This window comes from Podarcis raffonei, chromosome 13 (genome assembly GCF_027172205.1).
Source record: "Podarcis raffonei isolate rPodRaf1 chromosome 13, rPodRaf1.pri, whole genome shotgun sequence".
Lineage (NCBI taxonomy): Eukaryota > Metazoa > Chordata > Lepidosauria > Squamata > Lacertidae > Podarcis > Podarcis raffonei.
This window is the reverse complement of record NC_070614.1, coordinates 55,954,692-56,063,964: the sequence shown is the minus strand read 5'-3', so window position 1 is coordinate 56,063,964 and position 109,273 is coordinate 55,954,692. Positions and strand designations below refer to the sequence as shown.

The 109,273-nt window shown below is 51.1% G+C and overlaps 9 protein-coding genes and 1 pseudogene across 12 annotated transcripts; 4 read left to right on the top strand and 6 right to left on the bottom strand.

Moving 5' to 3' along the window:
• Positions 1–684: 684 nt before the first annotated feature.
• LOC128400477 (ceramide-1-phosphate transfer protein-like) lies at positions 685–5,217 on the bottom strand. 2 transcript variants are annotated; one of them, XM_053362686.1, is made up of 4 exons: positions 5,094–5,217; positions 4,678–4,769; positions 3,278–3,468; positions 685–1,783 (listed from the first exon to the last, which is right to left on the bottom strand). In XM_053362686.1, the coding sequence occupies exons 1-4, from the start codon at positions 5,191–5,193 to the stop codon at positions 1,252–1,254; spliced, it is 915 nt and encodes a 304-aa protein (XP_053218661.1). In that variant the 5' UTR covers positions 5,194–5,217; the 3' UTR covers positions 685–1,251. The 2 variants fall into 2 exon arrangements, with proteins under 2 accessions (XP_053218661.1, XP_053218662.1); XM_053362687.1 differs by having other exon boundaries at positions 4,678–4,766.
• A 3,702-nt stretch (positions 5,218–8,919) lies between these two features.
• Positions 8,920–17,945, bottom strand: LOC128400479 (transmembrane protein 176B-like). The gene is made up of 7 exons (XM_053362689.1): positions 17,673–17,945; positions 15,891–16,171; positions 12,962–13,069; positions 11,922–11,975; positions 11,377–11,586; positions 11,126–11,236; positions 8,920–9,211 (listed from the first exon to the last, which is right to left on the bottom strand). Exons 2-7 carry the CDS (start codon positions 16,128–16,130, stop codon positions 9,125–9,127), a joined length of 810 nt encoding a protein of 269 aa, XP_053218664.1. The 5' UTR covers positions 16,131–16,171; positions 17,673–17,945; the 3' UTR covers positions 8,920–9,124.
• Positions 17,946–29,004: 11,059 nt separating this feature from the next.
• Positions 29,005–31,987, top strand: LOC128400480 (vitelline membrane outer layer protein 1 homolog; annotated as a pseudogene).
• A 1,219-nt stretch (positions 31,988–33,206) lies between these two features.
• Positions 33,207–38,802, bottom strand: LOC128400484 (transmembrane 4 L6 family member 5-like). Its single transcript, XM_053362695.1, has 5 exons — positions 38,532–38,802; positions 36,096–36,176; positions 34,871–35,010; positions 33,561–33,753; positions 33,207–33,351 (listed from the first exon to the last, which is right to left on the bottom strand). The coding sequence occupies exons 1-5, from the start codon at positions 38,703–38,705 to the stop codon at positions 33,334–33,336; spliced, it is 606 nt and encodes a 201-aa protein (XP_053218670.1). The 5' UTR covers positions 38,706–38,802; the 3' UTR covers positions 33,207–33,333.
• A 2,878-nt stretch (positions 38,803–41,680) lies between these two features.
• On the top strand, positions 41,681–64,914 carry LOC128400494 (zinc finger protein 345-like). The gene is made up of 9 exons (XM_053362708.1): positions 41,681–41,720; positions 43,360–43,854; positions 44,035–44,116; positions 44,811–44,893; positions 45,612–45,738; positions 48,620–49,675; positions 60,695–60,698; positions 63,382–63,933; positions 64,018–64,914. Exons 2-9 carry the CDS (start codon positions 43,453–43,455, stop codon positions 64,079–64,081), a joined length of 2,370 nt encoding a protein of 789 aa, XP_053218683.1. The 5' UTR covers positions 41,681–41,720; positions 43,360–43,452; the 3' UTR covers positions 64,082–64,914.
• A 198-nt stretch (positions 64,915–65,112) lies between these two features.
• On the bottom strand, positions 65,113–78,489 carry ZMYND15 (zinc finger MYND-type containing 15). 3 transcript variants are annotated; one of them, XM_053362654.1, is made up of 14 exons: positions 78,334–78,478; positions 76,644–76,982; positions 75,176–75,404; positions 74,479–74,634; positions 73,391–73,551; positions 73,095–73,250; positions 72,285–72,371; positions 71,745–71,861; positions 70,642–70,730; positions 69,930–70,031; positions 68,268–68,397; positions 68,012–68,070; positions 66,688–66,848; positions 65,113–65,358 (listed from the first exon to the last, which is right to left on the bottom strand). In XM_053362654.1, the coding sequence occupies exons 2-14, from the start codon at positions 76,978–76,980 to the stop codon at positions 65,175–65,177; spliced, it is 1,968 nt and encodes a 655-aa protein (XP_053218629.1). In that variant the 5' UTR covers positions 76,981–76,982; positions 78,334–78,478; the 3' UTR covers positions 65,113–65,174. The 3 variants fall into 3 exon arrangements, 2 of the variants coding, with proteins under 2 accessions (XP_053218629.1, XP_053218630.1); XM_053362655.1 differs by lacking the exon at positions 72,285–72,371 and having other exon boundaries at positions 78,334–78,481; XR_008327329.1 differs by lacking the exon at positions 65,113–65,358 and having other exon boundaries at positions 66,761–66,848; positions 67,657–68,070; positions 78,334–78,489.
• A 2,243-nt stretch (positions 78,490–80,732) lies between these two features.
• On the bottom strand, positions 80,733–84,805 carry LOC128400474 (serine protease 55-like). The gene is made up of 5 exons (XM_053362679.1): positions 84,527–84,805; positions 83,621–83,819; positions 82,632–82,885; positions 81,497–81,636; positions 80,733–81,325 (listed from the first exon to the last, which is right to left on the bottom strand). Exons 1-5 carry the CDS (start codon positions 84,588–84,590, stop codon positions 80,939–80,941), a joined length of 1,044 nt encoding a protein of 347 aa, XP_053218654.1. The 5' UTR covers positions 84,591–84,805; the 3' UTR covers positions 80,733–80,938.
• Positions 84,806–88,026: 3,221 nt separating this feature from the next.
• On the top strand, positions 88,027–89,392 carry LOC128399246 (zinc finger and SCAN domain-containing protein 31-like). Its single transcript, XM_053360485.1, has 3 exons — positions 88,027–88,682; positions 88,823–88,886; positions 89,385–89,392. The coding sequence occupies exons 1-3, from the start codon at positions 88,281–88,283 to the stop codon at positions 89,390–89,392; spliced, it is 474 nt and encodes a 157-aa protein (XP_053216460.1). The 5' UTR covers positions 88,027–88,280.
• A 2,962-nt stretch (positions 89,393–92,354) lies between these two features.
• LOC128399245 (zinc finger protein 420-like) lies at positions 92,355–95,333 on the top strand (the record flags this gene model as incomplete). Its single annotated transcript, XM_053360484.1, has 1 exon — positions 92,355–95,333. A coding segment is annotated over one exon (1,386 nt), but the record flags the coding sequence as incomplete, so codon positions are not given.
• A 4,989-nt stretch (positions 95,334–100,322) lies between these two features.
• On the bottom strand, positions 100,323–108,232 carry LOC128400482 (C-X-C motif chemokine 16-like). The gene is made up of 6 exons (XM_053362693.1): positions 108,160–108,232; positions 102,212–102,338; positions 101,977–102,062; positions 101,483–101,728; positions 101,201–101,380; positions 100,323–101,063 (listed from the first exon to the last, which is right to left on the bottom strand). Exons 1-6 carry the CDS (start codon positions 108,206–108,208, stop codon positions 101,023–101,025), a joined length of 729 nt encoding a protein of 242 aa, XP_053218668.1. The 5' UTR covers positions 108,209–108,232; the 3' UTR covers positions 100,323–101,022.
• Between the last annotated feature and the right edge of the window lie 1,041 nt (positions 108,233–109,273).

Genomic DNA, 109,273 nt, shown 5'->3' with positions numbered 1-109,273 from the left:
GATTCCTGCATTGCAGGGGGTGGACTAGATGACCCTGGGGGGGGTCGAATCCGACTCTATGATATCCAAGGGTTTGGGAAATTTTTGAAAAGATATCCCATAAATTAAATATATATAAAGGGCAGAGCTTGAATGACATATATCTATCTAGCAATATATATAGCATGATTTTATTTCTTATGCAAATATCAAAGCAGAGTCACGCAGTGGCACCAGTCTCACCGTGTGTGTGTGTGTGTGTGTGTGTGTGTGTGTGTGTCTCATTTAAGCCTATTTAGCACCTTTATGAAGGGACGCAGGTGGTGCTGTGGTCTAAACCACTGAGCCCAGGGCTTGCTGATCAGAAGGCTGGTAGTTTGAATCCCCGTGACGGAGTGAGCTCCCGTTGCTCAGTCCCAGCTCCTGGCAACCAAGCAGTTCGAAGCACGCCAAACTGCAAGTAGATAAATAGGTACCGCTCTGGCGGGAAGGTAAACGGCGTTTCCGTGCACTGCTCTGGTTTCACCAGAAGTGGCTCAGTCATGTTGGCCACATGATCTGGAAAAACTAACTGCGGACAAAGGCCAGCTCCCTCGGCCAGTAAAGTGAGATGAGCGCTGCAACCCCAGAGTCTTTGCGACTGGACTTAACTGTCAGGGGTCCTTTACCTTTTTTGCACCTTTAAATTCAGCAACGATGGAGCCCACAGGTGAGGAATACTTTTATTTTTTATCAGTCTTCCGTATTTGCCCCTAAAACCTGGGCTTCTAGGCGGCGGAAGCGGAGCTTGCAGGTGCAGAGCTCCGAGCAGCCAGCAGAGCGAGCCACGAGCACCTAATTCCCCCTCTAAGATCGTCCCCTTCACAAAAACATTTTGGCTTCATTCTGCTCCCTGGTCAACAGCTGCATTGGGGGACTGAGCAAGGGCTACACTTCCCGCCAAACCCCCTCCCCCAGGTGTCCACCGAATAATCCTGGCACTGCAGAGTCGGGAGGGACCCCCAGGAGCCATCTAATCCGACCCCCTACAATGCAGGCATCGCAGCTGAAGCATTTCTGGCAGGTGGCCCCCCAAGCTCTGCTCGAAACCTCCCAAGGAACCCTGGAGCCGGAAGGTATCCCCGGGGGTCAGCCTGGCAATGCAGCGTCGCCTCGCCTGGCGCTACCAGCCTTGGTCCCCCTGGGACTGGGTGCAGAGGCGCTGCCAGGGAAGGGACCCGCTGCTGCCCCCCCCTCGGGGCCCCTCCTCTGGCGGCGCCGTCAGCCGAGGCCTCAGGGCAGCGCCAGCATCCCGTGCGCGGCATACAGCTCCTGGGTGGCGTTGTACACGTGGGCGATGCTGCGGACCGTGTCCAGGAGCCTGCGGGGGCCCTTGCCCTCCTCGCCCCCTCCGGCGCTCAGGATGTGGTAGAGTTCGCGGCGGGAGGGCATGGCCAGGAAAGCCAGGGCGGCCGCCTGGCGCACCCACCAGCTGTGGTAGGGTGCCAGGGCTTCCTGGTAGGCATCGGCGCACATGCGGGAAGGGTCCGCGTCCTCCGGGCTGGTCCCCAGCTTGCGCAGAAAGAGCTCCAGCCACTTCAATGCCCGGTGGAGGCGCAGGAAGGTCCGGCAGCCGGATGGGGGCCGGCCGGCCGGCAGGGACTGGAAGCCCACCAGCCCCCGGGCCAGCTCGAAGCGCACCATGGACTGGAGGGTGCGGTAGTGGGGTCCGTGGGGGCCGCGCTGGTTCTCCTGCAGGATGGCGATCTTGGTGCGCGTCTCGCCGGAGATCAGGCCGAAGGCGGCGCCCAGCGAGTCCATGAACCTGCGAGGAAGGAGAGAGCAGGCCGGAGTTTAACAAGAAAGAAGCGGCGGAAATTGTGGGCTCCCACCCGCTTGTCTCGGGAGACAGCGGAGGGCTGAGCCTTTGTGTGGGGGGGGGAGCTCGCAGCGCCTGCTGTGGAGATGCTGCTGCCTCTCGCGTTGTTCTTGCTGCATTTGCAGCACCAAAGTGACCTCCTGGGAGCTCCAGAGGACAAGATCTCCCTCTCCTCCGCCTCGCTCAAGTGGTCCAAAGGAAAACAGAGTAAGATGTTGGGCACCAGCTGGGCTGCAGGAGTTGCAAGAAAGAGGCGGACGAGGCGCCACCCAACCCCCTCAGGGACTCCGCTTCAGATTTGTGGAGGGTTCGCCTGCCTGCCAATCCCATAACGCCTTCATACCTGTCTAGGGTGCCAGGAGGCCTTAGGAAAGGAACTGGGTTTTAACCACTCAGGGGTTAAAAATGAAAACTAATTTTTAAAAATTGGCAAAAAAAGAAAACAGGAAAGGGACTGAGAATAAAACAGCCAATGTCATAATGCCATTGTACAAATCTGTGGTGCGACCACATTTGGAGTACTGTAACTGTGTCTAGTTCTGGTCGACTCATCTCAAAAGTTATATTGCAGTTTTGGAAAAGGTTGGGAAAAGAGCAAGTGAAATGCTCAAGGGGTTGGAGCGACTCCTCTATGAAGCTTGGGACTTTATAGTTTAGAGAGAAAAAGCAAGTAAATGCTCACTCACGCTTCCCTTTCCCCCATGATTTCTAGTCAGGGGTCCAATAGGGGTTGGCTTGTGTGTTTGTCTGGCTGCTTTTCCTGGGAAAATGCTCTGTTTATTACTGAGGGCTCCGCACACTGAGAGAGGGAAAACTCAATAGGTGCAAACAGCAATTTTTTCCCCTGTGGATTGCTGTTTGTTCTGATTTAGCACTAAAGAGCAGTTTTTCCCTGGGAAGGAGCGGGGCAAGGGGGAAACTACTTCAACCCATACTTTCTAGGCACGGAACAAACAGGTGGCTCCTAGCTGCAATGACTGCGCTCTGCCCTGTGCAGTTGGAGGCAGCAATGCTTCTGAATATTATTTGAGGGAAACCACAGGAGGGGAGAGGGCTGCTCTTTTGTTCAAGTCCTGCTTGTGGGTTTCCCATTTGGAACACCTGGCTGCCCCTATGAGAAGAGGATGCTGGGCTAGACAGGCCTCTTTTGGCCTCATCCAGCAGCCAGGCTCTTCTGATCCTCTTATGGAACCTCCAGGCCCAGGCCCAGTCTATCTGGATTCCTCGATTTCTGACTCCCTTCCAGTTCCAGGATTCTGCGCTGCTGCTTCATCGGTTTCTGTTTCCTGTGGGACCTGGAAACTTCCTCGCTGCCTTTGCCAAGCCTGTCCCAGGAACTTAGTATCTGGGCCAGAATCTCTCACCTGGGAAATGTGGCTCCTGCTTCTACAGAGCCCCCCTTGGCTTTTTTTTGGGGGGGGGAACGCAGCTCTTACTCACTTGATCAGCTCTTCCCAGCCGCTGAGGTATTCCCGGATGAGGATTTGCCCGCTGGGCATGAGGCTGGCAGCGAAGGCCCTCTGCAGACGCACGATTCGGAAGCCCTCACCCAGGTCCTGGGGCTCCGATGGGGTGTGCAGAAGGAGGGCGGCCCCGGTGGTGGCAGAAGGGGGCGAGGCGGAAGGAGGGGGCTGTGAGCAGAGCAGAAGGGCAGAGTCACTGGGGTGGGTGGAGCTGTGGTGCCTTAGGGGCAGAAAAAGCAACCCTCCGACCCTCGTGCTCCCCCACCCCACCCCCAAATCATCACTCCAAATGTAACAAAGAAGTGTTCACTTTTTTGGGGGGGGACACAGCTGCATAATTTAGCCTCTGGCAACTTAGAATCTAGAAAGGGACCCACAGGGGCCATCTAGTCCAACCCCATGCAATGCAGGGATTGCAGCTAAAGAATCGCTTACAGGTGGCCACCCAGTGCTTGCTTAAAAACCTCCGATATCAGGCAGGGAGGTTTAATTGCTTCCGTTAAGATCCCTGCATTACAACTCTGCCATCTACAGTTCTAGGATTCTCTCCAGCTGGGATCCTGGTGTGGGAATGTTGAGGGTAACAGGAGAGGATATATGGATTAATATTATCCTTCTGAACTCGCTTAGCAAGTTTCTTCACTTAGCAGAGCGCATTCCCCTATCACACAGCAGGAAGCTGGTTGCAGACTCGATAGAATCTCTTAAGACAACAAGCAATTCAATCTGGCTTGCCCAGATAGAGACATGTTCTATTATTCCTGATAAGACCCCCTGAATCCCTCCTAAAAGAATAAAGACACCACATCCTACGCATAAGTAACAAAAAGTAGTTTTGCTCACAATCAGGCAGAGCACAGTGTGATCCCTGAAGGCAGGCCTTAGGGTTAAAGTTACAAACATGTACAAATAGGTTTACCCCCTATGGGACATAACCCAGGGACTGCTGGCCAGGAGCCAGCAGTGCAGTCCAGGTGAGCCAGAAAGCAGGCAGGATGGAAAAGAAGGGAGGTGGCTCGGTGAGTTGACCTTTTACCAGGTCTGGAAAGGTCTCGCCCACCTACTTGGCTGTTGTTTAGTCATGTCCGACTCTTCATGACCCCCTGGACCAGAGCACCCACCCACTAGTCACATGCAAAGGAAGGGTGCTCCAGCCAGGAGTAGCAGGAAGTTCAACTGGCTGAACCAACATCCCCTGCATGTCCACTCTAGCAATACAGGTAATGTTGTACTTGACTGCTCCAGTGGATTACATCGCACACCTAGTGGAAATCCAAGCACTGCAAAACTCTCAGCGTTTTTGCATTTTAAAACATTCCCACTGAACTCCATTCCCAAACTGGGGGCAGCTGAGTTGGGGGCGTCCCGGGTTCTCACCTTCCTCTCTGCATCCTCCTTGCTGGGCGGCGTCCCCCCAAACCAGCGGCACGGACGGACCCCCCAAACGCAGGTGGAGTTCGGCAGCTCTGCTGCGGCACCGAGAGCAGGCAATGCGAGACCCACAAGGGCAGGGAGAGAGAGAAAACACACGGATTTATTAGGTGAAGACTCAAAGCCAGAACAAAGCAATTGCAGGTGGGCGGCGGCAGGTCGGAAATGAGACCCCTGTTGGGGCCTGTTTGCAATATTGACCTCCCTCACCCCTGGCAGCCAGGAAGAGCCCCAGTTTTAGCAGGAAAGCTTTTGTCTTAATAACAATTTAAATGGCTGCAGAACGAATCTGAGAGTTGGGAAAGGAGATTCCAGGAGAAGCGAAAGGCCACAGCACGCCCCCCCCCCGACCCTCGACTTACGGAGGCGGAGGCTGGAGAAGCAGAGGAGGAGGAGGAAGACGACCCCCACGGGGCAGGCCAGGCGGCAGAGACGGGTGCGAGTCCACCCCGCGGCCCCCATGCCAGGCACCCTGGCGCTCCTTCCCCGGCCTCCCTTTGCACCCTGACCGGGGCTGTCTGCTCAGGTGGGGAGATAAGACTTCCTTATCAGTCGGGGACGAGAGGAGGGTGGAGGCAGCGGGTGGGGAGGGGGCGGCGACCTCTGCCCAGCCCCCGTCTCCAGGGACAGGCTCTCACGCAGGGACAGCCGGCAGCACCCTGCCTTGGGGCTGACTTTGGCAAGGGCGCTTTGACATCTCCGCCGGGATGGGACTGGACCTGCCAAGCTCAGGATGTGGCGCGGATCCCTCTCGGGAGACACGTGGCAGCCGCCCCCGGAATGGAGCCAGGAGGCATAGCTGTCAACTTTTCCCTTTTATTGCGAGGAATCCTATTCGGAATAAGGGAATTTCCATTAAAAAAGGGGAAACGTTGACAGCTATTGCCAGGAGGGAAAGACCCGAGCAGCATTGGAGAGTTGGGCGAAAGGGACGAGAACTTCAGGCACTTTGGGTACGATCCGGCGTTCCTGAATACAGCGGAAGAAGCATCGTTTTCAGGGCCAGCCTGGCGAACCTTGAACGAGAGCCGGTCATCAGATCCCGCTGATATCCTTTGTTGGTCTTATCGCCCACGTGCAGGCGAGCTCATCCTACGGGACTTGCTTCAAAGTTTTCGTTTCTCGCCTTTAGATCTGTTGCTTTCTCTGTTCTCTCTGTTTTATATACGTTACAAAAGGAAGTCTTTGCACACGCGCCGCCACCACCGGAAAAAAGGACACAGGCAGCAATAATTGGGAAGGTTTCATATTTTGCTATGTTTTTATATATGCTGGAAGCCGCTTAGAATAGTTGGGGCAACCCAGTCAATGGGCAGAGTACAAATAATAAAGTATTATTAATATTATCATTAATATTCTTGTTGTTGTTGCTCCTGAGCATGTCCGGAGTGCTTTTCCTTCCACACTGAGCAATAGCCACCAGCTTCTGCATTTTTCAGGGTTAGTGGAAGAAGATGCAAGTTTTGTGTCATTCCCTGACGTCACTCCCAGCGGCTGGCTTCATTCCGTGCTCTCGCTTTCTGTTTTCCGTCGCGTGTATTTGACTTTTACTTGTTAGCCACCCACACAATCTTTGCCATGAGGTGGCATATAAATATTGGAAATGAAGCGACATGAAATCAATTTGCCGTGTGCTTCCCTCCCTTCACCCCCAACCTGGAGGAGCAAAACAGAGGTGCGCCTCGTTCCCTTTGGGGTTTACCTTGCAAACAGGCAGCCTGTGGGGTTGGGGTTAATGATTGACGTGCTGGGAGACCTTTGCTCCAGCGGAAAGCAAACAGGTCCAGGTCCGAGTACATGGTCTCCCTGAATGGGACAACTGTGCCCCTGAAGGACCAGGTGTGCAGGAGTCATTTTGGATTCGCAGCTCTCCATGGAGGCGCAGGTCAATTCTGTATCCAGGGCAGCTGTTTATCAGCTCCATCTGGTACGCAGGCTGAGACCCTCCCTGCCCACTGACTGTCTCACCAGAGCGGTGCATGCTCTGGTTATCTCTCACTTGGACTACTGCAATGCGCTTTATGTGAGGCTACCTTTGAAGGTGACCCGGAAACTACATCCAGAATGCGGCAGCTAGACTGGGGACTGGGAGCGGCTGCCGAGACCACATCATAGCTGTCAATGTTTCCCTTTTTTTAAGGGAAATTCCCTTATTCCAAATAGGATTCCTTGCAAGAAAAGGGAAAAGTTGACAGCTATGGACCACATAACACCGGTTTTGAAAGATCTGCATTGGCTCCCAGTACGTTTCTGAGCACAATTCAAAGTGTTGGTGCTGACCTTTAAAACCCTAAACAGCCTCGGCCCAGTATACCTGAAGGAGCGTCTCCACCCCCATCGTTCTATATGGACACTGAGGTCCAGCGCCGAGGGCCTTCTGGTGGTTCCCTCATTGCGAGAAGCCAAGTTACAGGGAACCAGGCAGAGGGCTTCTCGGTAGTGGCGCCCGCCCTGTGGAATGCCCGCCTACCAAATGACAAAAGAAGAACAACTACCAGACTTTTAGAAGATATCTGAAGGCAGCCCTGTTTAGAGAAGCTTTTAATGTTTAACAGAACACTGTATTTTAATATTTTGCTGGAAGCGGCCCAGAGTGGCTGGGGAAGAAATAAATTATTATTATTATTATTACTACTACTACTACTACTACTACTACTACTACTACTACTATTATATATTGGGACTATGGTTGCCCTGGTTGTCCATGTGTCTGGCATGGATCCAGTCTTATCCAACCCTTTGCTGATTAGCCAGCAAAAGGGTCCACCAAAGAGGGTTTAATTTCAGTTCTTTGGAACCTATCACATCTGGTCCAGGTGCTTTCCCTTGATTTGGCTGGCCTATAAGTCCTTTTATTTCACCGGGTGACACTCAGTATAGGAGACCATGCCTTCTTGAGGATTTCCACGCTTTTCTTTTTACTCTGTTGTTTATGAGGCCACATGGTCTGTGCCTTTCCTGGTTGGGTTGGAGACTGTGGCATGTAGGGAGGGTGCTGTGGGGGGCAGCCTCTCCCCTCCCCACTGCACTGAAATTGTGCTTCCTTATCCTGTTAGCAATTGGGAAAGGTGGCCAAGCCTCTTCCTCACCATGACCATGAGGACCCAGGTTTTCCATGTCCCCAGGAAGTGTGGGATGTGCTACATAAATAGCAGTCAAGTACAACATTCCTTGTTTTCCTAGAGTGGGCATGCAAGGGGACATTTGGTTCAGCCACTGGTTCAGGAAACTTCCTGTTTCCTCCTGGCTGGGACATACTTCCTTTTGCATGTGACTAGAGGTGGGTGTGACCTTACCTGTCCAGGTAACAAAAGGGACAGGGCACGCAGCCCCCCCTCTTTTTGACTTCCTCCATCATTGGAGCAGCAGCTTTTAGCTAGAAATGCTCTGTTGGCTTCCAGCCAACATAGGAAACTGGGACTATCTCCATATGGGATAGATCCACATGTATATACTTTGTAACTGAGTCTGCCTTCAGGGATCCAACTGTGAACTGAATGAGTAAAGTACTTTTATATAGTTCGCGGTGTTGGGCAGAAAACAAGCCTGCCCCATTACAAGTTCGCGGTGTGTTTATTCTTTTAAGAGGAATATAAGGGAACTTACCAGGAACCTAATAGTGAGAGGCTTAAACAAGCCTGCAACCAGCTATCCGCTGTGCATTTAAAAGGGGAATGTAAAACTCTGCTACGAGTTTGCTAGCGGAAGTTAAAAAAAGGTAAAGGTAAAGGTACCCCTGCCCATACGGGCCAGTCTTGCCAGACTCTAGGGTTGTGCGCTCATCTCACTTAAGAGGCCGGGGGCCAGCGCTGCCTGCAGACACTTCCGGGTCACATGGCCAGCGTGACAAGCTGCATCTGGCGAGCCAGCGCAGCACACGGAACGCCGTTTACCTTCCCGCTGGTAAGCGGTCCCTATTTATCTACTTGCACCCAGGGATGCTTTCGAACTGCTAGGTTGGCAGGCGCTGGGACCGAACGACGAATGACGGGAGCGCACCCTGCCACGGGGATTTGAACTGCCGACCATGCAATCGGCAAGTCCTAGGCGCTGAGGCTTTTACCCACAGCGCCACCCGCGTCCCTATCGGAAGTTAGGAAGCCTATTAATAAACAATATTTCCTCTCCTGCCACCCTGAACATTCCAACAGGATGTCGATGGAGAAAACCAACCACCCTCAAACAGAATTACAACATAGCTGCTTTAATAGGTTGAGATGCTGGAGGAGCTTTTAACTGCCCCCCCCCCACTCCCCAGGAGAAAGGTCTTGGCGAGCACTGGGTCACAATCTGCTGGGCTAAGTCGGGTGAAGCAGAAGGCAAGCATAGTGTGACATTCCCCTTGAAGGCTGCAGCACAGCTCCTTCGCCCTGAAGGGCCAGCACCACCCCACTCAGGCTATGTTCTCAATAATGGCCTCATCCTGATCAAGAGGGGCCACATCCAGGTCCCCGACCGCACCAGAGTCTGCACTGCTTGCCTGCAAAGCAAGGGGGAGAGGAGGAAGAAGTGTGAGGGGGCAGTTTGGGGGAAGGAGAGAAAAGTCCTGTGGCTGAGAGAATGAAACTCCCAACTCTCCAAATCCAGCTCCCTCCTCCATTCCACAGCAACAGGTGAGGCACCACAAGCAGGAAGGCTGCCCCCTCCCTAAGAGGTTTGTCCCCCCCTTCTCCTTTCGTTTTCCTGGGGCGTTGGAAGGTGCCAGGAGCCCAAAGCCCCAGAGGCTTCTTTGCCCCTGAGTCACATCCCAGGTATCAAAGCTCTGCCCCCTCTGCAGGTGGGCCTAGGCCCATGCCAGAGAATCCCAGAAGGGACCACCAGGGGACATCTGGTCTGAAGGAATCCATTCAAGTGTTGAGCAGCTCTTCCCGTCAGAAAGTTCTTCCCGATGCTTTGTCAGAATCTCCTTCTTTGCCATTTGAATCCGTTGGGCAGAAAACAAGCCTGCCCCATCTCTCATGCGACGGCTCTTTCTACCAAGCCGTCAAAGTTGGAGCTCACTCTTCATTAGCAAAAGCAGGATCTTCAGAGACTTGGCTGAGCGCCATGCCTAATGGGCGCAGCAGTTCGACCCTGGTGGGTCTTGCCCCAAGAATCAGTTGCAGAGAATGAAAGCTCCCAGCTCCCCACAGCCCCACGTTTCTTCCTCTCCAGGGCTTTCTCAAAGCAATCCGAGACTGCACTTGGCCTGCGCTTGGCCTGCTGCTGCTTTGCCCATTTCAGCTCTCTTCTCACCCCCCCCCCCAATTCCCCAAGGTTATAAAACAAGAATAGGCAAGGTTATTCCCTAGCTCTACTGAACATCACAGGTGATGCTGAATTCTGGAAGGAAGTGTGAGATGCCTTTTAAAGACTACAGTGGTACCTCGGGTTACAGACGCTTCAGGTTACAGACGCTTCAGGTTACAGACTCCGCTAACCCATAAATATTACCTCGGGTTAAGAACTTTGCTTCAGGATGAGAACAGAAATCGTGTGGCGGGGGGAGGCCCCATTAGCTAAAGTGGTGCTTCAGGTTAAGAACAGTTTCAGGTTAATAATGGACCTCCAGAACGAATTAAGTACTTAACCCGAGGTACCACTGTATTTCATTTAGGTTTCTGAGAGTGCAAACTGTTCTGCTTCTTTTTAAAAGGTAGCTATGCTACTGGCATCTCCCAGTCTCTATTCCTATTTCGCCCCCTTTCCTGCACCAAGTCCGGTCTTTGCTAGCACCCATTTTTGCCCTTGTTATGGAGTAGGGAGAGAGATGGATTCAGAACTCGGGGTTTGGGACTTCCTTTGCTCAAAGGAGGAGACATGAGAGTCTTCTTCAGATATCTAAAGGGCTCTTCGATGGAAGATGGAGCAAGACTGTTTTCGGCTGCTCCCAGAGGTTTGGACCTCAGTCAGTCGATTCAAGTAACAAGAAAGGAGATTCCAGCTAAACATCAGGAAGAACTTTGTGACAGTTGTGGGATGTGAAACACAAGAGCAGTCAAGTACAACATTCCTAGAGTGAACATGTTTGCACATGGGGAGGAATGTTTGTCCAGCCAGCAGGTAAACTTCCAGTTTCCTTCTGGGCTGGGACAGACTTCCTCTGCATGTGACTAGAGGTGGGCGTGGCCTCACCTGTGCAGGTAATGACAAAAGCCCAGGGCAGGGCAGCCATCTCTCTCTCTTTGACTACATGCATCTAAGAAGCAACATCTGCTTAGCCAAAGATGCTTTCTTGGCTGGAGGACAAAGGGACTGTCTTTTTATGAGATAGTTGGAAAGGCTATAATCAGACAACATATCCTCTCCTGCATCCTTGAACATTCCCACAACATTAAGAGCTGTTCAACAGTGGAATGGACTCCCTCGGGGGGGGGGGGACACACCCTCCAGCCCCCCAGGCCCTTCCAGCTACCTTCCGGGCGCAGCAGAGGATGCGGAGGCTGTATGCAAGGCAGAAGAGAGCAATCGCCAGGGCAGCAACGGAGAAAATAAGCAGCAAGACCTTCACAGCAAAGGCGACGCCCTGGGGAGGAAGGGAGAAACAGAGGAAAATACCACATTCAGGCCGTTGTTCCAGACTGCGGGGGGGGGGGCGCAGCAGGTTTGGGGGCCCCCAGTCTTGTCACAGGGCAAGTGCCTGATCCACGATGGGACTCTGCTCACCATGAGATCCCATAAGATTCGCTCGCAGTCTCTCTGTCTCCAGTCATAGCCTGGGCTGGGCAGGATTGGAGAAGGTCCCCATCTGGTCTGGCACACACCCTTTCTCCAGGAGAAGGTCTGGTCAAGGTTTGGGATCCAAGCAATGCCTTTCGTCAGAGCCACAATTCCGGCCACAACACTGGCCAAATGGAAGATGGTGGCCACATGGACCTGGTTCCAGAAAATGTCAGGTGAGCTGCCTGGAGTCCAGCAGACAACCTTGGGTAGGGCTGGGGCAGAGCTGCTCAGGCTTTCAGCTTTTGGGGGACTGGAGTGGGGGAGAGGCTGAGCCCCCATTTCTCAGCATAGGTCTACCAGTCACTTCCCTTTTTCCCTTAGACGTAAGCTGAAACATCACAGAACTGTAGAGTTGGAAGGGGTTCCAAGGGTCATCTAGTCCAACCCCCTGAAATGCAGGAATCACGCAGCTAAAGAATACCTGACCCAGGGATCTTTGAGACCAAAAGCAGGCAACACAGGTTTTTCCTGGAACCTGCCACACTTACCCAGAAGCCAGCACGTCTTTCGCCCATGATGGACAAGGCGCCAGAGAGCATAACCTGTGAAGGAGAAAAGGCCGGAGTGAATGAAGGCTGTGTGGGGCAGAGGGCAGGGAGATGCACAACTCCTGCTGCTCCTGGAACCACCAGAAGTGGCCTGCCCCACTCCTGAGTGGATCTTCCTCGGCTGCTTCAGTGGCCAGCGCACTGAATCACAGAACTGTAGAGTTGAAAGGGACCCCAAAGGTCATCCAGTCCAACCCCCTCTGCAATGCAGGAATCTCAGCTAAAGCATCCTTGAAGGACAGCCACCCCACATCTGCTTAAGAAGCTCCAAGGAAGGAGAGTCCACCATCTCCCAAGGGAGTCCTGTCAAACACTGTCAAACAGCTCTTGCTACCAGAAACCAGCCAGCGGTCTCTTGGGATCTCTGTAAACCTGGAAGTAGGTCTGGGATAGGAAACAAAGATCACATGGAGGACCAGCTGTCTGCCTAGTGGAGGACTGGGAGATGTCTGGGGCTGCTGCAGGTGCCACTGGACTCCTAACTCCCAGCAGCCAGCATGCCCAGTGGTCAAGAATCCAGGTTTTCTTTCTGCTCCTGTCCACCCACCACCTGCCATATCATAATGGCCCTTGCTCTTCTGACCTTCACAGTAGATGGTGACCTTGTGGCATCATGGGAGGCATAACTGCATTTGCGCAGATGGGTCATTTCTCTCTCCCTCCTTCCTGTCGATTTCTCCCCGCCCCCCCCCCCGCCTTACTGCTGTTTTCACTATTGGATGTTTTAGACTGTAATCTCCTTGGGGCAGGGACCTGCCTGTTTGTTGCCTGTATAGCTGACTTGTGCCCTGCTTGCTCATGGCAAGGTGTTGGTTCTCATCAGCCACAATCCTCAGGGAGCCTTGTTGCCCCAGCTGCAGCGCAGGAAGAAGAATCCTGGCCTGAACAATCCCTAAAGTGTGCAAAGTACCCCTGAACGTGTATGAAGTGCTTCATAAACTGAAATTCACTTCCAAGCATGGCAGCTGCCCAGGACTCACCAGACCTCCCATCCAGTAAGGCGCTCCTGACCGTATGTAGAATAAATGTCCATAGTCATTCACCAGCCCAAGGCTGATGACCACAATTCCCAGCAGGATCTGGGCCCCCTGAAAGGCAAATCCGCCAAGGTTAAGGTTTCCTCACAAAGGAAGCAAGATGCATGTTTCATAGAACTGTGGCATTGCAGAGTTGGAAGGGATCCCCAGGGGTCATCTAGTCCACCCCCCGCAATGCTGGAATCTCAACTCAAGCATCCATGACAAATGGCCACCTAACCTCTGCTTAGAAACCTCCAATGAAAGAGAGCTCACATCCTCCAGCTCTTACTGTCAGAAAGGACTTCCTGATGTTTAGTCAGAATCTCCTTTTTTGCAAGCTGAAGCCGTTGGGTTGAGTCCTCCCCCGCCCCCGCCCCCCCGAGCAGCAGAAAGCAAGCTTCTTCCATCTTCCATGTGACAGCCCTTGAGATATCCGGAGATGGCCATCGTGTCATCTCTCAGTGACACATACAAGAGACAGTAAGTGGCTCTGTCGACTTGGACTACTGCCATGCGCTCCATGTGGGGCTACCTTTGAAGGTGACCTGGAAACTGCAATTAATCCAGAATGCGGCAGCTAGACTGGTGACTGGGAGCAGCCGCCGAGACCACATAACACCAGTCCAGAGAGATCTGCATTGGCTCCCAGTACGTTTCCGAGCACAATTCAAAGTGTTGCCGTTGACCTTTAAAGCCCTAAATGGTCTCGGTCCAGTATCCCTGAAGGAGTGTCTCCACCCCCATCGTTCTGCCGGATGCTGAGGTCCAGCTCTGAGGGCCTTCTGGTGGTTCCCTCATTGCGAGAAGCCAAGTTACAGGGAAGCAGGCAGAGGGCCTTCTTGGTAGTGGCGCCCGCCCTGTGGAACACCCGCCCACCAGATGTCAAAGAGATAAACAACTATCTGACATTTAGAAGACATTTGATGGCAGCCCTGTTTAGGGAAGTTTTTAATGACATTTTGATGTCTTTTTAATCCTTGTTGGCTAGTGTGATTAGTATAAATCACATGAGATGTCTGAGAAGAGTGTGGGAACGGAAGACTGTTTTATCTCTTCAGTCTGAGAGTGTTATTAGACTATACTTTTGCTTTTGCTGTATGCTTTCTGTTTTCTGCCAGAGTTTGGAGGGCACAGACGTGATTATGGATTCTCTGTATATATTGTGAATAAAATGTAGTTTAGATCTACGGATGTCTCTATCTTCTTGCTGCGTGATGCCAGAAGACTGGTGTGCACTTTTCAAAGTGTTGCAGAGGGGCACTCTGGAGTGAAGGGACATGCCATTCCAGAGACGTGCCCACTGGGAGACGCTGGGAGGTACTGGGGGTCTGCCATGCCCCCCAGGAGCGTTTGCCAGTCTTTAGTTTGGTTTTCCGTGTGTGTGTGTTTGTTCCATAGTTTAACTCAGTGGTTTTCAATCAGTGTGCCATGGCACCCTGGGGTGCCTTGAAGGATGGTCCGAGATGCCGTGCAACACTGGCCTCTGGCCTCCTTCCCTTCCTCTGATGTCTCTGCCTCCCAAAAGCTTGCACAGCTGTTTGCTGCAGCAGAGGCTGCCAGAAGGAGTCCCAAGGAGACCTGAGAGGAGGCTGAGGAAACGCTCCACAAGGCAGGGTGTTCAAAAAGGGTGAGAGGCTGCAGGCAAGGGGGGGGGACACAACCCCTGAGCCCCACAGAGGTGCCGAGAAAGAATGTACTTGGTCAAGGGAGGTGTGGACTCAAAAAAGTTGAACTATATTCTGCATGTTCTGAAAGAAAAGACTTCTGTCATGTCACCTCTTGCTCTTCGTGAGCCTGTATAATTTATAGGCCTGGGGACTCCACTTTTGGTAGTTCCTCAGCGACCAACTACTGCTGTTCGACAAAGTAAAGCTGTCTCAAACATTACAATGTTGCGTTGATGGAAGAAATCCACCACACACCCCCATGGCTCCATCCCTATCTCAGCACACCTGAGATGAAGGAAAAGGGGGGAAACTGCAGTGCTCAAGATGTCATTGGTAGATCTTTTCACTCCCACCTCCTCCTGCAAACCCATTTATGAGAATCTCCCCATTTTATTCCATCTCTGAATCCATTTTGCACAGTTAGAGCTTTGCAGTCTGAAATCTGTGTATGCACTTTCCTGATAGAAGAGGCAGAAGTGTGCGCAAGCCTTGTTCTCTTACAGTTCTTAGAGCAATGAAAAGGAATGAAATGCGAGCAGATGTGGAGATGGAGGATGAAGCACTAGGCAATCGGCCAAGCATCGTGACTGCACTAAGTCTCAGGTCAAGAAGGGAACAAAAGTATCGACAGAGAGAACTGAAAGCAAACATTGGGAGATGACTAATATGAGGAGCAATTGCTCAGAAGACAATGAGGAAAGACACTTGAAGATGGCTGTGTATTTGTAGATGTTATTACAATGAGGAGGTTGGGGTGGGCCTGTCAGAAGGGCCAAAGGGTCTCTGAGGGGTTTAAGAATGACAACATGTTGTAACTGTGCAACCGCGATGGGAAAGCACTGCTGCAGTTGTCTGGTCAGGTCTTCATTGGCTGTGTAGTTGGACGGGCATCATCAAAGGTAGCCTCTCTGATATTTTGGGAAGCTGATCCTCCATACCTTTGTGTTAATAAAGGCCTAATTCTTCCCATGAAGCCTGTGTCTATTGGCGCTCCTTCAGGGAACTCCGCTTAAGGCAAACCCTCTAAACTTTCTCCAACCTTTACATTCTGCAAACACAATTGCTTGTCCTGAATTCTGTTCTTGTGGGATTGGCCTTCAGGGCATGTGGCCCAATCCTGCACATGCTTCCTTGGAAGTGAGCTCCTTCATTTAATGGCCCTGCTCCCTAGTGAGTGTCCATCAGATTATGTAGCCAGTTAGTACACACACACACACACTTACCCCCAAAACTTTCTGCTCCCCATTGCAATGGAGCGAGAAATGGCGGGCTGTTGTGGGGGCAGAGGCTGGTGACTGCTGGGTCTTCTGTGTGGGCTCCTGCTGCCTTGCCCAGCACTGCCCCACAGACTTGAACAGGTAAGAGAGAGAAGACTCCTGGTTGATGGTGATGTTGATGACATTCTTGTCTGAGATCTCCGCAGGGACCTTTTGCTCGTTCAGCGTGAGAAAGCCAGTCGACATCTTGGCCTCTTCCGGTGAGTACAGGTGACAGCAAGATGCACCTGGAGGGACACGCAGAGCAATGTGTTACTTTGTATATTGCAACATTTATTGGTAATGATGGTTTCATGCCACTCCAATCTCCGTGTGCTGTGAGACTCCCTGGGTTCTGGTGTTTAGCCAGGGTTCATGGTTTCTTTGGAAATGAGGCGCAGCAGAGACTGTGGTGTCTTTATGATATATGGTTTACTTACACATATATACAACCTGCAGGGGCAGATGGGTCTTAACCACCTGGCTAGGTGTCCCATCTGGGAGAAGGAAAACTGATCTTAAACCTCTGCTGCCTTGAGGGATATCTCTGGGAGAAGACAAGGCTAAGGAGTAAATCCTCCACAAATCCCGATGGAGTCCCCAAGATGGTTGGATAGCGCTTCGAAGGCCTCATTCTGGCAACTCCTGCAGCCAAGCTGGTGCCAAACACACTGCTCTGCTTTCCTTTGGACCCCATCGGCGAGGCTGAGAAGGGGGTCTTGACATCTGGGCAGCCCAGGACCTCCAGACCCACTGCCCAGACTTGTGCCCTGGGAGGTCCCTTCAGGGCTGCTAATGCACTGGTTGTACTTCACCCCCAGAGGTGCACTCTGTTGTCTCTTGAGACAGACAGATGTCAACAACAAAACAACCTGAGCCTATGATGGAGGGGCTCATAGAATCCCCCCCTTTTAAAAAAGGTCTTTTCCTCCAAAGCCACAGCTGTGGATTGAAACAGAAATCCAACATTTCTCTCAATTGTTGCTTGCTGCTTGACCTCTAGGTCACATCACTTCCACCTTCAACCCTTCTTACTACCTTGTGAGTTGAGGGAGGGGCCTTATATTTCAACACTTGCTGGATCCAAAGGGTAGAAGGAGCTCACAAACAGCCTACTTCTGTCCCAAACTCAAAACACTATTTTAAGACTGTTTCCACAAACATTTGAAACTCGTGGTGAGGTATGTGAGGCTGATGGGCAATAACTGGCCTAAGATTACACCCAGTGAGCTTCACGGCTGAGTGAGAATTCGAACCAAAGTCTCACCCGGGTCCTATGCCAAAGCTTTAACCACTGCAGCCCACTGCCTCTGGGAAGTGAGCTTATGAGAATTCAGCCGAATGATTGCTTCCCTGCAAGATACATCAGGCTGGTACTGCCTAAACTGTCTTGCTCTCCATCACACACGAGGGATTTGCTTGCTGGCTCAGCGCTCACAATTGCAAACACAAGCTAAAACCTCAGCTTTTAAAAAAATGCCCCGAAGAAGCCACCGCTTCTTATCAGCCCAATATGTATGGTGTGGCTCTGCCCTATAGGTAGGATCAAGAGGATTATAATTGTGGAAGCCAAGAATTGTGGACTTGCAAGGAACCCCAAGAGCCACCTAGCCCTTAGCCAGGCTATGGCTCCATGGCATTCTGTGGGCACCATTGTGATGCCTGAGGTACAATGAGCCAGATTTCCTGTTTGGATCCACCGCCGTTCTGGTGGGATTCTCAGAGAACCAAACCCCGGGGGACACTCACCCTCGGCAGAAATGCGGACACACGCTGGGCTGGCTGCTGGCGGTGGCCCAGAGAGGCTCCTGGGTGTTGGCGATGCCAGCGGCTGAGGCTGCGCTGCTCCAAGGTGCTCCTCTTCTGCGCAGATGCTGTGGCAGGAAGCAGCCAGCAAAACCAATAAATAAGCCTCTTCCTGTAACAATTGCCTCTGAGGGGATTTCCAGCCTTGAAAGCGCTGGAGCTGAGCGTGCGAGGAAAGCGTTTGTCCTCCTGCTGAACCCGCGATGCAGCTGGCCAAGAGAACAAGCCCTGCCAGACCCGTCCTTGGGGCCCTGGGAGGATGTCAACAAGCCGCTACTCTGGACATTGAAATGGAGAAGGGCGTTTGTAACAGCAAGAGTCAGGCCTCTGGAGACCAGCTGCTGGTGGCCACAAGTGGGAAAAGCGGTGCTCCTGCACCCGGGTCCTGCTTGTGGGCTCTCTCCCATTGGGGCACCAGAAGGAGAAGATGCTGGACTGTTCGGCTTGATCCAGCTGCTGCATAGCTCTGATTAGCTTCTTATGGTTCCTAAACGGTCCCTCAAGACCTCGTTGGGCTGCCACTCCCACTGTCCCCAGTCACCGTATCTGCAGGAGCCACAGTCCAGCAGTGTCCACAGAGCACCAGGTGGGCTTCCTCCGCAGGAACATGGGGTCATTCCTCTGACTTATTGCCTTCCCAGTTCGTCTCAGTAAGCTTGCCACCCTTGGGCTCCCTAGCAGCAGACAGAGTTTGGAAAATGTGGCAGAGAAGAGCTCTGTCCACTAGCAGAATCCCAGAGAGCAGAGCTGAGCCTCCATGTCCAGAGGTTTTCTACCTGTGAGCAAAGCAGCTGTCTAGAAAGAGCCCTTGGAAAGTTCCCGCAAGGGGGATCCGATCGTCCAGCAGGCAGCTTCCCTGGGATCAAGGAGGCATTGAGGGGACGGGGGATGTTTCGTTTTGAAAGCTCCTGAGCCCCAGCGCTGCTCAGCTCCACCTGAACGTCTCTCTCTCTCTCTTCCACCCCCAATACCTCAGAAAGGTGTACTGGTCACTTACACCTCTGATCCTAAACTCCCAGTAGCCCAAATGTCATGCCTGGACCCTAAAACCCAGAGACTGGCAACCAAACACACTTCAGCAGTCAATTTAAGGAGTTTGATTGGGAATAAAAGGGGAAGCAGGCAGAAGGCAAAAGCAGCGTGGGAAACAAACCTGAGTGCTGTGGCTCCACAACTAAGGACATAAGCAGAACCTGCTGGATCAGGCCAGGGCTCACCTGGCCCAGCATCCTGTTCCCACAGGGGCCAAACAACCCTAATAATGATGATGATTTTATTACTTATATGCTGCCCATCTGACTGGGTTTCCCCAGCCCCTCTGGGCGCCTCCCAACGAAATATCAAAAACACAATAAAACATCAACCATTAAAAACTCCCCTGTACAGGGCTGCCTTCAGATGTCTTCCTAAAGTCAGGTACAGTGGTACCTCGGGTTACATACGCTTCAGGTTACATGCTGTCAGCGCTGCCCAAGGTCCCAGCTCACACAAGACCAACGCTGCTTCTTGCTCAAGTTCAAAAGTCTTTATTGAAGTTCAGTCTCATTTCCAGACGTGCAGCGCGCAACGCTACATCTATCCGTCAGATCATAGAAGTCCCATCTGAATCTCCGCCCCCCTGACACCAGCTTAAGATTCTAGCTTTACTCCACCTCTTCCTCTGTTCCTTCTTTCTCTGGGTCCTTCTGCTAGTCGGAGTCTCTGCCCTCCGAGATTCTTCTGACGCTGATTCTCCCGACTCCTCCTCCCCCCTCTTTCGGGCTTTAGGACCTGGCTCCCAATCCGGGTTTTCTGCTGTCCCGCGCTCCTCCACATTTGAACTTGGCGCGCGCGCGCAGCCTCCCACTTTCCTTCTGACCGTTACACTTGTGTCACTGCTCCCCCTTTCGGGGAGGCTAGCTGGACCTGCCCTTCCCTCCGTCTCCCCACTCCCCGATGGAGGAGACGCTGGTCCTGACTCCCATGCCTCTTCTCCCCCACTGTGCTCTGGTGGGGGAACTGGCCCTACTTCTCCGCTACTCCTTTGGGACTCCCCTCTGGTTCCCTGTTTATGGATCGTCCCCTCTGGGATTCGCCTCGCCCTTACCATAGGCGCCCCCTCCTGGGAATCTTCTGATTCACTGGAGAAGCTCATGGAATCTCTCGGTCCACTGTCATATTCCCCTACGCTCCCCTCTGATTCCTCTCCTCCGCTCTCTATTTGCTCTCTCCCCTGCTCTTCTGCTCCTGAGCCTCTGACACATGCGCTTCAGGTTACAGACTCTGCTAACCCAGAAATAGTACCTCAGGTTAAGAACTTTGCTTCAGGATGAGAACAGAAATCGTGCAGCAGTGGCATGGCAACAGCGGGAGACCCCATTAGCTAAAGTGGGGCTTCAGGTTAAGATCAGTTTCAGCTTGAGAAAGGACCTCCGGAAGGAAGGAAGTACTTAACCCGAGGTACCACTGTAGTTATCTCTCTGTCTTATGGTAGGGCATTCCACAGGAGTAGAGGTACACTGGTCTGCCCCAGGGAGGTTCCATAAGAAGAACCTGATGGACCAAGCCAGTGGCCCACTTAGTCCCGCCTCCTGGCCTCGCAGTGGCCAACCAGATGCCCCTTATGGGAAACCAACAAGCTGCACCTGAGCACAAGAACAACTCTCCCTTCCTGCAGCTTGCAGGAACTGGGATTCAGAAGCAGCTGCTGCTCCAGCTGTGCAGGGCAGCGCTCATAGCTTTCTCCTCCATGAATTTGACTTTTTGTGGGCATGAGTCTTTTGTCTGGCTGCCTAAAGGGAGGCCATTGGGAGGTGTGTGTTTTAAAGTCCAGGGTCTCGGGTTTCCATCCATCCCCAGTTGCCGTCCTCTTCGTGGTCAGGATAGGTGCCGGGGGAGTCACAAAGCAGGATTCACAAAAGACCCAGGACCCAGCAGGCCAGACTCCGGGAGCAGGCGGTGCAAAGACGCTGGGTTGCAGCAAGAATTGCGACTGCCAAATTCTGGGCAAAACAACAAACTCCAGCTCTGGAAGAGACGGGAACAGGCTGTTAGGCAGAGGACTCCAGCGCAGAGAGCTTTGCGTTATGAGAAAACAATGAGGGGGAACATGAGACAAGCAGAAAGGCTGCCTTAAAACCCTGCAAGTTTCGCATACAGACTCCTGGTGTCTGAAGGGGAGCAGCTGCTGACCCAATGTTTGGGGGAGGGGCGAGAAAGGCACCTCCCGTTATAAAGGGTCATTGGGAAAATCAAACTGCTGTGATACAAATCTGTGGTGTGACTGTACTTGGGATGCTGTGGACATCTCTGGTCACCTCACCTAAAAAGGACACTTGTATAGCTGGGGAAGGTTCTCTTAGGCTGCCTGGCTGCATTTTTCAGCTCACTTCCTCCCTCTTATCCCTGCCACCAAAATGACCCAGGAGGTGGAGTGACTCCTGTCAGGAACAGCTGAAGGGTTTGGGAAAAGCGAGTGAGAGGCGCCAGGATAGAAGTTTGTAAAATGAAGCCTGGCAGGACACAAGTGGTTAGCAAATATGCACAGCTTGCAGACGTGACATATAGAATTAGAGAACAAGAAGAACATACATTTAGAGAAGATTGGGAAATGTTTACTGAATATATGGGGGGAATTGCGTGCACTTGAAAATGTTGGCAGCATTAAGATAAATTCATCAGTGTAAAGAAGTTTTGATGGATGTAATAATAGAACACAGAATGGTTTAGTTTACCTAAAATATGCAGGGATTTACAATATGCAAAATGAACCATGGAAAGAGAGGAAGGGAAGACTTTGATATTTTAAAGGTAAAGGTAAAGGGACCCCTAACTGTTAAGTCCAGTCGCGGTTGACTCTGGGGTTGCGGTGATAATCTCGCTTATTGGCCAAGGGAGCCAGCATTTGTCCGCAGACAGCTTCCAGGTCATGTGGCCAGGAAGATTAAGCTGCTTCTGGCAAAACCAGAGCAGCGCACAGAAACACCGTTTACCTTCCTGCCACAATGGTACCTATTTATCTACTTGCACTTTGACCTGGTTTCGAACTGCTAGGTTGGCAGGAGCAGGTACCGAAGAACGGGAACTCACCCCGTCGCAGGGATTCGAACCGCCAACCTTCTCTTCTGATCGGCAAGCCCTAGGCTCTGTGGTTTAGACCACAGCGCCACCCACATCCCATATATATATATATATATATATATATATATATATATATATGATTTTTTATTTTTAAATATATTTTAAGGATGTTTAAATGAGTATTGTAAATTGTAAAACAGATAGATGATAGCTAGCTCTAGAGATAGATGATAGATAGATAGATGATAGATAGATAGATAGATAGATAGATGATAGATAGAGATAGAGATAGAGATAGATGATAGATGATAGATAGATAGATAGATAGATGATAGATAGATAGATAGATAGATAGATAGATAGATGATAGATAGATAGATAGATAGATAGATGATAGATAGATAGATAGATAGATAGATAGATAGATGATAGATAGATAGATAGATAGATGATAGATAGATAGATAGATAGATAGATAGATGATAGATAGATAGATGATAGATAGATAGATAGATAGATAGATGATAGATAGATAGATGATAGATAGATAGATAGATAGATAGATAGATAGATAGATAGATGATAGATAGATAGATAGATAGATAGATAGATAGATAGATAGATAGATGATAGATAGATAGATAGATAGATGATAGATAGATAGATAGATAGATAGATAGATAGATAGATGATAGATAGATAGATAGATAGATAGATGATAGATAGATAGATAGATAGATGATAGATAGATAGATAGATAGATAGATAGATAGATAGATGATAGATAGATAGATAGATAGATGATAGATAGATAGATAGATAGATAGATAGATAGATGATAGATGATAGATGATAGATAGATAGATTTAGATAGAAAGATATAAATAGATGTAGATGATAGATAATAATAATAATAATAATAATAATAATAATAATAATAATAATAATTTATTATTTCTACCCCGCCCATCTGGCTGGGTTTCCCCAGCCACTCTGGGCGGCTTCCAACAAAGATGAAAGATACACTAAAATGTCACATATAAAAAACTTCCCTGAACAGGGCTGCCTTCAGATGTCTTCTGAATGTCAGGTAGATGTTTATCGCTTTGACATCTGATGGGAGGGCGTTCCACAGGGCGGGCGCCACTACCGAGAAGGCCCTCTGCCTGGTTCCCTGTAACTTGGCCTCTCACAGTGAGGGAACCGCCAGAAGGCCCTCGGAACTGGACCTCAGTGTCCGGGCAGAATGATGGGGGAGGAGACGCTCCTTCAGATATACTGGACCGAGGCCGTTTAGGGCTTTAAAGGTCAGCACCAACACTTTGAATTGTGCTCGGAAACGTACTGGGAGCCAATGTAGGTCTTTCAAGACCGGTGTTATATGGTCTCGGCGGCCGCCCCCAGTCACCAGTCTAGCTGCCGCATTCTGGATTAGTTGTAGTTTCCGGGTCACCTTCAAAGGTAGCCCCACGTAGAGCGCATTGCAGTAGTCCAAGCGGGAGATAACCAGAGCATGCACCACTCTGGCGAGACAGTCTGCAGGCAGATAGGGTCTCAGCCTACGTACCAGATGGAGCTGGTAAACAGCTGTCCTGGATACAGATTTGACCTGTGCCTCCATGGACAGCTGTGAGTCCAAAATGACTCCCAGGCTGCGCACCTGGTCCTTCAGGGGCACAGTTACCCCATTCAGGACCAGGGAATCCTCCACACCTGCCCGCCTCCTGTCCCCCAGAAACAGTACTTCTGTCTTGTCAGGATTCAGCCTCAATCTGTTAGCCGCCATCCATCCTCCAACCGCTTCCAGACACTCACACAGGACCTTCACCGCCTTCACTGGTTCTGATTTAAAAGAGAGGTAGAGCTGGGTATCATCCGCATACTGATGAACACCCAGCCCAAACCTCCTGATGATCTCTCCCAGTGGCTGCATGTAAATGTTGAAAAGCATGGGGGAGAGGACAGAACCCTGAGGCACCCCACAAGTGAGAGCCCAGGGGTCTGAACACTCATCCCCCCCCCACCACTTTCTGAACACGGCCCAGGAGGAAGGAGCGGAACCACTGTATGACAGTGCCCCCAGCTCCCAGCCCCTCAAGACAGTCCAGAAGGATGTTATGGTCGATGGTATCAAACGCCGCTGAGAGATCCAGCAGAACTAGGAAACAGCTCTCACCTTTGTCCCTAGCCCGCCGGAGATCATCAACCAGTGCGACCAAGGCAGTTTCAGTCCCATGATGAGGCCTGAATCCCGACTGGAAGGGATCCAAATGGTCCGCTTCTTCCAGGCGTGCCTGGAGTTGTTCGGCAACCGCTCGCTCAATCACCTTGCCCAAGAATGGAAGATTTGAGACTGGGCGATAGTTGGCCAAATTGGCTGGGTCTAAAGATGCTTTTTTAAGAAGCGGTTTAATGACCACCTCTTTCAGCAGGTCTGGGAATGCCCCCTCACAGAGGGAAGCATTCACCACCCCGCAGAGCCCATCACCCAGTCCTTCCCGGCTTGCTTTTATTAGCCAGGATGGGCAAGGATGAAGGAGACAGGTGGTTGGTTTCACGCGTCCAAGCAGCCTGTCCACATCCTTGGGGGTAACGGATTGAAATTGATTCCATGCAACTTGACCAAACAGGGCTCTAGCACTCTCCCGCCCCGGCCCTGCTCCCACGGTGGAGTCTACCTCCTTCTGAATATGAGCGACTTTATGTACAAAAAAATTTGCAAAATCGTTGCAGGAGATCATGTGGCCCGTACTGGGCCCCGATGTCGCAGGTGGTTCCGCTAAACTGTGAACCACCTGAAAAAGTCTGCTGCTGCTGTTTTCTGCAGATGCAATAGAGGCGGCGAAAAAAGTCCTCTTCGCTGTCGCTATCGCCACTTGGTAGGCACGATGTTGAGCTCTAACCTGTGTCCGGTCAGATTCAGAATGAGTTATCCGCCACCGGCGCTCTAGCCGTCTCAACGATTGTTTCATTGCCCTCAGATCCGTGGAAAACCACGGGGCTCTCCGGGCTCCATGCAATCGGAGAGGGCGCTTCGGAGCCAAACAGTCAATAGCCCTGGTTAACTCCACATTCCAGCGGGCCACCAGGGAATCAGCTGAAAGGCCATCAACATGGGATAAAGCATCCCCTACCACTCTCTGGAAGCCAAATGGATCCATTAAGTGGCGGGGGCGGACCATCTGAATCGGTCCCACCTCCCTGCAGAGGGGATGGGTCGCAGAGAAGTCCAGTTGCACCAGGAAGTGATCTGACCATGGCACTTCTTTCGTTTCGCTTTTACTTAGTGTCAGATCACCAACATCCATAGAGGTAAACACCAGGTCCAAGGCATGTCCACGGCTATGGGTTGGGCCAGACTTATTCAGGGACAGCCCCATGGAGGCCATGCTTTCCACGAAGTCCCGAGCGGCCCCTTGTAAGGTCGTGTCGGCATGGATGTTAAAATCCCCTAGGACAACCAAACTAGGTGTCTCCAGGAGAACATCCGCCACGACCTGAAGCAGCTCGGGCAGGGAATCCTTGGTGCAGCGGGGAGGTCGGTACACCAAAAGGAATCCTGTACTGCCCCTATTGCCCAACTTCCAGAACATGCACTCAGAAAACTGGGTCTTCCCAATAGGACGCCTGGTGCAAACTAATGACTTCCTAAAAATCACTGCAACCCCCCCTCCCCGCCCACATGACCTGGGTTGCTGTGCGTAAGAGAAACCTGGTAGACAAGCAGCGGCAAGGACAGGCCCATCTGCTTCATCCAACCAAGTCTCTGTCACACATGCCAGGTCAAGTCCTCCATCCATGATCAAGTCACGGATGGCAGTGGTCTTATGAATCATTGACCTGGCATTGCACAGCAACACTTTCAGGTCATGTGGGTATCCCTTGCTGATTCTAGTATCCATCCGGTCAGGACCAGACCCGGAGGCAGGAATAGTCCTCAGACAACGACTAAACCTGTCCCCTCTGTAATGACATGGTCTAGTCTTAGCGTAACTCCTCTTCCTATCCGTGATCACTGAGATCGGTTGTCCCAGTGCATTCCCCTCTGTGGAACATGCCCCAGCCATTTTGTTGGCTGGGACCTACTTCCCAGCAGCCCTGACCCCTCCCCTTAAGAACAAAATAACACCTTAAAAAAACAACAACAAATAAAACAATACAAACAATAAACAATAAAAATTACAAAAACATAAAATCAAACAAATTCCCAGGCCCAATAAACATCCATCCCACCCCCACCCCCCACATACAAAAAATTCAAAAGAAAAATTTAAAAACATTTTAAAAGCACTCTGCACCCCTCCAGCGGAGCACAGCAGTCCTTATGAGGCTTCAGGCCCCGCCCCAGGCCAGATGGTGAGTGGCAGGAAGGAGCAGGGCCCTCAGACACTCAGACAGATGATAGATAGATATGAGAAATTAGTTAGCGAAAAGTTTTCCTCCCTCTCTCATAACACCAGAACTTATGAACAGCCCATGAAGCTGAAGGTTAGAAGATTCAGGACAGATGAAAGAAAGTGCTTCATAGTTAAACTGTGGAACTCCCTCCCACAGGACCTGCCTGGCTTTTTAAGAAGGATTGGACAAATTCATGGAGGAGGAGGAGGGTATCAATGGCTACTAGCCAGGATGGCTCTGTTCTGCCCTCCCCAGTCGGAGGCAGGAAATCCTTCTGAATCCCAGTTGCGGAAACCAAGGAGTGGAGAGTTCCTCCTGTGCTCAGATCCTGCATTACCTCATCCGGAATGAAGGCTGAAAGAGCCCAGCAAGGGCCTTCCCCACCCGGCTGGGATAAGAGGGAGGAAGTGAGCCGAGAAATGCCGCCAGGCAGCCTAAGGGATTATCCCTTGATAAGGGGAAATGTGCAGGCTGTTTACTCAGGGAGCCCAGAGGAAGTAAAGGGCTGGGGGATTTCAGCAGCTGAGATGGCCAGGCTACCCAGAAAAGGCAATTGATAAGGCATGATCAGGTATCCTGGCAGACAGGAGAGAAGCAACACGCTCAAATTTCTGCTGGGGACCACCTCTTTCTGTGATGTATGGGTGATGTTTTGGGGGGTTGTCTTGCGCTACAGGGGAGGCAATCTCAAAAGTCTATATAAGAGCTTGCACACCATTGTTCGGGGTCCCTCCTGCGTGTGGCTGTGAGCACCCTGTGGCAACAGTTTAATAAAGTTCAGGCTTACCAGATGCTTTGCTTCTCAATATTCTCTTCTTGCCTCTGTTATTTTCTCCTACCGATAGAGAACCTACATAAGGACTCTGTACAGGCTCTTGGGTAAGGGGAAAAGGAGCTGTTTTTCCTTATAACAGAATGAAGCTGAATGTTGGACAGATAAAAGGAGGCGGGTCATAGTTAAGCTGTGGAACTCCCTCCCACAGGAAACAGCGATGGTTGCCCACCTGTGGGGCCTTTAAAGGGGGTTGTGCATGTTCCTGGCGGAGGAGAGGGCTGTGGGTTTCCGTTTGGATGGTTTGCCTGTTTTACGTGCACAGAAAACAACAGATCTAGCCGAGATCTGTCCTGAACGTTGCAGCGCGTCCCTGGCTATTATTTCTGTGCAATTATAAGATTACTGGATAATCTTAGACGATTGCATAACACTGGGAGGGGCGTGGCTGTGTCTCTCACGCCAAGGGATCCGGCCCTTCGAAGGCTTCCCCCTTCACCTCCATGCTGGGCAACGGTGAATACATTGGTTTGGGAGGTGAGACGAAGCTTTCAGGGTGAAGAGTTCGATTTCAGGGCCCGTCTTTCGGGGCATGGTCCCAATCCAGCTCAGCTAAGAGCCAGGGTGGGTAGCCTACCATGCTGGGACAAATCCCCGCTCAGCCAGTTGCGATCTGTTAACTTCCCCTCCCTTGCAGGGCTGTTGTTGCATGATGAAAAGTGGGAAGAGCGTAAGATAGATAAAACTTCATTTGCATTAGCCAATGGCCCTGGCAACATAAAACATGCAATATCTACAAATAAAAAGACAGCAATGGGTGAAAAGGGCAGTCAAATAACCAAGATTAACGTTCAGATAGTGGCTCTTAATCTCACTGAACCCTTGATACACCCAGCAACCTTTGCTGTTGTCTGATCATTTTGATCTAATAAAAGAGAGACCAATGTGGCCTCAAATGGGCGGCCTGGGATGGTAAGAGTGGGGTGATGAGCTCATTCCTCAGATCTTTATAAAGGGGAGAGGACAGGAGAACGTGAGAGCGTAAGAACATCAGAACAGCCTGTTGGATGAGGCCTGGCCAGGACATGAGAAGGGCTCTGCAGGATCAGTCCAGCATCCTGTTCTCATGGTGGCCAACCAGAGGCCCCTTATGCGAAGCCTGCAAGCAGGATTCGAGCACAAGAGCAACGCTCTCCCCTCCGGTGGCTGCTTGTGAAGCACTGCAGCTTCTGACTGGGGAGGCAGAGCAGAGCCGTCCTGGCCAGCAGCCACCAAAGGCCCTCTCCTCCTCCTAGGAGAAATGGGCTGGTCCTCTTCTGAAGCCATCCAAGTTCATGGCCACCATTGCCTCCTGTGGGAGGGAGTTCCGTAGATTAACTCTGTGCCGCATGAAGGAGGACTTTGTTTTATCTGCCCTGAATCTTCCAGCATTCAGCTTTGCTGGCTGCTCCTGAGTTCTAGTGTCAGGAGAGAGGGAGGAAAAATTCTCTCCATCCACTTTCTCCATGCCAGGCGTAATCTTACAGTATTCTATCATCTTCTCACCATTCGTCTACACTAAAAAGTCCTAAATGCTGCATGACTTTCCTCCTGGGGAGCCCCCCGCATTCCCTGGATCATTGCACTGGCTCTTTTCTGAAGCTTCTCCAGCTCTGCAATATCCTTTTCCAGATGAGGCGACCAGAACGTCACACAGTCCTGAAAGCCTGGTTGTGCCACAGATTTGTATAACGGCATTACAGTATGGGCAGTTTTATTTCCAACCCCTTCCCTCACGATCACTGGCATGAAATCCGCATTTCTTTGCCGCCGCCACATCCCAGCTCAGCCAGTTAGTTGCACTCCCTTCCCCTCCCTCGCAGGGTTCTTGTTGCAAGGATAAAATGGAAGGAACTTGCTGGCCACTTTGAGCCTCTCAGAGGATGAAACCAGAATCAAAGGCCAACAGTAAAAACGAAGGAGGAGAGAGGGGCTCAGAAAGGAGGCCACAAATTGCCCTTTCTCAGGTGGCTTCCTTCCACCAGAGTTCTGGTTTCCCCTTTTGTCCTGAGATAATCCGAACTGGATGGACCGGTCCTCCTGCTGCGGCAGCACCCATGGGTGCCTCAGAACAAGCTGCCGCCACCCGGCCTACGCCCTCCACCCCCCGGTGGAGCCAATCGCTGGGCAAGGAGGAGGCCCACCCCACAGCCACAGCCCAGGGGATAAAATCCCAAGGGGCACATCTACCCACCAACAGGCACCTCCTGAGCATTGCGATGTGGCCAGTGGGGCGCACAGGCCTGGTGGCCGTCTTGCTGGCCGCAGCCATGGTGACGGAGGCCAAAGAGGTCCTGGAATTCAAGCCTGAAATTGGGGTGTCCAACGGAGGCCTCTGGGGCGCCTGGGCCTGGCAGGAGATGTGCCCGGAGGAGACCTACGCCACAGGATTCAGCCTCAAGGTAACACCCCCTCCCCACCCAAAATAAAAGCCCCACCCCTCCTTTGTGCCTGGTCTGGCTCTCCCAAACAGGGGGCCATCCCAGCTGAGCCCAGAGGTGCACGAAGGAGCAGGGGCGGACCTACATTGGGGGGCCGGAACTGCCATGGGGGCCCCTTCACAACCAGCAACGAGGTCTGGGTCCCCACCGCCATCACAGCCTTCACAGCATCTGGGCTACTGACTCTCAGACTTGGAGATTGTTGAAATCTATGAACAAACAGTAATCAATTTGAGTCACGCAGCTCCAATTGGGTCTACTAGACCCATTTTTTTAAAGCAATGTGAAATGAGGTCACTTCTGGGGCTCCTCTGGGATTGGGGCCCTGAAGATGAAGCTTCGTTAGTTTCATAGTAGATCCGCCCCTATGGAGGAGTGGAATTTGGGCAGTGCTCCTGAGCATGTACAAAGCGCCTTTCTTCCTGACAGCCTCCCGTGCTCCCCTAGTCACCAAACAGCAAAAATGGAATGAATTCATTTCCCCCCTCCACTTATTAACACTTTTATACAGCTTGATTAGGGGGAAGAAGCCCCCTCCATTTCCAAGATGTTTTGTGATGATGCTCCTTGGAGAGGGAGCGATGGTGCTCCCAGTGGGAAGCCAGCAAGCAGGATTCGCACACAAGACTCCCTCCCCTCCTTCAGCTTCCAGCTGCTGCTTCTTCTTTGGAGATTAGTGGAGTAAGATTGTCTTGCACATCAAAGGGTGGCTTTCAGCAACTGGTGTTCAGAGAGGCAGAGCATGACTGTTATGGCTAGTTGCCATCGATATCCTCTGTGAATTTTTCCCCATCTAGATTGGTGGCCCTCACTGTCTCTTGTGGCAGGGAGTTCCACAATTTAACTGTGACGCCCTTCCTTTCACCTGCCCTACATCTCCCAACATTCATTATTTCCCTGGACGCCCTCGAGTTCCCCCGTGTCCTGAGAGAGGGAGGTGACTTTTCTCTAATGTTTTCTCCATGTCGAAATGATTTTATACATTGCTAATAATATAATAATAATTTATTACTTATACCCCGCCCATCTGTCTGGGTTTCCCCAGCCACTCTGGGCGGCTCCCAAGAGAATATTAGAAGCACGGGAAAACATCAGATGTTAATAACTTCCCTAAGCAGCACGTTTGTTATAGCCCGTTGCGCTGCCTGCCTAATTCCAGAGCGGAGTCCCCAGGTGTTTGGGTGGCGCCTCGTCCGCCTCCTTCCGGCAGCCAAGCCGGTGCCAAACGCCTTGCTCTGCTTTCCTTTGGAGCCCATCAGGGAGGCTGCGAGGGGGGTCTCGTCGTCTGGGACGCCCAGGACCTCCAGGACACGGCCGAGACTTGCGCCCTGGCGAGGTCCGAGCTGCGCTCCCGTCTCTCCTTCGCCTTTTCTCTAAGTTGAAAAGCCCCGCACGCCGAAAGCTTTCCCCCCATTGTGTGTGCGTTGCTTCATCTCCGGGACCTTTTTGGCCGACCACCCTTCTCCCCCCCCCCGCCCCAGGTGGAAGCCTATCGGGGTCCGATGGACGACGACACGGCGCTGAACGGGATCCGTCTCTTCTGCACTCGGGGCGGCCGGGGCGACAAGCACGAGGCGCACACCGTGGAGTCCCAGAGCGGCCCGTGAGTGGCTCCCTCTCCCTCTGCCTGGCCCCTGCGCCCCACACCCCCGCCCCCAAGCTCGACCCAAAGGAGTGCGCAGCTGCCCCGGTCCTTAGGGCACTTTGCTGGGCTAGGATCTGGGTTCGAATCCCCGCCCTCGGTCTTGAAGCTCTCACTGGGCGACCGGGGGCAGTCACTGCCTTCTCTCCTCCTGGCCTACCTCGCAGGGCTGTGGGGCGGTCCCTTGGTGAGATTCGAACTCTGGCCTCTCCAAGATCCTAGTCCTCCTTTAATCCCTGCGACATGAAAGGGGGCGGACTCTCCTTCCTTGGATGGCCGCCGGCCGGAGATGCTTCAGCCGAGATGCCTGCATTGCCGAGGGTTGGGCTAGATGACCCCTTGGGATCCCTCCCAACTCCGCAATTCCACCTGTCTGCACCTCCCATCCGCCCCAGAGAGCACAACAAGGCGTGCCCTGCAGGGGGCTGGACTAGATGGCCCTCGAGGGCCCTTCCAACATCGCAATTCTAGGATTCTAACAACCCGCCCTCAAAGTCACCCAGCGAGAGGGGATTCGAAGCCTGGTCTCCGCCAGGCGCTCCAACCGCTGCGCAGCACTGCCCGGCCTGACGCTCTCTCTCTCCCGCCCCCTTTCTCCCCCAGGTGGGGCCAGTGGTCGCCGCCCAGCTGGTGCCCCGAGGGCACCTACCTGACGAGGTTCTCGCTGAGGGTGGAGCAGACCCGGCGCGGGATCCACGACGACATGGGCGCCACCAACGCGCGCTTCGCCTGCTCGGGAGGCGCCCACCTGGAGGGGCGCGGCCTGAGCTGGGGGGAGTACGGCGAGTGGAGCCCGCCCTGCCGGAAGGGCCTATGCGGCATCCAGACCAAGCAGGACCCCGTGCGCGGAGCCCTCAGGGACGACACCGCCCTCAACGACGTGCGCTTCTTCTGCTGCGGCCGCTGAGCAGGGGCCCCCCGCCCCGCCGCCCCACACATCCAGGGGGAGTCTTCAAGGGGGCTTTCTGGGGGCAGGGGTCGGGCTCGATGGCCCGGGGGTGCCTTATTTGCAGGGAGTTGGAATGGATGACCTTTCGGTGGTCGTGGGTGCTTTAGTCGAGATTCCGGCATTGGAGGGGGCTGGACTAGATGACCCCGGGGGTCCCTTCCAACTCTACAAGGCTATGATACTTCCCTCTCCCGCACCTGTCCCGCCAGGTCTCCATCAGCAACTGACACGCCCCCTCCTTCTGAGCCCAGGCTTTGTCTCAGAATACATTAACAATAAAAATTGCCTCTGAGTACGTGCAAAGTGCTTGCTTGTTTGCTTTGACAGCCCACCTTCTTCTCTCTAAGGAGCTCCAGGGGGCGCAAATGGTTCACTCTTCCTCATTCCATTCCTGCCAGGTAGGTCAGGCAGCGATCAACCCCTCAAGGTAACCCAGGGGGTGGGATTTGTACCCTGGTCTCCCAGGTCATGGTCTGACCCTACCCACTACCCCACATGACTCACTCATCTCCCGCCCCCTCCCCGCTGGCTGTTCACCAGGTAGATGAGCAAAGGGCCTCTGAGCCTAGGAGGAGTGCCTTTTGAAGGCACTGTCCATCCTTCACCACCACCTCCAGTCCACCCTGACCACTGCTCCTCTTCCTCCTCCTCTGCCAAGCGATGCTCCAGCTCTTGTGGCTGAATGGAACCTCCCTTCTCAGAGGCACTCTATCCCCAAAGGCCACTTGCTGAGGATCTCATAAGTAGGCAAGACGAGCCCCGCCGGATGAGGGCAAAGCGAGACCACCGAGTCCTCACGGGAGCCAGATACCCCGCGGACCTGGGACTCTAAATGGACTGCCTCTCACCTGGAAGCTCCATTAGGACACCAGCAGAGTCTGCTGAGCCGCCCAGTCCGCCCAGAGCCCTTGCCTTCTCCGTAGGGCTGTCTAGCCCTCTTTCAAAGCCACCGCTGTTTCCTGCGGGAGGGAGTTCCGCAGTTTAACGCGGCGCTGCAGCCCCAAAGTGTACGAGAATCTTCTCCCCTTTGCAGCACCCCCCCCCCCCCCCGCGCGCAGCAGATCCCGATCCTTATCCCTCTCTCCAGGGTCCCCCGCCCAGCCCCTCCCTCCCAAAATATCCGCCCCGCCCCCTCCACACAGCAGCCCTGCAGAGCCGAACTCAGCAACGGGGGGGGAGAGCTGGTTTATTCCAACTTTTGCAAACCGTAGAGATGAGAAGTGCATGGGGACGGGCTGCGGTTGGGGGGGGCGCTTGGACGGAGTGTGCGCGTTGCGGGTGGGGGTCCAGCCCAGCAGGGTCCCTCAAAGGCCCCCGTCACCCTGCGAGAAAAAAAGAGAGAGAAATTGGCCAGTGAAGCGGCGGGCTCGCAGCGGCCATGGCTTGTAGCACCTGGACTTAGCGCCCGGTCAGGGGGCCAAGAGAGGCCGCGACCCCCTGGGGTGAGCCTGCTTTGCCGGGCGGGGGGCACTGACCCTCCTTCCCGCCGCCCCCCCTCCCCACGCTCCCCCCATTTCTCAGGCCCCCTTACCGTCCGGTCCTCGTCTTTGCGGCAGTCTCCGCACACGGTGCCCACCAGCCCGTTGACCACCTGAAGTCCGCACAGCGCCAGCTCCACCAGCCCCAGGCCCAGCAGGATGGCGAAGAGGACCACGTGCCACATCACCACGTTGGGGGGGTTCAGGCACTCCTCCCACAGCGTCCGGTTGCCCAGGTAGCTCTCACTGCGGGGGAGACAGGTGCCATCAGTGGGGGGGGGGCGCTGGAGGGGGTCCTTGGGGGGGAGGGGGCGCTACTTATTTCATGGCATTGACCGCCCTCTTCTCCAAGGAGCCAGCCTGCGTCTCTTCCAACTTCTTCGGAGGTTTTTAAGCAGAGGTTGGATGGTCCTCTGCCAGGGATGCTTCAGTTGTGGTTCCTGCATTGCAGGGGGTTGGGCTGGATGACCTCGGGGTGCCCCTCCACAGCCCTGCCAGATATCCTAGGCTGAGAGGCGGTCATACCCACAGATAGGGCCAGATTGAGGTTTGAAGAGGCCCTCAGCTCCTGAAGGTCATGGGACCCTTTCTATGTCCAGCTTTCCTTTGTCAACAACATATTGCCGCTGCTTTTTGTGTTGAATATATGCTATAGGACAATTTATAGACCTAATAGGTATTTAAAGCCATTTGCACATAACATAATGTGTATTTTATCAAAGTAACTGTTGAACTGAAATACAGTGGTACCTCGGGTTAAGTACTTAATTCGTTCCAGAGGTCCGTTCTTAACCTGAAACTGTTCTTAACCTGAGGTACCACTTTAGCTAATGGGGCCTCCCGCTGCCGCCGCACGATTTCTGTTCTCATCCTGAAGCAAAGTTCTTAACCCGAGGTACTATTTCTGAGTTAGCGGCGGCTGTAACCTGAAGTGTATGTAACCTGAAGCGTATGTAACCCGAGGTACCACTGTATTATCAAGAAGAAGTATATTAATAGTGAAATACAATTAAGAAGAAGTGTATTCATAGTGAAATACAATTAAGAAGAAGTGTATTCATAGTGAAATACAATTAAGAAGAAGTATATTTTGGGGGGCGCCCAAGAGAGTGGGGCCCTGAGCTATAGCTTGTTTAGCTTATACGTAATTCCAGCACTGCCCACAGAGCTTCCTGGCCAAGTGCTGAGATTTGAAGGCAGGTCTCTCCAAACCTGGATCTTTCCCACCCACGGCCAGGATCCGAGCGCAGGAGTGCTTCCTGCCCTCCTGAGGTTTCCAGCAACTGGGATTCAGAAGCATTTGTCTCCCAGGGGGTGGGGGCTGTCCCTCCCTCTCTACTGCAGCCCCCCCCCGGCTCCTCACCTGAGGTCCTTGAAGGGCGACCCCCACGTCCCGTCCTTCGCCTCGCACCAGGGTCCCTCGGCCAGGGCAGTGGACGACACCACCAGGCAGTAGAAGCCCCCCAGCCCCCCAAAGATGGAGCAGAAGACGGAGCGCAGCATCTGTGGGGGAGGAGAAGGTGAGGGGGGGCCTGGTGCCGCCCCATACATGCCCCACTTGCTCAGCCCCTCTTCCGCTCTCAGGACTCCAACCCAGAGCCCTCTTGGCGCAGACTCCATAGGAAGCCCCCACCTTCTCTCCCCTCGGTGGGACAAGGTGGGAGCCCCCAGTCTCCCTCCCTAGAAACAGGACTCTGTGCCCCCAAACCTCTACCAAACCCCCAGGCTCTGTTTGCGAAAACATCATGGGGGGCATGTGCAGAGGGTCTCCGTGTTGCTACTTCTGGGCCGGGCAATGCACATGCCTCTGTGCCTGGGCAGAGTGCCTTTGCCTCACTACTGGGCCAGGGTGGGAGAGGAACCCAAAAATGTGTGTTTGTGTGGAACTGGAGAGGGGTCCTCCAGGGCAGATAAAATAAGCAACAGTTTGTGACCTGCTTGATCCCCCCTCCTTTGCCAGAGCTGAAAATAGGAATAAAGGGTTCAGGGTGCAAGGTGCCCATATTCACAAAGGAGCAGCTCACCCGTTCTAAGCCTGGATCAAATTATTAGGGTTTTTTTTAAAAAGGGGGGAATGTTTAGGACTGAGGGCCAGGAATGAAAATACCCTCCAGCCTCCAGCCCCAAAGATCAGGCCCAGCCACAGCTGAGTTGCTGGCTTGTTCTCACTTTCACACACACACACACACACACACACACACACACACACACACACACCCTGCCAGGCCCTTCCAGCAATGAACCTCTGCCAACCTGGAGTCCTCCAGAGGTTTCCATAGAATCAGAGGAATATAGAGTTGGAAGGGACCCCCAGGGGTCATCCATCCCAACCTGCTTCAATGCAGGAATCTTTTGCTCAAACCCACAATCCTGTCTCATGCTCTACCAATTATTATTTGGGGGGGAGGCACTACAGTTCCCACTAGCCCCTAGCAGGATGTGCTGGCTGTCTGGGAACTGTAGTTCCAGAGACCTGGCTGCCTCTAGCAGGCGCCTTGCAGGGGCGGCTCAAGGGGCCGAGAGAGTGCTGGGCCCCCTGGCAGACGAGGCAGAGGAAGAGACGGGGAGGAGGGCCCAAGGAGCCGTACCTGGCACCTGTTCCCGCAGCATCCGTATCCGCAGCAGCCTTTCCCTCCGGCCCTCACAGCAGAGCACCCGGTGCAGAGGACCTGGGGGAGGCGGAAAGGGAGAAGGGGGAGGTCAGAGAGTTGCTGGATCAGCCCCAAGGAAGACCCCCCCACACACACACTCCCGGATTCAGCCTCCTGTCCTCACAGCAGCCAAGTGCCCCAGAGAACCTAGGAAGCAGATAGAGTGCCTCTGGCTCAGGAAGCTCCACAAGGATGTAAGAAGAGGCTGGATGCTGGATGAGGCCATCTTGTCCAGAATCCTGCTCCCGCCGTGGCTGAAAGGGGAAACCCAGTAAACGGGAACTTGCCCAACCCTCTTTTCAAGAGATCCAAGTGGGTGGTGGTCACTCATTCCTGCGGCAATGAGTTCCAGAGGTTAACTCCTCCAAGGTGGCCCCTGGATTGGCCTGGCTGCCCACACCATTAATAACAAAGACAACAATTTGATGGTTTATATGCTGCACCTCTGGATGGGTTTCCCTAAACTTCCCTAAACAGGGCTGCCTTCTGTTGTCTTCTAAAAGTCAGATACAGTGGTACCTCGGGTTGAGAACTGAATTCGTTCCGAAGGTCCGTTTTTAACCTGAAACTGTTCTTAACCTGAAGCACCACTTTAGCTAATGGGGCCTCCCGCTGCTGCTGCGCCGCCAGAGCACAATTTCTGTTCTCATCCTGAAGCAAAGTTCTTAACCCGAGGTACTATTTCTGGGTTAGCAGAGTCTGTAACCTGAAGCGTATGTAACCTGAAGTGTCTGTAACCCGAGGTACCACTGTAGTTGTTTATTTCCTTGACATCTGATGGGAGGGCGTTCCACAGGGCGGGTGCCACCACCGAGAAGGCCCTCTGCCTGGTTCCCTGTAACCTCACTTCTTGCCACTGCCCCCCCCCCGCCCTCTCCACCTGATGCCACTGGGCTGGGCTTCTCGAACTCAGGACCTGCCTTTACCTGAGCAGCTCTCAGGCTGCAGGATGCCAGAAGCACACACCTGTCATTTGACAGAAAAGGCCGGTGGATCTGAAGGTGCCCCCCCCGAAACATGGGCAGTGGCACACCCCCCGGCAAGAGCGGTGACCCCCCCATCAGGTCCCTCCAGCAAACCTTTGCCACTCCTGCCTTCTCCCCTGATGCGCCTCATTTCCCCTTTCGGGGAGCAGAGATCACCTTGTTTTATTGACCCCCACTCCATGCCAGCTGTCTCCCTTGCAGATAAGGCCCTGTTATCTCCCACAGAGTGTGCGTCAGGGGGAACTTTGCACAAAGTTCACCATGAGAGAAACTGAGGCTGCCTGTGGGAAGAAAGTGCTATGGTGGGGGGCCAGACCAGGTGATGGGGTTCCTCTGGGTTCTCCAATGGCACCCCCAGTCCCTTGGGGAATGTGCTTGGCACCCCGTTGCCAGGAGAGACAGCCGGGGTCCTGCTGTGGGTCAGGGATGTCAACCTCCCCAGACCAGTCCCGAATTTACATATAAGCTAAACAAGCAATAGCTTAGGACCCCATTTTCTTGGGGGCCCCCCAAAAAATTAAAGGAAAAATATTTCCCAAATATAAGATAAAAAACAAATAAAATACAGTGGTACTTTGGGTTAAGAACTTAATTCGTTCTGGAGGTCTGTTCTTAACCTGAAATTGTTCTTAACCTGAAGCACCACTTTAGCTGATGGGGCCTCCTGCTGCCGCTGCGCCGCCAGAGCATAATTTCTGTTCTCAACCTGAAGCAAAGTTCTTAACCCGAGGTACTATTTCTGGGTTAGCGGAGTCTGTAACCTGAAGCGTCTGTAACCCGAGGTACCACTGTAAAACCTACATACAGCAGCAGTGTTTTAGATACCTAATTAGGTCTATAAATTGCCATATAGCATATATTCAACACAAAAAGCAGGGACAATTTGTTGTTGACAAAGGACAGCTGGACATATGAAGGGCCTCATTCCCTTCAGGAGCTGAGGGCCTCATCAAACCTCAATCCGGCCCTGCCAGAGTCGCTCTGCTCCTGAGCATCCCATGCAATCAGGCCATGCTGGGGGGGGACTGTGGTTGGTACCAGAGGTGTCCCTGGGCAGACAACTCGAGGAAGTGAGTCAGGCTGCACAAGGCAGGAGGAAGCAGCGTCTCTCTCACCACCGACATGTCCCCAAGCCATGAAGGGAGGCTCTTCCCGGCTGCAAGTCCTGAGAATCATAGGGATGGAGGGCACCCCTGGGGTCATCTAGACCAACCCCCTGCAATGCAGGAATCTCAGCTAATGAACCCCTGGCAGGCAGCCACCCAAGCACTGCTGAAACGCCTCCAGTGGAGGAGAAGCCACCCCCTCCCTTAGAATCACAGAACTGGCGAGTTGGAAGGGCCCCCCAAGGGTCATCTAGCCCCACCCACCAGCCCTGGGCACTCACCATCAGCCCCCCGCCGACGAGGCCCCCCATGAGCCACACTTGGGTGGTGATGTTCTGGGGGGTCCAGTCCCGCTGCATGTTGGGGAACATCAGGAGGATGTTGGCCACAATGCAGGCCAGGCCGGCGGTCACCAGGCTGAGGCCCACCAGGCGGGCGCACTTGCCGGTGCACATGGTGGGAGACGAGGCCCCAGGGGGAGACGGGCGCAGGTGCGGCCGGACGGCGGAAGCGGAGGAGGAGGCTGCTGCTGCTGCCGTGCGGAGGAGCCAGAGCAGGAAACTGTTTGCTCGCAGATAAGGAGGGCAAAGGGCTGGCCAGAGGAGAGGGAAAACATCTCCCAGCCTGGCATCCCTGCCTCCTCCTCCCCCCCCCTTCTCTGCTGCACAGAAACTCTGCCTCCCTCCCTGGAGGGGTTCAAGCAGAGGTCGGGGGGCGCATCTGTCAGGGATTGCAGGGGGTTGGACTAGATGACCCTTGGGGTCCCTCCCAGCTCTGCAGTTCTAGAATTCTATTTATTTATTTATTGAATTCATATACTGCCCTGTTCCCGGAGGCCTCAAGCCAATTCACAAAACAAAATCAGAATATGAAACCACAAAATATATCATCAAAATAGAAACAACAACCCAATAACACCCCCCAAAAAAGTGCCACATTTTAAAAAGGCATAGGATGACAACCAAAGCAACCAATGTTTTTGTCTGGTGCCTCAAGGTGTATAATGAAGGCACTAGCCAGATTTCCTTGGGGAGAGCAGACGGGGAGCCACTGCAGAGAAGGCCCGTTTCTTTTTTGGAAGCCAATCTGCCCCCTGTACATATAGTCATATTCTGTAGTTGGAAGGAGCCCCCAAGAGTAATCTAGACTGCAGTGAAGGAATCCCAGCTCAAAAATCCCCAGGAGACGGCCACCCAACCTCTGCTTGAAAACCTTTGGTGAAGTCGAGTCCACCACCTTACAAGGAATTGCAGAGTTGGAAGGGACCCCGGGAGTAATCTAGTCCAGCCCCCTGCAACGCAGGAATCTCAGCTTGACCATCCCTGGCAGGTGGCCAGCCAACCTCTGCTTGAAAACCTCCAAGGAAGGGGAGTCTACAACCTCCACTGCCAAACGCCAAACTGCTGGCAGGAGCCCAGAGAGAAGAAACGCCCTGGTGCATCTGCCGCAGCTCAACCAAACGCCTTCCTCTGCCCCGGCTGCAACAAAACATGTCTCTCCTGCATCGGTCTCTGCAGCCACAGCAGGCGCTGCAACCTCCCCTTTGCTTGGCCTCATCCCCAAAGGGATGTTCCTCCAGGGTCTCCTGAGGCTAAAAGGGGCTGAAACGGCAGAGGTGGAGGCAGGGGGCAAGGAGATGCTGAAAGAGGGGGGGGAGGAAATCCCAGGAGGGAGAGGGCAAGTGAGGTGGAAAGTGGGGGTCCCTGAAGTGGAGGGTCCCTGAAGTGGAGGGTCGCTGAAGGCAAAGAGCTGTGCACACTTCAGTTTATGATATGGAAAAATCAGTGCATGACCTCCTGTGGCCCAGCTGGACTCAGAGCTTGGACCACACATAGATGGATACAAAACGGCTACCTATCTGGAAATAGATGGATACAGTGCTTTTTTTCTAGGGGGTACGCAGGGGTACACATACTCCTAAACATTTTGTGAATCTTTGTACTTTTGTCCACTTACTGTACTTATTTTCCCCAATTTGAACTATAAAATGGTGGTTTTCTTGAGTCGAAATGAGAGTACCCCTAAACATTTTTAATATAAAAAAGCACTGGATAGAGATCGATAGATAGATTGATAGATATGAGAGAGAGAAAGTGCTTTTTTTGTATTATGTTTTCCCCATTCTCACACATCTTCTTTCTGTGTTTATCAGCTGCCACCATTTGTAGGCAGTAATGCCAATAAGTATCTCACCTTTAATTTACTTGTGACGTTGACTCTTTTTCTGGTTTTGCACTCCTTCTTTTCCAGGACCGAACCCAGAAACGAGTCTTTCAGAACTTGTCGCCTTTGCCGTGTTCTCTGCTAATTGTATGTTTATAGCTTGTTTTATATCTTACACCTCGTATTATATCAAACTCCACAGGATACAAACTGCAATGCAATATAGTAGGGGAAAGAAGGGCAGGAACTAAAATCCCATTAAAAATCACTAGGAATATTTCCTGGGATGGATCTACCGCCTCCTCTCTTCAGTCCCAGAAAAGGCAGGAGCCAGGAGCCTCCTCACTCATCCCTCAGCCGAGATCAAATATCTCAGATGGGGGAAGTTTGTTTTCTCCTGCTCAGGAGGGGAGAATGGGAACCAAAGGATTAGATTCCAAGCAAACACCAGGAGAATAAACATTAGGGTGGGAAGAAGGTGGTGGACTCTCCTTCCCTGGAGGTTTTTAAGCAGAGGTTGGATGGGCGTCCCTCGTGGATGCTTGAGTTGAGAATCCTGCATAGCAGGGGGTTGGACTAGATGACCCTCGGGAGCCCCTTCCAGCTCGACAGTTCCATGATTCCAGGATGGGGCTTCCTGCTTCTTGCAGGGCCTTTTCTCCTGCTTGCTGCTCCTCCAGTTTCTGGCTAAGGAAGGAAGCAGCTCAGAAACCTGCCAGCCAAGAGGCCACCCGAGGGAGGGAGCTGGGGGTAGCTGCCCCTCCCACAAATAAATAATAATAATAATACTTACCCCAAACTACCCTGGCCTGCTCTGGTCCAGGGGGTCACGAAGAGTCGGACACGACTAAGCGACTAAACAACAACAACAACCCCAAACTAAAAATCGTAGAAAGACTTTTCTGAGCACTTGGGGTCAAAAGAAAGTAAGTTGAAGCAACTGTTGCTGACCCACGTCATTCCGAATCTGCTGGACAGAGCCAGGAAGAGGATGGGGACAGGTGGGAGACCTGCCCCCCCCCAAAAAACCATAAATCCTAGCTACTCCCATGGCTCCCCCCCCCCCCAAATGAAGCAGCTCTGGGTGCTCAACACACGTGTCTCCTGCTCTGCAGAGGGAGGGCTGAGTGTGCCTGGCTTTGCCAGGGTTAAAAGGAGCTGAGCTGGATTCCTAGAGAGGAAAGGCAATGAAGGTGGGGGGGCAGTCCTCCAGATGAGAAGCCCCTCCTCCCTGCCACTGACGTCCCTTCCTGCAAGAGAGGGGGAGGGAAGTTGCTGTCTTTCTGCTCTGCACCTCCTGCAACCTGGTGAGTCTCCCTTGTCTTCCACCATGGGGTGCATTGGGGAGAACGGGGGTGGGTCCTCAGGGCTTCAGGGGGGATGCATCAGGGGGTCCTGTTCAGCCCATGCAGGCGGGGAACCCCCAACCAGCCCCATCCACACCCCAAGACACAACCACCCAACTGGCTCTGCAAAGGAACTGACAGGCAATGCAGCTGCTTTAAAACAGGAATTGATGGTGTTCTCAAGGGCTGCTGTGGGGATTAAAGGACAACAGGGAGACCCCTGGATGCCCCCTTGAGCCCCTGGGAGAAAAGGGTGGGTGGAAGTGCAATGAATGAAGAGAGGGATCTGGCTGTGGGATTTTGGAGCTGATTCTGATTCATCGTCAAGGTCAGGTCCACACACGTAGCGGGCATTGCAATAATCCTGGAGCATGGAGTGCCCTGTCCACGTCATCTCCATCCCAAAGGGACTGGGGCTAGCAGCCTAGCCCAGCTGGAAATGGGGCGGTAGAGAAGGGGCAGCATCTGTGGTGGGGAAATGACGGGCTCCTTCTGGCTAGTTCCTCCACCTTTGTTCTCACATGTGGTTCCTAAAAGCTGGCAGTATGGGTCAGTGGCTGCCCCCTGGCAGCAGATCTGAATGGCTGGCTAAACCAGATGAAGGTAGCCAATGGGTCTTAAACCCTCAGTGAGTTAGGGACTCCCTCTGCATGCGAAGACAGGCTCTGGTGGATTAAGCGGACGAGACCCACAGTGGGTTCAACAGTTAAGAAGGGAATTTCTGCAGGTCTTGTCATCTGGTCAGTCCAGGACTTCCAGGCACACTGCCCAGGCTTGCGCCCCATGGCAGTCACTTTGGGGCTGCAAATGCAGCAAAATCTATGCGAGAGGCAGCAGTTGTGAGTCATTGGCACCATCTGAGCCTCCAGTGACCATGTTGGATCCAGGAGTATTCCCAACATTTTTGATCCGTGTGGGAGTTGTTGCTGCTGTTGCTGCTGCTCCTGCTGTTAATTACCTGCCCTTTCCCCTAAGTTCCCACGGTAGATGGCAGCAGTAAAGTACAATATTAAAGATGTTTAAAACAAGTACAAGCATAGAAAGATTTACTTGCTTTTTAGCGCTGCCCTTTGAACCCACCCAAATGAACTTTGGTCTTGCCCAGTTGACCCTCGGGGGGTTGGCCAGATAACCATCTGGGCCCTCAGAAAAAAGAAAAAGGTGCCCTACCCCAGTAATTTGCCTTGAGAAGCTTGGAGCTTCCAAGTTCTAGAAAACAAGACAGAAGCAGGGAAGAAATGTGTCCTGAAGTGGGGGTGGGAGAGAGCAACTCTTGAGAACCCTGGAATTAGGACCCCCACTGTTAGCCTAGTGTGTACATTACATTTGGTATAACTGGCACACTTGTCAGTCACAGGACTGACTTCATTCCTTGTCTGCAAACACTGAAAGACAGGCTCAACCAGGCTGATTCATCTCACAGTTTGGCATGGTCACTTTCCTTCTAGGAGGGCTGGAGGCTTACCTTTTCTTAAAGAAAGCTGAAAATCTGGCCTGTGGTAGAGTCCAATCCTGCTTCCTAGCAGGACTCATCCACGCTTGCCCAAGAAACAAATTGACTATGTCAGTTTAATAACGGAACAATGCATTTGCTTTGTAGATTTTGCTAGCACCTCTTTTCGGACACACAGAACTTGGCAAGAGGGGGGGGAAGGATTCCTTCCGATCTCTTAGAGGCTTCCTGAGAGCACAGATGGATGAACAAGATTCAGCTGACCCTGGAGCAGGAAGAGGCCATGGCATTGACACTGGGAGCCATGGGGGATTCTGGGAAAACTCCATACAGAAAATCCTGGGTGAGGAGGACACCCTTCGCTCAGATGTGCAGAGCCCGCAGTTGAGGCAGTTCTGCTCCCAGGAGGCCAAAGGACCTCGAGAGGTTTGCAGCCAACTCTACTGCTTTGACCATCAATGGCTGAAGCCAGAAAGGCACACGAAAGCTGAGATGCTGGACCTGGTGATCTTGGAGCAGTTCCTGGCTGTCCTTCCCCCGGAGATGGAGAGCTGGGTGAGGGAATGCGGAGCAGAGACCAGTTCCCAGGCAGTGGCCCTGGCCGAAGGTTTCCTCCTGAGTCAGGCGGAGGAGAGGAAGCAGGTGGAGAAGAAGCAGGTGAGAGAGACTTTCCTCTGGATACTCCCAAGGGGCTCCAAACAGGAGGGAGAACAAACCCAAATGCTCTATTAATGGCCCATTAGTGGAGCATTGTCGGATATTCTAAAATTGTTGCCTCTCATTCCTTTTCTATAATTCTATGAATTGTTTTCGTTCTTTCAGGGAAAGGATCTGCTTGCAGCAATGGGCCCAGATTACTCTGAGGAAGAGAGGACTCCGCTGGACACAAAAGAGAGGTCACTGGGTCAGGAGGAAGGAGTCTTTTGTCCCTTTGATCCCATTCTGTTGGTTTTGAAACTAATCTTTGCATCTTTTTGTGGAAGACATTTGGGACCAAGAGCCCCAAGGAGGGGAGATGCATTTTTGCACTGCTGAAATAGGCAATGGGTACAAATGCTAAAATGCACTCAGCATGTGAGGCTTGTTATGAGTAGATTCATTTCAATCAGGGTTTAGGCCCGGTTTTGGCTCAGAAACTGATTTGGTTGCCCTATGTAATGACCTTTGCCGAGAGAGAGATGGGGAAAGATGCCCCTGTTGATTCTGCTGGACATCTCAGCGGCTTTTGATACCATCGATCACGCTCTCCTTCTGGAGCAGCTGGCTGAGTCCGGAGGAGGTGGCCCAGCTTTGCAGTGGTTCTGGTCCTTCTTGGATGGTGGTTCCCCGAGGGTGATGCTTGGGGATTGCTTTTTAGCCCCATGGAGCCTTAAGGGAGGAATTCCTCAGGGCTCTGTTTTATCCCATATGCTACTTAACATCTACATGAAACCGCTGAGTAGGAACATCCAGAGTTTGGGAGGACGTTGCCAGCAATATACTGATGACACACAATTCTGTTTCTCTGTTACATCCGCAGGTGAAGCAGCGGATGTAGAGGCTTCACCTCTGAGAGAGGCAGGCACTCCTGTCTCCCCACTTACCTTTGTCTCTTGCAGGTGACAGAATGATGCCAGCAAAACCTCCCACTCCATCTTTTCTTGATGGCGGAGGGGAAACAGCGACTGTGGAACCAGATCAGGTAGGGGGAAGGAGCCTTGTGGGGAAAGAGGCTGAGGGGTGGGGCAGCCAGGGCATCTCTGGGCGCAAATGAATCTCTCTCCTGTTCCTCTTTGCTTCTGCCAAAGCTGCCCTTAATGAACACTGAAAATGCCATTGGAGAAGGCTTATCCGCTGAGAGTATTGAACAGCCACCTCACCTTAACTCTCCTCCTGAATGTTGCTAGCATTATTTATCAGTTGTTGCAATTCTGTTTCTATGTTTATTGGTCAATGCTAAAACATAAGGAACTTTAAAAAAAAAACCAGTGGTGAGAATTCACCTGCCCAGCCCCTCCAGTTGAGGGCTCCCCCCTCTTCTCCACCTCCCCAAGCCCCCGTGCAGCCCTTGAAGTTGGCTTTAGGGAATGAGGAGAGTTGTCTCTCTGCACCCTCCCAAAATACGTCATAAGGAGAGGAGAGAGGGGAGCCTGCCATCTCACAAGCTAAAATGCTTCTGCAGACATACGGATTTGAAGAGCACCATGTGGAGTTTCACCCCCTTGCACAAAGATTAGTACCCGGTTTTAAAAATACAGAATAAAATCATTCCATTAAGATGCTTAGATATGCATCCATCATTAAAATGTGCAGTGAAACATTCCCCTGAAAACTACACAGCAACTAACAGACAGGAAACAACAGAACAAGGTGTGCTAGATAATCTTTATGCTTTCTGAAAGGGAGACCTTTTCTTTCAGAGTCTAGTGAGCTTTGAGGATATAGCTGTGTGTTTCACGGAGGAGGAGTGGGCGTTGCTGGATCCTGACCAGAGAGCTCTGCATCAGGAAGTCATGGAGGAGAATCGTGCGATCATGGCCTCTCTCGGTAAGGCTCCCTATTGGATCATAATATCTGTCCTGAAATTCTTTACATTAATTTTTGTGACGAACCTCTCAGATTTTGATGGAGCTTAACAGCGCCACCTACAGCATCTGGGATTCTAACACACACACCCTCATCTTACCTTGAATAGAGGGCTGTCAACTGTGTTGTCTGTGAACATTTTTTTCTCTGGTTATGCCTTTTGATTAGGTTGTCAGTTTTTTGTTCTTGATTCTGTCAGATTCTGGTTGACCAAAATGATGACTGACATTAGAGATGGAACGGATTCTATGATTGGGCCAAACAGAACCGCAGAAAGGGCTGGAACACAGCAGGAGGGGCCCCTTCTCAGGAGGAGTCCTTTTCTGGGAAATAGATCTCTTGGCTGACTCCTCAGAGAATTCTGTGGGAACCCAGGCCAACTGGGCAAGGGGACTTCTTGAATTTAGCAGCAGCCCAGGCCGAGGTTTTGGTCGACCTGCAAAGGCCTGATCCAGCAGCTCCAGCACGTCTGGAAGGTCTGGAAAACCAGGAAAGGGGGGTAGGGGGACAACCCTTGTCTCCCCCCACCCTCTGAGAGGCCTCCATTTGCTCTTGAGTAGGTCACCTGGCTAGGACAGGCTCTGGGCCTTCCCACAGCCCCGTTCAGCCAGGGGCAGCAGTGGAGAGGGGGCCTTAGAAAAACACGCATGGTTCCAGTTCAAGCAGGGCTAGGAACCAGCACGATGGCCAGGGTGCCAGGGAGGATGAGAAGGAGAGCTGATCCCTCCCTTTCCCCCTCAGAGCATTCCTCATCTTGGAGCAGCCTCTTGTCCCCTCACAGGGGAAGGGCTCAGAGGCAGGGACCCAGCACAGGAGGCGCCGGGTTCTGCTGAGCAGGGGAGGAAGGGGCTCTGGCAGAAGGGCTTCCAGAAGAGCTGAGCCTTCCCTTTCCCCATGGGCAGCCAGCTCAGAGGATGCCTCAGGCTCTCACACCCCTTTCCTCAACATCCAGGCCTGCCCCCACCTCCTCAGACAGAGAGGATAGTGAGCTTTCTCCAGGTGAGGAGGAAGGGAAGGAGGACGAGGGGGAGCATTCCCCCAGACTCTTCATGAGCCTAGACATCAAGCAGCTCCTGGGAAAGACTGTGAGGACAGTCCATGTCCCTGAGCAGGCCCAGGCAGCAGGCAATGCCTCCATGGCCTTTCCCAAGCACAAGGCCTGCAAGAGGGTTTCCCCTTATCCAGAAGAGTTTAAGGAGACCATCTTGCAGAAATGGTGGATTCCTGGGGCTGCTAAGGCAGCAAGCTTCCCCATAAGGCAGCTAAATTCATTTGATAAGCCTGCAATGGGATTTCTTAGTGTTCCTCCCGTAGATGCCCCTATATGTTCCCTCGCTCATGGACCCATGGTTTCCAGAGATGGGCAGGATAACCCCAGGAACCCTGAAGACAAAAGGGCTCAGGTTTTGTTGCTCAGATCACATGAAGCTTGTGCACAAGCCATTGAGGTCTTGGCTGCAGCTTCTTTCATGGCCAGAGTGACCTACATCTGAGCCCAGGCCCTTCTGGCAGAGGTTGGACCAGGGTTCGTCCATAACCAGCAGGGAATAGCAAAGCAAGCTAGGCCTCTGCCCATGTGGCTGATGCCTCGTTGGATGCTTGTTCAATTCGCAGCAGGAGCCAGGGCAGAGGATGTGGCAGTGCGCAGGCAGCTCTGGCTTAAACAGTGGCAGGTGGACACCAAAGCCAAGACCAGCCTGGCCAGCGACCCCTTCAAGGGGGGCAGCTATTTGCGGAGGGGCCGGAAGATGCCCTGGTAGAGACCGGGGACAAGAAGAAGGCTCTGCCTCATAAGAAGACAGAGAGAAAGAGTCAGAAAGGAACTGATTCTTCCTTTCGTCTCCACAGGGACTCATTCAGTGCTAGAGACCTTAAGGCAACAAACCCTCCGGGGGAGGGGGGCAGAAGGAATGGATGTGTGCAGGGCCATCAGGGTTTACCTCAGGAACACAGAGGAGTTCCACATAGCAGGGGCTCCGTTTGCTTCTTTCCAGTCTAGAACCAAGGGGCACAAGGTTCCCCCAGCATCACTGGCAGGCTGGATCCGGGGGTGGGGTGGGGTGCCCTTGGGAATCACTGCCCATTCCACCAGGAGCACAGTTACCTTGGCATCATTTGGGACGTGAGCTCCCCTGGGTGATATACAGGGCAGCCACTTGGTCCTCTCCCTCCACCTTCATGAAACACTATAAGTTAGACACCTTCGTCTCAGCAGAGGCCTCCTTTGAGAGAAGAGTGCTTCAACAGGTGGTTAACAATGAGGAGGTAGGGCCCACAGTGGCTGCCACCTGATCTGGACACTGCTGAGATACTTCCCACATCATGGATCCCAGTTTTCCCCTACAGGAGAAGTGAACATTGATACTTACCGTGATATGTTCCTTCTCTGTACGGAGAATTGGGATCCGGCCTTCTCGGGTACCTCTGTGTGCATGGGGGAGGCTATCAAACACTGGATTTCAGAGGGTTGCCTAGAGGGACATGGGACACCTTCCCCCAAGGTCCAGGGGCCTCTTCTGTCTTTCCATCCCAGCCTTCTTGCTCTTCAGCACATATCAGAGTTCCCCCTCCTTCACCTGTGCTAGTTACAGGGGCCAGTAGGAATTTTCATTCAGTGACGAGAGCGGCATGCCCCACTAGAATCACTGTTCTGTTCCTATTCTTCAGTTGTTATGTTGTGACTATACAGTTACTTGCTTAAACATGAGTTGAACTGGAGATAGGATGTATTCCTCAAAGCTTTAACTTATTTTCAATGGTGAGATGGGCAGAGACCAATTCTCCCTACAGAGAAGGAATTTATCTTGTTAAGTACCAACGTTCGCTTCTCTCTTCATTGCAGGTGATGAATTGGAAATGAAGAAAATGGGAGACCACGACAAAGTCAAAACAGAGGAGAAGCCACATCAATATTCGGAATGCAGAGAGAGCTTGAGCCAGAGCTCCAGTTCCACTTCCTATCAAAGAAATCACACTGGAAAGAAACGCTATCAGTGCTTTGAATGCGGAAAGAGTTTCGCTTGGCACGACTCTCTCAATTTCCATCAAAGAATTCATACAGGCAAGAAACCGTATCAGTGCTTGGAATGTGGAAAGATCTTCAGTTACAAAAACAATCTCGTTTCCCATCAAAGAATTCATACAGGGGAGAAGCCATATCAGTGCTTGGAATGTGGGAAGAGTTTCAGTTACAGAGCCAGTCTCACTTCCCATCAAAGAATTCATACAGGGGAGAAACCATACAATTGCTTGGCATGTGGGAAGACCTTCCGTCATAGCTGTCATCTCAAGTCCCATCTCAGAATTCATACAGGCGAGAAACCCTATCAGTGCATGAAATGTGGAAAGAGCTTCAGTAAGAGTTCTGTGCTCACTTCCCATCAAAGAATTCATACAGGGGAGAAACCATATCAGTGCTTGGAATGTGGAAAGATCTTCAGTTATAAGAACAATCTTACTTCCCATCAACGTATTCATACAGGGGAGAAGCCATATCAGTGCTTGGAATGTGGAGAGAATTTCAGTTACAGAGCCAGTCTCACTTTCCATCAAAGAATTCATACAGGGGAGAAACCATATCAGTGCTTGGAATGTGGGAAGAGCTTCCGTCACAGCTGCCATCTCAAGTCCCATCTTAGAATTCATACAGGGGAGAAACCATATGAGTGCATGGAATGTGGAAAGAGCTTCAGTCAGAGGTCCAACCTCACTTCCCATCAAAGAATTCATACAGGGGAGAAACCATTTCAGTGTCTGGAATGTGGAAAGAGCTTCAGTCAGAGTTCTGCTCTCACTTCCCATCAACGAATTCATACAGGGGAGAAGCCATATCAGTGCTTGGAATGTGGGAAGAGCTTCAGTCAGAAGGGCAATCTCACTTTCCATCAAAAAATCCACAGTGAGGAGAATGGGAGAATCTAGTCCAACCTACTGCAGGGCAGAAATCTCAACTGAAACATGCATGACATATGGCCACCGAGCCCCTGCTTGAGATCTTCCAAGGAAGGAGAGTCCACCACCTTCCAAGGGACTTGCTTCCACTGCTGTACAGCTGTGAACATTAGTTCTTCCTCCTGGTGTTCAGTTGGAATCAACTTTCTTGTAACTTGGAGCCATTGGTTCAGGGCCTCCTCTACAGGCCAGGAAGAAACAAGCTTGTTCCATCCCCCATGGGACAGCCTTTAGATATTTAGAGGTCACTATCCTATCTCCTCTAAATCTACAATTTTGCGGACTAAACACCCCCAGTTTCCTCAGCTGTTTCTCCTAAGTCTTGATTTCCAGACCCTTGATCATTTTGGTCACCTGCCTCTGCACACATTCCAACTTGTCAATATCCTTCTTGAATTGGGGTGCCAAGAACTGGACACAAGACTCCAGGTGTGCTCTGACTAAGGAAGTATAGAGCAGTGGTATGACTTCCCTTTATCTGGACCATCTGGAGAGTCATTTGCCCCTTTTAAGATTACTTTGCAGCCTTGAGATTCCTTTTGCCCTACTCACAGCCACAGTTTGCTTGGCCCCTCACCCAGCTCAGTTGTGCCAGAGAGGAAACTGAGGCACATTTTGCCCATTCCTTTTAATTATTCCACGTTGCCCCCTCTCTCCTGTGCTTCCCCCTCCCGTCACTTGCACCGCCGCCACTGCCTGGATTTGCCTCTTCTCCTTGCACCAGCTCCAGACTGCCTCCAGGGGGTCAGCGTTCCTAGTGAGCGGCAGGGGCTACAGCAGAGGGGAGGGGTCTGCTGGTGGTTTCTAGCCAAGGACGCCTTGTATATGGGGTGGAAGATGAAGGCGTTGAGAGCTCCAGATGGGGAGAGGGGGGCAGGTGGGTCAGTGGGAGAACTCCTCCTAATATTCCTCCTCCCCCTTGAAATCTGTGTGTCTTGAGCCAGCATGATTACTTGTTAATACAGTGGTACCTTGGTTCTCAAGCACCTTGGTACTCAAACAGCTTGGAACCCAAACACTGCAAACCCAGAAGTAAGTGTTCTGGTTTGCAAACTGTTTTCGTAAGCCGAACGTGCTCCGTTTTGAGTGCCACACTCCCTTTTTGAGTGTTACGCTGAGGTCTGTCTGTTTTTGCTATTTATTTTGCGTTTTTGTTTCTGCAGCATTTTTGTTTGGTTTTTGTAACTGTGTGGAACCCAGTTCAGCTACTGATTGACTGATTGTGTGACTGCAGTACATTGTTTATTGCTTTCATTTTATGGATCAATGGTCTCGGTAGATAGCAAAATTCATGTTAAATTGCTGTTAAATGTCTGGAACGGAATACAGTGGTACCTCGGGTTACATACGCTTCAGGTTACAGACCTGAACCCTAACCCAGAAATAATACCCAGAAATATTACCTCGGGTTAAGAACTTTGCTTCAGGATGAGAACAGAAATCGTGCAGCAGCAGCGCGGCAGCAGCAGGACGCCCCATTAGCTAAAGTGGTACTTCAGGTTAAGAACGGACCTCCGGAACAAATTAAGTACTTAACCTGAGATACCACTGTAATCCATTTTGCATTACTTTCTATGGGAAAGTGCGCCTTGGTTTTGGAAGGCTTTGGTTTTGGAACGGACTTCCAGAACGGATTAATTTTGAGAACCAAGGTACCACTGTACTAATATTAGCACTAAGAATGAAAAGTTTCAAAGGCTTCTAATCAACACGCCATGCTGATTGTAAATAATGTGCTAACAGAAAAATGTAATATAACAAAGGGGACAAGAAAGGGTTGCCCCTTGTCACAATTATTGTTTATACTAGTATTAGAGGTTTTGGCTAGCAGAATCAGATTGGATGTCAAGATTGAAGGGATAACAGTGGGACACAGGACATATAAACTTAAGGCATTTGCTGATGATGTGGTGATATTGGTAGAGGAGCCTCTGGTCAAGGTTCCAGTGGCTCTGGAACAGATTCATAAATTTGGAGAGGTAGCAGGCTTTAAACTTAATCGGTTAAAAACATAAATATGAGAAATGACTGGGTAACTTACAAAGAACTATTAAAAGAGATAGATCAAGGCTTAAAATTAAGGAGTTATGAAGAAGTAAGAGGACTAATAACCAACTGGTTGCAATATCACCAGCTTAATGAAGCATTTAAATTGGACAAAAAGAAAGATTTTTCACATAAAACCTCCCAATTTGAAAGAGTTGCTGGAAAATAAAAACTAAATGTATAATTTTTTATCGGATTGGTAAACAAAAGATGGAACAGTTCAAAGCAGTAGTGATACACTGGGCAAGGGATTTTGGTTATAATATTGAGTTAGCAGCATGGGAGAAATTATTGATTACCGATCTGAAATTTACAGTATGTTATACTTTGAAAAAAAACTATATGAAAATGATGTCCCAATGGTACTTAATTAGCTAAAATGTATAAATCAAATTCTAACGTGCTGGAAATGTAAAGAGAAAGAGTGGATCTTTTATCATATGTGGCAGTTGTGTAAAAAAAGCTTTATGAGAAATGATATATAATGAGTGGGAAAAAATGGTGAAAAAAATGTTTACTAAGCAACCAGAAGCTTTTCTTTTAGGAATTTTAGGTGCAGAGATCCTGAAGGACCAGAAGAAATTGTTCATGTATGCAACCACAGTTGCCCGTACGTTGCTGGCCCAGGGATGGCAAGAAAATACCGTTCCAAACAAGGAAGAGCGGCTATCAAAATTAATGAACTATGCTGGATTGGCAAAACTTACAGGAAGAATCAGGAGGCAGAAAGAATCAAATTTTAATAAAGAATGGGGGAAGTATATAATGTATTTGAAAAATTACTGTAAACAATTACATTCATTAGTAGGATTGACAGAAAACTTGTAAAAATCTGAACCATGGATTGATTAAGGATTTACAATAATTGGAGTTGGTGATAAGATGCAGAATGAAAATGAAAATATAAGGATCCACAAGGGGGGGGGAGTTAAATAGGATATGATGTCTGAATTTTGTTTTGTTTTTGTTGTAATGGTTTGTAAAATGGAAAATGCAAAAATAAAATTGAAAAGCTTCAAAGGCTTCCTATCTGGACCTTTTTTGTGTTACAGCTCAGTCGGAGAGCACACAACTCTCAATCTCGGGGTCATGGGTTTGAGCCCCACGTTGGGGAGAAGATTCCTGCATGCAGGGGGTTGGACTAGATGACCCTCGTGGTCCCTCCCAACTCTACGATTCCATGATCCTTTGAGTCTAGGAATCAGTGCTAGGCTGCTACGTTTGCTGCGTATTGAGAAGAGGGTCCATGGAGCTTTTGATGAACAGATGCCTGGGGGGAAAGGCTGTGGATTTGGGGGGTGGGGGTTGCAGAAACAGGGGGTGCAGTCTTTGGAAAGGGGGAAGAGGAACCACAGTTGGAAGGGACCCCAAGGGTCATCTAGCCCAATGCCTGTCAATGCAGGAAGGGTGTGTGTGCCATAAAGATGGAGGCAGAAAGACAAAGGTGGTTGGGAAGCCTTTCCCATGATGGAGAAAAACAGACCAGGCTGGGGGTCAGCTGGACACTGGTCAGAAGTCAACAGGTCATCCCCTCAGGGATGTCATAAGACAGTGCTGGCCAAACTTGGCCCTCCAGCTGTTTTGGGAATACAACTCCCATCATCCCTAGCTAACAGGACCAGTGGTCAGGGATGATGGGAATTGTAGTCCCCAAACAGCTGGAGGGCCGAGTTTGGCCATCACTGCCATAAGAGTCCTCTATATTCTGTGGGTGGGGGGCATCCAAAGTTGGCTGTTTGGGGCAGATTAGAGGGTTTCTGAGAGTGGGGGAGGTCACCCTATAATGATCCATGACAGGGGTCAGCAAACTTTTTCAGCAGGGGGCCGGTCCACTGTCCCTTAGACCTTGTGGGGGGCTGGACTATATTGGGGAGGGGGACAATGAACAAATTCCTATGCCCCACAAATAACCCAGAGATGCATTTTAAATGAAAGGATACATTCTACTCATGTAAAAACACGCTTATTCCCGGACCGTCCGCGGGCCGGATTGAGAAGGCGATTGGGCCAGATCTGGCCCCCAGGCCTTAGGTTGCCTACCCATGGTCTATGATTAAGCCTTTCTGCTAATTTTTCTGTGGCCAGATGCTCATTTCTTGGCAGAGGGTAATGTTACGACTCTCAGGATGCCAGAAACCCAGAAATCCTGGGACCAATAGGTGCTAGAATTTAGTTAAGGTTTGGGGCATCAGAGTCATGAGTCTCTATGACAGAACCAAGTAAGACGTTCCCAAACCCTTTGAAATTAGCGTGATCAGGGCTGATTAAGGCAGGTTGGTGCTAATTAACACGGACTCATTTCCTTTCAGGTATTAAGCACCAGGTAAGGCTGCCATGCATCCGGGATTTCCCGGACATATCCAGGATTCGTCCGATGCTAAGAGTGTCTGAGGAGAATTTTTGGCAAGTGTGGAAATGTCCAGGAAAACATGGCAACCCATTCCAGAAGTGCTGATTTTTCATTTTTTTAAAAAAGCTGAAAAACATCAAATTTCTTGGTAATTGTGCAAAAAAAAAAAAGTTCAACAACAGCAAAGACAACAAAGAAAGACAAATAACTAAACAACTTTGACCCTAAAAAATGCTCAACTCTTGTGTCGGGATTTTCACTTTTTGAAATATGGCAGCCCTGGCACCAGGCAAAAACATTCCTCATATGCAGCCCTTTGGCCATGAAATAATCTTTAAAGGGGGGGAGGGGTGACAATTGTCATTAGGCTTGTTTTTATTCTTACGCTGTCAATCACTATGCTTTTTATGTTTTCATTGTCATGCCCTGTAAAATATGTTATTAATGTGACACACTGCCCTTTTCATAATGGGTGGTGTATGTCAAATAAGTAATAGTAACAAAAATGCCCCTAGAGTTCATTGCTTCTTCTTTTATCAGCTTCCCCTTTATCTATTCCACACATATATTTTTTTACCTTTACCTTTATATTTTTTTACCTTTACCTTTATTCCATGTATCCATCCTTTTATATGTGTTGCAGTTTCTCTTCAGTTCTCTTCATATTCCACCTTTAACACACAGAGAAAGACGCGCTCAGCACCCGGCCCTCGTGGCCCCTTCCGGCGGCCCTCTGGAACCCTATTCCCACAACAGAAGAGAGTTGGGGGGAGAAGGGAAGCCTCCGGAGACGGGGCTCGGCGTGGGCAAAAACCCCAATTTAAAAATGTCCCTTCAAGTTAACTGAAATGAACACTGTTGCTGAGCAAGGGGGGGAGGACGCCTGAGATTTGGCTGAGGTAAAAAGTGGAGGAGAGAGAGGAAGGAAGGAAGGAAGGAAGGAAGGAAGGAAGGAAGGAGAGGGAGATGCCTGAGATTTGGCAGGAAAGGAGAAGCTGAGGTAAAAAGTGGAGGAGAGGAAGGAAGGAAAGAAGGAAGGAAGGAGAGAGAGAGAGAGAGAGAGAGAGAGAGAGAAAGAAAGAAAGAAAGAAAGAAAGGGGAGATGCCTGACATTTGGCAGGAAAGGAGAAGCCGAGGTTAGGAAGGCCCAACAGAGACTCCATTTCCTCAGGGTCTTGCGAAAGAACAATGTTAAAAGAACAATTGATGACCTCCTTCTACCAGTCCAGTGTGGTACGTTGGCTTGACAGCCACGGACAGAAAATCTCTAGAGAGGGTGGTGAACACAGCATGTTATGTATTGAAGTTCTCCCCCTGGCCACCAGGAGTATTGTCTATGTAGTTTTCACTCAGGTCCACGTCAGTTATTTTAGGCGGGAAACCCTGGGTTGTTGTTGCTACAATGTTGACAGCCGGCTGCCTATAAAAGCAGGCCGGCTGAGCTGTTTGCTGTTCAGTTCTGTTCCAGCTTACAAATAAAGAGCTGCTTTGAAGAATTGCTGTGTCGTCTGCTATGTCTACCCACAATTCAACACAGCACCTGATATGATGGGCTGCCCCTGAGCCCCTAGATGTTGCCTTAGGAGAGTGAGAACAATTCTCAGGCCAGCACCTCTTTCACCTTCCAGCCTCGGGCAGGAGATAGAGAAGTATAATCAGATTATAGAAGTAGAATCAGATATAGAAGTATAATCAGATACAGAAGTATAATCAGTATAATTTACCAACAGGCTAAAGAACAGTTTCTATCCATGGGCTGTTAAGCTGCTGAAGGGAAAAGAATATAGTGCGACTGACTTTCAGGGTTGGTGTGATGTGCGAAAAGCACAGAGTGCAATGAGACTGAGGGGGGAGGCTTGGTTAATTTCATTGTACACAGGTACATTGACAATAAAGGTATTATTATTATTATTATTATTATTATTATTATTATTATTATTATTAAAAAGTGGAGGAAAGAAAGAAGGGGGGTAGAGGGAGACGCCTGAGATTTGGTAGGAAAGGAGAGGCTGAGGTAAAAAGTGGAGGAGAGAGAGAGAGGAAGAAAAGAAAAGAAGAAAGGTATCTGAAGAAGTGTGCATGCACACGAAAGCTCATACCAAGAACTAACTAGGTTTGTCTTTAAGGTGCTACTGGAAGGGGAAAAAAATTTTGTTTTAAGAAAGGGAGAGAGCGCGAGAGATGCCTGAGATTTGGCGGGAAGGGAGAAGCTGAGGTAAAAAGTGGAGAAGCTGAGGAGAAAGAGAGCGGGAAATATAGCTATAAACGGGGCAAATGAACAAGGGCGAAGGCTGAGGTGGGGGAGAAAGAGGGAGGAGGGAGCCCAGAGATGAGTCTGAGGGGAAAGGGGCTGAAATGGCGGAGTCTGAGGGGAAGAGAAGCGCCTGAGGAAGAGAAGAAATGGCGGCGGGGGGGGGGGAGGCTGGAAGAAAGGGAAAAGAGAAAGAAATCCCCGAGCGAGAGGGCGAGGGAGGTGGAAAGTGGAGGCCGCAGAAGGCAAAGCTCAGAGGCGTCTCTTGTCCTCACGGAAAAAGGTGTCGGCCATGAAACAGGCTCTTGGCATCCCAGATTACTGCTTCCTTTTAGATCTGAGGTGTCCCTTGATCGTTTTGCGCTTTCTCTCTGTAAGCAATTCATACTCATTCGTTCGTTGCGTGTTTGATTATATGTACTGCAGACCCAATTAAATATCTTCTTTGTGTACATTAGATAGTCTTAGCTCTACTGCGGCCCACACTTCAATTTACTTCAGGTTAAACGGCAGCTTCTGTGTCCAGGGGTGGAGGGGGCCTTGGGCATGATGCTTCCCCATCCTCGCCCCTTTTTGTGGGGCATCAGGGGCAGCTGCCAGGTGAGGATGCTGGCCCAGGGGGGCCATTGGCCTGTTTAGGGAGGCTTTTACTGTTGGATGTTTTATCGTGTTTTTAATATTTTGCTGGAAGCCACCCAGAGTGGCTGGGGGAACCCAGCCAGGTGGGTGGGGTATTATTATTATTATTATTATTATTATTATTATTATCCAGCAGCCCGGCTCTCCCAAGGCTTTAGGTCTGGCTAAGATTCCTGTCCTCAAGGTTCTGCAGAGGGTTGGTTTCAGTAAAAACCCTCCTTCTTCCAGACTGGGGCACAGGAGGGGGGCAACTGCCCCACCCTCAGTCAAGTAGGTAAATAAAAGCACTGAACTAAAAGTAGAAATTGTCTGGGAATCACATTCAAAAATAATATGAATTGGAATACACATATATGTGCTGCAATAGCTAAGGCCAAAGTGACAGCCCACCATATTAAATCCTATTTTTTTTCTCCAGTAGGAAACAGATTTATTCCAGCTGTATTGCAAGTGATTGACATGAAACTCTGTGCCCAACTTCTATACGGCACACCAGTGTGGATTTCAGGTGACCTCAAGAGGTTGGATAAATTTCACGCATCCCTTTTGAGGTCATTATTAGGACTTGCAAACTCTATAAAATATGAAACAATATGTTGTGAGCTGGGAATACTGCCTTTATCAGTAAGGGCATGGCTGAGGACCTTGAAATATTGGATCTTCCTCCATTATAGAGCCCTATCCCCTAATACTATACTTTACGATCTTTTAAGTGATAGTGCAATCTACAATCTATCATTGATTTGTAGGAGAAAACTGGATTCGATAGGGCTCACTCTAACTGATTTTGAAATCTCTGATCCCAAAGATATATGGGAAATTATCAGGAAGACCCTCACAGAAAAAAGTGTTCTCGCCATGCTTGAGGTTGCAAAGCACAGCACCTGCTCTCCTATCCACCTAAATCTCCCTTTGTGTAGAGATTTCCAAAAGGGATACATGACAAATCTGAAGAAACATGAATCGTGTAGGCTGTTTATGTTGGCCAGATTTAACATGTTTCCCTCGGCGGTAGTGAGAGGAAGATACTTAGCTATCCCAGAATCAGAGCGTCTCTGCAAATGCAGAAAACAGGAACCCGATACTCTAGAACATATATTCTTTTCCTGTGATTTTGGCAGCTATGCCAGAAGACAATTATTTGAGGCCCTAAAATTTAATAGACAGTTTTTTGCACAACCAACTGTTTAGGACCTGCTGGCGGACAGCGATGATCAAATTACTTTAATAGCGGCTGAATTTTTAAGTGCTGCCCATGAAGAAAGAATGGGCCATGATAAAGAGACTTAGTGGTTTTAATGGTAGGTGATGTTGCTGTGTTGTATTATATTATTTATGTACATTGATTTATTTTTTGGAGTTAAAAATAGGACTGGTATAAATTATGTTCGCTGAGCCCGTATTTTATACAGTCTGTATATGAAGTTTGTTTGTTAATGTGAGGTGTGATATGCCTAATAAAGGATTTTGAATTGAATTGAATTGAAGTAGAAATTGTAGAAAGATTTCGAAACATTTTTCTGAGCACTTGTGGTTAAACGAAAGGAATTTAAAACAATGGTTGCTGTCACATTTCATTTTGAATCTGCTAGACAGAGCTAGAGAGAGGACTTCAGAGCATGGGAAGTCGCCCAAAGATAGATAATTCAGCATTGAATATTTGGCTTTTTTGATTGCATGTTAAAATTGAAAATGTAATAAATATTATTTTTTTAAAAAACAGAGAGAGGATGGGGACAGGTGGGTGTCCTGCCCCCCCGAAAACCATAAATCCTGGTTACTCCCATGGCTCCCCCCCCCAAATGAAGCAGCTCTGGGTGCTCAGCACACGTGTCTCCTGCTCTGCAGAGGGAGGGCTGAGTGTGCCTGGCTTTGCCAGGGTTAAAAGGAGCTGAGCTGGATTCCTAGAGAGGAAAGGCAATGAAGGTGGGGGGGGCAGTCCTCCAGATGAGAAGCCCCTCCTCCCTGCCACTGAGGAGAGGGGGAGGGGGAGTTGCTGTCTTTCTGCTTTGCACCTCCTGCAACCTGGTGAGTCTCCCTTGTCTTCCGCCATGGGGTGCATTGGGGAGAATGGGGGGGGATGCATCAGGGGGTCCTGTTCAGCTCATGCAGGCGGGGAACCCCCAACCAGCCCCATCCACACCCCAAGACACAACCACCCTGACAGGCAATGCAGCTGCTTTAAAACAGGAATTGATGGTGTTCTCAAGGGCTGCTGTGGGGATTAAAGGACAACAGGGAGACCCCTGGGTGCCCCCTTGAGCCCCTGGGAGAAAAGGGTGGGTGGAATGCAATGAATGAAGAGAGGGATCTGGCTGTGGGATTTTGGAGCTGATTCTGATTCATCGTCAAGGTCAGCTCCACACACGTAGCGGGCATTGCAATAATCCTGGAGCATGGAGTGCCCTGTCCATGTCCTCTCTGTCTCAAAGGGACTGGGGCTAGCAGCCTAGGCGAGATGGAAATGGGGTGGTAGAGAAGGGGCAGTATCTGCGGTGGGGAAATGACGAGCTCCTTCTGGCTAGTTCCTCCACCTTTGTTCTCACATGTGGTTCCTAAAAGCTGTCAGCATTTGACAGTGGCCGCACCCCGAGAATGGCTTTCTTTAGCCAGCTACACCAGGTGATGATAGCCCTAGGTGAGTTCTGTTGCATGTGAAGATTGCCTCTAGTGGATTGAGTGAATGAGACCCATCCCTGGCTTCAACAGTTAAGAAGGCAATTTCTTCAGATACTGTAGAGGGAGACGAGCCCGTTGGGCAAGGTAGCCTGTCAAAGGAAAACTCTGAATCCAAACCTCTGTTGCCTTGAGGGACATTTTCTGGAGAGTAAAAGGCTAAGGAGTAAACCCTACAAAAATCTGGAGTGGATCTGGCCCTCTGAAGAAAGAAAAAGGGTCCCCACCCCCGTAATCTGCCTTGAGAACATTGGAGCTTCCAGGTGCTAGAAAACGGGACTAGCATCCATATTAAACTTGGTACAAATGACTTACTTATATTCCCTGTTCTGAATTCATTCCTTGACTGAAAGGCAGGAGCCACCAGGCTGATTCATGTCACAGAAACCCCTTCAGTTGCCTCCACTTTTGGCCTGGGCACTTTCCTTCTAAGAGGGCAAGAGGCTTACTCCTCTTTTTTTTTTTCTTAGAGAAAGCTCTGTGGTGCAGTCCAATCCTGGTTCCTACCAAGACTCACATACGTTTACTCAGAAAACCCTTTTCTTCTCCTGATAGTGTGTCAGATTTATGGGGGGCGGGGCAGAATGCATTTGCTTTAGGATTTCCTAGTACCTCTTTTCAGACACACAGAACATGGCAGAAGAAGAAAAAGGGGATCCCTCCCAATCTCTTGGAGGCTTCCTGAGAGCACAGATGGATGAGCAAGGCTCAGCTGACCCTGAAGCAGGAAGAGGCCAGGCCATGGAAATTGTGAGCAGTGGGGGATTCTGGGAATACCCTGAGCATAAGATCCTGGGAGAGGAGGACACCCTTCACTCAGAGGTGCAGAGCCAGCAGTTGAGGCAGTTCTGCTCCCAGGAGGCCAAAGGACCCCGAGAGGTTTGCCGCCGGTTCCTCCACCTTGACTGTCAGTGGCTGAAGCCAGAAAGGTACACGAAAGCTGAGATGCTGGACCTGGTGATCTTGGAGCAGTTCCTGGCTGTCCTTCCAGCGGAGATGGAGAGCTGGGTGAGGGAATGCGGAGCAGAGACCAGTTCCCAGGCAGTGGCCCTGGCCGAAGGTTTCCTCCTGAGTCAGGCAGAGGAGAGGAAGCAGGTGGAGAAGAAGCAGGTGAGAGAGACTTTCCTCTGATACTCCCAAGGGGCTCCAAGGAGGGAGAACAAACCCAAATGCTCTACTAACGGCCCCTCTTTTTTGGAAAGCATCCAGATAATGATATGAGCTACTTCTAAAGTTTTTGCCTCTGTCATTCCTTTTCTATGACTCTAACACTTCCCCCCATTCTCTGTTTGGAATCATTTTTGTTCTTTAAGGGAAAGAATCTGCTTTCAGGAATGGGCCCAGATTACCCTGAAGAAGAAAGGACTCCATTCAGCGCAAGAGAGAGGCCATTGGGTAAGGAGGAAGGAGTCCTTTGTCCGTTTGGTCCCATTGTGTTGGTTTTCAAATTAATCCATGGTTTCTTTTCATCTTTTTGTGGAAGACATTTGGGACCAAGAGCCCCAAGGAGGGGAGATGCATTTTTGCACTGCTGAAATAGGCAATGGGTACAAATGCTAAAATGCACTCAGCCTGTGAGGCTTGTTATAAGTAGATTCATTCCAATCAGGGTTTAGGCCCAGTTTTGGCACAGAAACTGATTTGGTTGCCCTGTGTGATGACCTTTGCCAAGAGGGAGATGGGGAAAGATGCCCCTGTTGATTCTGCTTGATCTCCTGTCTTCCCAATTCCCTTTATCTCTTGCAGGTGACAGAATGATGCCAGCAAAACCTCCCACTCCATCTTTTCTTGGTGGTGGAGGGGAAACAGCGACTGTGGAACCAGATCAGGTAGGGGGAAGGAGCCTTGTGGGGAAAGAGGCGGAGGGGCGGGGCAGCCAGGGCATCTCTGGGCGCAAATGAATCTCTTCCTCTTTGCTTCCGTCAGATCTGCCCTTAAGGAAGGCTGAAAATCCCATCCCATCATGTTTATCTGCTGAGAGTAATGAACAGCCACCTCACCTTAACTCTCCTCCTGAATGTTGCTAGCGTTCTTTATCAGTTGTTGCAGTTCTATTTCTATGTCAATGCTAAAATAGGCTTTAGGGACGCGGGTGGCGCTGTGGGTTAAACCACAGAGCCTAGGACTTGCCGATCAGAAGGTTGGCGGTTCAAATCCCCGTGACGGGGTGAGCTCCCGTTGCTCGGTCCCTGCTCCTGCCCACCTAGCAGTTCGAAAGCACGTACAAGTGCAAGTAGATAAATAGGTACCGCTCCGGCGGGAAGGTAAACAGTGTTTCCGTGTGCTGCTCTGGTTTGCCAGAAACGGCTTAGTCATGCTGGCCACATGACCCGGAAGCTGTACACCGGCTCCCTCGGCCAGTAAAGCGAGATGAGCACCGCAACCCCAGAGTCGGTCACGACTGGACCTAGCGGTCAGGGGTCCCTTTACCTTTTAAAATAGGCTTTAAATCAGCTAAGAAACTTTAAAAACTAGTGGTGAGAATTCACCTGCCCAGCCCCTCCAGTTGAGGGCTCCCCCCTCTTCTCCACCTCCCCAAGCCCCCGTGCAACAGAACAAGGTGTGCTAGATAATCTTTATGCTTTCTGAAAGGAAGACCTTTTCTTTCAGAGTCTAGTGAGCTTTGAGGATATAGCTGTGTGTTTCACGGAGGAGGAGTGGGCGTTGCTGGATCCTGACCAGAGAGCTCTGCATCAGGAAGTCATGGAGGAGAATCGTGCGATCATGGCCTCTCTCGGTAAGGCTCCCTGTTGGATCATAATATCTGTTTGAAATTCTTTACATTAATCTGTGTGCCGAATCTCCCAGATTCTGATGGAGTTTAACAACGCCACCTACAGCCTCTGGGATTCTAACACCCCCACAGCTCACATTGAATCAGGTGCTCTGCCTTGCGCCTGCGATTGCACATTGCGAGGCGTGCTGATGTGTCATATGGGGCCACCACAGAAGTTTGGAGGGGCCCAGACCCTTCACTGAAAATTGGGGGAAGTCTTTACCACCATGGCCCCACATAGATGGCACACCTGCCTTGAATGGAGGGCTATCTACTGTTTTGTCTGCAGACATTTTTCTCTGGTTATACCTTTTTAAACTATGATCAGGCTGTCAGCATTTTTCTTCTTGATTCTGTTGCAATTTCATTGAGCAGAAATATGACTGGCATTTGAGGTGGAGCGGATTCTGTGATTGGGCCAAACAAAATCACAGGTTCTCATAAATATGTTTGTGAACACTAGTCAACAAAGCCAGTGTACACTGTAGGAAGACTTCACACTTAACTCCCTTCCATTATCAATGTTACTATCAGTGTTAATTAGAATTGTTCAATCATTTGGGTCTCCCATTTCTTCCTGAGGCTCTAATCCAATTATCTCTCCATTGTAGGTGATGAATTTGAAATGAAGAACAAGGGAGACCATGACAATATCCACATACTGGAGAAGTCATATAGATATTTAGAGTCCAGAGAGGACCTGAGCCAGAGCTCCCATTCCGCTTTCTATCAAAGGAATTCCATTGGGAAGAAAGCATATCAGTGCTTGAAATGTGGAACAAGTTTCAGTAAGAAGGCTCATTTCACTTACCATCAAATAATTCATACAGGGGCGAAACCCTATCAGTGCTTGGAATGTGGAAAGAGCTTCAATCGGAAAGATCATCTCACTTCCCATCAAAGAATTCATAAAAGGGAGAAACCACACCATTGCTGGGAATGTGGAAAGAGCTTCAGTCATAACTCCGATCTCACTTCCCATCAAAGAATTCACACAGGCGAGAAACCCTACCAGTGCTTGGAATGCGGAAAGAGTTTCAATCGGAAAGATTATCTCACTTCCCATCAAAGAATTCACACAGGTGAGAAACCCTATCAGTGCTTGGAATGTGGAAAGAGCTTCATTTACAGGGCAAGTCTCATTCACCATCAAAGAACTCATAGTGGGGAGAAGCTATATCAGTGCTTGGAATGTGGAAAGAGCTTCATTCACAGGACAAGTCTCACTCCCCATCAAAGAATTCATACAGGGGAGAAGCCATATCAGTGTTTGGAATGTGGAAAGAGTTTCAGCTACAGAGTCAGTCTCACTTCACATCAAAGAACTCATAGTGGGGAGAAACCATATAATTGCTTGGTGTGTGGGAAGACCTTCCGTGACAGCTGCCATCTCACGTCCCATCATAGAATTCATACAGGGGAGAAACCATATCAGTGCCTGGAATGTGGAAAGAGCTACAGGCAGAGGTCCAGTCTCACTTGCCATCAAAGAACTCATAGTGGTGTGAAATCATATCAGTGTATGGAATGTGGAAAGAGCTTCATTCAAAGGTCCAGTCTCATTTCCCATCAAAGAACTCATAGTTGGGAGAAACCATATCAGTGCTTGAAATGAGGAAAGGGCTTCAGTCCGAACTCCCCGAACTCCCTTTCAAAGAGCTAGCTGGGAGAATTGTAGAATCTAGTCCAGCCACTTGCATTGCAAAAATCTCAACTGAAACCCATGACAGATGACCACCTGCTTCAGATCTTCCAAGGAATGGAAAGGTCCACCACCTTTCTAGGGAGTCCTTTCCACAGCTGAACTGTTCCTACCATTAGAAAGTTCTTCCTGATGTTCAATTGGAATCAACTTTCTTCTAACTTGAAGCTTGCTCCATCCTCCGTGTGAAGATACTTGAAGATCACAATCCTATCTCCTATAAGGCAAGAATTTTGCAGTCTAAACATCCCCAACTCCCCCCACTGCTGCTCCTAAGTCTTGGTTTCCAGACCTTTGATCATCTTGGTCACCCTCCTCTGCTCCCATTCCACCTTGTCAACATCCTTCTCGAATGACGGTGCCCAGAACTAGACACAAGACTCCAGGTGAGGTCTGGCCAAGGCAGAATCATGTGGGACTATTACTTAAACTTATTGGATGCTATACTTTTGTTGATGCAGCCTAGCTAACAGCAACTATCTTTTTTTTTTTTTCTTCCTGCTGCTGCTGCATCACACTGTGGACTCATGTTAAGCTTGTGTTCACAAGACCCCTAAATCCTTTTCACATGTACTGCTAGTAAGCCAGGTGTCCCCATCCTACATTTGTGCATATGGTTCATCCTGCCTAAGTGCAAAATTTCACATCTGCCCCTATTGGAATTCATTTCTCCCTTCTGAAATTCATTTGCCCATTTGAGATGCATTTGCCCCAATTCTTAGCCACATTAAAGGAACCGGAAGGAGCTTGGGGGCTCTAGAAAAACTGATCTGAAACCTTGGAAGACGCAGCACGTTCAGGGATCATGGCCTCCCCCCAAAATGGCAGCCGTGCTGCTTTTGGAGCACAGAGGGAGGTGACCCACAGCTCTCTCAAAGGCGCCACCCTTTGTGCGGCCCCCTCACCTAGAGGGCAGTTGTGCCAGAGAAGAAACGGAAGCGCCGTTTGCCCATTCCTGTTTATTATTTTGCCTGCCTTGCCCTCTCCCTTCTGTGCTCCACACCCGTCACTTGCGCCGCCGCCCTGCCGCCCGGATCTGCCTCTTCTCCTTGCGCCTGCTCCGGGCTGCCTCGGGGGGGTCAGCGTTCCCGCTGGGTGGCAGGGCCTGGGGCAGAGGGGCGGGGGTCTGCCGGTGGTTGCTGGCTGAGGATGCCTTGTAGATCAAGTGGAAGATGAAGGCGTTGGAGTACCTGGCGGCGAGAGGCGGCAGAGGGGGTGAATGGGAGAGCAGGGCCCTCTCGGTGGCGGCCACACATTTCTGGAATCTTGGGGTAGGACTTGCACCACTTTGGGAGAGGATTAGGCAATTTCATGGACTGGAGGAAGTGGCTATCAACCATTATGAGCCACACTGGTCTCCTCTGCCAGAGGTTATCATAGAATTTATCACTGAGTTGGAAGGGACTCTGAAGATCAACCAGTCCAACCCCCTCCAAAATATGCAGCTGTCCCTTGCGGGAATTGAACGGGCAACCCCTGGCATTATCAGCCCTACGCTCTTAAAGAATGAGCTATCCAGTTTTGTTGGGAACTGTTAGGAAAGCAGAGAGCTGTTGCGCTCAGATCCCACTTGTGGGCTTCTTCCCTTTGGGGCGCCTTCTTGGCCGCTATGGGGACAGAATGCTGGGCAGGGCGGGTCCCCTGGGCCTGAGGCAAAGGTCCCCATGGGACCTCCAGGCGCAGAGGCAGTCTATCCAGATTCCTCAGTTCCTGAGGGTATTTGGCCACTGCAAGGACAAGCTGGTCTGGCCCAGGTGGGCCCCCTTGGGCCTGATCCTGACGTTCTTCCTCCCCCTTGAAATCTGTGTGGCTTGAGCCAGCATGATTACTTGCTAATACTAATATGAATTAGCACAAAGCATAAAAAAGCTTCAAAGGCTTCCTTATCGGGAACTGCGTGTCTTTCTTGGGTTACAGCTCAGTCAGAAACTAATCTCAGGGTCCTGGGTTTGGGCCTCACCTTGGGAAAAGATTCCTGCAATGCAGGGGGTTGGACTAGATCACCCTCCCAGCCCCTTCCAACTCTACGGTTCCATGATTCTGTGAGTCTAGGAATCCGTGCTGTTCATTTCAAAAGGTGCTGTTGGACGGGGGATTTCTAGTCTGCTACCCTAGAGGGTCCGGGGAACTTTCGATGAATGGATGGATGTCGGCAAAGGGTGCAAATTTAGGGAAGTTGCACAATCAGAGGGTGCGGTTCCTGGAAAGGAGGAGAGAGAACCATAGTTGGAAGGGTCCCCGAGGGGTCATCTAGCCCAACCCCCAGCATTGCTGGAGGTGGGGGAGGGGAGTGCCATAAAGATGGAGGCAGAAAGACAAAGGTGGTTGGGAAGCTTTTCCCATGATGGACAAAAACTGACCAGGCCAGGAGTCAGCGGGACATTGGTCAGAGGTTAAGAGGTCGCCCCTTTCCATCGCTTTATGGACTGGGGTCAGGGGCATCCAAAATTACCTTCTGGGGCAGAGGGGGGGAGGTCAGAAGTGACGGGCTTTGCCAGAACCGCAGCTGGGGTACCCACCAGGGCATGGCGTTGTCGATTCCGGCCTGGCGGAAAGGCGAGCGGAAAGGGTTGATCTGGGCAGGGCTGGCGCTGCCCCCTGTCGCCATGGAGACAGCGGCCTCATCCACAGCACAGCTGTACTCGCTGCATTCAGTGAAGTAGGCCGGCACCCGAAGGGACTGCAAGGTGGAAGAAGAAGAAGAGTTTGGATTTGATATCCCGCTTTATCACTCCCCTTCAGGAGTCTCAAAGGGGCCAACATTCTCCTTTCCCTTCCTCCCCCACAACAAACACTCTGTGAGGTGAGTGGGGCTGAGAGACTTCCGAGAAGTGTGACTGGCCCAAGGTCACCCAGCAGCTGCATGTGGAGGAGCGGAGACGCGAACCCGGTTCCCCAGATTACGAGTCCACTGCTCTTCCCCACTACACAACCACTGGAGAGAGGGAGGAAGAGAGAAGTGAGGGGACGAGGACCCGGCAGCTCCATCGCTCAAGAGGGGGGTCTCCCTTGCCTATATAATGGCCTACACTTAGTGCATTTATGTACTTGCTGCATTTACAGCCTGGCTCTCCCTCCTAGGGGCTGAGGGTGGCATGGTTCTCCTGCCCTGTGAGGTCGGCTAGGCTAACAGGTGGCGCCTCGGGGTCACACCCAGGGAGCTTCATGGGGGGATTTGAACGCTGGTTTCCGCCTGCAGTCTAACCACTACACCCTACTGCCTCTGGCTTCTGCTGCCCCAGGAGATATTTTGTACAGAGCTGTTATGTCCCAGAAACCATGAAGGTTCCATGCTGAGACCAGGAGCTGTCAAACTTCAGTTTTGAAAAGGAATAGGGTGTTTTTGTACGTGTGCCTTCCGTTTCCCAAAAAACTCTGCAGTTCTGCTGATAAACAGCCAGAGCTGACCATTTACTCCTCTTTTCTCTGAATCTTCTAAATTCAGCTGCATTCCTAATTTGGAATTCTGCGAGATTTTCAATGCCTACATTTCTAGAATCAAAATTCAGCCTGGAAGACAAATGCCGTGAATTGCCACCAACCCCAGGGCAGTTACTTCACCAGCTCTGAGGTGGTTACTTGGTGTCAGTTGGTCACAGCATCATAGCAAAGGCCTGATGACATCACAACTGGAGAATTGGGCTCGGGAGACGCCATCACTTCAGAAGCAGAGCAAAGGCATGTCTAACGTCACAACGCTGTACGCTGGGCCAAAGTACTGTATCCAGCAGCCGTGATGTCAAGAGATGATGTCACAGCGATGTCATTCCATAGGATGGAGGGAGGAGTTTTGAGGGGGAGACCCCGTTTCTAAGTACTGCGTGATGAGTGGGCTCGGCTTACCTGAAGTCGTGGCAGAGAACTCCGCCAAGTCTCCTTGAGGGCAAATCCAGAGTTGAACCCTGGACAAAAGGGGTGTGTTAACATGGGGAACTCTCTGCATCAGATAGAGACAGCCTCCTCACCCCATCCTTCAGCCGGATTCTTTCTTACCCCGCCCCCGCCATTGCTTCATTCTCTGGCCAAGCAGCCCAACCCATCCCTGCACCCCCTCCCCACTTTCCCGTCCTCTCCTGGCCCCTTCCCCCTTTATTCTCACCAATGACCAGGTCCGGTTTGGGCGCCTGCAGGAGGTGGTAGGGGCGGGCACTGAACCCAAACTGCAGTTCACGCCGCCCCCCTTTGCATCTGGGGGCCAGGCCAGGCCGGACAGAGACGCCTTGCTCCTCCTGGAAGGGGGGAAGAGAAGGAGGGGATTCACAAAGTGCTTCTGTCAGATCGAGGGAGCTCCTAATTCAGTGCAGAGTTAACCACTGGAACTCCCCTCCACAGGAGGCAGCAGTGGCCACCAACTGGGATGGTTTTCCATGAGGAAGAGGCAAATCCATGGAGGAGAAGAGGGCTGTCAATGGGCTCCTGGCTCTGCTCTGCCTCCGCGGTCAGAGGCAGCAAGGCTTCTGGTTGCCACATGCTGGAAACCACAGGAAGGGAAAATCCTGGTTGTGGGCTTGCCATGGGCAACCCGGCCGTTATTGTTGTTGCTGTTACAGGTGGTAGTTGGTCACCTGCTATGAGAACAGGATGTTGGACTAGCTGGGCCCCTTTGGCTTGACCCAGCGGCCAGGTTTTCCTGAGCTTCTTAAGTGAGCCCCAGCTCTGCTTCCCATAAAAAGTGGGAAAGAAAACCCAGCAGAGGCAACAGATGGATGCTAAGAACAACCAGGAAGAAGTGAATAGAGAGAGGTCTCCTCGAGAATCCGTGGACACCCAGTGAAGCTGAATGTTGGAAGATTTAGGTAAGATTAAAGAAGGACCTTATTTATTGGAGCTTTTAATACAGGATGGCAAATATGACACCTACAGTAGCTACTTTAAATGAATTCAAATCTCCAGGGCCTGATGAGCTGCATTTAAGGGTAATAAAGTAGCTCAAGGGTGTAATTTCAGAGTCTTTGTCTATGTTCTTGGAGAACAGGTGAGGTTCCTACAGACTGGAGGCAGGCAAATGTCCCCATCTTCAAAGGCGGGGCCGGAATAAGTCCCAGGTAACTCCCGACGGGTGAACTTGCAGATAATTCAACAGTCTGTGGACACTTAGAAAACAATGCTGTGATTACTAAGACCCAGCATGGGTTTCTCAAAAACAAGTCAGGCCTCACTGTGAGAAGTGAAGTTACAGGGAACCAGGCAGAGGGCCTTCTCAGTAGTGGCACCTGCTCAACAAATGTCAAAGGAAAAAAAGCAACTACCAGACCTTTAGAAGACGTCTGAAGGCAGCCCTGTTTAGGGAAGCTTTTAATAGCTGAAGGACTATTGTATTTTAATATTTTGTTGGAAGCCGCCCAAAGTGGCTGGGGAAACCCAGCCAGATGGGCAGGGTATAAATAATAAAAATTTATTTATTTATTTATTTATTTATTTATTTATTTATTATGGAGTTACAAGCCTGGTTGATCAGGGGAATACTGTGGGGTTGTTCCATGACAGATCATCACATAAAATAAACTACTACACCTAAGATTTGGATTAAAATTGCTGTAATGGATTATCTCACATGTCCAAAGGCCCTGGTGTGAATAAAAATTTCCTCTGCCTTACCGTTTTTGATTTGTGCAACTCAAATATGGACTACCAGACCTAAAAAAATTACGCAATGTGGTCTAAAGTTACTTTAGGAGGGGATCAGGGTCCCTGAAGCTGAGTAGATCTGCCCCTGGCTGTTCCTCCCTCCCTCCCTCCCTCTCCCCAGAGGCAGACTCACATCCCTCTGAAGGAGAAACTGCTGGCCGTCCAATTGGGGGGGCAGGGCGTCCCCCACAAACAGAAGCTCCAGAGAGACATGGGGCAGCAGCACCGACAACTCCTGCAGGGGGGGAGGGGGTCAGAAATGAGAAAATGGGTGGATGTTAGCAACCTTCCTGTAATTCCTGTTACATATAATTGGTTTAATTCACACTGAAATGGGAATGTCTGTGTATTGAGGAAATGGGAATGTCTCTGGATTTTCCATGAAGCTATAGAAAAGCAGGAAGAGCTCTCTGAGCTTTTTGCTGGCTGATTGTTCTTTACTCTAAACCAGTGATGGCCAAACTTGCAGAGAGTCTATGAGAGGTTCCAATATTTAGTAAATGTTGGCAATGATTTTTCTCAAATTAAACATGTCAATTTTGCCCTCTCGGCTATGTCCAATTATTTTAATAACCGTTCTTCCAGTCTTGGCAACGGTGAGTCTTCCCACTTTTGTGCATATTAAAAGTCTTGATGCCGTAATCATATATTAGAACAAAGATGCATGATCTTTTTTCCAATTGTGTAACCGTAGCTTTCAATGAGAAATATATAAAAAGGAATTCCTGCCCAGAGAACCCTTGGGCTTCAAAACCAGTGGTACCAGTTTGCCCAGCTCTCCCTCGACCCTCCCCTCCCTGGCACCCAGTTGCCCCTCTGCCCCACTGGGGAGACCCTTCACGTACCCAGAAGACCATCAGGACCCCAAATTCTTTGCCTGCCTCTACCACGTGGATCTTGAGAGACTGCTTGTTCAGGATGTTCAACTCGGGAACTGGAGGGAGAAGAAAAGGAGGGGAGAGACCAGGAGTCACAAAGGACCTTTGGAAGACATTTGTTGACTTGAAGAACATCAGGAGAACCTGCTCCATAAGGCCTGTGGCCCATCTGGCCCATCACCCTCCTCTCACAGGGACCAAACACCCCTGAGAAATAGAGGATTCTCAATAGGGCCCATTATGGGAAGACCACGAGCAGGATCTGAACTCAAGAGCAGATCCCCCTTACAACTGGGATTCAGAAGCATCGCTGCCTCTGACCTTGTAGGCAGGGCGGAGCTATCCTGGCTAGGAGCCCCTGACAACCCTCTCTTCCTCCATGAATTTGTCCCGTCCTCTTTTACAGCCATCCCTGCCTCCTGTGGGAGGGAGTTCCACAGGTTAACTCTGAGCTGCACAAAGAAGGTTAGGCTGAGAGAGGCAGTGGCTGGCCCCCAAGGTCACCCAGTGGGCTTCATGGCCAGGTGGAGATTTGGACAGGGAGGATAAGTATTACGAAAGAAACTATGGTTTGCTGTCCAAAATTAACGCTACTGAATATTTTTGATGATGTTGACGTTGGTATAAAGTCAAAAGAATTGGCCTTATCTATGATCTTGGTAGAACAAATAGCATTTGCAAGTCAATGGGGAACAGCATCCGAATCTTACAGCTTAGTCTCTGGAACAGAGGTACTATGGAGAGAATCACACATAATTTGGTATATCGATGAGGACTAGAACCAGCAGACACCTTTTGTATGTCCTGGAATTCCCTTTACAGTTTATATGACAGAACCGCCCTTTTCAAGGCAAGCCTGGAAGACCTGGAACCAGACCTGATAATGCTGATAATTCTCTTTACTTGTTCCTTTGACTCCTGTGCGGCTGCACTTATTCCATGCACCCATTTTACAGCTTTACTTTTCGTCTTTTAATTCCCGCCTCTTCTTATGCTCGTTCTCTCTCTGTTTCATGTATGTTACAAACCCTGCAGGGAGGCTGGGGGGCTACCCCCCCCCCGATACTCACAGTGCTGAGGGGCCAGCTGGGTGATGATGTAGTAGGCAGTGAGGGGGTAGCTCAGGAGGACGGCCAGAGGGGCTCCGAGGGGCAGCCCCCGCCACTGGTAATACTCCTTCCAGGACCCTGTGGGGAGGGGGGGCAGCAGCGAGTCAGAGAAGTGGGCCCATCCCCTTTCCACAGATAGTAGGATGGCTATTAATCAGATTTAGCCATCACTTTTTTGTCAGGGCGATTCAAAGCAACTTGCATTATTTTAAGCAAAAAAACAGGTACATATGGATGTTAAGACGATCTTCTTCTTTTAGAAAACCTAGATTCAATCATTTCACCCAGGCAAAAAGGCCATTGATGATTAAAAGCTGAAGGCCTGATCTGAATAGATTCCCCCACCGCACCCCAGTGCCTATAGATGTGTAATTACGGCACCTGGCAAGCCTCCCTGGAGAAAGCTTGCCGTAAGTGGGGAGTCACCATCGAAAAGGCCCTGTTATACATGAGTTGCAAGATGCAAGCTCTGACTCCCCGCCCCCAGAACCCCTGTCTCACCAAAGAATGTCCGGGGCATGGGAGGCTCAGGGGGGGCTGGCGGAAGAGCTGTCCCTCCTTCCGGCCGTAGCGCCTCAAAGGGGTTCCCTAGGGGGGTGAGAAAAAGGCTGGTCAGGGCAGGGAGGGGAATGTCAAGGTTGTAGGGCAAAGGAGCCGCTCCAGCCTTAGGCAGAGGGAGCCGGGAGATGGCAGAGAGGAGATAGGGGCAGGAGTAGCACCCCCCAAACATTGCCTCTGTTAGAGAGAACTGTGGGTGCCATACAGCTGGCTGTGCACCCCACAAGCAAGTGGAATCCACTCAGTCCCACTCCAGGGGGCCAGAAGGTGCTACCCCACTGCCCCCACAGAAGTGAGTTTCAACTGCCAGTCCAGGCAGCTTCTGTGCAAGGAATTGGGGGGGAGGACAAGGAGAGGCGCCATCTTCTCCTCTGCCCCAAATGGCCCAGATGTCTTGGACTGGTCCTGAAGAGCCATTGGCCCATCCAGTTCAGCCTCCAGTTCTTGCAATGGATAAATACCCCCTATGAATCTAGAAGCGCAGATAGACTACTTCTGGGCATGGAAGCTCCACAGGGCCAAAAGAAGCACCCTGCTGGATCAGGCCAATGGCCCACCTAGTGCAATGGGAAAACCACAAGCAGGATCCGAGCACAAGAGCTGCTCTCCCTTCCTGCGGTTTCCAGCAGCGGGCATCTGCAACAAGACTGCCTCCGACTGTGGAGGTTCCTGGCCCCCTTCTGTCCACCCCACCTGGACTCCATGGGTCTGCACCCCACACACGCCCGCCCAACAGGCCCGCTGCCCCCTCACCGCTCTGCAGGAAGGGCACGGGCTTCTCAGAACCCCCCTGGAGCCCCACGCCGTAGTCGGGCGCCCTGACCAGCATGCTCTCTCCGGCCCAGTAGCCGCGGGTCAGACCCCTGGCAGAGAGGAAGCCCTCTTTGTTGAAGTTCTCGCTGGTCACCTCTGCAAGGGAAACAAGCGGGGAAGATGAATGAGGTGGGGGGCTCAGCCTCTCAGGACCCCAGACTCTGCCTCCCCCCACCAGCGCCTGACCCTAGGTTGTGCCATGAGGGGCCCCTCGCCCTGGTGCCCGGGCTGCCCACCTGCTGTGAAGGTGAAGGGAAGGTTGGCCAGCTCTCGGGTGCGACTCATGTACCCAGCCATGCGCTGGCACCAGAACTGGTGCCCGATGTCCTCAGGGCTGCGGTTCCAGTCCAGCTTGCGGCAGCGCTCAGAGCAATACAGGACGGCCCTGCAGTGCTGGCTGTGGGGACAGACAGGGGCTGCTCAGGCCGGGAAGGGGCTGGGGGGGCAGAGAGAGAGAGAGAGAGAGAGAGAGAGAGAGAGAGAGAGAGAGAGAGTCGGAAGGGACCCCCGAGGATCATGCAGACCAACCCCCGTGTGGGAATGTTCAGGGATGCAGGAGAGGATATATTGTTTGATTATATCCTTTTCCAACTTGTGTTAAAAAGTTCCACAATTTAGCAGAGTAACATTCCCCCTTTTAAACTCACGGCGGATGCGTTTGCTCAGGCTCACTAAAGCCTCTATAATAACTGTTCTGGTATTTTCCCCTTATTCCCTCATAAAAGATAAGACACGACACAGTCTTCTATAAAAGTATAAAAAGGTTTACTCACACATCATTCTGTTCACAATAGGATCCCAGAAGGCAGACTTAGCTTAGAAAAGTAACATATACCTAGAAACAATCTCATAAAAAGACTCCTTTGTCCTCTCTTGGAAGCCAAGAGAGCATCTTTGGCTAAGCTTCTTCAATGCATGTAGTAAAAAAAGAGAGAGATAACTGCCCTGCCCTGTGCTTTTGTGGTTACCTGCACAGGTGAGGCCACGCCCACCTCTAGTCACATGCAGAGGAAGACTGTCCCAGCCCAGAAGGAAACAGTAAGTTTACCTGCTGGCGGGACAAACATTCCTCCCCATGTGTTAGCATGTTCACTCTAGGAATGTTGTACTTGACTGCTCTTGTGTTTCACATCCCACACCCCGGCCATGCAGGAATCCCAGCAAAGGGCAATCCGGTACCAACTTCTGCGACGCACCCACCGGGCTCCCACTGCTTTGCAAAGGTGTGGCAGAGCAAGAGTTGGGGTTTTGCACAAGCGTCTTTGGGGTGTGCCTGGATGGAAAGCGGGGGTGGGGAGGGAGCCCTCTCTGGGGTGCTGCTCACCACGCCGTGACTTGTCCCTCGAAGCTGTACCTCTTGCAGACGTGGCAGGCCCTCACACGGGTGGTGGGGAACGTGAAGGCCGGCTTGGGGCCCCAGCCGCGCATCGGGCCCTTGCTCATCTTCACCCCCAGCCTCGAGAGCAGCGGCTCCAGGGACCTAGAGAGGAGGACACCAGCTGGATCAGGCCCAAGGGGGACCAGCAGCCAGTGGCCAAATGCCCCGTGGGACCCGGGACCCAGATAGATGGCCTCTGGGCCTGGAGGTTCCACAAGAGCACCTGTTCTCCCAGTTGCCCCCTTTGGAAGCCTGGGGGCAGGAGGACCTGTGGGCAACAGCAGCAGAACTGGCTGCCCTTCACCCAGCTATGGGTCACCCCCTTCCCTCTCCGGGGTGGATCTGGCCAACTCTAGCTGGCCCAGGTGCCTCGAGGAAGTTCCAAGGCAGGGCAAAGTGCAGGTAGCCCCATGTTTGTAGGCTCTTTGGGCCTTGGGGGTACACTGCCCCTGAACATGGGGTCTCTGTTGTCAGCTCCTCTCTTGCTGCTTCTTTAAAAAAGGGTGGGGGGGGGCAAATGTATTGCACAACCTATTTTACAACATGCTTATTCTTCTCTTTGCGTGCCCCCCACCCTGCCGCCAAAGGAGGAGCCCCTTGGAAGCTGCGTCATGCGCTGCAACGAAGTGCTGCAGCCTCTCACTTGTGCAAGGCCGCGTCTCCCACGGTGAGCAGCTTGGGCCTGCGCGGCTCCCCTGCGCCCAGAGGGCAGATCATGCTGTGGCACAGGAGGGCGACGGCACGGGGCTCTAGGGGCTGCTCGGCCCCCGTGGCCCCTGCACAGGACCCCCCCAGCTGGAAGTCAAAGCCCAGGATGCTGCCGTGCTCGTCCGTCACCAGCAGGAGGTGGTCCACGCGCCAGAGCGGCTGGCCTGCAAGAGAACCAAAGGATTATCGTCATTATAATCATTATAATTTACACCCCACACATCTGGATGGGTTTCCTCTGGGCGGCTCCCAGCAGAATATTAAAAAAAGAATAAAACATCAAACTTTTTTAAAAAACTCCCTAAAGAGGGCTGCCTTCAGATGTCTTCTAAAAGTCAGGTGGTTGTTTATTTCCTTGGCATCTGATGGGAGGGTGTAACACAGGGCGGGCGCCACTACCGAGAAGGCCCTCTGCCTGGTTCCCTGCAACCTCACTTCTTGCAGGGAGGGAACCGCCAGAAGGATCTCGGAGCTGGACCTCCGTGTGAGGAGAGCCATTGGCTGAATCCGGCCAATGACCCACCAAGTCCAGCCTCCTGTCATCCCAGTAGCCAAATGCCCCTAAGGACCGAGGAATCGGAATAGAATGCTCCTGGGGCTGGAGGCTCCATGGGAATGTGAGAAGAGCCCTGGATCAGGCCAGTGGCCCACCTGGTCCAGCATCCTGGTCTCCCAGTTGCCTGTAGGAAACCAGCAAGCAGGATCTGGCCACGAGAGCAGCTCTCCCCACATGTGGCTTCCAGCAGCGGGCATTCAGAAGCACCGATTCCCCCTCCCTCTGCGGAGGCAAGTGGGGGAATGTTCAGGGCGGCAGGAGAGGATATCTTGTTTGTTAATATCCTTCCCAACTTGTGCTAGCAAGTCCCTTTCCTTAGCAGAGTGCATTCCCCTTTACAGAGCACAACAGAGAGCTGTTTGCAGGCTTGTTTAAGCCTCTCACTATCATACAATCCAGTATTGTCACAACAATCTTATTTAAAGTCAGTAAAAGAAGTTTACTCACATCATCAGTTTACAGTTGGATGCCTGAAGGCAGACTTAGGTACAAAGTATATACATGTGGACCTATCCCATATGATCTTAGCTAAAAGCTGCTCCAACAATGGAGGAAGTCGAAGAGAGAGAGAGTGCTACATGTCCTGTCCTTTTGTGTTACCTGGACAGGTAAGGTCACGCCCACCTCTAGTCACATGCAAAGGAAGGATGTCCCAGCCAGGAGGAAACAGGAAGTTTTCGACTGGCTGGACCAAACATCCCCTTGCCTGTCCACTCTAGGAAAACAAGGAATGTTGTACTTGACTGCTACTTAGGTATCCCATCCCACACAGAGCAGAGCCCTGGTCGCCCTTCCGAGGATGCTGTGGCTACCTGCCCCAAGCTCCGCCCCCTCCGGTGCCCCTCACCTGTCTCAGGTGTGGCCTCCTCCTCGTCCTCCTCGCCGGCGCCCACGAAGGTGATGAAGCGCTCCAGGTCCCCCAGGGCCAGGGCCTCCTCGCTGTAGAAGCGACCGCCCACCTGCTGCCCCGGGTCAGCCACGGTGAAGGCCAGTGCCCGGTTGGGCAAGGCGTGCAGCACCCAGAGGGCCGGATCCGGGGGCAGGCGCCGGATGGAGCCCTCCTGGCGCTTGCGGCGCTCGCTGCCTCGCCGGCAGGCTGAGTCCAACAAGAAGCGCCGGTACCAGCTGAAGAGCAGCTCAGCAAAGTCCAGGATCTCGGCCCGGTAGCCAGTGACAAACTCCATGCCTGCGGGGAGAGCGGCGGGGCCAGGCCTCCGTCAGCCACCAAGGGAGCCTCTGAGCATGTGCAGAGTGCATCTCCCTCAACCCCCGACAAACTCCCATGCATCTACCTGCCTTGCTGCGGGTTGGAATGGATGGCCTTTTGGAGTCCCACCCGAATCGACAGTTCTAAGTGTCTATGAAACAGGCGATTCCTGGATGGCCGGGGGTTGGACTAGATGACCCACAGGCCCCTTCCAACTCTCAATACTATGATTCCTTGGAGATTTCTAAGGAGAGGTTAATTCCTGCAGGGGGTGTCATTTGAGGGGGTGAAACTTAATTTTTGCATTTTTCTTCAGTGAGGGGCCTTAAAAACGTTTTGGGGTGTGAGGAACTTAAATCTACTATTTTTGTGACTGGACAACATTTAGCTTGCTAGGTTTGATAAAGAAGCAAATAAACTACTCTCAGAAAATTGACAGATTATATAAGAGATGTATAATATATCAATATGAATACATAGTATATAACTGCAAGTATCTGCCAGTCATTTCCCATGATTTCTACACAGATTTACACACATTTTATTTACCAAGCAAAACTAAATTATATTACTGTATTCTAACCAAAATATCTTTGGGCTTCCCTCATTTTTAGAATTTGAAAGGTGAAAATACGACAGTTTGGGCCAGCGAATCCTTGAAATAAGATAAAAGTGTAGTGAAATTGGAACCCATTTATACAAAATATACTGGGGGTTTTGTGTGTGTGTATTTGGATAATAATAATATCTATATATTAGATAACTTTATGTTGTTGTTGTTGTTTAGTCGTTTAGTCGTGTCCGACTCCATGGACCAGAGCACGCCAGGCACTCCTGTCTTCAGATAACTTTATATGGAATTGTAATTCTTAATTCTTGTGTTGATATATTATACCTTCCTTTCTGTGTTCTCACTTTTAATTTTTATTCTATATTGTTTATTTTCAGTGCTGTTTAAAATTATTATTATTATTATTATTATTATTATTATTATTATTATTATTATTATTGTTGTTGTTGTTGTTGTTGTTATTATTATTAAATAAAGAAAGAAAGAAATGAAATAAGGAAAGGAAAGTGTTTCCCCCGTCTCTCTCTGTCCCCTGCTTCCCTCGTCCACAAAGGGGGTTGTCTTTGGGGGGAAAGTGGCCTCCATTCAGTGGCCTCCATTCAGGTGAGTCCCAACTGTCACCAACAGTCAGGTGAGTCCCGCCCCCCCGGTCATAGAGAGGGGCTCCCTAGAGGGCAGCTGTGCCCCCGCCAGCCCTGCCCACCCCCTGGCATGGGGTCCTGCCCCCCACCTAGGGCCCACCTAGGCCTCCCCACCTACCTGACCGCTTTGGAGGTCAGTCGTTGGATGGGGGTCCCTCTGTTCCGCTGCGACATCAGAGGAATCTGGAATCCTGGCCAGGCCAACATACGGAGGGGCAGCCGGTAGCCGCCTCCTCTGATGCCCCCTCGGACGCCTGGGTCCCATTGCCACCGTGTCCAGTGGAAAGGGAGCACCATGCAGAAGGCCATCGCTGTGGTCCAGCAAGGCTGAGCAGACCCTGAAGGTCAGGAAAAGATGTTGGGATGTAAAAAGAGGCAGCGGCAGTGTAGTGGTCAGAGTGCTGGCTAGGACCCAGGGAAGACCAGGGTTCGAATCCCCACTTGGACAAAAAGGGCACTGGGTGACTTTGTGGGGCAGGCACTGCCGCTCCGCCTAACCGACCTTGCAGGGTTGTTGTGTGGCTTCAATGAGGACTAGGATCTGGGAGAGACCGGGGTTTGAATCCCCCACCCAGTGGCTGTAAAGCTTGCTGAAGATGACCTGTGGGGGGCTGTCACTGCCTTCTCTTGGCCTGACCTACCTCACAAGGTTGTTGTTGTTGTGGGGGTTCCATGAGGAGGGGGGAGGAGAACCATGTGCCCCACCTTGAATACCTGGAGGGAAAGTTGGGCTGCAAATCCAGAAAATTAATAAATTCCATTCCAAGTGGGCCAAATCCCAATTTTTGAAATCTCAGGCCGGGGGTGGGGGCTACACGCTTCCTCTGCAGACCCCTTTGTCGTCCCCCCCAATAATCAGCCTTTTTAGTCACATCCCCTCCCTCTGGTCAGCCCCTCCTCCACTCTCTCTTATTTCCGGGTTTTTTTCCTCTTAAAAGTGGGGGAGCAACAAGGATCAAGGGTGGTTTACGAAAACAAAAAAGATGTGATAAAGCTTAGGGAGAAACGCACAAAATAAATCCTAAATAAACCCCATATTGTCAAGCCTTCCCTACTCGAGCATGTGGGGCAAGAACCCAGCGCGCTGGCATGGAGGGGGCACCTCATTCTGCCTGCCACCCCCAAAGGCCACCCGGGTGCAGAGGGGTCTTCAAAGGGTGGAGTGCAGGTGGTTGCCCACCTTGCTTTGAGCAAAGAAGCAAATCCATTGGAGCAGTCAAGTACAATATTCCTTGTTTCCCTAGAGTGGACACAGACAGGGAGATACTACTCCAACCAGTACAACTGTGGGAATGTTCAGGGTGGCAGGAGAGGATATATTGTTTATTAATATCCTTCCTAATTGTGCTAGCAAGTTCCTTTATCTAGCAGAGTTCCATTCCCCTTTCTTACATGCATAGTAAATAGCTGGTTGCAGGCTCGTGTGAGCTTCTCACTATTATACAATTCAGTCTGTCTCAGATTGAATTGTATGTTCCTGGTAAGTTCCCTTGAATCCCTCTTAAAAGAATCAAGATGCGGCAATCTTATTCAAAGTCAATAAAAGAACTTTACTCACATCAGTTCACAGTTGGATTCCTGAAGGCAGCCTTAGTTACAAATATGTACAGTGGTACCTCGGGTTAAGTACTTACCGTAATTCGTTCCAGAGGTCCATACTTAATCTGAAACTGTTCTTAACCTGAAGCACCACTTTAGCTAATGGGGTCTCCTGCTGCCACCGCGCCGCCAGAGCCTGATTTCTGTTCTTATCCTGAAGGAAAGTTCTTAACCTGAAGCACTATTTCTGGGTTAGCGGAGTCTGTAACCTGAAGCGTATGTAACCTGAAGCGTATGTAACCTGAGGTACCACTGTACATGTGGATCTACCCCATATGGGGGAATAACCCAGTTAGCTGGAAGCTAGCAGAGCAGTCCTAGCTAAAAGCTGGTCAAACGAAGAAGGAGGTCAAAAAAAGGGAGAGTGCTGCGTGACTCGTCCTTTTGTTACCTGGACAGGTGAGGTCAGCTCATCTTCCATCACATGCAAAAGGAAGGATGCTCCAGGCCAGGAGGAACAGGAAATTTCAACTAGCTGGACCAAACATTCCCTCGCATGTCTTCTCAAGCATTGCAAGGAATGTTGCACTTGACTGCCTCGCATGGATCCCATCCCACAATAACTTCCTCTTCCACCTGGGCTGGAGCACCCTCCCCCTCCCTCCACGTGACCAGAGAGGTGGGCCTGAAGCTTGCAGACCCAACAAAAGGTCCAGTCACACAGCCATCTTTTTCTTCGGCGCCGGGAAAAACTTTCCTCTAAGCATGGGTAGGCAAACTAAGGCCCGGGGCCGGATCCGGCCCAAGCACCTTCTCAATCCGGCCGCGGACGGTCCAGGAATGAGCGTGTTTTTACATGAGTAGAATGTGTCCTTTTATTTAAAATGCATCTCTGGGTTATTAGCGGGCATAGGAATTTGTTCATTCCCCCCCGCCAAAATATATATAGTCCGGGCCCCCACAAGGTCTGAGGGACAGTGGATCGGCCCCCTGCTGAAAAAGTTTGCTGACCCCTAAAGCCTTCGGCCAGTTAGCATCCCACGACCTTGGAAATGTTTGTGGGGTCCTTGGGTTCGCTTTTGTTTCATCTTGCATTTTGGGCCCTCCCTGTGCTCACCCTGCGACCTTCGGGAGAAAGGCGGCGTACAGATTTCATAAGTAAATACAGTTAAATAAATTAGCCTTTATTCCATCTCTTCTGCCCAGCGCAGGGCCCAGCAGGCGGCCCCCAGGAGCCACGCGAGGGCCGGGCGCTGCCCGGGGGCGGCCCTGGCGGCAATGGCCGCCTCCACTCCGGCCCACATGTCCAGCTCCTGCCGGGTCACATGCGCCGCCTCGGCGGCGGGGGAGGCGGTGTGGCCCTCCGCGGTCTGCGGCACGTGGAAAGGGTGGCTTTCGTGGGCCGAGGTCATCTCCAGCCACGCGTGGAAGTTGGCCACCCTGGTGTAGACGCCGGGGCTGTGGCGGGCCGCGCAGCTGCGCCCCCAGCTCACCACGCCGACCGCGTACCAGCGCTGGTGGGGTCCCCCGCGGCCCGGGGGGCGGCACATGAGGGGTCCTCCGCTGTCCCCCTGGAAAGGCGGGAGGGTGGGAGTTGTAGTCCGAAGCCCCCGGGGCGCCCAGCTGGGTGCTGAGGCTGAGCCGACGTCTCCAAGCCTCCCTCCCCACCCCGCGCCCCCCTTGCGCCCCCTTCCCCGCCCAGAAGGAAGACGGGGGGCAGGAGGCGAGGGGGCGGCTCCCACCTGGCAGGCGTCGCGGCCGCCCTCCTCAAACCCGGCGCAGATCATGTTTTTGGTGAGGGAGCGCAGCCAGCGGAGGCACAGCATCCAGTCGACCATGCCCACCTGCACGTCCAGCAAACTGTAGGATCCCTGGCCGCTTCCTGGACGGAGAGAGGGGAACGGGAGACAAGCCGCGCGGGCTGGCTGGAGACGGGGCGGAGCGGAGCCCGTGCCCCCCGAGCCCCATTTCCCCAGGGGCGCCCCACGAGGTGCCCAAAGACCCCCTGGAATTGGAGCAGGTCCACCAGCAGGTCCGTTCCCTTCCGCTGCCTCTTCCCCGCAGAGGTAGACTGCGCCTGAACGCGGGGCTCCTCCTGCGCCGCCTCTTCTCCACGCATTTGCCCCGTCCCATTTCTCAGCCCTGGGGGCCACAGTTTGAGGCAGAGGGGCTTTTGGGAGGCTTCTTTCCTCCCCCCCCGCCCCCAATCCATCCCACACCGCTGGTCAATTACGAAGGCAAGATTCGAGTCCGGCATCCGTAACCATCTTCCCATTTTACAAGGCAACACAGTTGGAGAACAGCCTTGACCAAAGGTGTCCTGGGCTTTGAAGACACTCGAACTCAGGACGGAAGGGACAAACGTGCTAGGAGGAAGGCACCCTCACCGGGACCAACTCCCCTCCGGAAACCAATATCCCCACTGTGGAAGAACGTGTGGAACTGGCCTCCACAGTCACCTACGGACTCATTGTGAAAACCGTGTTTATGGAAGACAATCTTACTCGGCTACGACGGATCGCCAAAGAGAAGAGAGATTTTACAGGTGGAAGAATTGAGGAAGGGCGGTAGAGCGGGGCGGCGGCTGCCCAGAGCCAAACCCTGAATCAGCATGGGGCATGTCCCCTCCCCGATTTTTCTTGCCCACCCAGGTAAAGCCCCTCTGTTCAAACAGGGGTCCACATGCGCAAGGACCCGACTCATGGGTGCCAACTCCCTGGGGCCCTGGGTGCCCAGGCACCCACAAAATTCCCCCCGGGGCACCCACAGTCGCGAGCCCAAGCCGGCACTCCTGGTCCGGCTCCGCTCTCCCAGCCGCGGGCAGAGGGGGGGTTTCGTCAAGGGAAAGGAAGCGCGGAAGAGGCCTTCGGGGCTCACCGGCCTTCGTGAGCCCCCACCCGGCCACGGTGCAGCTCTCCCACATGTTGTCGTCGGGGACGATGCTGTGGTCGGGGAGGCAGAGGGGGCTGTGGTAGAAGCTGTAGGGGATGGGCTTGTCCAGCAGCAGGAGCGCCAGGTCGTTGTCGTAGGTGCGGGTGCTGTACTCGGGGTGCAGGTGGATCTTGCGCACCCAGCGGGTGACGTTGTGCCTCCCCAGGAGGTTGCTCCCCGCCGCCACCCTGACCTTGTCGCTGAAGGAAAGAGAGGGGGGGACTCTGGGTTTAGTCAGAATTCACACACACTTTCGCCTCCAAACAGGGTCTCCCTGAAGTCATTGAACTGTAGAGTTGGGAGGGGTCCCCAGGGGCCATCTAGTCCAACCCGCTGCGATGCAGGAATCCAGGGCCGGATTATTTACTTATTTAATTTCATTATTTGAATTTATATTTCGCCCTTCGCCACAAGCTCTCTGGGCGGTTCACAAGATAAAAATACACCATAAAAGCACAAAATACGAAACAATAACCCCCTTCCCACAAACACATTTGAAAGGCTGTTGTTAATTGGAAGTTTCCGCCTGGTGTCTAAACAGACATAATGAAGGCGCCAGGCGAGACTCCCCGGGGAGAGCAGTCCACAAACGCGGAGCCACCACAGAGAAGGCTGGTTCTCCAGAAGGTCACATGGAGGAGGCAGCCTTCATTAAGCAGCCGAATCAAAATAAGGGAAGCAGAGATCAAGAAAGCAATCTTTGTTTGCAAGAGAAGAGTCTGGTTGTAAACGGGCGCTTAACCCGTGTCCGGATGCCGGTTCAGACACACTTCGTAGCACCCGGCTGCACCCAGAGCCAGCCTCCCCCCCCCCGTGGCTCCGCAGGGCGCGGCTTGGCGGGCGAGAGAGGAGGAGGTTCCTGGCAGCCAGGCAGGGACCCCGCCTGAAGGCCCCCCCCCCGGCAGCCGGCCCTCTGCCCTCCCCCCCCTCCTCACCTTCTCTCGGCGAAGCAGTGGGCGGCGGAGAGGACCCACCAGGGGTGCACGATGGAGCCCCCGCAGAAGTGGTAGGTGCTGGTCTGTATGCTGACCACCCAGGGCCACTTCCCGGGGAGGGATTTCGAGCCCCCCACAATGCGCGCGCCGGCCACGGGGGAGGCGTGGGGCCCGTCGAACTCGGGCCGGAAGCCGCAGCCTGGAGGAGGCAAGTGCACGTCAGAAGGGCCCCGGGCCCCCGCCCTACTCCCCCATCCCGTCCTCACGGCGGCCCAATGCCCCGAAGAACCCAGGAAGCTGGCCAGGGAGGCTCCCTAAGGACATAAAAGGAGTCTGGGTGCAGGATCAGGCCACTGCAGGCCCGCTGGGTGCCCTTTATGGGAAACTTGCGAGCAGGGCCAGACTGCAAGAGCGCTCTCCCATACCTGTGATAGTCAGGGGTAGACTGCCCCCAGCCATGGAGGATTTGCTGGCACAAGAGCCCTTCCTAATAAGAGCCCTGCTGGAACAGGCCCCTTGCCCACCCAGTCCTGCATCCTCTTCTCACAGTGGCCAGACAGGGGCCCCAAAGGGAAACCTGGGGGCAGGATCCGAGCACAAGAGCCACTCTCCGCTCCTGTGGCTTCCAGAAACGGCTGCCTCCAGCTGTGGAGACACAGCATGGCCAGGAGGAGGCCCCAGCACAACCTCTTCCCACTCCAAGAGGTGATGATGTCACATCATTCCTGTGATGTCACAGGAAACGGAGCAGCGGGGGTGGGGAAATTCTTGGAAGACTGGCCATCAGAAGGTGGGGTTGTTGCTTTTTGAGTCTGCCCAGAGCCTCCGAGGGAAGGAACCATAGCGCCTCCAGCCCTGCCTTCACCCCCTGGCAGCGCCCCACTCCCCTTTCCTTGCACCCGGTACCTTGTCCCCAAATGGCCTGTCCCTGAAGCATCAACAGCAAGCCACACGCCAACAAATGGTCCATAGGTTCTTCCCAGAAGTCACTGGCTTCCAATCTTGAGTGTGGGAGGGGGTCTCAGGCTGTGATGTCATAGAAGGCCAGCTAATGATGTCACAGCTGCAGAACCGAGGCCCCTCCTCCTGGTCCTTAGCCCCGCCTCCCCCGGCCTGGCACTAGACTGGGGCACGCATGGCTCTCTTGGAGCTGCCAGCGTTCTGTGAGGCGCTGAGGTCACTGGGAAAGAAGGCAGAGAAGAGTGTGAAGATGCCTGACCAGGCCGATCCCTGCTGCTCTGGTTCAGTTTAACCCCCTCCCTGCCAACGCATCAGGGGAGGGTTGCAAAGTGGTCGTGCTCTCCAGGAATCATGAACCTGTGTCCCCAATGAGAGGTGCCGGGGCTCAAGGAGCAATAAACGCAGAATGAAAGAAGACAGAGGGGAGGGAGGGAGGGAGGGACGTCCTTGCCAGCTCATTGCCAGAAGACGGGAGGAAAGCCAACTTCTGTTGTTGTTATTGTTATTGTTACAGGTAGGTAGCCATGTTGGTCTGCCATAGTCAAGACAAAATAAAAAAGGAAGGGTTTTATATATTTTTTATTGTTATCGTTACTATTATTATACTCTGCACATTTGGTTGGGTTTCCTCCATCACTTTGGGTGGCTTACAGCATATATAAAACATAATAAAACATCGGGTGGCGCTGTGGGTAAAACCTCAGCGCCTAGGACTTGCCGATCGCATGGTCGGCGGTTCGAATCCCCGCGGTGGGGTGAGCTCCCGTCGTTCGGTCCCAGTGCCTGCCAACCTAGCAGTTCGAAAGCACAATTAAGTGCAAGTAGATAAATAGGTACCGCTTTACAGCGGGAAGGTAAACAGCGTTTCCGTGTGCTGCTCTGGTGCCGGTTCACCGGAGCAGCTTCGTCACGCTGGCCACGTGACCTGGAAGTGTCTGCGGACAGCGCTGGCTCCCAGTCTCTAGAGTGAGATGAGCGCACAACCCTAGAGTCTGTCAAGACTGGCCCGTACGGGCAGGGGTACCTTTACCTTTAATAAAACATCAGGTATCTGAAGAAGTGTGCATGCACATGAAAGCTCATACCAATAACAAACTTAGTTGGTCTCTAAGGTGCTACTGGAAGGATTTTTTTTTTAAAAAAATTGTTTCAACTACAGCAGACCAACATGGCTACCTACCTGTAATTAAAACATCAAACATTAAAAACTTCCCCATAGAGGGCTGCCTTCTAAACGTTGTGTAGTTCTTTATCTCCTTGACATCTGAAGGGAGGGCGTTCCACAGGGCGGGTGCCACCACCGAGAAGGCCCTCTGCCTGGTTCCCTATAGCTTAGCTTCTTGTAGGGAGGGAACTGCCAGAAGGCCCTTGGCGCTGAACCTCAGTGTCTGGGCTGGATGATGGGGTGGAGACGCTGCTTAAGGTATACTGGGCCGTTTAGGGCTTTCAAGGTCAGCACCAACACTTCGAATCAGAAACATACTGGGAGACAATGTAGGTCTTTCAAAACCGGTCTTATGTGGTCTTGGCAGTCATTCCCAGTCACTAGTCCAGCTGCCACATTCTGGATTAGTTGCAGTTTCCGGGTCACCTTCAAAGGTAGTCCCACATAGAGCACATTGCAATAGTCCAAGCAGGAGATAACCAGAGCATGCACCACTCTGGCCAGACAGTCTGCAGGCAGGTAGGGTCTCATCCTGCGTACCAGGTGGGGTTGGTAGACAGCTGCACTGGACACAGACTTGACCTGTGCCTCCATGGACAGCTGTGAGTCCAAAATGATTCCCTGGCTGTGCTCCTGGTCCTTCAGGGGCACAGTTACCCAGACAGGACCAGGGTGTCCCCCATATCTGGCTTACTTACAAATTCCAAATGTCTGGTTCATGTGCTGTTCCACGCAGCAGCAAGAAGGAAACACATAGAAAAACTCTTGGGTTACAAAGTACAGGAATGGAAGGTCGAAGCTTTGCAGGAGTTATCTGAGTTATTTAAAGAACAGTGATAATAGAAACCACTGCAGCACCCAATGATGTGTTTTAACATACCGTGGAACTTGGGCTGTGGCCATCCCAGTCTCCCTCTCACATTCCCGCACTTCTGAGTGTCCGCAAATGCTTTGCTGTCTCTGAAACCTTCTGAAATTCTACACACATTGGGGTTTCTTTGCAGTCCTGCACTGTGAGCACAAGATGCTGGACCTGATGTTCTCCTGATGCTCTTAGGTCCAAGAACATCACTTGCTCCCACTTGGCTGGCTGTTAAGGAGGATGGGACCAATTCCTGGCAGAGGCGAAGGCTACCGCTGGCTAGTAATACGTTATTTTTCCTATAGCGGCCAGGATGCCTCGCAGTGCCAGCTGTGGGGCGCGCTGAGCTCCGGCCGGATCCAGGCTCTCCGGCAAAGTTGCGCCAGTGCAGAAGGACGTATCCTGCCCGAGCCTTTGCCCTTCCTCCTCCGGGATGCGGAGGGATGTCTGTCGGTCCCTCTCCCCGCCTGCGCGGGGCTCCCAGGGTTCCCCTACGGAGCCGGGGGCTGTCCTGCCATGGACGCGGCGGAGTCGGGAGCGCGCCGAGCCCAGCCGCGCATGCGCGTTTTCTGCTTGGAGAGGCAGCTGCTTCCTCGGATCCGGAAAAGTCGGGCTGGCAGGGGGCGCGAGAGGCTTTTCGGGCGAGTGAGTGGCGGGGGCCGGAGTGGGACGGGCTGCCTCCCTCTTTCTCGCCCTGTCATCCTCTCGCCCCGGAGGAGGAGGAGGAAGAGGAGGGGGCTGGGAGACCCCCTGCAGTCGGACTGTGTGGCGGGGCTTCAGAGCGGGGAAGAAGCCCCCAATTTGCCCCCTGCCCCTCCTCCCGGCGGGGCTCCCGGGGTGCCTGCAGGTTGCGCCTGGGCTTTTGGAGAGCGCCGCTCCCGCTCCACGCATTGCATTCCATCCACCTGGGTCTCTCTCCTCTCAGCTGTCACTCTCGTGGGTGGTCGAGGCAGAGGTCTGTCTGGGGTCCACCCCAGGGCCAGCCCAGCCGCCCCCCCTGGACAGGATCAGGCCCCTGGACACTGCAAGCAGAGGGCATCCGGGGGAGGGGCTGGCGCTGGAGGCCGGGGATGGGGGGGCAGCAGGAGGGAGGGAGGGAGGCGGAGGGGAGGGAGCGCGCTCGCCTGGAAGAGATCGCCGCTTGCCTGCCGCTGCCTCCCCTGGGCGGGTGGGTGGCCATGGCTTGCCGAGGAAGGAAATGCTCCAGCCCTCCAGCCCCCTGCGCGGATCCCGTCCTCCTCCAGGAGGGATTCTCCAAGGCGGCTCCTGCCTGGCATTCCTGCCCGCCTCTTTCGCCAGCCGGGTCCAGCACCGGGAGCGCGGAAGGGAGGGAGCATTAAGCACTGAAAGGCAGGAGCAGCAAGCCTGATACATTTCACAGAAATCCCTGCTGTCGCCTCCACTCTCCTTCTAGGAGGCTTCCTTCTCCTTCCTTTTTTTCTTAAACAAAGCTCAAAGATTGGCCAGCGGTGCAGTCCAGCCCTGGCTCCTAGCAAGACTCACCCATGCTTCTTCAGGGAACATATTTCTTATCCTGCCCTTGTGGTGATTTTATAACAGAACATTTTTATTTGCATTGTAGGATTTTCTAGCACCTATAATTTGAGAGACAGAAAATGACAGAAGAAGAAAAAGTTTCCTTCTGATCTTTTGGGGACTTCCTGAGAGTGAAGATGCGTAAGCAAGACTCAGCTGGCCCTGGAGCAGGAAGAGGTCATGGCATTGACACTGGGAGCAGTGGGGGATTCTGGGAAAGCTCAGGGCAGAAGATCCTGGGAGAGGAGGACACCCTTCGCTCAGAGGCGCAGAGCCGGCAGTTCAGGCAGTTCTGCTCCCAGGAGGCCAAAGGACCCCGAGAGGTTTGCAGCCGACTCCACCACTTCTGCCGTCAATGGCTGAAGCCAGAAAGGCACACGAAAGCTGAGATGCTGGACCTGGTGATCTTGGAGCAGTTCCTGGCTGTCCTTCCAGCGGAGATGGAGAGCTGGGTGAGGGAATGCGGAGCAGAGACCAGTTCCCAGGCAGTGGCTCTGGCCGAAGGTTTCCTCCTGAGTCAGGCGGAGGAGAGGAAGCAGGTGAGAGAGACTTTCCTCTGATACTCCCAAGGGGCTCCAAACAGGAGGGAGAACATCCCCAAATGCTCTAATAACTGTCGGTCTGGAATTTCTTTTCTAATCTTCCTATTCTCTGTTTTGAATCTTTGTTGCTCTTGCAGGGAAATTATACTTTTGCAGAAATGGGTCCTGAGGCAGAGAGGACTCCGTTGGTCGCCAGAGAAGGTAAGGAAGAAGGAGTTCTTTCTCCATTTGGTCACGTTCTGTTTATTTTGAAATTATTTCATGTGTTCATTTTATCTTTTTGAGAAACACACTTGGGGTCAACTAAAATATGAAATGGGTAGAAATGGGTAGAAAAATGCACTCAGCAGGAGGCCCATCTATGATTAGAGATGCACTGCTTCACCTCTGAGAGAAGCATCCTGCACTCCTGTCTCCCCACTTCCCTTTGTCTCTCGCAGGTGAAAGAAGGATGCCGGCAAGACCTTCTCCTCCATCTCTTCATCCTGGTGGAGGGGAAGCAGCGGCTGTGGAAGTAAATCAGGTAGGAGGAAGGAGATTTGTGGGGAAAGAGGCTGAGGGGTGGGGCAGCCCCGGTGCCTCCAGGGTCCAATGAATCTCTCTGCCCCTTCTGTCAAATCTGCACTGAAGAAAGCATGAAAAGGCCATTCAAAGAGGTTCATGTGCTGAGAATAAGGAACAGCCACTCTCCTTTAATAGCCTTCTGAATGTTGCTAGTATTATTTATCATTCATTGCAGTCTCGTTTATACATTTATCGTTGGTTGCCAAAATAGGCTTCTAAGCAGTTAGTAAATCATAAAAAACTGTGGCCAGGATCCATCCCCCTGTTTAGGGAAGGTTTTTATGTTTGATGTTTTATCATGTTTTTAATATTCTGTTGGGAGCCGCTCAGAGTGGCTGGGGAAACCCGGCCAGATGGGCAGGGTATAAATAAATAATTTGTTGTTGTTGTTGTTGTGGGTATATCCCCTATTATTAATGGGGAGAGGAAAGAGGGGGTCCTTCCACCTGGCAACTGGGAATGCTTGCACAGACAGCAGCATTTAAAGAGTTCCACTCATTTGCACAAAGATTAACTACACATTAAAACAATTCCATTAAGACAGTAAAATAGGTATCCATACTTAAAATGTGCAGCAAAACAATCCCATTAAAACAACACAGCAATTAACAGGCAGAAAACAACAGAGAATGTGCATTATATCTTTATACTGCCTAAGAGGAGGACTGTTTCCTTTTCCTTTCAGGGTCCTCTGTGCTTTGAAGATGTAGCTGTTCATTTCACGGAGGAGGAGTGGGCGTTGCTGGATCCTGACCAGAGAGCTCTGCATGAGGAAGTCATGGAGGAGAATCGTGGGATCATGGCCTCTCTCGGTAAGGCTCCCTGTTGGATCATAATATCTGTTCTGAAATTCTTTACATTAATCTATGTGATGGACCTCCCATATTTTGATGGTGCTCAACAGCGCCACCTACAGCACCTGGGATTCCAACGCCCTCACAGCTCACCTTGAATGGGAGGCTATCGACTGCTTTGCCTGTGAAAATTCCTTCCCCCGCTTGCTTTTTATAACAACTTTCAGGCTGGTCTGATCTGCCTGAACCTTCTCAAATGCAGGTTTCAGAGTGGTTAGGAAAGTTGAAGTAGTTTCTTTTTTTAACGAAACCACAATTTTATTTAAGGTTTTCAACATATGATACAATAAAAATCAAATAAAGCTAATATCTAAAGAGAACAGAATAATAAAAAAGAAAGAAATGAGGGGGGTGACAAAGAAGAAAATATAAACATACCCACACAAACACAAAGTTTTATATTCTACCAACCTTCTGTCTGAATCTTGAATGGTGAAAGACCAGGGGAAATTCTGGCAAATCGCTTAAAACAAACGTAGGAAAATTCATTTATCCCAAGTATTAAAGGTGAAGTCAATAAAAACTCAAAGGATATGAATAACCAATATTTTAAATTTTATTTGCAATTACGCATTGAATCAAAATATGTTGCCCACAAGGATATGCAGACTTTCTTAAATAAAATTAAGCTACCTCACCAAGATGATTCACAAAAACAAATACTGTTAGCACCAATATCAGAGACAGAAATTAAACAATCCATCCTTAAAATGACAACTGGCAAAACATCAGGCTTGGATGGATTCCCTATTGAATGATGTAATTGGATCGTAGATCACAGCCTACTTCAAGTTGGACGTGCCTGGTGTAAAACATATATAGATTTATTGGTACCTAAACTTCATCAAATGTATGTTGAGATACTTGATAAAGGTATCTTAACAACAGTATTCAACCAAGCCAAACCACAGTTATTCCCAAACCAGATAAGGATCATGCAAAATGTGAGAATTATCGTTCTAGATCCTTGATTAATGTTGGTACAAAGTTTCTAACATTTTGACACTAGCAAATAGAATCCAACAGGTAATTGCGGAGGCAATCGAGAGGGATCAGACCGGCTTTATAAAAACAAGACAGGCTGCAGGTAACATTAGATTAGTGGTAGATTTGGGTGACTTAAATCAAAATAAAGCAACATTCTTTTGGACATCTGTATCTTTGCCTTCACAGCACCATCTGCCGAGTTGAATTGGTCTCCTTTTTCTGAATCTTCATAATTTGTTAAAAATGGCTCTTCTTGATTTTCATCCAGACTCACATTCTTCTCATCTTTCTAGTCATACTATGAAATTCTCATTTCTACGGCTTTAACTGCTCCTTAAGCATTTTTTGGAAGAGGTCCAGAATCGGTGAGGCATAACGAGCCTTCATGATTATGAGATTCCTTCTTCAAACCTGTGGCAAAGCAATCAATGTCCATCTTTTACAGCTCAGTACAAAGAAAGGGCGAGTTATCAGGTGCATAAATTATACATTGTAAAAAGCTGAAAAAGTCACAGTCCGGTATATCTTTCAAAGTTATCAGATATTTAACGCTTCTTTAGGATGTTTCCAGCCTTTTACAATATTTTATAATGTTTTGTAGCCCTTAGCAAGCTTTGCCACTGGGTGGTGTTTAATGGACAAATAGAGAGTCCAGTTTGCTTCTCTTTCAAATATTGTTAAAAAATAATTAACGGAATGGAGATGCAGACTTGAAGCCATATTTGGTGTATGAGCTGCTGTAACTCGTCGTCTTGAATGCTCCACATCTCCAGAGGTTTAATCTTCCTCCTGATAATGATGGACGACTGTCTCTTCAGAACTTCTGAGGCTTGCCCATTAGTCTCTCCTTGACCCTGGGAGAGAAATTCTCGGCAGTCAGGTATTCCGGCCGCCTCTTATCACCGAATAATTATCCATGGTGGCAGATGAGTTAGCAATGGATTCTTTCCAGTTTGCCACATTTCACAGGAAAGTTGGAGTAGCTTCTGTCAGATGTTTTGCTTTTGCTTCTGTTTTTGGTTGATCAAAGGCACTACTGAACTTGGAGATGGAGTGGAGTCTATGACTGAACTAAACAAAATACATCCCAGAAAAGAGCCAGGCTTTTTGACTATAAGTTTCTCATGAATGTGTCAGTAAACAGAAGTCAGCAAAAGCAGTAAGCCCTGTAGTAAGAACTCACATCTAACTTTCTTCAGTTTTTCAGAAGCATTCATTAGAACCATTCAATAATTGGGGGCTCCATTTCTTTCTGAAGGTCTAATTTATTTATTTCTTCATTGCAGCTGGTGATAAATTGGAGTTTAAGAATAGTGGAGATGACGACAAAATACACACAGTTGAGAAACCATTTAAACATTTGGAGTTTGGAGAGACTTTTGGTCAGAACTCCCATTCCAGTTCCTATAAAAGAAATTCCATTGGGGGGAAACAGTATCAGTGCTTGGAGTGTGGAAAGAGCTTCAGTTGGAACTCCAATCTCATTTCACATCAAAGAATTCATACAGGGGAGAAACCATATCAGTGCTTAGAATGTGGGAAGAGCTTTAATATAAGCATAAGCTTCCGTCGACATCAGAGAATTCACAGTGGGGAGAAACCATATCAGTGCTTGGAATGTGGAAAGAGGTTCAGTCAGAGTGCCACTCTCACTTCCCATCAAAGAACTCACAGCGGAGAGAAACCATATCATTGCTTGGAATGTGGAAAGAGGTTTACTCGGAGCACCACTCTCACAGCTCATCAAATAATTCATACAGGGGAGAAACCATATCAGTGCTCTGAATGTGGAAAGAGCTTCAGTCACAGGGCTTATCTCCGAGCCCATGAAATAGTACATATAGAGAAGAAACCACACCAGTGCTTGGAATGTGGGAAGAGCTTCAGTCAGAGAGCCAAGCTCACCTCCCATCAAAAAATTCACAGTGGAGAGAAACCATATCAGTGCATGGAATGTGGAAAGATCTTCAGTGAGAGTGCCACTCTCACTTCTCATCAAAGAATTCATACAGGGGAGAAACCATATCAGTGCTTGGAATGTGGAAAAAGCTTCAGTCAGAGTGCCACTCTCACCTACCATCAAAGAATTCATACAGGGGAGAAACCTTATAAGTGCCTAGAATGTGGGAAGAGCTTCACTCAGAATGCCACTCTCACTTCCCATCAAAGAATTCACACAGGGGAGAAACCCTATGAATGCATGGAATGTGGAAAGAGCTTCAGTAACAGGAGTGATCTCACAGCACATCAAAGAATTCATACAGGGGAAAAACCATATCACTGCTTGGAATGTGGAAAGAGCTTCAGTGTGAGCACCCATCTCACTTCCCATCAAAAAATTCATACAGGAGAGAAACCATATAAATGCTTGCAATGTGGAAAAAGCTTCAGTCAGAGCACCCATCTCACTTCCCACCAAATAATCCATACAGGGGAGAAACCATATAAATGCTTGGAATGTGGAAAGAGCTTCAGCAAGAGTGCCTATCTTACAACTCATCAAAGAATCCATACAGGGGAGAAACCCTACCAGTGCTTAGAATGTGGAAAGAGCTTCAGTCAAAAGGGGAGTCTCACTTCCCATAAAAAAATCCATAGCAGGAAGAATAATGAAATCACAGAGCAGGAAGGAATCTTGAGGGTCACCTAATCCCATGCCTTGCAACACAGGAATCTCAGCTAAAGCTTCTATTATTCATAACAGAACCTTTGCTGCACACAAAACCTTTGCTTATAAACCTCCAATGAAGAAGAGTCCACAACATACCAAGGGAGTCCATTACACTGTCAAACAGCCCTTTCCATCAGCAAGTTATTCCAGATGTTTAAGCAGAATCTCATTTCTTGTAACTTGAATCCATTGGTTTGGGTCCTTCCCTCCAGAGCAGGAGAAAACAAGTTTTCTTCATTTTGCATATGGCAGCCCTTAGGATATTTGGACAGCCCTTCATATACACCCTTGTGCAAATTAATTGAAACAAAACATGTTTTCTATGCCACATTGATCAGTCTGTCAAGCACCCAGAAAAGAAGATGTTTTGGGGATGCTTCAGTTGTTATGGTGTCTGAAGCCTGCAGCCAATAGAAGGAATGATGCTCTCGCCACAATATATTGAGGTTCTATGAAAGAGAGTTATTCAAGGGTTGGAAAAGAAGTATCCTGACAGTACTGGGATATTGCAGCAGGACCTAGCCCCCGTCACACACCGAAAGTGGTGAAGAAATTCATGACAGAGCAGCCAATACATGTACTTGATTGGCCAGGGAATTCCTCGGATGTAAATCCCATTGAGAATTTGTGGGCTAGAAATGCACCAACGAGAGATGACATTGTGTTTTAGGGGTCTCCCAGAACATCAGGATGAGATCATCAAAGAAAATATTGTAAAAGAACTGGCAAATTGGCTAGGACTACAAGACGATGATATTCAACTAGACACTGATAAAGCATTTAGGGTTAAATCAATGAGAGGCAAGGCCAACAAATGGCCAGGAGATTGCCTGGTATTCTTCAATTCCAGACTACTTAAGGACAAGATTCTGCAAAAAAAAGTAACCAAGAAAAATTGAGAATAGAAGAAAAGAATATCATTATCCTCAAGGCAATACCAGCAAGATTGTTGTTAAAGAAAAGAAATAATTCTAAAGTCCTAGCAAACGCATTGAGAAACAACTCCAAAGCATATAGATGGGAATTCCCTGAAGAGCTATCTTTCACATATAAAGAAAGAAGAAAGAGGATTAGAGGAGCTGGATAAACAAGCTCCTCTGATGTTCATAGGCACCGAAAAGGCGTTTGACAACGTCTCGTGGAAATTTATGGAAAGAACAATGGAAACACTGGGAGTAGGGAAAATTCAGTGGTACCTCGGGTTAAGGAATTAATTAGTTCTGGAGGTCCGCTCTTAACCTGAAACTGTTCTTAACCTGAAGCACCACTTTAGCTAATGGGGCCTCCTGCTGCTGCCGCACAATTTCTGTTCTCATCCTGAAGCAAAGTTCTTAACCCAAGGTACTATTTCTGGGTTAGCAGAGTCTGTAACCTGAAGCGTCTGTAACCCGAGGTACCACTCTAACAGGAAACTAAAATATTATCTTAAAGATTTCAAAATAAAACATTACAGCTACAGAATACATATTTAACACAGAGTTATTTACATGGTTGAATTTATCTTAAGGCTGCCAGCGTTTTCAAATGTACAAAATTTTCACCCATATATTCAATAAACATTTTCCAATCTTCTTTAAACGTGTGTTCTTCTTGTTCTCTTATTCCATATGTTAAATCTGCAAGCTGTATATATATTCCATCTGCTTCAGTTGCCACTCTTCTTTGGTTGGGACCTCGCTCATTTTCCATTTTGGGGCTAACAAAACACGAGCTGCAGTAGTGGCATACATAAATAACCCTTTTTGACACCTGGGAATTTCCACCTGATGGCCAAAATCTTAAGCTTTTGTTCCCAGATGCTCCTTTGTATTCAGATCAGGCCTCAGCACAATAACGTAGCACTTGGGGAGGAAGATGCAGCCCAGGAGCCCAGCACTGGAGGCCAACATAGAGAAGATCTGCACGGCCACCATGTACTTGCCCTTGGTGCTCAGGTAGGTGAGCACAAAAGACACCCAAACACTGCAGAAGACCAGCATGCTGAAGGTGATCAGCTTGGCTTCGTTGAAAGAGCCAGGCAGCTTCCTGGCTAGGAAAGCCACCGTGAAGCAGATGGCAGCCAAGAAGCCCATGTAGCCAAGGGCACCATAAAACATGGCCACAGAGCCTTCGTTGCATTGCAGAATGACCTCTACCACCTTGGAGTGGGACTCTGGGAATGGGGGAGAAATCCCCAGCCAGGTAGTGCAGATGACAACCTGGGCACTGGAACAGGAGACCACAATGGAGTTGGCCAGACTCTTCCCCAGCCATCTCCTCGCCCTGTTCCCTGGCTTTGTGGCCAGGAAGGCCAGCACCCCAACAATGGTCTTTGCCAAGAGAGAAGAAATGGCCACTGAGAAGATGATGCTGAAGGCCATTTGTCAGAGTAGCAGGTTGCTATTCTTGGCCGCCCAATGAAGAGGACGGAGGACAAGAAGGAGAGCAGAAGGGAGGCAAGGAGGATGTAGGAGAGGTCCCGGTTGTTGGGTTTGACTAGTCAGGTGTCTTTGTATTTAATGAAGATTTCCAACACAATTCCTGCTGTAGAAGATAAGGAGAGGACAATGGAAGCTAAGGTGATCCCCAGATGTTCTTCATCAGCCAGGAAGGTGATAATCTTGGAGACACATTGATCTCTGACCTCATTTGCATGCGCATTGTCCGGGCATTTGGTGAAATTCTTGGCATCTGAGGAAGAGAAAAGCGTGGCTTCAGCATCACCTACATCCATGACCTTCTGTGCTCTGTGCCATTTTGAAAATCTCAGCTATTGTGGGGGAGGTTAGGAAAGAAGAATGTGTAAATAGGTCACGAGAGGCAAAAAATGGTGTATTTGTTTTTTTTAAAATGTTCACACTTGTAGCACACACTTTCCATTGTGGAGTTAGAGGAGTCCACCCCCCCCCAAAAAAAAAGTTTACTCATCCAATCAGCCTTGTGATCTAGGATTCGGTGAGAGGAAATGACAGCTCCACATCTGTAAACTGCATTGTAACCTTTTTGCCTAATTAATATTTCCTTTGACCTGTGCCAATTCCTTTATTCTTCTATTATTATTTATTGGCTGAATTTGCATAGCCCTTGTCACCAGGGAGGCTCAGGCTTGTGTGTGTGTGTGTGTGTGTGTGTGGTTTCCCCTTTTGTTCCCACACCAGCCTTGCGAGGTCTCCTAGCTTCCTGCAAGTAACAATGTGATGAAAAACAGAGAAGCGAATAAAGGACCCACGTTCAAAATGTCTTTATACCCATCTCAAAGAGTGTATCTGGGGGAGAACGTACCTTATTTCTATTCCCCCCAGAAATGCCCTCTTCCTTGGAGTCACCCGCCTTTCTGGGTGAAGATGGTCCCTTCCACACACGGAACACAAGCACAGCAGCAAGCGGGTTTTCCTGGTATCACCTTCTTGACATATCCAGGTTGACATCTTTCATCACACCTGGAATGAGGGACGGCTAAGCATACAGGGGAAATGTGCACAGAGGGGGAAATGTTAGGAGTATTGTTGACTATGGACTTCACTCATAGAGTTTGGAAATGACCCAACAGGGTCTAGTCCCACTGACCCTGTCCGCTTTGGCAGAGAAACCTCCTCTGTGGGTCTATTAGCTAGTCTCCCCTTCATTCTTTCATGTTTCCTTATAAAGATGTGCTCATGGCAGAGTACAAGACATACACAAATGATATAGAACACAGGAAGAAGAAAACAGCAGAGATAGAAAAAAGTGGTGAAGATTATTGCTTGAGCATCCTGCCACCCGAAGACTCATGGAAAAAAGGAGTCCTGGGTTATTATTGGAAGGAGTTTTGAGTGCTGGGAAAGAAGGGGAGAAATTAATCTATTTTGGGAGAGAGTCTGCTCTATAGTGGGACGCGGGTGGCGCTGTGGGTTAAACCACAGAGCCTAGGACTTGCCGATCAGAAGGTCGGCAGTTCGAATCCCTGCGATGGGGTGAGTTCCCGTTGCTCGGTCCCTGCTCCTGCCAACCTAGCAGTTCGAGAGCACGTCAAAGTGCAAGTAGATAAATAGGTACCACTCTGGCGGGAAGGTAAACGGTGTTTCTGTGTACTGCTCTGGTTCACCAGAAGCGGCTTAGTCCTGCTGGCCACATGACCTGGAAGCTGTACGCCGGCTCCCTCTGCCAATAAAGCGAGATCAGCGCCGCAACCCAAGAGTCAGCCACAACTGGACCTAATGGTCAGGGGTCCCTTGACCTTACCTGCTCTATAGTAAAGAAGTCTCCCCTCTGGCAACCATCACCCCCTGACCCATCTCAAGGTGGCTTCCCTTGCTTGCATTCCTTCCTCCCTTTTGTTACTGCCACAACCCTGCTGGGTTTGCAAAGCAGAGGATGGTCAAGGCCATATTAGCGGGGACTGAGGGGGCCTCCTGAGCTGCTGCCGCCGCCAACCCTTCACTCAGGACCTGCTGTGAACCAAAATCTCCCGTCGTCCATTAGGCGAGGGGACCCTCCAGGGAGGTGTGCTGCTTCCTACTTGACGCAATTCCTATACCAAGGGGAAATCCGTGGGCTTCCAGGCCCAGCCCCAAACTCTACTCGGTCGCAGCCCTTCCTGCCTCGTGTCTGGGCACAGGATCGCAGTCAAAGCCGCAAAGGGAGAAGGCGGCTGAGCTCCACGGGCCTTATAAAGGGGTGCAAAGCAAGAAAAAGGGAAAAGAGACCCCACCCCACCCCAGTTAGGTGTGCATCAGGTGAGAAGTGACAGAGGCAGCTGGATCCGGCCCATCAGCGGCATACGGAGGCGGGGACGGCACGCTCCGGGTGCCATCCTGACAGGACCGGAGCAGCTTCCTCTGCCTCTGGCTCCAGGTCGGGGCTGCGGGATATGGGGCTGGCCGGCCGGCCGGCTGCACAGGCGATCTTTGGAACTGGCTGCGCATTGACCGACTGCAGGCTCCTCGCCGCTTGCTTTCCGGAGCCTGCTAAAACCGTTTCCGTTTAGGCAAAGCCTGTCCAAAGCTGACACAAGCTGTAATCCATTTTTATCCTCTTGCTTGCTTAAACTTTTTCACAGTCTAAAATCCACCTGATCCTTTTTTCATCCTCGTTTGGGGATTGCTTTGTTTTGCTTTTTCACAGTTGGCCGGTGGGATCCCCTCTCGAGGCTTCCAGAAACCGGCATTCAGAAACGCTTCCTTCCTCCGACTGCAGAGGGCAGAGCTGAGCCCTCCTGGCTAGCAGCCCCCCATAGCCCCCCTCCCAGAGTCTTCCCAACCCTCTTTTAAAGCCCCCCCCGGCTGGTGGCCCCGGCTGCCTCTCCTGGCAGGGAGTTCCGCAGTTTAACCCTGCGCTTTCTGCTTCGCCCTCTCAGTTTGGGCAGCTGGAGCAAAACCCGGTGGCCTTGCAGGCGGCGCCACCGCGAGTGAGGCTGGACGCCACGGCCGCCAACAACCTCCGGATGGAGAGGGAGTCTGGCGAGGGGCTGCAGGTGCCCTGGGAGGGCGGGGGGGGGGCTTCCAGACGAGAGTGCAGCCCTGGCCGGCATGAAGGAGGACGACGCCCGCTTCTTCTCCTTCTGCTGCTGCTTAGGGGGCTGAGGGGGTGGGGGGCACGCGGGGAGGTGGGAACGGGACCGCGGCTCTTGTGTTAAAGGACTGTTTCATCTGACAGAGTTTATTGAAAGGTCTGGGGGAGGGAACCACACATTTAAGCAGCTGGTGATTCCTTCCTTTATGGGAGCTGGACTGGATGACCCCTGGAGTGCCCTTTCCATATCTCTACCTTTCTTGGATTCTGTGACGTTGGAAGGTGGTGGCCTCACCTTCGCTGGAGGTTTTTGAATAGGTTGGAAGGCCACCTGTCAGGGATTCTCCAGCACTGCAGGGGGTTGGACTAGATGACCCTCAGGGTCCCTCCCAACTCTACTGTTCTATGATTCATTGGGGATTTTAAAGCAGTGCCCGGGTGGCCGTTTGTCACACTGAGTGGAGATTCCTGCACTGCGGGGGGGGGGGGGGGCCTAGACACCTCGCAGGGTCTTTCCCCCCTCAGAAAGTCTAAAGGTCCTAAATTTCCTCAAGGTCTGTCTGTGGCAGGTTCTGAGTCATGTCACAACCTGCACAGCCCCCACAGAACCGCAGTCCCAGCCCAGATTGCGCAGTCGCCTGAAATGCCAAACCCGGTTCCTATTTATTTACTTTCCACCTTATCTCCGCACAGAGAGTTTGTCAGAAATTTCATTGGTGCGGCCCCTTCAAAAGGCATTGTGGCGTGTTTGGGGATAGATATAGCTGCTGGGAAATGTGGGGGTGGCCTGGGGGGCGCCATCCTGCCCCCCGGGCAAGGCAGTGCAGCACCTGTGGGCGACACGACACCTTCGCCCATCCTTGAAAATTTCCTTCTTGAGAAAACAGTGGGCGGAAAACCCCATGAGGTCATGGAGGAGGAAGCGAGAGGAGGAGGAGTGGGGGGGGCATGCTGGATTCCCCAGACCTGACTCACGAGGAAGCTTTGCAAACCGAGAAGTGAAAGCAGACTGTGGCCTTCCGGGTTCTGCTTTCGCCTTCAAAGTGAGCAGAGAGCAGAGAGCAAGCGAAGATCATGAGGGCAGAATCCTCCTTTGTGCAAAATTATTTATTTTTTTAACCATTTCTATTTACATATTCTTATGACATATCATTTGGTCTTCTGGCCCTCGGAAGGTCGAGGCTGAGAGGAGACATGGAAGGTGGAGCAAGCTGGCTTTCTCCTGCTCTGGAGGGTAGGACTCGAACTCATGGCTTCAAGTTGCAAGAAAGGAGAGTCCCACTAAACCTCAGGAAGAACTTTCTGACAGCAAGAGCTGTTCAACAGAGAAATGGTCTCCCTCAGGAGATGGTGGACACTCCCTCCTCGGAGGCTTTTAGCCAGAGGTTAGGTGGACATCTGTCATGGATACTGTAGTGAAGATTCTTGAATTGCAGGGGGTTGGACTAGATGACCCCCAGGGTCCCTCCCAACTCTACAGTTTCTATGCTTCTGTACAAAAATAAGGGGGCAGAGGGAAAGTCACACGGGGTAAAGTGCAAATGGGGGGCAGCTTTGGGGGTTTGGCTGCCAGACACCCCCCCAAAAAGCCTTTTAAGAACAAGAGAGAGATTTTCAAGGGACACCTTTTGCACACAACGGGATTCCAGTATCTACATTTCCCACTCTCCCCCCTTGGCTCAAAGTCCTTTCATGGCCCCCCGCAACTCTTGGAACAAAGTGATGCAGCAGACTTGCTGGAAATTCTGGCAAAATCCGCTTTTTGCTTACTCCAGCGGCCGCCAGGCTGCCTTCAGGTCTCCTCACGATGATGCGGCAGGTGTATTTGCTCCTCTGTTGAAAGGGGAAAGAGGTATTCGTTAGGACGATTTGAGTTGCAGTCCACAACCTCTGGAGGGCTCCAGGTTGCCAAAGGCTGTTCTGTGGAGGGGGAGCAGAGGAGACTTCCCCCCGCCCCCCTCCTTGCCCACCTGGGTCTCTGAGAGGAGCGAGGGTTGCCCGCCGCTGCCGGTGTCTCCTGCGGCACACCACGATGGTGGCAATGGCCACGGCAACCAGGGTGACAGCCAGCAAAGAAAGCACGACTGCTGGTGAGACCCCCCTTTCTGCCGTCTGGGGGGCCTGGCTAGCGGGCCCGGCTGCCCGGGGATCTGCAAGGCAAACAAAGAATTTCGAAGCACAGTCAAGGGACTTTAAAGAGGGTGGGAAGTCCCTTTCCAGGTGCCCCAGTCCTCCCAGCACCACACACTCACCGTGGCCGAGGGGCGCAGCACTTCTGGTTGACATGGGGGGCTGTGTTGCATCCTTGGGGACCTCTGGAGCTGGATGCATGGCAGGGGTCTCGTCGAGGACCCCCACTGAGGTCTCATCAAGGACCCCCAGCGAGACCGTGGGGGACTGAGCTGAGAGGGGGGCTTGGGAGGTGGAGGGCTTGGGTGCAGAGGTGAGGGCCAGCTTGGGAGGCGCAGGACTTGGGCTCAGCATCACAACACCCTTTTCTGTGGGAGAGAGAAATGCACACTGAGACTGCTGGGGGGCAGGAAAACAGGCCATTCACAGGCTCATAGGATTGAGGGTCCTCTAGCCCTGCAATAATAATACAGTTGTACCCTGGAATTTGAACGGAATCCATTCCGGAAGTCCATTTGACTCCCAAAACGTTCCAAAACCAAAGCACGGCTTCTGATTGGCTGCAGGAAGCTCCTAACCCTAACCCCCAAACCTTTTTTCTCTCTTTTTCACTCACCTTTTTCAGGGAATTCTTTCATCAGCGCTTGGACCCAGTCGCTGCTCTTTAAGCCCAGGTAACAGTCTCCTTGGGGGAACGTGAACCTGCCGAGGAAAAGGACGGAATGGAGCGGAGGGATGGAGGTGGAGAGCCAGGTGGCTGGCAGAGACGTAACGGAGCCGCCAAAGGATGGCAGGCAGGGAGAAGTCCCTTGTTTGAGGCTGGCAAGGGTGGGGGGAGGGGGCCCACTTACTTGACTAAGTCCATGCAGGTTTCCCAGTTTTTCATCCGCCCAGGGTATTTGCTTAATTTCCCCTGCTTTTTGGCGTGTTTCTGGCAGGAGCCACAAGTCCCAGCAGCTGCGCCCTCGTTCCCTAGCGCTGCGGAAAGAGAAGAGCAGAGCTTCAGGCAAGAGTGGAGAGCGGAGAGGGCCGTTTTGGCCCACAATGAATGAGGAGGAGGAGGGGGAGAAGCAGGCAAGGGCCGAGTTCTCTTTGCCCTGGGCCCAGCAAAGGGGGCTTGCTTTCGGGGTGGGGTTATGCTTAATTCCTAAAGGGAACAAGGTTTGGTCAGTGTAGATCACCTTTGCAGCGGCTGCCCATTTGCAACCAGGCCGTTCAAGGTGCTGCTGTTAGCATAAAGGTAAAGGGACCCCTGACCATTAGGTCCAGTCGTGGCCGACTCTGGGGTTGCAGCGCTCATCTCGCTTTACTGGCCGAGGGAGCCAGCATTTGTCCACATACAGCTTCTGGGTCATGTGGCCAGCAGGACTAAGCCGCTTCTGGCGAACCAGAGCAGCACACGGAAACACCCTTAAAAGTTTGGAACCAGTTTACCCATGAGAACACTTTGCCCCTTCAACTGGTGGAACTGGCACTGCTGCAGATGCCACACAAGGCCTGTTCCACATTTACAAGAACCTGATCTTTTAGTACGGCCTGCCCTCTGGAACTCCCTGCTACTTGATATGAAACAGGAGCCTTCCCTGTGTTCTTTTTGGCACCTGCTGAAATTATTGTTGTTTATGCAAGCCTAACCCAGATGCACAAAAAGCTGATGTGATTTTGACGATGGTTATGTTAAAACCTATGCAGGATTTGAAGGGCAGCAGCAGAGGAGAAATTGTAGTTTAATGATTTAGAATTAATGCATATAACGGATAAAATATAAGTAATATAGCAGCTATATAAGCTAACAAAAGGATCCCATGGGTGACCAGTCAAAGGATATGAGAGATTTGTTCGGATTGTACTGTAAACGAATTGGTAAAATTTGAAATAATAATAATAATAAATATTATTAAAAGAAGAAAGTCGAGGTAATTCTGATTTGTTTTAGTATTTTAACTTTTGTATGCTTTAAAGGTGATGACAAATCTAGACAAGCAGAGACATCACCTTGCCGACAAAGGTCCGTATAGTTAAAGCTATAGTTTTCCCAGTAGTGATGTATGGAAGTGAGAGCTGGACCATAAAGAAGGCTGATCGCCGAAGAATGGATGCTTTTGAATTCTGGTGCTGGAAGAGACTCTTGAGAGTCCCATGGACTGCAAGAAGATCCAACCTCTCCATTCTGAAGGAAATCAGCCCTGAGTGCTCCCTGGAAGGACGGATCCTGAAGCTGAGGCTCCAAGACTTTGGCCACCGCATGAGAAGAGAAGACTCCCTGAAAAAGACCCTGATGTTGGGAAAGATGGAGGGCACAAGGAGAAGGGGACGGCAGAGGACGAGATGGTGGGACAGTGTTCTCGAAGCGACCAGCATGAGGGAGGCAGTGGAAGACCAGAGTGCCTGGCGTGCTCTGGTCCAGGGGGTCACGAAGAGGCGGACACCACTAAACAACAACATGTTTTAAAGGAGGGTTGTGATCTTTTTTTGTTAACCACTTTGAGGTTTTCCGTAATCATTTCATACATTGTATGAAATAATAATCATCACCATAATGCCGCACAATCCTGTGTTCAGTCTCAGTTGTCCCTGCAAAAGCTTCAGGGCAAATAGATGCAGGGCTTTTTTCCACCCAGAACTCTCTGGAACTCAGTTTCAGGCCCTCTGGATGGGTGCCATTATCCATTATAAGAGAACAAAGGAGGTGTTAATGGTGAGTTCTGGCACCTCTTTTCCTACAAAAACAGCGCTGGATAGATTGCTTCATTTCCACTTTCGAAAGACTGCAATTTGTCATTCCAAAACTGGGGAGAACTTTCCTCCCTGTTTTTGCGCAGGAGCACAAGGGAGCCCCACCCCCCACCCCAAGATGGCACTAAAGCAGGAACATTGAGGGAGCGGTACACAATGGCCCACAAAGTGAAATGACTCGTGTGAACCCACCACCAATACACTGAGATGGCATTGATGGTGTGTTGCCTAGTTAACCGGTGGAACTCCCTTCCACAAGAGGCAGCAACGACCGCCAACCCAGATGACTTTGAAAGAGGATTAGACAAATTCATGGCCCCAAAGGGGACCCATCTCACTTAGCATCCTGTCCCCTGAGTATCCAATTGCCCCCCCCAAAAAAACTTAGGAATCTAGATAGACTGCTTCTGGGCCTGGAGGTTCCTTAAGTACATGAGAAGAGCCTGACCGCTGGATCCAGCTCAGCCTCCTCTTCCTCCAGTGGCCAACCAACCAACCATACATAAATAAATAAATTCAGTGCTATGTCTCCTTTCCACAGTTCAATCCATGCTCAAGGCTGCTTCCAACATGAAAGAAACCGTCACAAATGTAGCCATGAATGACAAATCAAATGTTTAAAAAAATGTAAAACCAAACTGAGCAACTTCCACATAAATCACAGCAAAGTCTAACACAAAGACACAACACAAAGCGAGTCCTTTTGACTATCAGTAACAGCACCAATCGCTGCCCCCAACAGAAACCTCCAAAGCAAGACCCCGGCCTCAGCTTTTGTAGCTGGAGTCAGTCCATTAAGGACGCGAACGCCCAGAAACTGGCAGGGCTCCAGGATTTGGAAAATATGAGGTTGTATGCTGTAACCATTATGCAATATGAAAAGAAAGGTTAAAATTATTTATCAGAAATTAGGGAGGGATTTGTTGATCAAAATTAATTAGGGATTGGAATGCAGTAAGGGGAGGTATGAGGAGGTCGGGAAAATAAGTTTTATGAAAAAAAAGGGATTGAAATTATACATGTGGTGTTTTTTGTGTTTTGTGTTTATGTTTTTGTTTTTTGTTGTGATTTGTGTTTTTATAAAGTGTGAAAAGCTAATAAATATCTTATATTAAAAAAAAAGAAACTGGCAGGGCTCCTCTTTCGCTCTCCTTGGACTTCTGTTGCAGCAAAAGTAGCAAAGGCTTGAGGAATGTGGAAGCGTTGCTGTTTACCCAGAGGCAGAAGAATAAAGCAGGAATTCTGGCATGGGTTTTAATTTGTTAACTTTCTGTGTGCCTTAAGGCACTGTATTTCTCTCTCTCGATTTTATTGTTTCATTTTTTTCCTTTTTTCAACAATCAAGCTGTGCACACATTTTATGAAACAAAAATAAACAAAAGAAGGCCGTTTCCGGAAGCCTTGAAATCACTGGGTGGAAGGTATAGGTTTTTAATTCTAATTGTTTTTAGACTCTTTTGACTTGGCATTTGTTTTCAGTTTTTAAGGGTGAGGCTTGTGGGACGGCATGAAAAGAACCTGCTGGATCAATGGCCACGAGCCTAGATGGATTCAGAATATTAGACAAATTCATGGGGGAACGGGCCTGATCCAGCAAACTCTTATTATGTTCTTATGAGAGGGGGAGGGGGGCACCAGCTTGGAGAGGCTCTGAGAGCATGAAAAGCAGCGTTAGAAACTCAGATATATAAGCTAATCACCAGATGGCACCTTAAACCTAGGTTACAGTCGCCGCAACAAAGTATGCCTAGGTGCCATTATTATTATTATTATTCATTTCTATACTGCTTTATATTTCTTTGAAAAAATCTCAAAGTGATTTCCAACACATTAAATCATTAAATTAAACAAATTAGAATAAAATTTGGCCAAGGCACAGTCTGATCCCCTCCTTTGGTAATCTTCACAGAACTCTAGCCCAATGGTTGCCATTAATTTGATTTTGAATTGATTTTAAAATTAATTGATTTTAGAATGCTATTTTACTTTTATTGTTGTTAGCCACTCTGAGCCAGACTTCCGCTGGGGAGGGTGGGATATAAATAAAATTATTTTATTATTATTATTATTAAAAGAAATTCAAGCTTCCAGGAAAATATTTCAGATCCTTCTCTAAAGGGCATTTTACTTCCCCCATATTTATTTACCTATTCAGTTTTTAGAGCTGCCTCCTAGCCAAAGGACTCTAGGAAGCCAGTGTGGGGCGGCGGTGAGAGTGGCAGATGAGGACCTGGGAGATCAAGGTTCAAACCCGCACTCAGCCCTGGGTGGAGTCAAACACAGCCTCTTCACCTCCCTCGCAGGGTCGTTGTAGAGATTAACGGGGGGGGTGAACTGTGTCTTCCTTGGAGGAAAGGGAGGGGTATAAATGCAATGGATCAGCTCTTCTGCTGACCTGCTTAAGAAAGCTGGAGGGGCCAGCCAGGCGGAGATGTCCACTGCCAACCTGGCGTCCAGAGATCTGTCTCCATGTGGCCACAGATGGACCCACAACAGTCGCAAGATGAGCCTGGCTGATTCCTAACACGGGTGAGAAGAGTCTGGCTGCTGGATCAGGCCAAAGGTCCACGCAGCCCAACATCATCCTGGACTGACCAGACACCCCAAAGCGGAGGCCACAGGCAGGATCCAAGCACGACAGGAACATTCTACAGTACTTGGTCAATTTTGAATTTGCTTTTAGTAACACTTTGCATATTTTGCATTTGTAGTAGCACTGTTTTGTATTTTGCAGTTGCACCAGACATTAACCAAAAAGGATCACTCTCCCCAATAGTGGGCCCCAGAAACTGGTCTGAGGAAGCCTCTGTCTGGGGGGCAGAGCAGAGTCACCACTGACCACGCGGGTCCAGACGTCTGATGCGATGGACGCCGTGCAGAGGGAGGGAAGCAGGATAGAAACTTGGTAAGTAACTAAACACATCCCAGCCTTTCCTGCTGGGAAGTTGTGATCCAAAACATCTGGCCGGTTGTGTTTTTCTTTCTTTGGTGGGGCAGGAGGCTGCCCTAAACAAACAACAGATTTCTTGTAGCCGAAACCCCCATGGGGCTGAGAGCCTGGCAAAGTGGGGGGTGTCTTGCCCCAAGGACCCTGTTCAGCCTTTTAGGCGCCACCCAAGGGAGCTCCAGGAAGGGGTCCAAGAGGGGGGGCTCCTCCGCACAGAACGGGGGGGGGGGGCTTTTGCAATAGCTGCTCCGAAGGCCTCAGTTAAGAACATCAGAAAAGCTTTGTTGGCTCAGTCCAGTGTCCCTTCTAGTCCAGCCCCCTGTCCTCACTGGGGCCAAATGCCCCTTAAAGGTAAAGGTAAAGGGACCCCTGACCATTAGGTCCAGGCCAACTCTGGGGTTGTGGCGCTCATCTCGCTTTACTGGCCGAGGGAGCCGGCGTACAGCTTCCGGGTCATGTGGGCAGCAGGACTAAGTCGCTTCTGGTGAACCAGAGCAGCGCACGGAAACGCCGTTTACCTTCCCGCCAGAGCGGTGCCTATTTATCTACTTGCACTTTGACGTGCTTTCAAACTGCTAGGTTGGCAGGAGCTGGGACCGAGCAACGGGAGCTCACCTTGTCGCGGGTTGGCAAGTCCTAGGCTCTGTGGTATAGACCACAGCACCACCCGCGTGCCTATAAATGCCCCTTAGAACCAAGGAATCCAGATAGACTGCAACTGGACATGAAGACTCCATCAGAAGAGCCGGCTGGATGAGGCCAACGGTTCATGCAGTCCAGCACGCTGTTCTCCCAGTGGCCAAGGAGCGCGAGGGCCACTTCCCCCCCCCCCGCAACTCCAGCTCCGGTTTCCAGAGACTGGCATTCCGAAGCAGGAGGCAGAGCAGCCCTCAGTAGCCCCCTCCTCCTCCACCAATTTGCCCACCCCTTCTGGAAGCCACCCTGCCTCCTGCCGGAGGGAGTTCCGCAGTGAAACTCTGCGCTGCCTGAATCCGGGGTTCCTCTTCCCGGTCCCAGGAGTCCTGCGCCCTCCCCGCCCCGCTCCGCCGCCCAGTCCTCCTTCCCCGGCTCCAGAGGCGGCCCCCGCCCGCCCCACCCGGCCCGCGGGCGCCTTACCTGGCCCCGCCAGGAGGAACGCCAGCAAGACGGGCAGCCGCCACCCCATGCTTCTCCTTCTGCCTCCGAAAACGAAAGGACCCGGCGCCCTGGGACTTTCCGGTGCCAGGAGGCGGAGGCGGAGCGGAGCCCCAGCCCGGAAGCCTCTCCCTCGAGGGGGCAGCGGGGAACTCCCCGGGAAGAGGGAGCGGAAGGCGGGATCGGGGGGGCCCATTGGCCCAGCTTCACTAGCCTCGCTCTTTCCCGGGGTGGGGGGTTCATCTCCCACATTTGGGGTCCCTTTGAGTGCCCCCCTCCCCGTCTAGGTTGAGGAGAGAAGCGGGGAGAGGTTCTCTCCATCCACACCGGGCGAAGATGGATAAACGTGCATCTGATAGAATGTCCATCTCTGTCATGCGCCCCCCCTTCCTTTCTATTCATCCTGAAGCGAGAGACTCGGGGAGCTTCAAATCCAGCCCTCTCGCCTCTCGGAAGATGCTTCAGTGCTGCCATCGACTGGCTGCCATCCGATGAGAACATCGGAAGAGTCCTGCAGCCGCTGGATCGGGCCCCACAGGGGTCATCCATAACTCTCCCTTCCTCCATGAATGTCTCTTTAAAGCCCCCTTGTTGACGGCCTCCTGCAGAAAATATTTGAGGGGGCCAGGCTGGATTGAGCTTCACTTTGTTGGCTCTCATCCAGTCCATTCCTGAGGCAAGACTCTGGTCCGGCGCTTCCAGTGCCTCACCTGCAGATGTGAAGGAGAACTAGAGCTGGCAGTACTCCAAACCTCCAGATGTCCCCACCCTTGGTTTCACGTAGATGTTAAACAACATGGGGGACAGGATGGAGCCCTGTGGAACCCCACATTGAAGGCTCCATGGGGCTGAAAAGCATTTGCCAAGCACCCCCTCTGGGAATGACCACCCAAGTAGGACCAGATCCACTGCAAAGCAGTGCCACCCAGCCCCAGTTCAGACAATGGCTGATGGTATTGAAAGCCACTGAGAGGTGGAGGAGAATTAACAGGGACGTGTTTCCCTGTCTCTCTCTTTCGAGAGAAGTCATCATTCAGGACCACCAAAGCAGCTTCTGTGCCAAAACTGCGCCAAACCCTGACTGAAATGGATCTAG

Bases quoted from the DNA above. Each gene is read 5' to 3' on its own strand.
- LOC128400482 (XM_053362693.1), bottom strand. From the start codon at position 108,208: ATGGGGTGGCGGCTGCCCGTCTTGCTGGCGTTCCTCCTGGCGGGGCCA. The intron at 102,339-108,159 runs GTAAGGCGCCCG...CTCTTTCCGCAG, and splicing joins GTTCCTCCTGGCGGGGCCAG to CGCTAGGGAACGAGGGCGCA. The intron at 101,729-101,976 runs GTGAGTGAAAAA...TCTCTCCCACAG, and splicing joins GAAAGAATTCCCTGAAAAAG to AAAAGGGTGTTGTGATGCTG.
- LOC128400474 (XM_053362679.1), bottom strand. From the start codon at position 84,590: ATGGACCATTTGTTGGCGTGTGGCTTGCTGTTGATGCTTCAGGGACAG. The intron at 83,820-84,526 runs GTACCGGGTGCA...TGCCTCCTCCAG, and splicing joins ACAGGCCATTTGGGGACAAG to GCTGCGGCTTCCGGCCCGAG. The intron at 82,886-83,620 runs GTGAGGAGGGGG...TCTTTCCTTCAG, and splicing joins CACTGCTTCGCCGAGAGAAG to CGACAAGGTCAGGGTGGCGG.
- ZMYND15 (XM_053362654.1), bottom strand. From the start codon at position 76,980: ATGGAGTTTGTCACTGGCTACCGGGCCGAGATCCTGGACTTTGCTGAG. The intron at 75,405-76,643 runs GTGAGGGGCACC...GTTCTCTTGCAG, and splicing joins GGAGGCCACACCTGAGACAG to GCCAGCCGCTCTGGCGCGTG. The intron at 66,849-68,011 runs GTAAGCCGAGCC...TCCACCTTGCAG, and splicing joins GTTCTCTGCCACGACTTCAG to TCCCTTCGGGTGCCGGCCTA.
- LOC128399246 (XM_053360485.1), top strand. From the start codon at position 88,281: ATGCGTAAGCAAGACTCAGCTGGCCCTGGAGCAGGAAGAGGTCATGGC. The intron at 88,683-88,822 runs GTGAGAGAGACT...TTGCTCTTGCAG, and splicing joins AGGCGGAGGAGAGGAAGCAG to GGAAATTATACTTTTGCAGA.
- LOC128400494 (XM_053362708.1), top strand. From the start codon at position 43,453: ATGGATGAACAAGATTCAGCTGACCCTGGAGCAGGAAGAGGCCATGGC. The intron at 44,894-45,611 runs GTAGGGGGAAGG...CTTTTCTTTCAG, and splicing joins CGACTGTGGAACCAGATCAG to AGTCTAGTGAGCTTTGAGGA. The intron at 45,739-48,619 runs GTAAGGCTCCCT...TCTTCATTGCAG, and splicing joins TGCGATCATGGCCTCTCTCG to GTGATGAATTGGAAATGAAG.
- LOC128400484 (XM_053362695.1), bottom strand. From the start codon at position 38,705: ATGTGCACCGGCAAGTGCGCCCGCCTGGTGGGCCTCAGCCTGGTGACC. The intron at 36,177-38,531 runs GTGAGTGCCCAG...CGCCTCCCCCAG, and splicing joins TCGTCGGCGGGGGGCTGATG to GTCCTCTGCACCGGGTGCTC. The intron at 35,011-36,095 runs GTACGGCTCCTT...CCTCCCCCACAG, and splicing joins GCTGCGGGAACAGGTGCCAG to ATGCTGCGCTCCGTCTTCTG.
- LOC128400477 (XM_053362686.1), bottom strand. From the start codon at position 5,193: ATGGGGGCCGCGGGGTGGACTCGCACCCGTCTCTGCCGCCTGGCCTGC. The intron at 4,770-5,093 runs GTAAGTCGAGGG...TCGGTGCCGCAG, and splicing joins CTTCTCCAGCCTCCGCCTCC to CAGAGCTGCCGAACTCCACC. The intron at 1,784-3,277 runs GTGAGTAAGAGC...CCTTCCTCGCAG, and splicing joins GGCTGGGAAGAGCTGATCAA to GTTCATGGACTCGCTGGGCG.
- LOC128400479 (XM_053362689.1), bottom strand. From the start codon at position 16,130: ATGTCGACTGGCTTTCTCACGCTGAACGAGCAAAAGGTCCCTGCGGAG. The intron at 11,976-12,961 runs GTGAGTCCTGGG...TCTCCTTCACAG, and splicing joins CTTACTGGATGGGAGGTCTG to GTTATGCTCTCTGGCGCCTT. The intron at 11,587-11,921 runs GTAAGTGTGGCA...TTCTGGAACCAG, and splicing joins AAAGACGTGCTGGCTTCTGG to GTCCATGTGGCCACCATCTT.